This window comes from Pinus tabuliformis, chromosome 1_2, assembly GCF_031772625.1.
Source record: "Pinus tabuliformis cultivar Carrire ecotype Pingquan chromosome 1_2, CPIR1, whole genome shotgun sequence".
In the NCBI taxonomy this organism is placed as follows: Eukaryota; Viridiplantae; Streptophyta; class Pinopsida; order Pinales; family Pinaceae; genus Pinus; species Pinus tabuliformis.
Genome location: NC_142298.1, coordinates 277488934 through 277633112, shown reverse-complemented (window position 1 = coordinate 277633112; position 144179 = coordinate 277488934). Strand labels below are relative to the sequence as shown.

Sequence of the window (144179 nt, the reverse complement as noted above, 5' to 3'; positions counted from 1 at the left end):
CGTAATAGCCAACAACATTAATATGTTGGCCTACTTGCATTTTCATTCAATCACTCTCTCTTCATGCTCATCTTTATCGCATTTTCATCCATCAATAGCATGTGATTGATCGATAGTAATCAATATGTTTGTTTAAGTCAAGAAGAAAATAACAACTACTGCAACAATCACATACCATGGAGGAATTTGCCAAGTTAAGGAACAATGATATCTACAACGACAAAGATGCAAGAGAATCCTAGAATATTCCTTTCGGGCTTAAGGTTTATGGTGAGGTTTAGACATTTCTTTGTTATATGTACTTGTATTTATATGTTTTCAATCAAGAAAAAACTCGTAGCATTTTTAATGAATGACATTTAACAAGATCCAGAGATTCTCAAGCCTCTAGATGTTGTTAAGTGTTATTCATTAAAAATATTACGAGTTTTTCCTTAGTTAATGAAACAATTGACAGGTTGATTTCAAAATATTCTCCAAATATACAATTTAAGAGTTCAGAACTTTCAAAAGCAGTATTCCAAATATTATCTATAAACTAGATGAAAGGTTTGCACTTACCTCATTTTATTTGCTTGTGCGTAGTATTGAGGTTCTGCAATTGCTTTTTACGTCATCTTTCCCCTACTTACTCGTTGTGTGATTGAGAGATTGATTGTATGGTTTATATTTATTTATACATTTACTTTTGATGTTGAAGCAGACATTAAATTGCATTGTTTAGTTATAATAGTGCCTACATTTAAAAATGTTGACATACAATCTTACATTAGGCTTATGCATCTCCCCATATTGGATTGTAGAGCACCTCTCAATGCAACAAAAAATTAATATATAAGATAAACATATATACATTTAAAATGACATGGAACAAAATTTTGAACCATGCAAATTTATTTACTTTTTTATAATGAAGATTCTTAATTTGTAAATAGGTTTTGTTATAATACCATGGGCTAATGCCATGCCCTATCAATACCACATACCTAAAAAGTCATAACTCATTTGATATGATACTTGTTCATGTTACAATTTTTTTTTAAATTAATTAATTTAATTAAAAGGGCATAACTATTTTTGAGATAAATCTCAACTATACTTTTATGAATATTTTAAAATATTATGTGGAGGTTAAGTCTCTACCATCTACCTAATAATTATTGATGATTAAATTAAAATTATGGAAACTCTATTCCAATAGAGATATGCATCATCATAATTAAGAGGTGATATATTATGGGTGAAGCATATACATATATTAGGGAATGATATGTTATGGGTTTTTAATTGAAATTTAATGACATGTCTCTTTCGAGTGATAGTATGGCATTTTATTATTTAAATCAGGTTTTTAATTCTACAAATAGATTCAATTTCTTAATATTTAAATTATATTTAAGTTTTTAATTATACAAATAGATTCAATATCTTAATATTTAAATTATACAAATGTAATATTTTTTTTTGCAAATTTTAAGTAAATTTCAAATAAAATTGATTTAAAAACTAAATTAGAAAATCCGCTCATTAAACAACAACAAGATTAACAATACAAATCATATTTCTTCCAACCAATGACTTATCGCTCTCGACATATAGTCGAAGGTGAAATCTAAAAGTTAATCTATGAACCTTATTCACAGACAACATATTTACATTATATAAAAATATTTTAATTAGTTGTAGAGAATATAATGCAATTATATCTTTATTTTTTCTATGCAAAAATACCAAACCATGAAGATGTCTAAAAACACAGCATAACAATCATTGGTAACAAACTGGGGCATTGAAAGCATCCAATTATATGAATCAAATCTCACCTGCCCCGCTCTTCATCTGAAGTTTATGCGAGGATGGGATTCTTTGAGTCGATCAATCCTATGTTGTTTACCACGATGTGGAGGGGCCCAAGTGTGTGGTCATCCTTGTCGAATAGGTGGGTGAACTAGGATGGCTCAACGACATCGAATTTGCACACAATCACCCTAATACTGTTTTACAAGAACGGTTATAGGATTTCATTATCTGCTTGGCTAATGGCCACAAAATCGGTTACAAAGGGAGGAGCAATTTTCAGCGTGCCTTTCTACCAAGAGGGAATTGGCTTTTGCTCTTATCCACTTCCTCCTTTTACAATTATTAAAGTGCACTTTTGTTGCTAATTGTCCAAGCTAAAAGATACAAACGAACTGATTTAAAAGATAGCAGTAAATCATGGCTTTTTATGGGATAGGCGCCCACAGAGTTTCCTTATTTTTGAGAATAGTTCCAGCCTCTAAGTGGACTGCATTGTTTGCTTGGATGTCTGCTGCTTTATTATTTGTTCTCAATACATGAAAATAAGTCAAGTGTAGAGACTTTGATATGCTTTTGATTCTTGAAATAACCTTGCTAGCTGCAGATCTGCTGGGTTGGAGTTAGTCGCCACTGCTCTTATGATTACTTGGGAGTCTCCAAAGATATTTGCTTCCCGAATTCCCAGCTCTTTGAGGAAGATTACACCTTGAAAGAGGGCCAACGCCTCGGCTTGCATGCTAGATGTGTGGCCTAGACCCCAGGTGAAATTATGTGGAGAAGTGTTGTCAGGCATAATAATGTGTCCTCCAGCCCCGGCCTTCCCTGGGTTCCCTTTAGCTGCTCCATCAAAGAATAGGGAGGGAATTGATTGCTTGGACAACCAATCCTGAAAGTCTATCTCATTTTTCCTGATTTGCCAATCTTCGAGAGCTGGGGGTGAGCTTCTTGGCTTGTGGAAGCTAAGCTTAAGGGCAAAACCCAGTTCTCTGTCTTGCTGACTAAGATCTGAATCATCACCTATGCCTTCTAGCCACTCGTTTAATTGGCATTTCACTGAGTTGGCTACTATTCTATGATCCTGAGCTTTGTTCCGGAATATCCTCCTGTTCCTTTCTAACCAAACCTGCCAACTAATGAATTTTGGCAATGCACTCCAAGCTGATCTGATCGTTTTGTTTTTTGGTTGAATGCCTGGATATCTGGCCATCTAGCCCGCGAACAGATCTTGAACAGAAGTGGGAAAATTGAGATCGAAATTCCAAGGATCCAGCAGCTCCTGCCAGATAGAGATTGTGTAATTGCATTCAATCATAATATGGAGGGCGGTTTCAGAGTTTGCCTTGCAAAGAGTGCATCTGGACGGTCCATTGAATCCTCTTTTTTGGAGTCTGTCCTCAGTGAGGATTTTTGGTGGCAGAGAATCCAGCAAAAGTGGTCTATTTTGGGAATAGTGGGGAAATTCCATATGCCTGCCCAAGGGGCAGGATTGGGAGGCATGTGGGGGCGCTCTAGATACTTAGAGTATCCCTGCTTGACTGTGTAGCCTGCTCGTTTTTTCCCCCAGCCTCTCGCGTCCTTCCTGCATGCATGGATAGGGGCCAGTCCGTGTAAATGAGATCTGAGCGCTGTCCATTCAGTTTGCAAGACGCTGGGCACAGATAGTTGTTTCCAACCCGCCCAGGAATCCTCTGTCCACATCGAGATGTCCCACAGAGTGTGGACGTTTGTCGCAGCAAGCCAGGTCCTTAACGCTGTAAAATCTCCCATTCTTCCAGAGGAGGGCGATCCAGTATTCTGTCACTCCATAACTGAATACGCTTGCCGTTTCCAGGGATCCAATGCGAGTGGTTTTTTATCATCGGAGCGATTCTGTTAATGAAGCTGCTGAAGTGAGTTCTGAATGTGTTTTTTGGCTGATCCAAACACCTGAGCCTCGTTCCTCTGAAATATTTCCTCCATAATGCAATTTGTGCCCAGTTTGGATTAGGGGCAATAATTTTCCAAATTAATTTGGCTCCCATAGCTAGATTTTGAGCCTTGAGATCTTTAAGATTCAGTCCCCCTTCAAGAGTTGGTTTTGTGACTGTTTCCCAATTGATTAGGGAGAATCTCTTATCATTTTGCTTGCCACCTTTCCAGAAGAAATGCCTGATTAATTCCTCCATCTTATTGATAATTCCCACAGGTGCCAGGAGGACAGAGAATTTGAAGATCGGAAGACTGCTGAGAACTGCCTTGATGAGCATTGCTTTGCCGGTGAAGTTGAGCCAAGAGGATCCCCAGGCTTGCATCTTTGCTTTAAATTTGTCTAGAAGAGGAGACCAGTCTTTACTTAACGCCCTCTTATTGAAGATTGGCAACCCAAGATATTTGAATGAGGACCAAATAGTGGAGGCTGCAAATCCCAGACATCTAGCTATGGAATTTGCAATGGAAGCACGGATGTTCCAGCAAAATATTTGACATTTCCCCTTATTTAACACACTGCCTGAGATCTTACAGAAGTCGTCCAAAATTGCTTTGAAGTTAATAGCTGATTGCGGGGTGGCAGCTCCCAGCAAAAGAGTATCATCAGCAAAAAGGGCATGGTTGATGTGTTTCACCCCTCTTGCAATGCACAACCCAATAATAGCATGTTCTTGTTGCTTTTTATTCAAATAGAAACTGAGGACAGAAGCCTAAATGACAAAGAGGAGGGGTGAGAGAGGGCACCCCTGCCTCAACCCTCTAGAAGCTTTGAAAAAATTAGCGGCCCTTCCATTCACCAGAGGGGCAATCCAAGGTTCCGATATGCAAGCTTTTATCCACTTTATGAGGCCTTGCCCGAATCCCATTTTATACATTACATCAAACAAAAACCTATGTCTAACACGATCGAAGGCATTAGCTAGATCTAGTTTGATAACCATACCTTTTTCCTTTCGGTGTTGGCTGGAATGAATTGCCTCTTGCACCAGCACGAAGTTGTCCACCAGTTGCCTGCCTTTGATGAATCCCCCTTGATTGTCCGGTATTATTTTAGGGAGGAATCTTTTCAACCTGTTTGCTATCACTTTGGTGATCACTTTGTACCCAATGTTACATAGTGAAATTGGGCGAAATCTGTTGAAGGAGTTTGCCCCTTTTTCCTTAGGGATGAGGGCGAGAAATGCCGAATTTGTGCAGCCTCCAATCTTCTGACAGTCCTGGGATTTCTGAATCATTTTGAGGAATTCCTTCTCAATTATCTGCCAACAGGTTTGTAAAAATCTCGGTGTGAAACCGTCCGGTCCCGGGGCTTTATCCGGGTCCATGGCGAAGAGGGCCTCCTTGGTTTCCTTGTGTGTGATTTTACTTTCTAGAACCTGGTTCATTTTGGGGGTGATGAGCTTAGGGATAGCATCTAGTAGGCTGTCATTTTGTTCAGCTCCTATATCTTCCCTGTACAGCTTCTCAAAATGTTCTGTAGCTGCCTTTTTTATGCTTGCAAAGTCCTTTAGAACACTGTTTTCTTCTTTTATTTCAATGATGGAGTTCCGTCCTTTCCTAGCTTGAGCTTGTTTGTGGAAAAAGGAGGAATTCCTGTCTCCAGATTTGAGCCAAAGACTTCTAGATTTGAGCCTCCAGTACTCCTCTTGAACTAGGCATGCCTTATGGAAGTTTTTCTGAAGCTTGGCCTCCTTTTCTAGATCTTCTTTTGAAATTTCAGCTGTTTCAAGATGGAGCTGCTGGCTTTCAAGTTCTAATTGAGATTTTTTTCTTTCCGCAGTTGGGTTGGGCAGGGTCTTGGCCCAATTTTTTAGCATGGCTTTCACTCTTCTAAGTTTCTCCTCCCACACAAAGAAGGTAGAACCCTTGACTGGGTCTTTCCAGCAGTCTCTGACCTTATCCATAAAGCCTGCCTCTTTGATCCAGAGAGAGCTGAACCTGAATGGAATAGGCCCCAGATCTTTAGTGGTCAGCAATTCCAAGCTGATAGGCTTGTGATCTGATATACTGTTGTGAAGGATGTGCGATCTAGCTTCTAATCCAAGGAGCAGGAAGGAACTTTGCACCAAGAAATGGTCCAGTCTTGCAGCTATGTGTCCTGGGCCAGCCCTCTTGTTTGACCACGTGTACTTGCCGGTAGTTGGCTTAATATCTATCAGATCCCAATCCTGCATGAGATCCTCTACTGATTCTCTTGCCGGATCTCTGACAATACTGCCTCCTCTTTTTTCTGATGAAAGGAGGGTGAGATTGAAATCTCCGGCGATGATAATGTTCTCCAAAACTTCCAGATCTGCCAGGTTTTTTATGGAATCCCAGCATAATTTCTTTTCACCTGCATTATTAGGAGCATATACATTGACCAGACTAATAATTTCTTTAGATTCTAAATGCTGCAATTTTAACAAAATCCAATGAGTATTCAGGGACTCAAAGATAAGGGAGAACTTATTTGGATTCCAAAGCGACCCAAGTCCTCTTGATGCTCCCCAGGCAGAGGTTGCATGCGCTCCGTCTTTTTTCCAAAACTTTCTACTTGCTTGGAGGAAGGCTAAATCCTCCATTCTGGTCTCCTGGATGAGAAGGATGTCCGGGGCTTCCAGCCTTATTAGACTGTTCATTGCTTCTTCCTTGGCTTTGGAGCCCATTCCCCTGCAATTCCAGGAGACTATCTTCATTATTTACTTTTGTTGTGGTGAGCTCCTTTGGAGCTCTGGGTTTGGATCCTCTTCATCTTCAGGGTTTTTGCTAAGAGTTTCTCTAGCGTAGGCTAGTTTCCCTGGAGCTTGTCTTGGTATGTTTCTTGGTCCCTTTTTTCCTTTGTTGACATTTGGCCTCTTGTAGATCTTCTGGGGGTAGACTGTGAATCCCCTATTTCCCCTTCTTCCTCTGATTCCTCGGACTCTTGGGTTTCCTCCTCCTCCTCTGACATCTTTCCTTTGGATCTCTCTGGTTCGCTTTTAGATTTAGGCGAAGAGACTTCTTTCGGGGTTTCTGTCTCTTGGGTAATTATGGTTTCAGATCCAAGGATCTCAAATCTGTTCCCTTGACTCTCCATGGGTGGCTGCTGAGCAGGGCCCATTTGGGGGGCTCTGGTATTAGTATTTGTGGTCTTCCTGAAGGAAGTTTTGGATCTCTTTACCTGATTCCATCCTTCCTCCTTCCCTTTTTCTTCAACCCCTTTGGACGGGCAATCTCTAGCGAAATGTCCGTAGACTTGACACTTCCGGCATTTGAACGGCAGCTGTTCATAGTCCAGTTTCTGAACATGCGTCCAAGGACCCACCCTTATTTTGATGGCTTCTGGTAGTCTGACCTCCAGGTCCACCTCCACACAAATTTTGGCGCAGTTGTACTGGTCCCTGTTGTTGGTCCTGTCTATGAATTTACCAAGGGTGTTTTCGATGTGTTTCAGGGAGTCCCAGTTCCAGCAGTGGACAGGGAGATTGGGGATCCTTACCCATACCGGGAACGCTGAAGGAACATCCACTGTCGGGTCGAAGTCTGGCGTCCATTTGTTCAGGTACAACCCTTAGGGCCCCATGAAGTAGGGGCCATTTATGAAAATAAGATCCTTGTCCTATTTTTCTGAGAATTCAAATAGGAAGTATCCTCTTCCGAGGAAGTAAGATGTTACCTTGTTCTTGATCAGTGGAGCCCAGTTTCTGGAGACCCAGTTCTCTGTTGATTTCGGTGAGGGCCAGAGACCTGTAAACTGACCCACCAGAGTGCGATCCACCAGAGATAGAGCTACTTGAATCGGGCCTTCAGGAGGAAGAGCGATCTCTGGGATGTCTTCAAGCCTTTTCACGAACTTGGCGGCTTCCACAGCTTTCTTCTTGGGCAGAGAGGCCAACAAGGATCTGAAGGCCTCAGCAGCAGAGGATGGAGGAGGGGAGGAAGGTCCCAGGGGGGGATCCGGCTCCTCCATGGAGATCCAGCTCAAACCTTAGCCGATCATAGCCAGAAGCTAGAGCTTTCGACAGACAACCCCTGGCCGATCACAGTCAGTAGATAGGGCCCTCGGCGGACCCTCTTGCAGATACCAAAGGGAGCAGGAGCGGGCGAGGCCACGGGTTTCAGATCCGCAGGGTGCGGATCTCGCGATGCAGGGCCGAGCGAGCGCGCAGCAGCTCCAGGAAAACAGATGCTTCCAGATTTAAACACTATTCAATCACCCTAATACTGTTACCAAAAGAAGCCAAGTTATTAAATGTGGAGGCCACCTCCCCAACCGCATGTTCATTAGAGGAGTAATGGATTATTAGAAATACTTAGAGGGTGGTTGAGTCGGTATTTCATTCGGCCCAATTCAAATTTACTTAATTTATGCTTTCATTTCCAAAGTTAACTTGAACCATCATTTCATTAGCGGGACATTGTGTTATAAATCATAGCCTATTCAGTAAACCATTAGTAGTGTTAAGTATAAAACCATAAGAATGCAAAACACATCAACACCTAGGGACACCAAAATTTTAGGTGGAAACCCAAAGTGGGCGAAAACCACATGTGTTGTTATCTTTATCTTCTTTCTTATTATGAAGAAAATATTTTTACAACTTGTACTAGTGCAAACTGTTACCATCATGCAGGCTCCTACCTACAGGAGGCTACAACCTCCACAAATTCTCCATCTTTGAATGGAAGGAAGCTACTACTCCCTGATCAAGTTTACTGCTTCCTACTAGAAGGAAGCTACCACTCCCTCACTAAACAATCCAACCCTCAATACCTTTGTGGACCACGTTTCAAAATCTTTCACACTGGATCCACATGTCTAAATCAACCATCAAAACCTGCAGACCTCATTTCATATAATTTTCAAATTGGACCCACAACCAACAATTTGCTCAATCTAAATACCAATCTACCAATAACCACTCTGAATTCAATCACTAATCAACTAAGCCAAATAATATCCAATATTGTCTATATCAAATCTCAATAACATTTATCAAGCCAATATCCTTTTATCATATTCATCAAGTTGTCAAGCCAAATACGAAGTAGAACTCTAACATTTTCAAATACCAAGAAACATACCAACAACACTAACAAATACATTGTCAAGTACCAAGCCAAAAATTTTCTTATAAACGTTGTTATATTCCAAGGCAAATCCTTTTCTCAAGCCAATGCTCATCTATGCTTATCAAGCCATTCAATTCTCAACAATATCAAAACCTTTTTTGAATATGGGACTGGATGCAACCATCATAACAATATCCAATGACATCAATCCAAAACCTCTAATGAACATCCAATTAGTTCTTAGATCCATAACAACAATAGCCATATAAGACTTTTCCATACAATGCTCACCATAAGGAACCCCTTTTCCTCAATTAATTCCAAGCCATACACTATAATCATCACATATTCATCAATATATCCTAGCATAGGAAACTATGAAATCAACTTTAAGGGACAAGCATCAATATCATATAAGACAAGCATCAACATAGGTCTCTATCTTGCATCAAACACTTCCAAACCCTTGTCATAGTGTTAGACAAACACAATAAGCATAGGAATCACTAATTTTGTCACCAATCCAGTATACAAGTCGAGCATATGAGTCTTTTCCATACAAACCTATGCAAACAACTTCTGATTTGTGCATTCATTAATCCCTATAGTAAACCCTTCATTCAAATAATAGAGGACAAACCATTAACACACATATATCTCCACATATATACCAATCTTTGCGCACAATGATGCTACTGGTCATAAACCTCTGTCACTATAAGTCACACAACTCAGTAATAGGAACATGAATAACACTTCCAAAATAGGAATAATAATGTCATCATAGGTAAAAAGGGCAAAGCACAGGCTGAAATAAATTTGTGGCATAAACAAGGAAAAATCCATACACAAAGAAATAATGCATTAGAGAAGATAACTTGTCCATTTAGAGCTCCTGGCGATGGCGGAACCCTAGGTTCTATCTGCGGCGCTGAACCATCACCATGGCGGTTTTCAGACAGCCCCCGGGTCTTTCGCTATGACGGGCGGACTGCGGCTTGTTTTGTTTTTAGTTCTGGGCGGTTTATTTTTTTCAGCGGTCCCCCCTGGGCACCCACCTCTGAGCCCACTGTCGCTCTGACCACCCTGCACCTGGTGATACCGGCCCTCAGTTCGAACCCTGCTCACGGCTCTTTTCCGACAACTTATCATGGGTGACGAGGATTTGGTTGATTACGAGGCGGACCCTAGGCCGCATCAAGAGATTTGGGCACACACCAACAGGCCTCTTTTGACTCCGCGAAATGTTGCTTTGGGATTTACGACAGGTGTTCCGAATCTGCAACCACACTTGTCTGCTGCGGATAAAAACAAGGGTCCGGCTTCCTTAACAGCGGAATCCCCGCCCATTGCTTGTCCTCCGCTCTCTCCGGCCACTGCTCAGTTACTTGGATCATGCTTCCTGGGATCCCCTTTGCTCGATGTCTCCTTACAGGAACTTAATCGGCCTGCGCTCCACCCTCCCCCTCCGCCTCCTCCCCCCTCAAGCTCCCACTCCCCCTCTGTATCATTCATGCCACAATCCCATCATCAGCCCTTCATCCCCCCTGTTTCCGGTCTCCCGGGTTCTGTTACTCCCTCCCCTCGATCTCCTATTCCCTCTGGTTGCTTCACCACTCCGCTTCCGGCTCGTTCAGCTACATCAGCACAGCTCAGCACATCTGATCCGTGCCGGAACCTGCTGAAGGGTTTTCCTTTTGGGAGGCGCTCCGAGAAGGTGACCAAGGGACGCTGTCTCCGCTCCATTGATCCTGACTACAATATCAACTTGGGACCCGAAGACCCTATTCCGGACGTGATGGAGGCGGCTCGTAAAGTGCTAGTGGGCAGAGTCAGAGGTAGGAATTATTCTGCGGAGCGGCTCAAGCGTTGGGTAAATGAGATTTGGGGTTCCTTTTTCAAAGAACTCCCGGAGGTCATGGTGCTTACAAGGGGCTGGTTTGCCCTACACTTTCAGAGACCAGAATACACTCAGTGGGTACTTACCCAATATTGGCATATTGAGCTCGCGCCGGTGCTACTTAAAAGGTGGGATCCCCTGTTTGATCCTGAGCGAGAGCATCTAGGCGATGGTCCCATATGGGTTCGGCTCCCTGGATTACCCTGGCAATATTGGAATCAATTCATCTTCAAAAAGATTGGTGACACTCTAGGTACCTATCTGGAGCATGATAGGTCATATGAAAAGACGGGCATCAGGACTATGGCAAGAATTCTGGTTAATATGGATATCAGACCTGGGCTGGTGGAAAAGATCACTCTGCACCACAATCATGTCTCGCGCAAACAACCACTTGATTACGAAGGAGTACCTTATCGGTGCAGGAGATGCCACAAAGTTGGGCACCTCTTCAAGGACTGCCCACTGCTTGCGAAGGGGATTTCGGAGGACTCCAAGGGACCACGCCAACAGAACACGGTGAATCAAAATGAAGAAGAGCACCAGCCATCGGAAGATGTACAGCCTCAGCAGGAGATCCCCTCCTCGAAGAAGGGGGATAGCACATCTAAAACGGCTCGCAGCAGGGACCTGGTTGCACCTGGACCTCCGCGGACCCGCTCTCGGACTGCTGGGAAGAAATCAAATCCGGCTGCAACTGTACCTACTAGACCGGGTAATGACTCCGACCCCTCTTTTTCACAATCTTGCTCTAATGTAATGACATCTAATATTCACTCATTCATACAATCTTCCCGCTCTGAATCGGCTCCTATTCCCTCCATCACTTGCTCTATTGCCCCCCCTCCGCCTTTCATTTCTACTACCCCTCCCATGTCTAACCAGTTCCTGGGGGTCGTGGATCAATCTTCCTCTCCGGAGCTATCCGGTTCCCACCGCTATCATCTTCGATCTGGGGCTAGGCCTCGAATACTAGGACTGGGTTCTTCCCCGGGTCGTCTCCATAAACAGAAGAGGGGCAGACCATCACAGATCTCATCGGCTAAGTTAAATGCAGTGGCGGACGTTGCTATGGGGAGACAATATACTATTGAAAGGGCGCTTAGAGCTATCGAGCCCATACATTGTGGTGAATCATGATCTGGCTCTCCTTCAATTGTAGGGGACTTGCCAACCCCAAAAAACGACTGGCACTAAAAAGACTTCTTCATGTATCTAGATGTGATATTATCTTTCTACAAGAAACTCTATGCACTGCTGAGATGGCGGTGAACTGCCTGCAAGGTTTTCTTCCGGGGTGGACTCTGCATGGACTGGACGCAAGTGGGCGATCCGGAGGCTTACTCATTGGTATCAACCCAAGGAAGTGTAAGTCAATCTCCACCTGGGGGGGCAGAGGTTTCCTGGGTATGGATATCATGGCAGGGGATCTGGGCTTCCCGATAAGATTTATTAACATATATGGTCCTAACCAGCATCGTCTCCCCTTCTGGCAAGACTTTCTATCTGGTAACCATATTACTCAGCATACAGTGATTGGTGGGGATTTCAACTTCTCTCTGGGAGTTGGCGAATCTTGGGGTCACAATGCCCAGTCGGATACCATTGCGGATCAAATGAATTTACTGCTGGACTCTCATCACCTGGTGGACATCCCCATGAATAAGAAACTTCCTACTTGGCACAACCAACGCATAGGGGAGGCTGCACTGGGGAGGCGTTTAGATAGATTCATGATGCACCAGGATCTCATTCAGATTTGTCCACTATACAGACAATGGGTTGGCATTGGGGGTCTCTCTGACCATCATCCAATTTTTTTACAGATTAGTGATAATAATCCCAAGCCGCGATCCCCTTTCAAATTCTTCGCTGGCTTTCTCAAGGATCCGGATTATAACCTCATGGTCACGAACTTCTGGGTTGCCCAGCCCCCTCTGCGGTCTCATCGCAAGGCCCATGATTTCTGTATTAGGCTTAATAAACTCAAAGTGCTTACTGAAGAGTGGGCGACAGCCAAGAGGAAAAGAGATGAACAGATTTTGACGGACACTGAATCACAGATAGCCTCTCTCACTGATGAAAATGGATCGGGTTACCTCTCTGATGAATCTAAAGTCTTGCTCAACGGTCTGTATGGACAAAAAGCAAAAATTCTACTGGAAAAGGAGGAGCATTGGAGGCTCAAAAGTAGAGCCATTTGGCTCAAAGCGGGGGACTGCAACACTAAATACTTTCACAACTTAGCCAACGGCAGGAAGGCTTCGAACACCATTTGGCGACTCCCCAGTGTGCCAGATGGTTGGGCTACCACCCACCAGCAATTGGCTAGTCTTGGGGTATCCCATTTCAAGGGTCTCTTTACAGCTCCACCAGAAATAAATCTTCCAGATATTATTAGAACTGCTGAAAAACTCCCTCGTTTTGTTGGCCAGGAGGATCTGGAAGACCTTACAGCTCCTGTTACATCTCTGGAGCTCGAGAATACTCTCAAATGGTTCAAGAAAGAGAAGAGTCCGGGACCGGATGGATGGCCGGTGGAATTCTATCTGGCGTTTTATGAACTGTTGGGTGAGGAGATTTTAGCCGTTGTCGAGGAAAGCAGGCTCTCGGGGCACATCCACCCTCCTATGAATCGGACCTATATAGCCTTGATCCCCAAAGCTGATGAACCCTCATCTTACAATGACTTCCGGCCTATCTCCCTTTGCAATTGCCTATACAAAATCATAGCCAAGATAATTGCCAATCGTATTAAGCCGATTCTCTCCTCCCACATATCTGCTGAACAATTTGCTTTCCTCCGGAATCGTCATATTTATGAGGCTATTGGTACTGCTCAGGAAACCCTACATTCCATCAAGCTGAAGAATCTGAAAAGTGTATCTTTAAAGATTGATCTTACTAAGGCTTTCGACAAGGTAAATTGGCTTTACCTTAAGATGACGCTTATACACCTGGGCTTCCCCCTGCTTATCATAAACTGGATCATGGGATGTGTTACATCTGTCTCTTTTTCCATTCTCATCAATGGAGCTGCATCAGATCGGTTTTACATCGACAGGGGTATCAGGCAAGGATGCCCTCTCTCCCCACTACTCTTTCTCATTGTTATGGAAGGGTTGAGCAGGCTTATTGCGGATGCCAAAAGAAATGGGGAGTTAAGTGGCCTCAAAATTACCGAACAGCTCTCCATTACACATCTACTGTTCGTGGATGATATTCTTATATTCCTTAATGGCAGTGTTAGAGATAGTACGGCCCTGAACCGCATCCTTCAACTCTTCTGCAAAGCGACGGGGATGGAAATCAACAGGGACAAATCTACTAGATCTGTGATGAGATGCACTCAACAAGAATCTCTTTTGGCTGCTCAGTTCTTTCCCTTCCAGGAGAACAATCTCCTGGAGGGCATAAAATACTTGGGATTCAGATTAAGGCCGGATGGATACAATACTGGACATTGGGGGTGGCTCATCAATAAAATAGAACAGAGGATAACTTGTTGGCACCACCGTCTACTTTCAAAAGCGGGCAGATTACAACTGATCAAATCTGTCCTCGAGGCCACACCGGTATATTGGATGTCCCTTACCTGGGTTCCGAAAGGCATTCTACAGAAAATTCAACAGATTTGTTCCAGGTTCCTGTGGAATGGGAATAAAAAGGGAAAGATTTTTGCTTGGACTAAATGGTCCCTGGTATCCATGCCCAAGCAGTGGGGTGGATGGGGACTCAAATCCCTTCCCGCTTTTGCACTCGCCTTAACAGCAAAGCAGGGATGGTCTCTCCTCAAGATGGATAGCTTATGGGCTGAAGTCATACACAAAAAATACATCTGGCCCTCAAACATACTTGACTGGCTTCGTAGACCTACCTGGCAACTTCAAGGAGTGTCGGCCATCTGGAAAGCCACCCTAAAAGCTCTGCCCCTCATCAAGGAAAACCTGCTCTGGAAGATTGGCAATGGGTCCCAGGTGCGGATTGGGCTGGACCCATGGCCTGGGTCTGGAAATGCTCACCTCCTCCCGGCAGACATGATCCAACATCTTAATTATATGGGTATCAAATACCTTGATCAGGTCGGAGACCCCATCCGAACATCTATCTTCTCTCAAGCTTGGAGATCGGACCAACAGTGGCAATTAACAGATGAATGGATGGTATTATGGCAGCAATACTTACAGGCTCTCTCTGAATCTCATATTAAGCTACATGAGCATGAAGATGAACTTATATGGGCACCTGCAAAATCAGGTTTATATTCTCCCAAAGCTGGTTATTTGAAACTCATTGAGGACAAGAAGCCAGATTTGATAAAAAGATGGTGGACGAATATTTGGCAGATTCAGGCACCGCCCAGAGCCAGGCTCTTAATGTGGAACATACTGGCGAATAAACTACCAACGGGGGAAACACTGAAAAGACGTTCATTCGCTGGCCCTACCTGGTGTGTCCTTTGCAACAAGGCGGAGGAATCTACCTACCATTTATTCATCTCTTGCGAAATCACCAGGGAAATCTGGCAGCAGGTCAGACACATTCTAAACATCACAACTGACTGGCTCGCAGATGACATCTCTTCGGCCTGGGATTTATGGTGGTCAGCTGTCTCCTCGGAAAAAGATAGGAATCTGCCTCTGATTGTGGCCATGTATATCTGGTATAAGCGTAATGATATTATCTTTGCGGCAGGCAGGGATAACTGGCAGCACCTTCCTCCATCTATTGTTTCGGCCTTCTCTGAAATCCCCTTTGACAATAAAACCAATACCCCCAGGCAGATCACCTCCGAAATTATCAACAGAAATATGCCGTGGGCATACTTTGATGGAGCCGCATCTGCACAAGGGTGTGGTGGGGGTATCCTTTTCCACATTACAGAATCTCATTATTTTCACCTGAAACTGGGGCTTGGCCTGGGGACCAACAATCATGCCGAACTTATCACATTGAGACATCTTCTCTATTTCGCTCTTTCTAAAAACTGCAGACAAATACAAATTTTTGGTGATTCTAAGATTGTAATTGATTGGGCAAACAATATTTCCCATTGTCACACATACTCTTTGAGACATATCTTGGAAGAAATTGTTTTTTTCAAAACATTTTTTAACCAGATCACTGTTTCACATATCTACAGGGAAAGAAATACAACTGCTGACCGGCTCTCGAAAGAAGCGGCGGCTCGGCCTCTAGGCGATTGGATGATCGAGGAACACAGTCCAGAGGGGATGCACGTTTTCTACCACCGACCGTACATAGATGGACTGTTACAAGGGGGAATCCTCCCCAACTGATTTTTGGAGTTTTGTGTTAAAAATTTTCTAGCCCATGCTATGTAAATATTGGACTGACTCTTACAGATATATTATGTATATATTTTTTCGAACAGAGGTTATACCTCTATTTACTTTTGCTCACTACAGAACAACATGTTTATCTGAACTTTTTGTAAATGGATACAGCCCTATCGTATCCATAGTGACACATATGGGACAGATCTTATGGTACTACTGAATGGTGGAAATACCACTATATTAGCATATGCCTTTGGCATCTACAGCATGTAATCTCTATTATACCTCTTAATAGAAATTATGAACTCTATTTTCCCCGGAAAAAAATAATGTCATCATAGGGATAACATTAATGTAATAGGAACTCTGCCTTAATCATTTCTCAAGCCATTCATAATCAAATCACCATGGAAGCAATGTAAATCCAATCCATAATTTCAAAAAACAAGTTGCAATGCATATTTGATTCAAGTATGGACTAGGAAATGAGGCTTTACTCTGCATGCTTAACCTTTTCTAATGAATACCCATATCAATTAGTTAACCATACTCAAATTTTTCAATTCCATTAGTCTCCTCTTAAGATACTCATCTCAGATCATAAATTACCTAGTGCACACATTGGATCTAGAGATCTATAGACAATCAAATGATTTCTACAAAAGAACACTCTTGTTTCTAATCTCTAAATATAAGGTTCTCTTAGTATAACACATATATTTACATAATACACGTAAAAGATAAAATTAAACCTACAGAACACATAATGTGGATATGTGCCTAGGTTCTTTGAATGTTTTATCAAGCGCACATAGTTTTGTGTATTTCAATATAAAGGCAACAATCACAAAAATAAAACACAATTGTTCTTATTCAAGAAATTAATTGGATTTGTGAAGCGAATTTAGTTTTATGCACATACAAAAAAATGTCATGTGTATATCTCTGCAATAAACATTAGAATGTCGTATTGATTCCTACAATTGTTATTTCATATCTCTGTATATGATATGTGCAACAAGGATACAAAACACCATTGTAGTGTACTCATTAAGATACATACTCCCTTGCAAAATCACTTCAAAACGACCTCTGCATAATACATCGTTGAAAGTTGTCGGTACCAAGTCAAACACACAAACTGATCATTGCTTGTCAAAACCAGTCATTCTCCATCCTAAATACACTGTCTTTCTTCTCATCAAATGCGCATTAAACTTAAGCCAAGAAAGACCATATCAATCTCACCAAAATGCACTATCTTATTCTAGACTAGATTGATCTCACCAAAATGCACTATCTTCTTCTACACTAGATCGATCTCACCAAAACGCACTAGCAATGATAACTTAGATTCATATCAACATTTTGTATTGCCAATTACGATCATCAAGTGTGTTGGTCTCTTCAGCACTTATGCATACCCGTAGATTACCATCGTTGAGATCCATGCCTGATCATCCTTTAGAAACACAAAATAAAAAAGACAAAACAAATTGGATCGATCTCATATCAAATGTGGCACAGTACCCTATCCAGATTACAAATTTATAGTTTTGGAGCATTGACCCAAGCCAGAGAAACCACAGGCACAAACCAGTGGAACATTTGATGGTATTTGACCATTCAACGTTAACTATTAATTCATTTTATTTATTTGGTCAAATAAATTTTCTCCAACTGTTAATGACCATATTCGTAGCTTCAATATTTATGTTAACTATTTTTCACTTCAATTTTTAATGACCATATCATAAAATATTCTTTTATGAAATAGAATTTGTCCAATAGTAAATAAATTAAATCTCCATGATCATAACCACCATAAATAAAATATTCTTTAAGTGAGTGGATTGGAACACTTCACATTCACGTATACTTTCCATAATCAACATTAACTAAATGAATAGTGGTGATTAATTGTAACGTTGTAACTACCCTTCCCACTTTTACAAGCTCTCTAGGGTAAACATGAGTTGAGTGTCACTATGATATGACCCAACCTCCAAGTTCCAGTTATGGAAGTGGGGCCTACAAACCAAAAGTAAACTGACATCCCTCAGAGACTACAGATCACTCAGGAGCCTACCAACCACCCCAGGTGATCAATCCCTAAGTTAGAACTCATTTTCACTAGGTTTACTCCCCAACTGCACCCTTGACACACTCTGCATGCAGTTATGAGGCTCCAACCAAACCCATAAGCCTACTTGCATGCGGTTATGACCCAAATTCCTTAGTTCAGTGCATGCAGTCGTGAGATTTGTGCCACTTTTTCAGGCTAGCCTCCAAACCACTACCTAGAACTACTTGTAACTTTCCAGAATCATGACAATGATGATAACAATGTTAAACAATCCAAGCTTAAGCAAGATCTTGACTAATACAAGCCTAATACAAGATAGACATTTCGTTAAACACATGACAAACATATAAGCTACAAGTCATGAATGCATATATGATGAGAAACTTTTGAACTTCATCTGAGAATCACCAAGAAGGCTCTATGCCCTCTCTAGCTAGCTGCAATAACATTTTTTAGCCCATGCATTCATCAACTATCCATTAACTTATCAAATCATGAACATGAGCCATAGTTAGAGCACATCATAAAACCATGCATATAACCAATATATAACCAGAATAGAAACTATGACAAATCACCCATAAGATCACCATAATAACTAGTACAAGTGCTCATAGATCAGAAAAGGAAAATAACTCATATTAACATATGAAAATGCCAAAGAAGTCAGAGACTTCCACATACCACTCGACCATAGATTGGGCTAAACCAAATCTCTTTTTCAACTAATCACCCTCGCGCCATATTCCAAGCATGAATATGCGATCATAAGGTTTAAACCAAAAATAAGACTAACTAGGGCTTCCAAAGTCCAAACCACCTCAACCCTCAACCACGGGGATTTCACCTTTATGGTATAGAAATCACTAACATCAACCAGATTAGTCTCTACCCAAATTGTTTAGGGCTCTAGGAACTAGTAACTCAACCCATAGCCTCCAAGGAACTCGAGCTATTTCAGGGTACCAGAGAATTTGTCCCAACCCACACGCTCCAGGGACTAGTAACTCAACCCATAATCTCCAGGGAACCCAAGTTGTTTCAAGGCACCAGAGAATTTGTTCCAACCCACAACCATAGGAAACCTGAGAACCAATCGGAAAAACCAAATGGGGAACCCACTACACCATGGCTATCCAAGAAATGACAAGACAAGGCTGAAACCACTGTCAATCTAGGAAAATCTCCATGTTAATGACAACACATAGCCAAAGGGAACACATGTATATACCATTCATCCAAAAACCAACAAGGAGATCACACATACAACGTATTACCTACAAAGTAAGTATGTTGTAGCTGCTGATCCAATTGTCCCTTTGTGTTTCCTTGCTTTTTTTCTCCAAAGCCAAGTGAATTCTATAATGATACAAGAATGCTCTAAGTGTGCAAGAGTATGAGAGAATGATAGCGTGGAAGGAGAGAACCAAAACTAAACTGACTAAATTTGTGAACTGTTTCTCTGATGCCTTTTTATCATTGATGTCTCATTTTTCTTCATTTTCCTCCATTTTCCCTCTAATTTCCCTCTAATTTCCCTTGCATGCAAATTTGTGTCTCTCCACCTTCCTTTTCTCCTATTTTCCTTTAGTTTCATAATTAAAATGTTATTTATTGTCTCTTTGCCTTTGCCAATTTCCATATCCATTATTAAACCACAAGTGATGCCCACTTTAATATTTTCCCACCATTCAGCTTTGAATACATGTCCCATGACCTTGGTCTTATTTTATTTACATGGAAAATCAACCAAGGGTTGTTACAAACACCACATTCCATAGAGATTTGCACCAATACCGTTCCAATGAATTATGTAGTTTTCATATGAAATTATTAGTAGTAAGACAACTACCTAGGCTGACATCATATGGCCATAATGCCAACATGGAAAACCACTTTAGCGCCTTTTTTTCGCCAAATGGAGGGAAATATCCCTAGAAATCCCCTTGGACGTGCTTGTAACAATTAACGAGAAAGATGATGCCACATACATGCAAAGGCTCTGAGGTCTTGGCCTAGATAAAGTAAGACAACAAAACTTAATGGGCATGGGAGCTATGAATATTGTTGTATTGACCCTCACTCTTTCCCTTTGGCTGAGTGAGGATGATTTTCCTTATATATATATATATATATAGAGAGAGAGAGAGAGAGAGAGAGAGAGAGAGAGAGAGAGAGAGAGAGAGAGTTGTATTGACCCTCACTCTTTCCCTTTGGTTGAGTGAGGATGATTTTCCATATATATATATATATATATATATATATATATATATATATATATATATCTTTGTGAAAATGTTCATTATATTTTATTTGCAACTTAATTTTTTTTTGACATATATTAATTAAGGTTCATGGTGCAATTATATATATATATATATATATATATATTAACAAAACGACTAGATATTTGTATTAAAGAAAAATATGGTTACAAAGCCATAACTTTTACATATTATAGTCTCCTTGCAGCTTTGATATTGAGCACATAGGCTCAATCTAAACCCTCAAGTGAGTACTCCATGATACAAAAATTTCATTCATTTTTCCAACTATTTTTTTCTTTTTCTTTCTGGAAAACCCCCAATATCAAAATACATTTACATTCCATTTTTCACTACTTTTGATTTAATTTGGTTTGACTTCTCATTTTCCTTGGCGATTTTTTTTCCTTTCTTCCCAACTTGAATCCAACTCGTATTTTCTGCTATATTGGGCGATTCATTCTTTGGAAAGCAAACATTGCTATTTTTTAGTTCTTCCTTATCCACCTGGTCTGCCCAATAAGCTTACTTTCCAACACTATTCCTTGTATAATCAGGAGGATATTCGTTTTCCATGAGGGCTTGTTGCTTTTCCACGTTCGCTAAGTTCGTAGGATCCTCACTACCTTGCATTTTTTCTTGACTGATATTTGCTACTTGTGATACATTTTATTTGACAATAATTGCTTCTTGTTTATCTTCTAGTTCTTTCTTATCCTCAAACTCTTTTGCTTTGTATACCATGTAGTGATCACCCTACGCTGCTTCCCATCATCTGTCTTCGATTTCTATTTTTATTTTATCTTTTTTTATCTTTGCTATTTTGCAAATGCTTGGGGTAGTTTCTTTGTTACATGTCTTGTTCATAACACGCTCTAAACTAGAATGAAACATTTTCATAATCAATATTTTGAACCCAGAAATAGTTTGGAGCCATCAGATTAATCTCAGCAGGAAAAACCTTATTGAATTCCAACTTGACACATGTTCTAACATAAGTAGTCTTGTAAAAAATTTCAGTTTCTGGGTTACGACAATAACTTTTCTAAAGCATTCCCAATAGAGGATAGTGATGAGAGATTCCAAATATGCAGAGGAAGATTCTAAAGCCTTAACCAAACAAGAGCCTTAGAGATTAATGTCGTAACCAGATCAAAGGTGGGAGACCAGAGATGCATGAAGAGATCGACACTACCCCAAAACCACGACCCATATTCACAAATGGTCTTTTTGCCCTCAATATTGTCAAAAACAACAACAAAAAAACCTAGTGCCATAGGATAAATATTCAGATCATCTGTCAAGAAAGGTTTCCATGTCTCGGAGATCCATTTGGGCAAATCAGTTAGTCGTGCCTAAAACCCATTAAATCTATAGAACAAACCTTGCTCCGAAAAAAAAATTCACAATTGAAAGCTTCGTCTTCCAAAGGAACATAGAGGGAAGGAATTTCCTGAACTACCAGAATAATAAATTCAGCTTTTAGCATGGCACTACACAAAACCAAGGAAGAGCTTGCTAAATCAACAACCATCCCTGCATAAGATATTGTTTTCTTAGTTGGATCACTAAGATTCACCATTGTTTGAATTGAAGTATAGATCTACAAAGAGATCCACACAATCCTAGCTTAGATCAACTAGTTAGGGCAAAACCCTAGTCGTTGTGTGGGTTTTCAGGGCTCTGTCCATCTTTTAGTAATAAGTATATTGTTATGATGACGTTGAGTTCTTAACTAAGTTTTTCAATATTAAAAGAATATATTCTTTAAATTGATTTTTATAAATTAAAATTTAGAAATTTTGGGCAAAGAGGTGCTCTACAACCTAGTATAAGGAGAGATATAAAGTAATTGAAATTATTATTATGCCAAGAGACACTTATAAATCAGTATGGGGGCAATGTTATAGTGGTGTGGGGGCGATGCTATATTGGTGTCAATGTTTGTTTGTAAACATGTACATGTTGACTCAATTAAAAAATAATAAAAGGTTAAAAGTAATTGCACCAAGAGGCGCTCTGACCCAATTTGTCAAAATACATAAAAACTTAAAATTAAATAAAAATATTAATGTAATGTAATGTAAAAATTTTAACTTCTTCAAAATAAAATAAAAATAACCCTATGTTAAAATAAAAATTCCAAGTTATTATCTGTTTATATTAATTTTTGTTGATTGGTTAAGGTAAACTTGACTCGGTGAGCTCCAAGTTTATGAGAACCCATGGTATTCATGTGGAATGTAGCCTATTTAAAGAGGAGAATTAAACCAGCCTAGATCCATCTTAACTCGAGATCTACCAAGCACAAATCAAATCTCTTGAGATGGAAATATCTTAAGACACAAAGAAATTTTATCTCTCTTAGTGCTTGGTAGATCCGGAGTTAAGATGGATCTACGCTGATATACAACCAAGTATGGGGGAGATGTTGTAGTATCAGATGTTTTAGTACCCATAAATGAGTATAAACATTTAAATGTTCGCCCAATTAATAATAACAAGTTAAAAGTAATCAAAATAATTAAATTCAATTTGTTATATTGTAATTTTGTTTTTTTTATTAATCAAATTAAGAACAAATTTTTAGATAAAATAAATTCATAATATACATATCACATTAAAATATATAACGTATAAATAGTAGCTATACATTAAGATCTATTTTACCATATAAATTAAAATAGTGACCATATTTAAATTTAATTAATAAACACTTAATACTTACAATATATTAAGAATATAACAAGATTCTTAATTATGGATATTCACCCCTACTTTACCATGGATATTATTAACTTGTAAATAGACTTTGTTACAATACCGTTGGCCAATATTATGACTTATCAATACCACATGTCCTAAACTACAACTCATTTCCCAATCAAGATATTTTATAAATATTTTATCTTAATTTAATTTTATAACATTTTTTAATTAGATCTAAATGCAAAAGGTTATAATTATTTTTGAGATATATTTAATCCCATCTTGTAATACTAAAAATATTATATGGATATTCCATAAAGACTAAGTCAATGTTTTAACAAAGTAAAAATGAGAATAATTATATATATAGAAATGTAAAATTTATATAATATAAATAATATTATCAAGAATTAGCATAGATCCATCTTAACTAAGGATTTACCAAGCCATAGGAGGAATCAAATCTCTCAAGGTATCTTTACTCAACTTTTGCGCTCAAAAGAAAGTTTGCAAGTTCACAGATTTGATCCCTCTTGGAGCTTTGCTAGATCCAAAGTTAAGATGAATCTATGATGATTATTATTATTTTTACTTTTTTATTGTGAGGTAGATATGTAATTGATTCAATTTTTAATGTGGAATTGGTATGTGACATTAAAAATAAAAAATAAAAAAATCAACTTAGATTATAAATAAAATATTCATAAATAAATAATATATATATGTGTGTGTGTGTGTGTATTTTTTCTAATTCAGTGTATAAAAGAGATTTGATAATTCCGTTTGTGTGCTTGTATGTGTTTTCTAATTTCGTATATAAGAGAGATTTGATAATTCCTTCAATATTTAATTTGGAGTTTACATGTAACTTCAAAAAAAAATATCAATAACAAAAATGATTCAATGTAAACATAAAGAGAATATGTATATATTATATAAGGTAAATGGAAATAAAGTTTTCTTATAGTTAAGGCATTTTATTAGTGTTTTGTTGAAGATAAAGCAGACACGTGTGTATATGTATATGTGCATAGAGATATAGATAGATCTATGTTAACCCTAGATTTATAAGTGTTAAGAGGGATCAAATTTCTTGAGGTGTAAACACTTTAAGAGATTTGATCCCTGTCATCGCTTATATATATATATATATAATGCTATGTGACAACTTTCATTTCATTGATTTTGTTTTTAAAATATTAAATAAGTTATATTTTTTTATAGTAATATTCTAATTTCATAAGTTTTTATTTTAATATTTTATGAGGACAAAAAATTATTAATGTAATGAATATATATATGTATATATATTTTGGTATATATGAGTTAATATATATATATTTTTTAAATATATAAAATATATTAAAACAAGGCCGCATAGCTAGTGTTTCATGTCGTTTAGTTTAATTATTGAACTTTGAAAGGTATGAACCAAGTCCCACATTTGAACAAGGGCTATAGATGCTATAGATGGTATAAATGGTCAATTCACTTTGTAAAATATATCACGAAAGGTTGATGTGACTATCAACCATGTTCAAATGTACACATATGTTATGATGAAATTCTGCTCTATGACTCATGTCTGGACTCAACGATTGTGCTAGATTTTTCTTCAATGTTATAACGTGAGAAAGCTCATCCAAGTTTAAAATAAGAAAGTATAAATTAGCCATGCCAAAAATGGGTGCATGGAAGTTGCACTTTATTTGATAAACTTGTGCATGGAAGTTGCACTTTATTTGATAAACTTCCTAGAATGATGCTAACAAAATTCAACCTGTGGAAACTAATTCCAATTATATTTTAAGTCATCTCCATTATGTGATTATGCAACAATTAAAATAGAATAAGAAATCTTTATGTGATTCTCTAGCCATTAAAGTAGAATAAGAAATCTTTCACACTACAAACTTGTTTATAAAAGTCACCTTCCCACGTAAGATGACCTAAACTAATTCCACTAATTCCAATTGTATTTTAAGTCATCTCCATTATGTGATTATGTAGCCATTAAAGTAGAATAAGAAATCTTTCACACTACAAACTTGCTTACAAAAGTTAGGATGACCTAAACTAATTCCAGTTGTATTTTAAGCGGTCTCCATTATGTGATTATGTAGCCAGTAAAATAAAATAAGAAATCTTTCACACTACAAACTTGTTTACAAGTTTTTATAGATATGTTTTCTTCAAAATTATTATGAAAATTATTATTATCAAATTTATATATTATATTATGGTAATTATTGATTTAGTTTAATTAATATATATATATATATATATATATAGTATTGAGTACAATTGGAGCCCAGGTATAATGAAGAAGTTGAATGCAATGACATACACGATTAAGATGAAGAAAAGTACTCTGTCAATATCGATGACAAGTGGTAGCAAGATTGTTCCATGAATTGTGTTAATATATAAAATCACATAAAAAAAATTGTATAAAAATAATGTTTAAATATAATATATTTTAAAACCCTAATTATGTAAATGCAAATCACAAACTATAATAATATAAACACTAATATTTTATTATACAAACTATCGGAAAATAAAAATAAAAATTAAAAACACTACTAACTTTGAAAATTTACATATCCACATGAAAAATAACATGACTAATTTTGAAAATTTTCATATCCACACATTATATCATATATGTGCCTGAATAAAACTGTAATCATTAAATTATGGAAGACTAAGGAAATATTTCATAAGGTTAAATTTAGATTTGGATTGACAAGGCTAAATGTAGCATGATTAATTGAAAGTCAACGCATTATCAAATGTGTAATATCTTGCCCTGCAATTGATAATTTGAATTTTAAATGTTGAAATAGTTGAAATACTTTGGTATTTTAACTCTAGTGTCTTATATCAAATTCAAATAAAATTTTACTGAAAATTGCAAAAGATAGGTTATATTTGGTAATGTTTCATTATTATTATTATTTAATTAAAAAATAAAATAAAATATAATTTATTATTATTATTTAATTAAAAATATAATATAATTTATTATTATTATTATTATTTAATTAAAAAATATAATTTAATGAATTGTGATATAAAAAATTGAGAGCAAATTTTTTAATTCATTTTATGAATTACGAAATTTTTTGTTATTTATTTATATTTATTTGAATTTGTTTTAATAAAAATGAAATATAAAGAGTTTTTCTTTGTTATTTATTTATATTTATTTGGTTTTGTTTTAATAAAAATGATATTTATTATAACGATGTTTGCAATATAGAGTTGTTGTAAATATTTTATTACACAATCATGTTTATTTCTCAATATTCTAACTACATAAAATTTAACGGTTTCATTAAGTATTATTTTGTTTGATATTAATATAAAATTTTCTAAATTAATTGGTTATTATTATTTCTTACTTATGAAATACAGTAATGAAAGTGTTTTTAATGTTTTGAGATAGTTAATAAGAGTAGGTTTTCCATTATAGTTTTTTTTTTTAATAATGTAAAATATATATCATAACTTAAATGATATTTATTGATATTTACTAAATATTTAATTTATATATAATAATACTAATTTCTTAAATTAATACCTGCAAAATTAAGTGTCACTTCGAAATATCTCCAACTAGTTATATAAAAGGGAGTGGCATTAACAATTCTTCTATTTCCAATTGTTGAAGGACGTGAATTTCTTTGCCTTGGGGTTGTATTTATTACATGCTCGGTTATGGTTAACAAATCATTTAAATTACTATAATATATTGGAAAATATATATATATTCAAAGAAGAAAACCTAGGTATAATGAAGAAGTTGAATGCAATGTCATACACGATTAAGATGAAGAAAAGTACTTTGTCAATATCGATGACAAGTGGTAGCAAGATTGTTCCATGGATTGTGTTAATATATAAAATCACATAAAAATAATGTTTAAATATAATATATTTTAAAACCCTAATTATGTAAATGAAAATCACAAATATAATAATATAAACACTAATATTTTATTATATAAACTATTGGAAAATAAAAATTAAAATTAAAAACACTACTAACTTTGAAAATTTACATATCCACATGAAAAATAACATGACTAATTTTGAAAATTTTCATATCCACACATTATATCATATATGTACCTGAATAAAACTGTAATCATTAAATTATGGAGGACTAAGGAAATATTTCGGAAGGCTAAATTTGGATTTGGATTGACAAAGGCTAAATGTGACTTGATTAATTGGAAGTCAATGCATTATTTCTTGCCCTCTAGTTGATAATTTGAATTTTAAATGTTGAAATAGTTTAAATACTTTGGTATTTTAACTCTAGTGTCTTATATCAAATTCAAGTAAAATTTTACTAAAAAATGCAAAAGAATAGGTTATATTTGGTAATGTTTCATTATTATTATTATTATTATTTAATTAAAAAATATAATTTAATGAATTGTGATATAAAAAAAATGAGAGCAAATTTTTTAATTCATTTTATGAATTACGGAATTTTTTTTTGTTATTTATTTGAATTTGTTTTAATAAAAATGAAATATAAAGAGTTTTTCTTTGTTATTTATTTGGTTTTGTTTTAATAAAAGTAATATTTATTATAATGATGTTTGCAATATAGAGTTGTTGTAAATATTTTATTACACAATCATGTTTATTTCTCAATATTCTAACTACATAAAATTTAATGGTTTCATTAAATATTATTTTGTTTGATATTAATATAAAATTTTCTAAATTAATTAGTTATTATTATTTCTTACTTAAGAAATACAGTAATGAAAGTGTTTTTAATGTTTTGAGATAGTTAATAAGAGTGGATTTTCCATTATAGTTTTTTTAATAATGTAAAATATATCATAACTTAAATGAAATTTATTGATATTTACTAAATATTTAATTTATTTATAATAATACTAATTTTTTATATTAATACGAGTCACTATATCTTATTTTTTCACTTATTGATTATCTACCTTTTTATTCATTGTAAGTTAATTATTTGCCTTTTATTTACCATGTAAAATAAAAAATCTTGAATTGACAATTTTAAGTCCGTGACACATTTACCTGCAAAATTAAGTGTCATTTCGATTTGTAATGTCGTCAAGAAATATCTCCAACTAGTTATATAAAAGGAAGTGGCATTAACAATTCTTCTATTTCCAATTGTTGAAGGACGTGAATTTCTTTGCCTTGGTGGTTGTATTTATTACATGCTCGGTTATGGTTAACAAATCGTTTAAACTACTATAATATATTGGGAAATATATATATATATTCAAAGAAGAAAACCTAGGTATAATGAAGAAGTTGAATGCAATGACATACACGATTAAAATGAAGAAAAGTACTTTGTCAATATGGATGACAAGTGGTAGCAAGATTTTCCATGAATTGCTTTAATATATAGAATCACATAAAAAAATTGTATAAAAATAATGTTTAAATATAATATATTTTAAAACCTAATTATGTAAATGCAAATAAAAAATATAATAATATAAACACTAATATTTTATTATACAAACTATTGGAAAATAAAAATAAAAATTAAAAACACTACTAACTTTGAAAATTTACATATCCATATGAAAAATATGAAAAATAACATGACTAATTTTGAAAATTTTCATATCCACACTGTAATCATTAAATTATGGAGGACTAAGGAATATTTCATAAGGTTAAATTTAGATTTGGATTGACAAGGCTAAATGTAGCTTGATTAATTGAAAGTCAACACATTATATCTTATCCTGCAATTGATAATTTGAATTTTAAATGTTGAAATAGTTTAAATACTTTAGTATTTTAACTCTAGTGTCTTATATCAAATTCAAGTAAAATTTTACTGAAAACTGCAAAAGAATAGGTTATATTTGGTAATGTTTTATTATTATTATTATTTAATTAAAAAATATAATATAATTTTATTATTATTATTATTTAATTAAAAAATATAATTTAATGATTTGTGATATAAAAAAATTGAGAGCAATTTTTTAATTCATTTTATGAATTATGGCATTTTTTTTTGTTATTTATTTATATTTATTTGAATTTGTTTTAATAAAAATGAAATATAAAGAGTTTTTCTTTGTTATTTATTTATATTTATTTAGTTTTGTTTTAATAAGAATGATATTTATTATAATGATGTTTGCAATATAGAGTTGTTGTAAATATTTTATTACACAATCATGTTTATTTCTCAATATTCTAACTACATAAAATTTAACGGTTTCATTAAGTATTATTTTGTTTGATATTAATATAAAATTTTCTAAATTAATTGGTTATTATTATTTCTTACTTAAGAAATACAGTAATTAAAGTGTTTTTAATGTTTTGAGATAGTTAATAAGAGCTGATTTTCCATTATAGTTTTTTTTAATAATGTAAAATATATCTAACTTAAATGATATTTATTGATATTTACTAAATATTTAATTTATATATAATAATACTAATTTTTTATATTAATACGAGTCACTATATCTTATTTTTTCACCTATTGATTATTTACCTTTTTATTTATTGTAAGTTAATTATTTGTCTTTTATTTACCATGTAAAATGAAAAATCTTGAATTGACAATTTTACCTCAGTGACACATTTACAAGCAAAAATAAGTGTCACTTCGATTTGTAATGTCGTTAAGAAATATCTCCAACTAGTTATATAAAAGGGAGTGGCATTAACAATTCTTCTATTTCCAATTGTTGAAGGAAGTGAATTTCTTAGCGTTGGTGGTTGTTAAGAAATATCTCCAACTAGTTATATAAAAGGGAGTGGCATTAACAATTCTTCTATTTCCAATTGTTGAAGGAAGTGAATTTCTTAGCATTGGTGGTTGTATTTATTACATGCTAGGTTATGGTTAACAAATCATTTAAACTACTATAATATATTGGGAAATATATATATTCAAAGAAGAAAAACATATTAAATTATAGATAGTTATTACTTTTATTGAATTGAAAGTAAAAGTTAAAAAAAGTATATAGTACATATTTTTGATTTTTTTTTTTGAAAAAAAGTAGGTTATGGGTGCCATGAATTGACGACTTTAAGTAAGTTATGATTGCATAATAAAACCAAAACAAAGTTAACCAATTAAATTTTAAATAAATAAAATTTAAATATTTTTAAAAATAGAGAAATTTTGTTTTATAAAGTTAAATTTATACATTGGTATTTAAATTTTTAGTCAACACTTGATTAATTGGAAGTCCACACATTATTAAATGTGTAATATCTACTATAGGAATAATAAAGTTTTTGTAAAGAGTTTATTATAAGTTTATGAAAATGTAAAGTAAATGTACATACAAAATTTTATGTTCCGTGTGTGATTCACTCAAAATTTCTAGTAGTAATAGCCTTAATAAACTTTGTAGCATAACACTATTTATGGTAACCCAATTACCAATTACTTTTTGAAGTCTAACAATATGATTCACTTAAAGTTTATACTAATACTAGTCATAATAAACTCTCTGTCATAACATGATTTGCCTATTACCAATTACTCTTTGAAGTCTCGCAATGTGATTTACTTAAAGTTTATTGTAATAGTAGTTATAATAGAGTCTATATCATAAAACGATCTAGAAATTATAGTGGTAACACAATTACCAATTAGAGCTTGAAGTCTACTTATATGTGTTCTTATATGACTTAACATATTAGAACACATAATACTCTTTGTGCGCATATTGTGTAACATATTAGAACACATAGTACTCTTTGTGCACATATTGTGTATGATGCGCAAGAATAATGCACATATTTTTTTAATATAAATTCTTATAAATTAATATAAAATGTTAGTTTTTTATTTTTGAAAGACAAATTCCATTTACTCTAAATATCAAACAAAAGAAATACTGATGAGAATGAGATCTTGGGTAAGCCAAAATCCCTTCTCATGTGAAAATTCGATCCTGGGCCTGTGGTTTATAGGCCCACAAGTCCCAACGGAAGCGTTTTTTTCTTTAATCTTACAACGTGGAATTATATTAACTATCAATCCATCCCTTTAATCCAAATCAAGCATGCACTATGAATATTCAAACCTCGCCGCCACATGGTAATACGATATATATAGCAATAGACAAATCCTCTGCTTTTGCGCACCAAGCACATACCGCTTACACCATCTTTATCCACGACAATGATCTTACCATGCCTCACCTCGTGTTCGTAGCTTGCCTCAATAAGGTCCACCATGCACATCTCAGAGGCAAAGACCTCGTCTCCATTCTTGCGCCTTCCCATGACCAGGGGTTGAAACCTGTGCGGGTCGCGCACGAACGTCAGCTTATCCTCTGTTATGAAAACCAGAGAAAAGCATCCTCCAACAAGCCGCAAATTAAAAGAATCCGCCTTCGACTGTATTGGAGCTAGTCTTAAAGATTGAGCCCAGGTCCTCAAGCCAGCTTTTGAGCTCCTTATAATTAACAAAATTCCCATAGTATGCAATGCCAACAGACCCGAACCTGTAGCCGTCATGGAGGGCTGAACATTTCTCACCACAGAAATTAACGTATAGATTAAACTACAAAATCCATAGCTTAACACGCTCGAAACACATAAATTACTCAATTATAAAACGCACATAAATGTACACACATACACTGAACCCAAGTTTACATATTACGCAAAACGGTTACAAAATTAAGGCATTTCAGCCTTAAAAACGAGCTCACGCTCGGCTACATCTTGCGACTCACAAATTACCTTACAGAACAGATATCTCACACCCTATCACACTACACATATATATACAAGAAGTGTTAGAAGGATAGCATCGATCCTATCCTTGTTTTTCTACATGCATGACAGATAAGTATCCTTTATCCGCTTTAAATCTGCTTTATCTACTTTAAATCTAATTTTCTGCTTTAAGGCAGACTTTCCTCTGTTCTAATCCTCTAGTCCACGTTTGCCGCTGAGTGCTCCTGCATCAGACTCCCGAGGCACAAAAATTTATGACCTCCTGGTCATATGCTTCTCGTGGTCTTCGTAATAACTTCAACTTGTGAGCTGTAATCTACCTCTGCAACAGCAAGTCCTCCTTGCTGCATCTTACCTCACCAATCCTTTCCTCCGGATCTGGTCTTTTGGTAATCACAATAGGCTATTGCAATCTTCTCACCTTCCTCTACAATCTTCTCACCTTCCTCTGCTGCTACCTACACAAAATATAAAGACCATACATACTTTATCAAGAACTGTACCTCCTTCCGCAGAATCTTTTTCTAACTCTGATACCAACTGATGAGAATGAGATCTTGGGTAAGCCCAAAATCCCTTCTCATGTGAAAATTCGATCCTGGGCCTGTGGTTTATAGGCCCACAAGTCCCGACGGAAGCGTTTTTTCTTTAATCTTACAACGTGGAATTATATTAACTATCGATCCATCCCTTTAATCCAAATCAAGCATGCACTATGAATATTCAAACCTCGCCGCCACATGGTAATACGATATATATAGCAATAGACAAATCCTCTGCTTTTGCGCATCAAGCACATACCGCTTACACCATCTTTATCCACGACAATGATCTTACCATGCCTCACCTCGCGTTCGTAGCTTGCCTCAATAAGGTCCACCGTGCACGTCTTAGAGGCAAATACCTCGTCTCCATTCTTGTTCCTTCCCATGACCAGGGGTTGAAACCTGTGCGGGTCGCGCACGGACGTCAGCTTATCCTCTGTTATGAAAACCAGAGAAAAGCATCCTCCAACAAGCCGCAAATTAAAAGAATCCGCCTTCGACTGTATTGGAGCTAGTCTTAAAGATTGAGCCCAGGTCCTCAAGCCAGCTTTTGAGCTCCTTATAATTAACAAAATTCCCATAGTATGCAATGCCAACAGACCCGAACCTGTAGCCGTCATGGAGGGTTGAACATTTCTCACCACAGAAATTAACGTATAGATTAAACTACAAAATCCATAGCTTAACACGCTCGAAACACATAAATTACTCAATTATAAAACGCACATAAATGTACACACATACACTGAACCCAAGTTTACATATTACGCAAAACGGTTACAAAATTAAGGCATTTCAGCCTTAAAAACGATCTCACGCTCGGCTACATCTTGCGACTCACAAATTACCTTACAGAACAGATATCTCACACCCTATCACACTACACATATATATACAAGAAGTGTTAGAAGGATAGCATCGATCCTATCCTTGTTTTTCTACATGCATGACAGATAAGTATCCTTTATCCGCTTTAAAGCCGCTTTAAACCTGCTTTATCTGCTTTAAATCTAATTTTCTGCTTTAAGGCAGACTTTCCTCTGTTCTGATCCTCTGGTCCACGTTTGCCGCTGAGTGCTCCCGCATCAAATACACCCAACCACCGTGCAAAGGGAAGGAAAATATATGTTTGGATAATTTTTTTTAGTCATAGTGAATATGACGTAACATTTAGAACACATATTACTGTTTGTGCACATATTGTGTATGATGCGCAATAATAATGCACATATTTTCTTAATATAAACTCTTATAAATTAATATAAAATGTTAGTTTTTTCTTTAGGGAAAAAAATCTATTTACTCTATATATTAAATAAAAACACATATATTCTTAATATAAACTCTTATAAATTAATATAAAAGGTTAATTTTTTTTTTGAAAAAAAATTTCCATTTACTCTAAATATCAAACAAAAGAAATACATCGACCCTTCAAAAGGAAGGAAAATATATGTTTGGATAATTTTTTTATAGTTATAGTGAATCTTTAACTCTTTGGACTAATTTGGGTTAGACACTGGGTCAAACCTTGCCACTGTTCAGAGTATATCTAATCGGGTGCAAACCAGATTCATTGACAACGCCACATACACAAAAATTTATGATTTAGCAAGAATCCAGATTTATGATTTAACAGAGTCTAAATTCACTGGCAAGTGGATCGTACTCCTTTAACCAAAATCATAACAACCTACTCCTTTAACCAAAATCATAACTAACCAAAAATATTTCAATAAAATTTGAAACTAGGTAGAAGATAAAACATCCAATAAACCAACTACGCACTATCCCACCAGAGGACAAATATTTAGATAATATTACCACCGCATCAAAAACAATAAGAAGACAAATATTTAGATAATATTACCACTGCATTAACATAGAGTAAAAACATGGATAGGTATCATTTACCTGCGTTACCTCGGTCCAACCTATGCGCGCTCTTTCTGTCTCAAGATATTTTGACATAGAATAGAAGGATCAAGGATCAAGGTTGTGGAAATTGAGGATAATGGGTGGTAGGCATATTAGGTTCCTGGTAGGAGCGGCCCTGGTTCTGGTTTTCCCGTTTCTTTTGATCTCTGCGAGGGCAAATAGTAATGGTACTGGGGAGTCAGTGTATGATGTAATGGAATCGTTTAAGTTTCCGAAGGGAATTCTGCCCACAAATGCCAAGGACTATTTTCTCAATGATGCAGACGGGAGTTTTGAGGTGTTTCTGGAGGTGGATGGACATGGGGCATGCATCTTTGGGATCGAAGCAGGGTACCAGCTGAAGTATCAGAGAAGAATCTCAGGAAAGATCAAGCCGGGCTCTCTCAAGAACTTGAAAGGGGTGAGCGTCAAGATTGTGTTTGTATGGCTGGACATATCTGAAGTGGAACTCAGAGGGGGCAAGGGCGATGATGATGATGATGGGCAATTAGAATTTCACGTGGGACCATTCTCTGCTGCCTTCCCTCTCTCCAATTTTGATGTTTCCCCAACTTGTGGATGTGGGCTGGATTGCATTACCGGCACGATGTTTGCTGCCGAATAGCAGGATTGATCCCTTAGTGAAGCTTAATGGGTATGGGCATCTGAATTCAGTGGTGTATTGTTTAGTTTTCATTACAACTATGTATGTCGCACCTTATGCCTAAGCCTATATGGAGGGGTGGACCATTGGCACTATTTCCTATTTGATTTCACGGAGGAAAAACAAAGTTTTTAATTTCGATTTACTTCGCAGGTCGGCGGATGCTATATTTGTTCTAGCTATATTTTGAAATTGATGTTGAGATTGAATGACTTTAGAATTGAGGCTAAGGTCTCTCAGGTAACAGTGCCCTAGGCTTCTGCTGCTAGGTAGATTGGGTTTTGGGTTTGTGTGGACTCTACGCTCTAATTGATTGAAGCTCCACAAGTGGCGATTTTGATCTTTTCAACTCTCACAATATCGACTGTGCCACACCAGTAACATCGCTTCAATTAAGACATCCTTCCTCTGAAGGATTTGGATTTAAATTATTTCCTTGTGTTGTTTTCTGAAATGCAACCAATTAGTCCTGCAGTTGTCATGGTAAATCTCTTGGCCCATGGGTCGGGTTAGGAGATGGTGACAATTTAGTGACAATTTAAGAATTGCCAATAATCCATTTCCAAAAAAAAAAAATCAAACCTTACCATGTTATGACACCATAACAGTCTAATTAGTCTGCCAGAGTCACTCAGATCGCGGGTTATCAACACACACGATCTTGAGTTATTAATATACGCCCTGCAGCAATGGAATTAAAACGGTATAGGTTGAGATATATACCGTTTGATCTAATTTTTTTTTCAGATCGAACAGTATGTATGTATCCTAATCTATATGGCATTAATCACTTTAATGCAGAGTGCATATTATTACTCAAAACTTCTCTATCTTATTTCAACTGCATCGCCCGGTGTGGAGTCCTCCCATTATTCCTATTTCTTTAGATGTCCAGGTGCGCTTTTCTGGCTCTTAATCATGAGACCTATTTCTTTAGAAATTTCTATTCACGAGACCTATTTCTTTAGATGTCCAGGTGCGCTTTTCTGGCCCTTTAATTTCTAATCCTTAGACCATCATTGATTTAGATGTTTTCAACCACGGGTTAACCCATGTCACAAAATTAAGACTCCCCGAAAGCAAGTCAAAGCCATTTTGTGAATAGTTGGGTGGTTTGAGCATCTCTTTATTTGACTAGATTAAGAGTGTGCTTTTCCCTTGTTAACATCTATATACTCTTTTGGTTACTTTTTTCCCACTTTCTTGAAACACTGATTTACATTTGCTCATTTCCAGAAAGTTTTGATAATTTTGTTTCCTCTTAGTTTCGGACAATTTAGAATGACATGCTTGTTATATAATTTTATTAAAATAAGGGGCGGAATGGATACTTCAATCCAGGACAGCATCCAAATTCTGCAATTCCAAGAATCCAGTCTTCCATCATGATTTAGATGCTTTCAACCACAGGTTGACATATGTCACAAATTTAAGCCTTTCCGAAAGGAGGTCAAAATCATTTTGTAAATAGTTGGGTGGTTTCAGCTTCTCTTTATTTGACTACATCAGGAGTGTGCTTTTACCTTTTTAACATCTATATTCTTTTCTGGTTACTTATTCCCACTTTCTTGAAACACTAATTTACATTTGCTTATTTCCAGAAAGTTTGGATAATTTTGTTTTCTCTTAGTTTCGGACAATTGAGAATGACGTGCTTGTTATACAATTTTAGTAAATTAAAGAGTGGAATGAATACTTCAATCCAGGACAGCATCTAATTCTACAATTCCAAGACTCCAGCCTTCCACGATCTCTAGTTAAGAGTTGGAGAAATTCCTCAATCTTTCAATCCAGGACATCAACTAAATCTGCAATCCCAAGAATCCAGTGTCCCACGATCTCTAGTTAAGAGCTGGAAAAATTCTTCAATTCGGAGCAGAATCTAAGCCCTGCAGTTTCAGTAAGAGCAGTATTCTGTGGTTACAAGAAATTCAAGGGAAACTACGTACAACCAAAATAACAATTCCTAATAAAAAATATAGGGTTGTTGATGACAAGAAAGTGGCCTACAGCCATTTAGTTTAACGTTTGAAGCAGAAGAGTTTATTCCACTTCCTACTGACAGATTTATCCCTATGTTCTATCTAAGGCTGAGTACCGACCGGCCAATTATCTAAAGATGGTGCACCTCAACCTGAGAGCAGGTTATTAAAAGGAGGTACAACTGAACCTGCATGTAAATCTTTTGTGGGCTTAGCATCCCAAAGTTATGGCCCAATGAAATTTATATGCACAGCATTCTAATCTCCAGCCAGCATGATATCATTGACTAGAATTGGATGATTTCCTTATGACTAGTATGCACTCTGCATATACCTCTCTCCAAAAGCAATATGCTAGTGACAAAGTCAAATTCCAAAGTGACTAGGAAGGCATGTCTTCATTATGACTCCTATGTTTAATTTTGAAGGTATGGTTACAATGAATACTGGAGACCTAAGCCAAATTTACATGGACGTTTATTACTCTGTGCTACCTTTAAAGTTTGTGCATAAATAGTGTTCCCTACTCGAGAAAATGACAATATCCTAAGGCAAGTTTTAACCTTCGTTGTCTTAACCAATGGCTTGTTCTCATATCATAACATGGGTGCATATCTCAAAATTTCCTGCTTTACACAAGCAAAAACTAAATCAGAACTGCTGATTCATGGAGGAAATGGGCATTGCATTCTTCTAGTGCAACTGTTATGCTAGCGCACCTTTGTTTGATCAAAATTGGTAAAAATTCATTGAAAGTTCCTAGAAAATACTTTTGGGTCATGTAGTCCAATTGCAAGTCTCCTAGATAGGGGAAAAGATGATTCAGATACCTAGAGAACCCTTGGAAAGTAGTGGATTTACCTTGAATAAGATGTTGTCAATTATTTTTTAACTGCTTTCTGTTTTATATTTCACTGTGGATTCTGGAACTTTGGGAAAACCTTTTAATTGTTTGATATTATACAGTGAAATACAAGGCAATAGAGAGAGGCAAGAGGGAAAGAGTGTTAGATTATCAACTATGCATGCATTGTGACACCTTGGTATCACTCAAAAATACATACAGTTTAAAGTGGTAACAAGATTAATCACCAAGGATACGATTATACAGAGGATGAAAATAATTCTAGATATAAATGTATTCTAGAAGATAAGCTTTCATCTTCGTTTCCTAATATGAGATTCTTCACACGAGAATGCTGAAAATACTCTAGGACAGCACACCATTCACACATCATTAATCACTAAGGATACATTGTACAATTATCCAGAGGATGAAGATAATTGTAGATATAAATGTATTCTACATTATGGCTTTAAAAATAAAGCCCATCTTAGTTTCCTGACATGAGATTCTTCACAAGAATGACAAAAATACACATGCACAACACACTATTCATAGTAACTCTATTCGATGCCCGTGAAAAGATAAAACAAGCCAAACCCCAATCAGTCTCACATGCTAAGGATGAATTCCCATTCAGTTCTGTCATATTTGGCAAGGATGGTTGATTGCCCCCTATTTGTATGTAATTGCAGTAGATGCCTTTGTTTATTTGTTGCAAGCTTCTAGAATACAAGGGCAAATCAGAGGTATGTCTTTGCCTAGTGGTAACTAGCTTCCTAATGTCCACTTTGTGGATGATTTGGCCTTAATGCCTCAATTGCCTCAACAATCCATGGATGGTACCCTTCTATGTCTGGACACTTAAGTGGTCACTAGCGAGGAGAAAATAAAATCCTTTCTTGTGGAATAGGCCCTAGGGTGACTCATCTCCATTGGTGGAATCATAAGTGGAAGGTTATCATTCGATACATGGTAATCCCTTTTGATGTGCATATTTCTCTTGCAGATCAACAATGGTGGATCATGGCCAAGCTCGAGAAGAAACTTCAAGCCTGGATTCACCTTAATCTTTATTTTGTAGGGAAACAATTGTTGATAGGGTTTTGGTGACAAGGTATATCTATTATTCGTCATGTTTGTTCCCTTTTCAAGCAACATACAAATTTGGAGTGCATTCTCTATAGTTTTCTTTGGGACAAGCAAGGTTGTGTTGGGTTGGGGGGACAGGGGAGGTGGAGAAAAAGGGGTTTCATGGGAGTTTAGGGGTGTGAGATGTTTTCACTTCACCAAGTTGTTGAGAAAATCACTAGGGCAGCAATTAGGGTCGATTTCTCTTTACTTTGATAATTGCTTGTGATTATATGTTGGCTTCTTATTACTTTGTTATGTTCTTTTCATCAAACAATTATCAAAACCATAAATCATGAAGATCACAAAAAGACAATGAACACAAGAGATAGGCTCCAAGCCAGGGGAAAACCCAGAAAATTCTTCTCTTCTTATAGAATAAGATCAAAGTGGGAATTCCAAGTGTTGAGATATGTAGCTTGGGAGGTACTCTAAACCCTAGGCTAGAAGGTTTTGAAGGAATGGGCACCACAAAGCCACTTGTGGGCTAAAAACCCAAGCCTGTGGGCTTTGCACCCAAGCTTGTGGGTGTGAATACATGAGGAGATTTGGATACTTGGCACTTGGAGATTGTAGGGCACCCTTAGAGGAACAAGGGGCCACTTGAAGGACCAAGAGATGCCTTGTAGAAACGTAGATAATAATTTTTATGTGTTTTCAAGAGGGCTAGTGGCACAAAGATCAAGTCGTCTGGCTTAGAAGTGTGCCCTCAAGCAATTCGTTGGAGCCCAAGGAAGACATATAAAAAGAGGGTGACTTTGAGGTCATTAGCCATCATCCAAAGTGCGAAAAGACACATCAAGGTCTATCTTTGAAATAGCCGCAAAATGAAAAGGACTCCAACGAAGGTGACGAGGAGTGAGTTTGACATCTCTTCTAGACTATTTGGTGGGTTGAGTTCCCTAGGCAGGAGGCTTAGGCTATAGGGAGGATATCTTGGTAGATTAGATGCATATTTGAGGACCTTCCTGGGTAGCGTATATCTTCTATTGTAGGCTGCAGATCTTTTGTGGAGATTGTAGGGTTCAGATCTCTGTTTGGTGGAGGTCGAGAGGCCTAGAAGGTAGCCTAGCCTAGGCCGCATACACAACAAGGAAGAGTGAGCTATTTGGATAAGTTTTGGAGGGTAAACACAGGGATTTGCAGTAGTAGGTTAGGGTTGATATGTGCCCTAACCAGGTCTGTCATAAGCTCAGAAAAGTGCATAGTTGCCAATGACAAAGGGAACATAAATAAGGTATGTGTGTCTCCTTTTGTTGATGATGTTTTGCTAGTGGATAGGGTCCAGGTTTGACAAAGTTTGATTGGGCATATTAAGGTTATTGGAGGGCAACAAGTATGTGGTCAAAGTAGCCCTAAATCAGTTGCCAAGAAGGGCATTGACAACTGTAAGGAGGGTGAAGTTTGGAGAGCTCAGTGACTGATCTTTGAAGGACAAAAGGAGGAGGTCAAAGGGAGCAGTTTGACCAGCCCAAGTTCATCGTTGGAGAAGGACATCTTTTAGTGATAGGTGGCAACCCTCCAACCCTAAGTTTGTCTTCATCGGGCAACACAGGAAGGCATTAGTGGGAAGAAGTCCCTAAGAGTTGTGTCCTTGAATGACTAAGGAGTAACTAGTGGGCAAGAAGTCCCAAAGTGTTGACTTCTTGAAGGACTAAGGAGCAACAAGTGGGCAGATGTGAATACCTAAGGTGTTGAGTCATTGATGGACGAATGATCAACTAGAGGGCAGATTGGAGCCGTGCTCAATGACCTAAAGGAGCTGGATCATTGATAGAGGTAGAGTGGTGTTGCTGTAGATCGGACCCAAAGGATCAAACAAATGTGTTCAGGATACGACTAAGGCAACTGTGAAGAGCTCTACATTAGCTAGATGGTCAGTGTATCTTGTTCAGGGCAGTTTGGTTGTCATAGTTGTTGACAACAAGCCCTAGTTTGTATTCTTGTATTAGTGGATGTATGAGGGCCTTTATCCCTAGTACGAGAGCCCTAGGCAATTGTATTACGATTTGTTAATATTTTGGGTTATTGAAAATTGTAAAAAGTTGTCTATTTTGTGCACATGTTGGTTTACCAGTTGTTTATATTCCGCTATGCAAAGTAGTTTGTTGTGGTATTTGGATTGGTAGTGTTATGAAACCAGCTCAAGAAAAGATAGAAAAGATAAATCCACGCCTTAGAATTCAGCCTCTTCGAGGGGGCAACCTCCTTTACATTACATAAATGAACAATTCTTGGATGATACAAATGACAAAACCTCCTTTCTATATATAGGAGTCTAAGGAGTCACAATATAATCCAGCCGACCTAACAATAATAATATAAAGCCACAAAAATAACAATAGAGGGATTCTATGGGGCACAGAAATAACAATATGGGGGTAATAGGGGCACAACAATATAAATAGGGGGTATAACTACAATAGTAATGGGGTAATCACTAGTATTATAGGGACCCAACATGCCCCTCTCCTTCAAAAAAGTGTTGTCCTCAACGCTTGAGCAGTTCTGGATACTTCTGCATAAAATTCTCATCCTCCCATGTGGAATCTTCAGCGGATAAGTTCTTCCACTTGATAAGATACTCTGAAATTGATCGATTTCGTAGCTGTCGAGTTCTTGTTTCTGTGATTGCTTCCGGTTCCAATATAATTTTTCCTTCCTCGTCAAGTTCTGGCAATATTGTTTGAATTGGGAGCTTGTCACCTATAACCTTCTTTAAACATGAAACATGGAAAACTGGGTGCAATCGAGAAGCTGCAGGAAGCTCCAATTTGTATGCCATAGTACCAATCTTTTCCAACACCTTGTACGGACCATAATACTTTGGTGATAATTTATTATCCTTCTTAGCTTGCTTTAGGGACATTTGCTTATATGGTTGTAGCCGTAGGAATACCCAATCACCTACATCAAAACTTCTTTCACTGCGATGTTGATCTGCCTGTTGTTTCATTCTATTTTGTGCCAACACGAGGTTATCCTTTAAGAGTTGGAGGACTTGTTGTTGATGTTCGATGTGATGTTCCACTGCCTGAACCTTAGAATTTTCTCTTAAATATGATGTGATGGATGGTGGTTGATACCCATAAAGTGCCATAAATGGGGTCATTTTTGTTGCTGTATGGAAGGAAGTGTTATACCACCATTCAGCCAGAGGCAACCATTTGACCCATTGTGTCTGTTTATCAGATACAAAGCAACGAAGATATCCTTCCAAACATTTGTTTACTATCTCAGTTTGCCCATCAGATTGAGGATGATAAGATGAGCTATGAGCTAACTGAGTACCAAGACAAGAAAATAATTCTGTCCAAAAATTTCCAGTGAAAATGGGATCTCTGTCACTTACAATAATCTTTGGGTTTCCATGTAGCTTTTGAACTGTTTCCATAAATGCAGTAGAAACTGTACTGGCTTTAAATGGATGTGATAATGCACAAAAGTGTGCATACTTGGTAAGTCTGTCAACTACCACCATGATGACACTCTTTCCCTCAGACTTGGGTAAACCTGTGATAAAATCCATTGAAACCTCCTCCCAACGTTGGCTTGGAATGGATAAAGGTTGTAATAGACCTGGTGTCTTAATTGTTTCAACTTTATTTTGCTGGCAAACCAAACATTCCGCCACAAACTTTTGAATATCTGATTTAAGGCCATCCCAAAAAAATTCCTTCTTAACCCTGTGGTAAGTTTTTAAAAATCCTGAGTGCCCTCCTAAGGGAGAAGTGTGCAATTCCATAAGAATCTTTTGTTTTAGCTGGGAATTCTTACAGAGGTATAAGCGATCTTTGTACCATAACGAATCATTTTTCCAGCTAAATGTATCAGAAGTACTGGAATCTTGTTGTAGCTTTCGAATAAGTGCCCACACTTCTTCGTCATTCTTCCATTCCTCCCTTGCTTCGTTTATCCAATCTGGTTGGATAATAGAAATGGCACACAACAATGCTTCCACATCCTCATCCTTTCTTGAGAGTGCATCTGCCACCACATTTTGCTTCCTTTTTTGTAGATGATTTCAAAGTCATAACCCAACATCTTTGTGACCCACTTTTGTTGCTCTTCAGAGGATAATCTTTGTTCTAAAAAGTATTTAAGGCTATCATGATCCGTTTTTACCTTGAAGTGTCTTCCCATTAGGTAGGGTCGCCATTTCTTAAGTGCATGGAGTATTGCCAACATTTCCTTCTCATAAATAGCTTTGCTTAAAAACTTTCCCTTGATTGGACGACTTTCAAAAGCAATGGGTCTTTCATCTTGCATTAGAACAGCACCAATTCCATTTCCTGAAGCATCACATTCCACAATAAAGGTTTTTGTGAAGTCCGGTGTAGCTAAGACCGGTGCTTGGCACATTGCCTCTTTAAGATGTTCAAAGGCCTTTGTTGCTTCCGAAGTCCATGAAAATGAATCTTTCTTCAATAATGTTGTTAGAGGTGCTGCTATTCTCCCATAATTCTTAACAAACTTGCGATAATACCCTGTCAACCCAAGAAATCCTCGCAGATGCTTTATGGATGTGGGGATTTTCCATTCCTTAATGGCTTTAATTTTGCTAGGGTCTACCTTAACTCCTTCATGAGATACAATATGACCCAAATATTCCACCTCCTGGACTCCAAAGAAACATTTGGATCTTTTTGCATATAATTGTTTCTCCTCCAATAGTTGTAGCACCCTGTCAACATGTTCAACATGATCCTTCCAAGACTTGCTGTAGATTAGTATATCATCAAAAAATACTAACACAAATTTTCTAAGGAATGGTTTGAAAATTGAATTCATCAAACCTTGAAATGTTGAAGGTGCATTGGTAAGGCCAAAAGGCATGACCAAAAATTCATAATGACCCTCATGAGTTCTAAATGCTGTTTTCGGAATGTCTTCAATCTTCATTCTGATTTGATGATATCCCGAACGAAGATCCAACTTGGTGAAGTAAATTGATCCATGCAATTCATCCAGTAATTCATCAATAACAGGAATGGGAACTTATCTTTAATAGTGAGCTTGTTGAGCTCCCTATAATCTGGACACATGCGCCATGATCCATCCTTCTTGTGCACCAATACTACTGGAGCTGAGAAAGAACTTTGACTCGGTTGAATTATACCAGCCTCTAGCATTTCTGCAACCATACGTTCAATTTCACTTTTTTGGACATATGGATATCTGTACGGCCTGATGTTTGGAGGAACACTTCCTGGAATCAGATGAATAGCATGATCATGATCACGCATAGGTGGGAGACCTTTGGGAGTCTCAAATACCTTGGAATGATTGTCCAGGACTTTTTGGAGATCTGGAGAAATAGATGATTCCAATGTGGAAACATCTAGCGAACATAATTGTGCAATTACACCTCTTTGCTCCTTTTTTAGAAGCTTTGTCATGCCATTAGAGCTGATTATCTTTCCTGGTTTCCCTGCAATACCCCTTAATTCAACTTCCTTTCCTTCCACAGAAAATTTCATGAAAAGTTCTTGAAAATTAAAAGCTATTGTACCCAAGGATTGTAGCCATTGGACTCCTAGTACAACATCAGCACCTCCCATTGGAATGGAAAGCATTGGGCTAGTCAATACATATTCTCCCATGGATAGCTTGATATTATGGCACTTTCCAGAACAATTTATTGTTCCTCCATTTGCAATCATCACTTGACACTCTGGTGCTGGATATAGGAAGCAATTCAATTCTTTTGCTACCCTACAATGAATAAAATTGTGGGTGCTTCCTGAATCAATCAACACTATTACCTTTTTCTTCTTGATTTGTCCTTCTATCTTGATGGTTTGAGGAGTGGTAATTCCCGCCAATGCATTACAAGATATGGTCGGATTTATTTGTTCTTCATCTAGGCTTTGTTCCTGGAATATATCCTCTTCTTTTGACCTTTCTTGCTCCTTTTCTTCTTCCTCTTCACAATCTATGTAGAATAATTTCTTCTCAGCACACTTATGACCTTTTGTGTATTTGCTATCACAATTGTAACAAAGCCCTTTTGCTCTTTTTTCTTCCAATTGTTGTGGTGTCAACCTTGTAGGTTGTGGAAGACTATGGGCAACAACACTTCCGTCTTTATAGTTGTGAACGGTATGCTTCCTAGTTGCCATAATTTTGCTTTCCATTTTTCTTGCTAACCTGAATGCCTTCTCTAATGAATGTTGGATATTATCCTTTAAAGACCCTATGAACACATCAATCCTATGCTCCTCTGGAATATCTTTTACCCTTATGTTCAATTTTTGGAACTCCTCAATGTGCTCCATTATTGAACCCTTTTGTTTGAGACTTATCAATTGGCTAAAAAAAGTGTTGCTTTTTGTATCCTCATAATGTGCTATCAATTCTTCCGTAAAAATTGCCCAAGTGATAAATTGTTTACGAGAACAAAGCCATTGATACCATACAAACTGATTTGGTTCCAAATATAAAGTTGCCATACGTACCTTTTGTGTGTTTTGCACATTATTGAGATCGAAGAATTGCTCCATCTGTAATATCCATGTGGCGGGATCCTTGCCATCAAACTTCCTCATATCGATTTTTGGAACATGGTGAGTCTTCGATCCAACATTAGAGTCTATGGAATCATGATTAACATTTCTTTTGTTCTCATCATGAGTTTCCTTTACTACCTTTTCACCATTAGTGACCCTTTCTTGTAGCAACTTCTTCAATTCATCCATATTATCATCCATGCCATCAATTTTAGCGTCCATGCCATTCACCTTAGCTTCCATGCCATCCATCTTAGCTTCCATGCCCTTTATCTTAGATTCCACGCCATTTACCTTAGATTCCACGCCACTTATCTTAGCTTCTGTTAGCTTTTGTGAGCGTGACATTTGTTGCACTTGTTCTTGTAATTTTGATATATCATGTAGCATTTCTTCCTCTTCTTCATGAGTCATGCTAGAGCTTTCAGGTTCCTTACTAGGTGTTTGCATTTTCTTTCCTCGGGGCATCAGTTACCGATAATAATGTTTTACTATGCCCTTTGAATTCCGTTAAACCAAGCTTACACAAAAATAAAAAAAAAACTACACACCTTTTTTCACTTTATAGAAGCCTGATATTGAATCTGATGTATCTCTGTAATTTCTGATCATCCAATTCTGAAATTGCTACCTGTAGTAGCCTTCTGCGTCCTCTTTCCAATGCCACAAGTCTGAGCCAAATTGGATTCTCCAAGGAAGAGTTATGTGAAATCTCCCACAGTGACTTGCTTTTAGACTGGTTCAGTAGAGCGAACTTGTACGACGTGCCACGAGTCACTGTTTCGACCTTTGAATCTGAAACACACATACAAGAAACTACAGTCCGTCCTCTTTCTGTACCTTTTTACGAAATTTCAATCCGATCCTCAGAGAGAGAGTTATGACGATTTTCCCCAGGTCACCTGTTTTGAATGTAATTCAGGAGTCTGCAAAAAGGCCAACTTCCTCAGATCATATCTCCGAAAATATCGCGCAAAAAGCTCTGAAATTCGGACCCAAGGTTCAGCGCCAATTCTTCTCAAATGGGTTTTTTTTTGCGACTTCTGAAACGTCACAGAAAAAAAGTTATAGCGAAAATGCCACGATGACCTGTTTGGAGCAGCGAAACCCTAGAATCCAAAGCTCTGATACCAAATGTTATGAAACCAGCTCAAGAAAAGATAGAAAAGATAAATCCACGCCTTAGAATTCAGCCTCTTCGAGGGGGCAACCTCCTTTACATTACATAAATGAACAATTCTTGGATGATACAAATGACAAAACCTCCTTTCTATATATAGGAGTCTAAGGAGTCACAATATAATCCAGCCGACCTAACAATAATAATATAAAGCCACAAAAATAACAATAGAGGGATTCTATGCGGCATAGAAATAACAATATGGGGGTAATAGGGGCACAACAATATAAATAGGGGGTATAACTACAATAGTAATGGGGTAATCACTAGTATTATAGGGACCAAACAGGTAGTGTCAATGTTTCTAACACCCTAACCTAGATTCTCCAGTACCATGGAAAAACAACACTAAGACCCAAAAATCAAGATCAAGACCGGGAGGTCTTGATCCAAGTTAGCTCTCTTTTTAAGCTCTTCCAACTAGTCAAAGTCAACTCTAGTCAATGCCTTCCAAATTTGTTCAAACTTCATAAATTTTCCCCTTGCAAAATTTTTTTGGATCTGCAGTAGGTTTGCAATTTTGGCCCCAACAATTACCACTACAATTTTGCATGTGTTATTTAGGACAAAAAGTTCGATTCTTCTTCCTTCTTGATCTTCACTTTCTCTTTCTTGACTTCTTGCTTTTCTTCACTTGTATTTTGCTCTTCTTGGCACAAAAATCGAAACTTGCTTGAGATGCTCCAAATGAGGATGAGTTGCACTGTATTTATACACATCGAGGAGGTCGATTGGGTCACTTCCAGGGTTGACTTGGTCTTGTGGGGACAAAATTGACATTTTTGACTCAAATAAAAATATTTTTTTGTACTTTCTTTTCAAAGTCCAAATGGGACTTGACTCTACTACAATAATTTGACTTATGACAAATATTCTTTTGACTCAGTAAACCCTAGAAGCATGAAGAACATGCTTGACCTAGAAAGCAATTTGACTTGAGCATGAAGAACGTAAATATCTTTTCCTTTTCTTTTGCTTTTTACAAGAAATATATAATGACATAAGTACAATGACAACTATGAAGACCGAACCTAGTTACATTTTTCAACACTCCCTCTTAACTAGGGAGGTATTCATAATTACACAACAAGGTACAAGAATACTCTCAATTGAAATTCTCATAAGAAGAGTCAGATTGATAAGCCATCTTAAGCATCAACATCATGACCAACATTGTCAACATAGCAATATAGCAAGGCCTTGACTAACTAGCTCTATCTCTCCACTAGATTAGAGCACAATGCTGGGAGGCATACAAATGGACACCACCATAGCCTCTTAAGGCACATACCCCATTCGGATGTTCACTAGGTATGTCCTTTTAGGACTATTCTTATCTTGGATTTTCAATCCTCAAAGAATATCAGTCCTCTTCGACCACTTTTATCTTGGATACCCTGTTTAATCCTCAAAGAGTGTCAGTCCATGAGACTTACTATCTTGGATTCTTAATCCTTGAGGAGTATCGGTCCCAGATGCTTATCCAATCCTCCATTCTCCCTACCAGTGCCTTCACTAAGACTTATGGCTGTTAGTCCTGGTCTAGTGCATGACACATGGAGAATATGGTATCCTTCATCACTCCCTCTTAATCAAGGAGATGATCTTTGCTCCCTCTCTACTAGGGAGACTTAGTCATAAACTTCATTTCGTCTAGTTCATCAACTACATGTTCTGTCGTGGAGGTCATTTAGGTAGTAGTTACAGGGCTCCTTCTTTTATCATCATATCATTCCTGAACTTTGACCTTCTTGGATGTTGTGGAGCCAAACTTCTTTATTTTCATGACAGGGTTCTCAGTATCAACCTTACTTATCACTTTCCATCAACGATCATTTGTCGTATATTTTGACTTTAAAAGCATTTTGTCAAGCCAAACAAAGTAGATCTTAATTGTCTCTCTTTCTATCCAACTGGGAAAGTGAACTTTATCAAATCCATCATGACTAACTAGCTTATCTTGTATTTGCTACCTTTGCCTTTGTAGTGTACATATTTCTGACATATATTCTTCTAAGCCATTACTAGTGTTGTCCAATCCATGTGTTCTTTGAATTGAGTTAGATCAAACAATTGTATATTCAGTTGCTACCTCTCTAGTCCATACTTCTATAATTTGTTCTTCCAGGTAGCCCATTCATATCTCAAACAAAAATATCAATATCAGAGTCACCAAATCATGATGGGATTTCTTGTCATGATGTCAAATTCTGCTACTTGCTCCTTCTGATGTCAATATCCCCAAGGTTTGTCTTTATATATAATACTAGGGTTCTTCTTTATGTTCTTTGCCAGTCAATGCTTCAATATTGTATTCAACATAATCTTCACAACTCCCTTTGAAACTGTCATTCTTGTCTTACATTCTTCAAGAGACCACATCATGCTTATCTGTCATGCTTCTTGTATATCAAGTAACCATATGGAAGAGTTCTTATCCCATCCAATTCTTAAGCAAGACATACCAAGATCATGCTTCTGAGTATATTTTTGCATCCAACTCTTCCTACAAAACTTTTCTAAAGATATGAATCTATCATTTAATGAAGAGCTTCTTTTCTTAAAGATATGCATACCTCTTCCTTTCATATACCCATCTAGATGACTTCCTTTTGAATGAACTGCTTCTTTCCTTGAAGATAATGTTTATGATGAGACTCCTTTCTTAAGATGAGAGGTGCCTCAATTATACCTTCATGTTGTAACTCGACTATCTTCTAACTTCTTCGATGCTTGTTTTCTTCTAATGGAATGTACTTTTGCCATGTCACAATAGTTCTTCATATGATGAAGACCCTTCTTCTAACAATTATGGTCATGGATCCTGGTTATCCCTTCCTGCTAAATGATTGCTTCTATAACACGATGCCAAGTAGTAGCGGCATGAATTGAGAAGTGCTAGATGGTCCAAATCCTTCTATCCTTGCTTTGTTAGATGACTACTTCCAATAAGATGCAATTGACTATGTAGACTCTAATCCTCCCAATGCTATATGCTTCTTTCCATGATGCCATGGTTCTTCTATAAAAGTGACTGCACAAGCTACTTTAACTGCCATCTTCTAATAAAAGGAAAAATAGATCACTAATAAGCCTGGTCGAGTGGAGATATTCAATAGTAGAGATCCTTATAATCTTCATTCTTCAACTTCTTTTCTGGTTCTTCATTTTCTTCGGTAATGTGAGCTTCACTCCTCTCCTTCTTCTTGTTGTTCTTCTTTCTTTGAGATTCCTTAGGATAATCTCTTTTAAAGTGTACATATTCATTACATCCAAAACATTATACTTTGGACATAACTTGTCTACCATGTGGTTGATTGTTGTTGCTTCTATTATGCCTTTGACAAAGTTCAAACCTTCCAAACCATCCATTCTTCTTCTTTGATTTAGCAATAAAAGCTTGAGACCTTTTATTGAGTTTGGTGTCATCTTTGGCCTTCAATCTTGTTTCTTCTAGAACACACAAATAACACAACTCTTTGAAGCTTGGAGTGTCCTTTCTAGAATATATGCTTGACACAAAACTGCTCCATTCTAAAGGTAAAGCATTGAGTATACAAGTAGTCAATTCAGAATCTGAAACAACTTCTCCAAGTCCTTGTAGTTGATCCTTCAATTGTGAAACCTTCATAAGATATGAGACCAAGTCTTCATCTTTTGATAACCTTTTCTTGTATACTTGATTTCTTAAAGATATTTTCTGACCTGAGGTACTGACTGAATATAGTTTTACCAACTTGTCATAGATTGCTTTAGATGTACCCAAATCTACAATAAATGGAATAAGATGATCCTTGATGGATTCAATGAGAATCCTTTGAGCCCTAACTTCTCCTTTAGTGTACTTCTCCTTCTCTGGTTCTGTAACTTTTCCAAGAACAGTCCATGACTTCATTTTCTACGAGTATCAAGTCTATTCTTTTCTTCCATGCCTGCAAGTTTGATGACCCATCGAGCTTGTTGCCTTCTTTACAAAATGAATTCATTTGATTTGAAGATTCAAACATAGAGAATAATATAGTACTTGTCAAAAAGGATGTCCTTCTTGATGATGATGTCTTCAAGTATCTTTATGCTCCTAACACCTTACAAGAGACTTCAAAGATGTCCTTTACTAATGACTCCTAGGATGGATGTCACAATGGTATCTTCAAGTTGCTTCAAAGATGAATGATGATGCCTTTCAAGAGTGTAGATGATGTTCCCAGGATTCTTGATGCTTCTTTAGTGATAACTTCTTATAGGGATGTCTTCCAAATGGATGATGATCAAAAGAGCTTCCAAGAGAGAGATTGATAAGATGATGATTGTTTTTTCAATAGATGATGAGTAACCAAGAGCTTTTAATGATAGAGAGAGAGATGAATAACTAATATAGTGTTCTTCCTTCAAGATCTCATATTTTCTTCTTCCTTATGTTCTCCAAAGTAGTTCTGATGAAAGTCTTCCACTTATGCCAACAAGAGTGATCTTCAAGCTGCCTTTTATGTTGAGAAATCAATGCATGTAGATATTAGGGTTTGATTCCTCTTTTCTTGATAATTACTTGTGTTGTGTGTTGAATTATTTTACTTCTTAATTATGTTATCTTTCATCAAGCAATTACCAAATCAAAATGTATAAAGATCACAAGAACAAGGAACACAAAACCCCTATCTAGGGGAAAACCCATTCAAATTGTTTCAATAGTAGATTCAAATCAGATAACCCAAGATGCTTTTGACCTAGACAAAGACCTCCTCCAATCACCAAGTCAACCCTTCCTTCAAGTAGATGAACTCTACCAAAGTCTACAAGTGTCAGCTTCTCAAATGTAGCTTCTATCTGGAATTTCAGCCCCCCAGCTACAAAATTTCAGACCTGTAGCTACTTTAGAAATTTCGGTCCCTGCAACTTGCCCAAAAACCCTAGAAAACTTTGCACGTGTGAGAGATAGATGCCCAAGAACTTTGATTTGGTCTTCTTCAACTTCTGTCTTCCTTCTCTTGACTTCCATCTCCTTTTCTTGTCCTTGAATTGCAGATCGAACTTGTGAATGAGATGATGCCAAATAAGTCGAGCTCCACTTCTATTTATACTGCTTTTGCTGCGCTGAATAGCCCTAATCTAGGCCAACTTGGTGAGGAGGTGACAAATGACATTTTTGACTCAAAAATAAATTTCTTTACATGATACAAAAGCCCAAGAAGGGTCTAATAAATGTGACAGTGACTCTTATGACTCATGACAAAATGTAGAAGCCTTCAATGGAGGTTATGACCTAGAAAATAAATAAAAGAGCATGAAACCCATGCTACAAAATAATTTTTCTTTTACAATAAAATTTCTTTTTTCATGATGACTCAAATACAATTATGAAGACTGACACTAGTTACATTCTTCATCATTCTCTTCACCTTAGCTCTGATACGTGCTAAGAAAATCAATAGGGTAGCAATTAGGGTTGATTTCTCTTTACTTTCATAATTGCTTGTGATTATATGTTGGCTTCTTATTACTTTGTTATGTTCTTTTCATCAAACAACTATCAAAACCATAAATCATGAAGATTAAAAAAAGACAATGAACATAAGAGATAGGCACCAAGCTAGGGCAAAACCCCTCCAAGGGGAAACCCAGTAAATTCTTCTCTTCTTACAGAATCAGATCAAAGTGAGAATTCCAAGACCTAAACACCAAGACCAAGATCTCCCACAAGACCCAAGTTAGCTCTCCTTTCAAGCTCTTCCAACAAGTCAAAGTCAACTCTAGTCTACCGCCTTCCAAATCTGTTCAAATTTCAGAATTTCAATCCTTGCAATAGAATTTCGAATTTGCATTAGGTTTGGAATTTCGACCCTCGTAATTAACCTTGCAATTTCGCATGTGTGAGAGATTTAGGGCAAAAAGTTCAACTCTTCTTCCTGCTTGTTCTTTGCTTTCTCTTCCTTGACTTCTTGCTTTTCTTCACTTGTATTTCACTCTTCTTGGCACAAAAAGCAAAACTTGCTTGAGATGCTCCAAATGGGGACGAGTTGTACTATATTTATACACATCCAGGAGGTTGAATGGGTCACTTCCAGGGCCGACTTGTCTAGGTAGGGTTGACTTGGTTTTGTGGGGACAAAATTGACATTTTTTATTCAAATAAAAATCTTTTTTCTACTTTCTTTGCAAAGTCCAAATGGGACTTGACTCTAGTACAATAATTTGATTTATGACAAATATTCTTTTGACTCAATAAAGCCTAGATGCATGAAGAACATCCTGAACTAGAAAACAATTTGACTTGAGCATGAAACCCATGCTTGAAAAATAAATTTCTTTTTCTTTTCTTTTGCTTTTTACAAGAAATATAGAATGACAATTATGAAGATCGGACCTAATTACATTTTTCAACAAAAGAGATCAAGGGGGGTTGGGGTTCCTTGACATGAGAGCATAAGGGCCAATTATTGCAAGCAAATTTGTAGTGTGTGTATTAGAGGGGGGATAATCCTTGGCAAGTCTTATTTCAACATTAGATTCTAGAGGTTCAACAGATTTACGTTATGAAAGGTTCTTTCTAGTTGTGTGACGTAATTGGGATGCTCAAAACTTCATGATTTTTGATTTTGACCCATTAAGATGTTGCGTGTAGCTTGGTAGATTGTGTTTGGTTCTTTTTCTTCGTAGTTTGAGGGGTCCCAAGATGCTTGGGATTTGACATCATGACTAATTTGGATGTTCCCATCCCTTGATGTATAGGTTGAACTTTTGTCTAGGTTTGTTGGCAAATGATTAGAAAGGTCTATTTGTTTGGAAGGATGTAATGGATCACGAGCATGATCAATGGGGGTGTTCTTAATTGTGCTTGAAAGCTCATTGCTTTGAACCAATGTTGCACAAAGCGGGGATGTTTTTTGGAAGTGAAGTGTCGTGGAAGTGTCATATATATAATTGTACACAAATCAAGATAGGAATGACATCCATAGTACATTAATGATTAATTATTCGAGCATCAACCATCTAGAATCTAGATTCCTCTCCTCTTGTCTAGCCTTTGCCTCTACATCGATTCTCTAGGGATATTAGTCAAAATTACCCAATTTTGATCAAACTGTTTAATCCAAGTTTTATAATATGGTAGAAAAACTTAACATGCCTAATCAATGGTTTTGACTTGAGTGAAGGGTACATTTTTGCTAAGGCCATGACAAAAGAGTTCAACCATCAACACCACCAACACTAGGGTACATATAGGGCTTGGTGCTCTTGATTAAATGCCAATCACATACCCTCGTACATGATATAATCTAATGAAATGCCACAATCTCATTGATCCTGAAACCCTGAAAACTGTTAAGTCTGCTAAATTTTGAATGAGATATGAAATTCTGTTTTCTTCATATGAAGTCCAATGAGGTTGGAACCACTCTCGAACATCTTGAGTCATTTCATGGTAATGTTAAAAATTTAAGTAAAAGGATGAAAATGAAAGATAAAGGAGAATGTCACTTTTATTTTAAGAATTTAACATTACCATTAGGGAGCATCAAGGGAGCAACTTGGGAGTGTTTGGGAAGCATGGTTCCTCACATAGCAGTTAAAAAATTCAAAAAAAAAAGCCTTGCGAAACTGTGCGAGCAGTTAATGGTGGAATCACGTCTTGGAAATGTCATGGTTCTGAAAGTCTAGGAAATGTGAATTTCGGGCAGAATCAAAACCGCGGTTCTTCCTGAGGATCACTCATGGATCCTCCCAAGATACAAATCCACTTTCTAAATCGGGGGGGGGGGGGGTATGGAACGGTTCTTGCAACACTAGTTTGAACGAGTTTGTTTTGTTGGAATTAGTACTAATGAGAGGTGTTACTAGCCATTTATCCCATTTAGCTTGGTGAACACATTAATTACTTTTTGTCTTGGTGACATTTATGAGCTATATTAATGTCATGGGTGGAAAAGGTACTTAGAAGTGTTGTACCATGTACTTTTTCTAATATTAAAGTCACTTTTACTTTATAAAGTGGCTTTATATGTAAAGTACATAGTGTACTTTTCTAATATTAAAGTGAATTGAAAAATCACTTTATGAGAAAAACAGAAAAATGTACACAACTTGAAAAATGCACTAGAGACTTTTAAGTAATGGGGCCAATGTGTGAGGGGGGTCATTTGAGAGAGTTGATCTCAACCACACATCTTGAGATTTGGAGATTAATCTCAGCTATTGGATTCTAGGTTTAGGGATTCAATCTTTTCCAAGGAGGCAAAAGAGGGAAAATGGATTTCATTCTTCACTTCACACTTGAGAGAGCATGAGGAGAAGAAAGGAGAGGAAACTTCAATGAGAGGAGAGTTTGCTACGTAGAAATTGCAGTAGGGAAGGAAGCTCAAATTTCTAGGACAAGGAGGACAAACAACAACATGAATTTCGAGGAAGAGGGAAACTATAGTAGGCACGATTTTCGAGGCAGTAGAAGGCATGATTTTTGAGCGTTGTAGCATGCATTTCGAGGAGCTGTACAATGTGATTCTCAAGGAGCTTTTAGCTGTTGTTAGGCCTGAAATTTGAGGCACAAATTTAGGGACAACAATCTCTGTCAGTGCGCTTTTCGAGGCAGCAAACAGACACGGTTTTTCGAGGTAGTCTGTCTCACCTTCAACACAGATTTCGAGGCAAAATTTTGGGCATGATTTTCGAGGGGCTGGATTGTGAGAAAATGCGTAAATTTTTGGGCATGTAAATTTTGTGCACAAAAAATTATAGTGGGCACAAACTTCCAGAATTTGCATTTAATGCTTCAGCTGAAAAGGGGGATAAGTACTGTGTTTATTTTATGTACTTAGTCTAATTTCTCAAGCAATAAAATCTTCCTTTGAAGACTGGTTTTCCCTAAGAGGCTATGGGGTTTTTCCGAGGTCAACTTGACCAAAAATAGAGTACTCTTTGAATGTTTACAATAAGTGCATACTTAAATTTATATCAGCATGACAAAACATGTGGGTTGGACCTAAACAACACATGCAAACTTGTAAACTGGTTTAAGGGTGCAAATCATAATTTTTCTACATGTTTTAGAGGACCTTTGTTATATTATCCTTAAATATTTCCTTGTAAAATGTAGTGCATGGGTTAGTCTTGTTTTAGAGGGTTTGGAGATGGAGAAAAGGGAAGCTCTTCTATAGTTTGACCAAGGGTGATTATGATGTTGTGAGGCAAACCTTTTATATTGTTCTTGTTAGGAATAAAATCACAGAGCAATAAAATCAAAATGAATGTGGAAATAAAACATAGAATGAAACAATACAAAAGAGCTATCAATATATGTGGTTCACTCAATTTGGGCTACGTCCACAGAGAAATAGCTAGTCCTTCCTTTTATTCCATCCAACAAAATAAAGGGATACAACCTTGAGCACATCCACTACAACCTCCTCTTCTCTCTCTCAATAATACACAACCGCAATACAATTTCCTCATAAGAGGGTTGCATTCTAGGGCAGAAAACTGTAACATAACATCTATTGTTAGATCTACGATCTAATGATGAATGGTCCAAATTTACTACGAAGTTACAATATTTTACAAGGTAATTTTTCAAAAAATTTCTCTCTGGGGGTAACTTGCCAAGGTGGGGCTCCAAAGAATTGTTGTTGTCCCACCTAGACTCCTTGGCGACAATAGTAGGGGGGCAATCCTCCCTACAACTCCATCAGTAATTAGGGTCCAAAAATGGCTAAAAACAAGACCACTGAATCAGGAAGATAATCAGGCTTGTTAAAATTGGCAACTAGGGCCAAACTCCACATTGGTCATCTTATTTATGACAACTTATATTTTTCTTGGATTCCTCTCTCTGAGAGGTGTAGGATTGATCTAATGATCATCTGATTTCGACATGTACAAATGAAGTTATGAATATATGTTGATTATGGACAAATTGTCAAGGTCGGCCAACAAACTTATGTAGGCTCAGAAGCCCAACAATCACGTCTATTCATCCTCAACATTTGCTATAAATACATGATGCCTTAGCCTCATTTGGACACACTCATACTCACACATCTCTCTCTCTTCTCATTGATTGGGTACACATTTCTGGGCAACATTCTCTCTCCACATATGCGAAGGAAAGAAGGAGAATTTTCGTTTTGGGCGTTGACTGCGTTGACCGAATTTTTGGGACAATTTGATCATGTGTTGACTTTGACCAGCGTTGACTGCAGCGAGGGCTGATCGCAGGTGGGCTATTTGACCACATTCTGATTGGGCTGTTTTTGGGCTATTTTGAGGGTTGATTCATCTTGCTGTTTGGAGGCCGAAGTTGATTGAAGTTGACCAATTTGTTGAGGGTCAAATTTGCCCTATTGACCAGTGTTGACTTTTCTGGTTAGGGCTCTTTTGTTGTTGTCATAAATTATCAGATTTGTAAATTGTACTATCTCTCTCTGTTGAACTATTGAAGATTATAAGAAGAATTGATCAGGGGTTTCCCCACATTGGGGTTTGTTCCTGGCTGGTGCCACATCTTGTGTCATCTTGTCTTGGCTTGTTTTCTACTGTTTATGTTTATCTTCTATCTGCATTTTACTATCATGTTGATGTGATTGCTAAACTGGATATTGATATTGGGCTAATTAAGAAATTGAAGTAAAATTTCTCTAAAGCATAGAACATACCATTGTTGCCTAAAATTAACCTGGTATCAGAGCTGAGGTGAAGACAAATCCCAAGCAAGAGTGAAAGAGCAATCACCAAAGACAGTTGGACAAGAACAAAAGGCTCAATGGTTTCCTCATCCTACTTCCCGGTTGAAGACAAGCTCCATTATAAATCTGACTATCATGGATGGAAGATGTCTCTTGATTTGACCTTGGAAGAAAAATAAGTGATGGATTATCTGCAGAGTAAAATCCCTGAGCCTCCTTCAAATGCACCGGCTGCTGCGAAGACCAAGTACAATAGGGCTGAAGTCAAAGCGAAGAAGATTATCAGGGATTCCATTGACAAGCATCTGGTGGCCTATATCTCCAAATTGAAGACCTCCAAGGAGATCTATGACATGTTGGTTGGCATGTTCAAGGTTAGTAATGCTAATCAAATTCTATTTCTCAAGAATAAGTTGAAGGATATTAAGAAGGGCAAGGACGAGGACATTCAGTCCTATTTCTTGAGGATCACTGAGTCAAGAATGATCTACTCTCGATCGGAGAAGTCATTCTTGACAGGGAACTTACTCTCACCACCCTTGGAGGACTCCCACCTGAGTGGTATGTATTTAGAACCACTATACTCAACAATGATCGAATTCCAAGGTTTGAAGAATTGGTGTTGAGATGCATTCAAGAAGAAACAAGAATGGTGGAGCAAGAAATGCCTTCTATAGAAGCAACCCCACTACATTCTCCGCTCATGCCAAGAGGAAGAATAATGCAGGTTCAAAGAAGCAAAGTCAAGGAAGACGGGTATTCAAAAATGGAAGGAAGGGAAGATGCTTTGTTTGTAATAAGTTTGGCCACTATGCAAGGGAGTGTCCAAATAGAAGGGGCACATCACATGATGATGATCACATCATTCCAGGGGAAACTTCAACAACAGCAATCAAAGGAATGACAGGTCCAATGGCAAAGGAAAAAGGAATGCGGGACATCAAGGAAATGGTCGACCCTCCAAGAAATCAAGGAACTCCAGGTATGAAGAATCCAATGTTGTTAACAATAAGCAAAAGAAGTACTATCTTATATCGACCCTCTCCACTGCCTCTCCTCCGGACACTTTGGGAAATTGGCTAATTGATAGTGGTGCCTCAAGGCACTTCACCGAATACAAGGAAGCCCTCTCTAATCTGATAGAAAAGGAGACAAACTTGGAGATCATCCTTGGAGACGATGCCACCTATCCCGTGAAGGTAGTAGGGAATGTTACCCTTCAATTGAATCAAGGTAACACTATTCATTTGTAAGAAGTACTATATGTACCCGATCTCAAGAAGAACCTGGTGTCCATTTTGGCAATGGAAGACAAAGGATTCAAGGTGGCTTTTATCGATAGGAAGGTATGCGTTTGGAAAAGAAATTTTAAAGATGCTTTTACTCTTGGCTTTAGGGTTGACACTTTATATCAAGTTGGAGGAAGTCCATTGGGAGCCATGTTGTTAAATTGGCAACTAGGGCCAAACTCCATGTGGGTCAGCTTATTTATGACAGCTGATATTTTTATTGGATCCCTCTCGTCGAGAGGTGTAGGATTGATCCAAAGATCATCCGATTCCGATAAGTATTTATGGAGATATGAATTTATTTTGTTTATGTAATTATAGTCAAGCCGACCAGCTCTTATGTAGGCTCTAGAAGCCCAACCGACGTGTCTATTCGTCATCTTCGTTTTGGTATAAATAGATGAGGATTTTATGTCATTTTAGACACCTCTTCATGTGTAGTCTCCTCCTCTCCACGTCTGGGTTTTTGGTGAAGGAGAGAGACACCATGTGTGATACGTTGGTCTTCAAGAAATGCCCTAGCTGCTGTACATTGCCCTAGCCGCAGAGATCTGGCCGCAGTAAACCCTAGCCGCAGAGATCTGGCCGCAGTAAACCCTAGCCGCAGAAATCTGGCCGCTATAAAAGAGGTCACATATGCAGCCAAAGGAAACGTTCTATTCACATTGCCATTGTGGAAGAGCCGCAGTCATAAGGATATATATACGCAGGGCAGACAATACAACGCAGCAACATTTGTATATGCAATGATACAGTCACGTAGGCAATTGCGTATGTATATATATTTAGTCATCAACGAACAGCTTTCACACTCAGGAAATGCAATATATATTCACTGTTAAGACAACCTAAATCTGCAGTGATATAGAGACCTGAAACCGCAGTAAAATGAAGGGTTAGCTACAGCAAGAGGAAGCTGTTGCTGCAGCAAGGAGAGGCCTAATCAGCAAGGTCATTTGAGGACTGTTTCAAGGGTCCGAGTTGCTGATTGTAAGGCCGAGGCCCTGATCTTGGAGGCCAAGGTTAGGAGGACTTGCTGTAGCGTGGACAGTCCTTACGTTGGGCTTGAATCTGCTCTAAAGGAGCAGCATGTAGGGCAGCATCTTATTGGAGGACAGCCGCAGCAAGGGAAAGCAATTCTGGGCCAGTTTGATGAGCTGTTAGGGACTGTGATTGGTGCCCTAACCAGTCCCAGAATTGCAGCAGTGCAACAAGAAGTCTACAGCACTTTTAAGAGATGCTTTAAGCATTTGATTGATGATGTTTTGAAGGAACGTAGTTGCAGTCCAACTGTCCACTGCTGGGCTAGGCCGCAGGCCATAGCCAGCAGTTGGAGACCTTTTTAGGAGCTGTGTTCATAAGGTAAGCAGTCCTATAATGCAGCAAATCATTGGAGGATTGTATGAAGCCTAGCCGCAGTAAACAGGTGAACTGTGGAGTATGTTTAAGGTGTTGTGGCTCTCAGAGTTTGTGCCCTAACCAATGTCCAGGTCTGCCATGAAATGCACCAGTCCTTGTTGCATATGAAAGGTACCAGATTAGCAGCCTTGACATGATCAGTGAAGCAGCAAAGGAAGGAGAGTCTCATGGAAGGAAAGCTTCAGTAATCTGGATAATTGACAGAGCTGTTCATCTGCTGCATATCTTCAGTCCTTGGTATCAGATCTGCAACCTCATTGTGTCATCTTCACGGTGAAGATCTCTGATGTCTGATCTCCTATTTGGCAAGTCAAGTATTGACTTAAAATCATTGTACTCTATCTCTCTCTCTCTGCTGATCTATTGAAGAACATAAAAGAAGATTTGATCAAAGGGTTTCCCCACACATTGTGGGGTTTGTCCCTGGCTCGCGCCATATCTTGTGTCCTCTTGCCTTGGCTTGTCTTCTGCGTTTTATATTTATGTTCTATCTGCAGTTTAACATAATGCTGATGTGATTGCTAACTGTGAAAATTAAAATAAATTGCTCTAGCATAGAACATACCAAAAATTAACACATGTCTTGCAACACATCTCTACAATCTGAACTATGGCACCAGAGGTTCGCCCATCTTCATTATAAGGCCCTACCCGATGTGAGACAGATGGTGACAGGTATGCCCGAGTTCAAAGCAGAGCATGAAGGTGTATGTCCGGGATGTGTCGAAGGAAAACTTACAAGGGGACCATTCCCCTCAAGTAATAGCAAGGCCACAGACATATTGCAATTGATCCACTTTGACATATCTAGTATGATGCCTGTAAACTCTTTGGGAGGATACTTATATTATCTCACCTTTATGGATGATTATTCTCGCAAGACCTGGAATTACTTCCTGAAGAAGAAGGATGCAGTGTTCACCTGGTTTCGACATTTCAAAGCCTTGATCGAAAACCAATTCGAGAAGAAAATCAAGATATTGAGGACTGATAATGGGACCTTGTACAAATCCAATGAATTCCAAGATTATTGTAGAGAAGCTGGCATTAAGAGGGAGACTACAACAACATACACCCCCCAGCAGAATGGTGTGGCTGAAAGAAAGAATTGCTCTATTTTAGACGTTGTTCGTGACATGCTTCATGATCAAGGCTTTCCAAAGTTTCTACGGGTTGAAGCTACAAATATCGCCGTGTATGTTCAAAACCAATGCCCTCATCAAGCATTGGACTCCAAGACTCCCAAAGAAATGTTCACTGGTGAGAAACTTGATGTCTCTCATTTTAGAATTTTTGGAAGTCCCGTATATTTTCATGTACCGAAAGAGAAAAGAAGCAAATTGGGTGCATCCGGGAAGAAAAGAATCTTTGTGGGCTATAGTGAAAATTCCAAGGGATATAGAATTTATGTCGTTGGTCAAAAGGAAGTTGAGATAAGTCACGATGTCACCTTCGACGAAGATATGGCCCTCAGGAAGATCAACAACCTTCCTACCCTAAGGAAGGACAAAGAAGTTGACACTAGAAGTCAGGGTGAAAAACAGGACGAGACGATGCCTTATGTTGATGAACTTATGGATCCTATAGATCCTCCTCCTCATGAGCCTTCCTCCTCCAAGAGTAAACAGAAAACAATAGCTAGAACCCTTTTGCCAAGTATCCACCAATAACCATGGGACAAAGAATTCTGCTAAGATGCTGATAACACGTCGCGGTTATATACGTTGATTTACATTTCGATGAGCATAGTCCAACTTGAGGTTGGTGCTGCTTTGTTTATGATTCACAATTTTAGGGTCAAGCGGCCTGTAGGCGCCTTCGGGTCAATCCTTCGACAATGCTTAGGGAGACTCGAAGATGCTGAGAGACATATTGCACCAAGGGGGACTTTCCGTGAAAGCAAGCTAAACAGGTATCAAGGATACTTTACTGTCATGAACACTATCAGTCAAAATGAGCCTTCATCATTCGAAGAAGCCGTGAAGCAACAAGCATGGAAGGATGCTATGAATGAAGATTACAAGTCAATTATGAAGAATGATGTGTGGGATGTGGTCCCTAGATCCCAGGACAAATTGGTTGTCACCTCCAAGTGGCTCTTCAAAATCAAGCGTGGAGCTGATGGTAGTGCAGAAAAGTTCAAGGCTTGCTTTGTTGCTTGAGGCTTTTCTCAAAAGGAAGGTGTAGATTACGATGAGATATTTGCACTTGTTACCTGATACACCACCATCCGCTCGATCCTAGCCCTTGCTGCCTCGCAAGGATGGAACCTACATCAGATGGATGTCAAGACCGCTTTCTTGCATGGTTCGATCGAAGAGGAAGTCTATGTGGAACAACTCGAGGGGTTTGAGGTTCATGACCGAGAATCTCATGTATGTAGGTTGAAGAAATATCTCTATGGATTGAAGCAAGCACCCCGGGCTTGGTATGAGAGGATTGACAGCTATCTGATGAAGCTGGGATTCACTAGAAGTGAAGCCGATCCGAACCTTTACTTTAAGGTTGAAAATGATAAACCTCTCATTCTAGTATTTCATGTGGACGACCTCTCTCTGACAGGTGCAGACCCTCTCATTCACAACTATAAGAGGGAGTTAGCTTCTGAATTTGAGATGAAGGACCTAGGACTGATGCACTACTTCCTAGGGTTGGAGGTCTGTCAAAAGCTAGGTGAAATTTTCCTATCTCAAGGAAAATATGTTGTGAAGATATTGGAAAGATTTGGGATGGTGGACTGCAAGCCTGTGCCTACCCTGATGGAACTTAACTTTAAGAAGTTATGTGTTAGTGCTACTAGAGTCTGGACCTGAATTGGGAAATGCTTCCGAGTATCGTCAACTCATAGGAGCACTGATGTTCTTGGTGAACTCTCGTCCAGACATAGTTTTGTAGTTAACACATTGAGCCAATACATGGTTGAGCCTCATCATATACATTGGATTGTTGCCAAGAATATTCTGAGATATCTTCGGGGCACAATCACTCATGGACTGAGATACACTACCGGAAATGTGAGGCTGCATGGTTATTCTGATGCTGATTGGGCTGGCATTGTGGTGGATCGCAAGAGCACTTCTAGATGTTGTTTTTCCTTGGGTTCTGCTTCACTATCCTGGATGAGCAGGAAGCAGAAATCGGTTGCCTTGAGCACCACCAAGGCCGAATACATAGCTGCTAGTATGGCCTCCTGTGAAGCTGTCTGGTTGAGGAAGCTCTTCAGTGAGCTGTTTGGACATATGCTGGATACCACTGTGATCCTCTGTGACAACCAGAGTGGGATCCGATTATCCGAGAATCTCGTGTTTCATGATCGCTTCAAGCATATAGATATCAGGTACCACTTTATCCACGACATGGTACAACGAGGAGCAATAAGGCTCCATCACATTGGCATTGATGAACAGGTCGCCGATATTCTGACGAAGCCCCTGGGGAAGGTTAAGTTCTTTGCCTTTCAAGAACAACTTGGAGTTGTGGAGAGACCCTCTTATGAGGGTCCCATATGAGATGGACATTGAGCTCTGGGGGCTCTGGGGGAGCTTGGGGTACTTCTTGGAGCGATGAGCAACCATAGGGTGAGTGGTTCAACCTTCCCCTAGTGGTTTGCTGTGTACAAGGTGAGTGGTTCAACCTTCCCTTGTGATACCCCTTGGCGACATGTAGGTAGGATGAGTGGTTCATCATTCTCTTGCTGAGACATCCTATCCATGCAGTCTGGGACTCATGGGAAGTACCTCTCATTTGGCCAATGAGTAGGGAAATGAGGATAGGGACCATAGTACTACCAATGGACACATCATGTACTACCATACTACCTATGCTAGGATGACCGATATTGATCTGCGATCAATAGGAACTGACTTCGGGTTAGTGAGAGTGGTATGAGACACTCTCTTTTGTTTGGGACTGACTTCGGGTCATTAGAGAATGGTACGATACATGCTCGATCGCTTCTTCTTCGTCATAGTTCAACAGAGTAGAGCGGTGCAGAGTAGTGCATTAATGGCAGAGATAATACAGATTGGCAGATGGATTAGCAGATGGAGTTCTCCCTAGTTGAGAGGGAGTGTTAAAATTGGCAACTAGGGCCAAACTCCACATGGGTCATCTTATTTATGACAACTGATATTTTTCTTGGATTCCTCTCTCTGAGAGGTGTAGGATTGATTTAAAGATCATCCGATTCCGACATGTACAAATGAAGTTATGAATTTTTTTTTGATTATGGACAAATTGTCAAGGTCGGCCAACAAACTTATGTAGGCTTAGAAGTTCAACAGTCATGTCTATTCATCCTCAACGTTTGCTATAAATACATGATGCCTTAGCCTCATTTGGACACACTCATCCTCACACATCTCTCTCTCTCCTCATTGATTGGGTACGCATTTTTGGGCAACATTCTCTCTCCGCACGTGCGAAGTAAAGGATAAATCTTTGTTTTGGGCGTTGACTGAGTTGATCGAATTTTTGGGATAGTTTGACCATGCGTTGACCAACAACATTGAATCCTTTGACTGCGGTTTTGTGAGGGCTATCTTTGTTTGGGCATGTCGCATTTTTGGGCACAGAAATCGAGGCTAAACGTTGACTTTGACCGGTGTTGACTGCAGCTAGGGCTAACTGCAGGTGGGCTGTTTGACCAGATTTTGATTGGGCTGTTTTGAGCGCTGATTCATCTTGCTGTTTGGAGGTTGAAGTTGACTGAAGTTGACCAATTTGTTGAGGGTCAAATTTGCCTTGTTGACCAACATTGACTTTTCTGGTTAGGGTTCTTTTGCTGCTGTCATAAATGATCAGATTTATAAATTGTACTATCTCTCTCTGCTGAACTATTGAAGACTATAAGAAGAATTGATCAAGGGTTTCCCCACATTGGGGTTTGTCCCTGGTTGGTGCCACATCTTGTGTCCTCTTGTCTTCTACTGTTTATGTTCTATCTGCATTTGACTATCATGTTGATGTGATTGCTAAACTTGATATTGATATTGGACTAATTAAGAAATTGAAGTAAAATTGCTCTAAAGCATAGAACATACCATTGTTGCCTAAAGTAAACAAGGCTCCACAACCAAAAGTTCCTCGTTTGAACAAAAAGTGGGGGGGGGGTGCGGTCAAGGACTGTTAAAATTGGAAACTAGGGCCAAACTCCATGAGGATCACCTCATTCATGGTTGATAATATTTTATCTAGATTCCTCTCGTCGAGAGGTGTAGGATTGATCTAAAGATCATCTGATTCCGATAAGTATTTATGGAGATATGAATTTATTTTGATTACGGACAAGTTGTCAAAGTCAACCAACGACTTATGTAGGCTCAGAAGCCCAATAGACACATCTATTCATCATCAACGTTTGCATATAAATACAGGATGTCTCCTCATTTGGACACACACTTCTCATCCATCTCTCTCCCTTATGCGCAGAAAAGAGTCTCTCTCTCTCTCCTGCGCAGATAGGTCTCTCTCTCACACGTGGGAAGGAAGGACGCAGTTTTCTAAGGGTTTACAAACTGCAGATTGAAACTTTGACCAACATTGACCAGCGTTCTCTCTCTTGATTGCGCAGTAGGTGAAGCTAACTCTCCTTGGAAATCCGCAATTTTTGGCACATGAATTGAGGTGATCTGACCTCCGGTTTGGAAGATATTGATTGCCCTAGTTTAGGGCTGATGTCGATGATACTGATGCCGATGATGCTGATGCCGATGATGCTAATGCCGATGATACTGATGCCGCTGATGCTGATGCCGATGATATTGATCCTGCTGATGTCGATGATGCTGATGCCGCTGACGCTGATGCTGCTAATCTAGGGTTTGCTGCTGCTGATATAAATCAGATTTTTGTACTATTTCTCTCTGCTGAATTATTGAAGATAAAAGAAGATTTGATCAAAGGGTTCCCCATATTGGGATTTGTCCCTGGTTAGCCGCCACATCTTGTGTCCCTTGTCTTGGCTTGTTTTCTGTGGATCGTTTAATGTTCTATCTACACTTTATTTATATACATGTGATTGCTATTTTGTGGATAATAATAAGAAAGATAAGTAAACTGCTCTAAGCATAAAACATACCATAATTTAACATGGTATCAGAGCTGAGGTGAAGACAAAGCCCAAGCAAGAGCAAGAGCAATCATCGAAGAGAAGGTTGGCAAGGCTATCTAAAAAGAACTATGGGGTCCTCAACACTCTTCCCCGCCGAAGACAAGCTCCGTGAGAAGTCTGACTATCACGGATGGAAGATGTCTCTCAATTTGACTTTAGAAGATCAGGGAGTGTTGGACCATGTGAGAGGCAATATTGTTGAGCCTCCATCAAATGCATCCATTGCTGCCAGGAACAAATGGAAATCCGGAGAAGTCAAAGCAAAGAAGATCATCCGGGACTCTATCGACAAGTGCTTGGTGGCCTATGTTTCTGAGCTGAACACTTCCAAGGAAATCTACGATAGACTGGTGAGTTTATTTGAAGTTAATGATGCAAATCAAGTTCTGTTTCTTAGAAATAAGCTAAAGGAAAATTAAGAAGGGCAAAGATGAATGTATGCAAGCATATTTCTTAAGAATCACCGAGATCAAGAACGATCTCCTATCTATTGGGGAAGTAATTCTTGACAGGGAAATGGCACTCACAACTCTTGGAGGACCACCATCTGAATGGTATATATTCAGGACTACTCTTCTCAACAATGATGTAATTCTCGGATTTGAGGAATTAATGGCAAGATGCATTCAAGAAGAGGCAAGGATGGAAGAACAGGAAATGCCCACACTTAAAGATCAACCTGCTGCCTTTTCTTCTCATAGAAGAAACAATTCCGAGGCTAATTCCAAAGGAAAGGCTAGAATATGAAATATCCCTTGAAAGGTGTAAGCAATGTCTCTCTTAAATTGAATCAAGGTAATACAATCCACCTACAGGATGTATTATATGTACCTGATCTCAAAAAGAACGTGGTGTCCATTTCGGTAATGGAAGACAAAGGCTACAAGGTGGCTTTCAGCGATGGCAAGATACGTGTATGAAAAAATAATATGAAAGATGCCTTCACTCTTGGGTTTCAAGTTGATTCATTATATCAGGTCGAAGGAAGTCCGCTAGGTGTCATGTCTTGTGACACATCTCAAGCCTTGATCGAGAATCAAACCGAAAAGAAGATCAAGATCTTAAGGACTGAATATAAATCTAATGAGTTTCATGACTTTTATAAAGAGGTTGGCATTAAGAGGGAGACTACTACACCATACACTCCTGAACAAAATGGTGTGGCGGAAAGGAAGAACCGTATGATTATGGAAGCTATTCGTGCTATGCTTCATGATCAAAGACTCCCGAAGTTTCTATGGGCCGAAGCTGCAAACACCGTCGTATATGTACAAAACCGATGCCCCCATCAAGCATTGGGTTCCAAAACTCCTGAAGAAATGTTCACCGGTAAGAAACCTGATGTATCTCATTTTAGAATTTTTGGAAGCCCTGTATATTTTCATGTGCGGAAAGAGAAAAGGAATAAATTGGGTGCATCTGGAAAGGAAGGAATCTTCGTGGGCTATAGTGAAAATACTAAGGGCTATAGAATCTATGTAGCCGGTCAAAAGGAAGTCGTGATTAGTCATGATGTCACCTTTGATGAAGATATGGCTCTCAGCAAGGTGAACAATCTTCCTACAGTGAGGAGCTCTCAAGAAGCTGACACCAGGGAACCGAAAGAAAAAGATGATGAAACAATGCCCGATGTGGAAGAACCCATGGATCCTATTGATCCTCCTCCACCTGAGCCTTCCTCTTCTAGGAAGAGGCCTTCATGGCTTAGGGGAACACTTGATGATGCTGAAGGACATGCTGCACCCCGAGGAACCTTCCGTGAAAGTAAGAAACCAAACAGGTATCAGGGATACCTGACCATCATGAGCACGATCATTCAAAATGAGCCTTCATCATTCTCAGATGCCATCAAGCATCAAGTATGGAAGGATGCTATGACCAAAGAATATGAGTCTATTATGAAGAATGATGTCTGGGAAGTGGTTCCCAGACCTCTGGACAAGACAATTGTCACCTCTAAATGGCTTTACAAGATAAAGCATGCAGCTGATGGAAGTACGGAAAAGTATAAGGCTCGTTTTGTCGCTCGTGGCTTCTCCCAGAAGGAAGGTATAGACTATGACAAGATATTTGCACTTGTTGCCAGATATACCACCATCTGCTCGATCATAGCCCTTGCGGCTTCACAAGGATGGAAACTACATGGTTCAATCAAAGAAGAGGCCTACGTGGAGCAACCCGAAGGATTTGAGATTTATGATCGAAAATCTCATGTGTGCAGGTTGAAGAAGGCCCCTCTATGGGCTGAAGCAAGCACCCCGAGAATGGTATGAGAGGATCGATAACTACTTGATGAAGCTGGGATTCATTAGGAGTGAAGCTGATCCCAACCTTTACTTTAAGGTTGAAGATGAAAAACCTCTCATACTGGTGTTGTATGTTGACGACCTCTTTTTGATAGGTGCATACCCTCTCATTCACAAATGTAAGAGGGAGTTGGCTTCTGAATTTGAAATGAAGGACCTAGGACTGATGCACTATTTCCTAGGACTTGAAGTTTGGCAGAAGCTAGGGGAAATTCTCCTATCTCAAGGAAAATATGTGGTGAAGATATTGGAAAGATTCGGTATGGTGGACTGCAAGCCTGTAACTACCCCGATGGAGCTTGACTTCACAAAGTTAAGTGGTAGTGCTGCTGGACCTGTCTTACGAAATGCCACCGAGTATCGTCAACTCGTCGGAGCATTGATGTTCTTAGTGAACTCTCGTCCAGATATATGCTTTGCAGTCAACACGTTAAGTCAACATATGGTTGAACCTCACCACATATATTGGATTGGTGCCAAGAATCTGTTGAGATATCTTCGAGGCACAATTACTTATGGGTTAAGATACACTGCTGGAGATGTGAGACTACTTGGATATACTGATGCTGATTGGGCAGGCAGTGTGGTGGACCATAAGAGCACTTCCTGGTGCTGTTTCTCCTTGGGATCTGCTTCGATATCCTGGATGAGTAGGAAACAGAAGTCGGTGGCTTTGAGCACCACCAAGGTAGAATATATTGCTGCTAGCATGGCCTCCTATGAGGCAGTCTGTTTACAAAAGCTCTTCAGTGAGCTATTTGGATTTACATTGGATACCACCATGATTCTATGTGACAACCAGAGTAGGGTCCATTTATTAGAAAATCCTGTATTTCATGATCGCTCCAAGCATATTGATTTCAGGTACCACTATATTCGAGATATGGTGCAGCGAGGAGCAATAAGGCTCCAACATATCGGTACAGATGAACAGGTCACTGACATTCTGACAAAGCCCCTAGGAAAGGTCAAATTCCTGACTTTCTGGGAATGACTTGGTGTCGTTGAGAGACCCTTTGATGAGGGTCAAGTATGATGTACTGAGCTCTGGGAGCTCCAGGGGGCGCGGGGTACTTCTTGGAGCGACATATGACCACAGGGTGACTCATCATCCCTTGTTGACGCACTTTGTACAAGATAAAAGGTTCAACCTTCTCTTGTGACACCCTGTGGCGACTATGGAACAAGATGATTAGTTCTCCTGTGGACTAGGATGATTCGTTCTCCGTGGTGACTATGGAACAGGATGATTAGTTCTCTTGTGGGCCCGGATGATGTGTTCTCCATGGCGATTGTGGAACAGGATGATTCATTCTCCTGTAGGCCACGATGATTAGTTCTCCGTGGCATCCAATGGACAGGATGATTCGCTCTCTTGTGGACAGGATGATTCGCTCTCCTGTGGACAAGATGATTCGCTCGCTTGTGGGACATGATGATTTGCTCTCCTGTGGACAGGATGATTAGTTCTCCTGTGGAGGCACCCTACCCATGCAGTTTGGGACTCATGGGAAGTACCTCTCATCTGATCAATGAGTAGGGAAATGAGGATAGGGACCATAGTAGTACCGATGGACGCATCGTTGTATCTACCGTACTCCCTATGCTAAGATGACCTTCATTGATCTGGGATCAATGATACTGGTCTGGGACCAGTGAGAGTGCTACCCACTATGACACTGACTTCGGGTCAGTAGAGGAGTGGTCTGGGACTAGTGGTACACACTCTGAGACTGACTTTGGGTGAGTGGAGGATGGTATGATACATCCTCGATCACTTCTTCTTCATAGTTCGAGCAGAGTAGAATAGAGCAGAGCAAAGCAGAGCATAGCAAGGCAGAGCAGAGCATAGCAACGTAGAGCAGAGCAGGGGTCAAGCTATTTAGGGCAGTGCATTTGATGGATGAATAGTAGCAACGGTCAGACGAATTGCAGATGGAGTTCTCCCTAGTTGATAGGGAGTGCTAAAATTCTCAACTAGGGCCAAACTCCATGAGGATCACCTTATTCATGGCTGATAATATTTTATCTAGATTCCTCTCGTCGAGAGGTGTAGGATTGATCTAAAGATCATCCGATTCTGGTAAGTATTTATGGAGATATGAATTTATTTTGATTATGGACAAATTGTCAAAGTCGGCCAACAACTTATGTAGGCTCAGAAGCCCAATAGACACATCTATTCATCATCAATGTTTGCATATAAATACAGGATGTCTCCTCCTCATTTGGATACACACTTCTCATCCATCTTTCTCTCTCTCCTGCGCAGATAGGTCTCTCTCTCACACGTGGGAAGGAAGGACGCAATTTTCTAAGGGTTTACAAACTGCAGATTGGAACATTGACCAATGTTGACCAACATTCTCTCTCTCTTGACTACGGAGTGGGTGAAGCTAACTCTCCTTGGAAATCCGCAATTTTTGGCATAGGAATCGAGGTGATTTGACCTCCGGTTTGGAAGATATTGACTGCCCTAGTTTAACGCTGACGCCGATGATACTGATGCCGCCGATGCCGATGATGCTGATGTCGATGATGCTAATGCCGATGATATTGATGCCGCTGATGCCGATGATGTTGATGTCGATGATGCTGATGCTGATGCTACTGATGCCGCTAATGCCGATGATGCTGATCTAGGGTTTGTTGTTGCTGATATAAATAAGATTTTTGTACTATTTCTCTCTGTTGAATTATTAAAGATAAAAGAAGATTTGATCAAAGGGTTTCCCCATATTGGGGTTTGTCCTTGGCTAGCCGCCACATCTTGTGCCCCTTGTCTTGGCTTGTTTTCTGTTGATCGTTTAATGTTCTATTTGCACTTTACTTATGTACATGTGATTGCTAATCTGTGGATAATAATAAGAAAGATAAGTAAACTGCTCTAAGCATAGAACATACCATAATTTAACAAGGACCCTGTGGTGTGTTGCTTGCAGAGGTGCCAGTACATTTGGTAGTTACATTTCCCTATGACACAAAAAGTTCGGGGATGGATTTTGTACCGACAAGGGTTTTCTATCAAGTGTTTTGTATGGCAAGGATGAAACAACGGAGCATGTCTTTTGGAGATGCTAAGCTACCAAGGTGTTTCGGGAATGGTTTCAAGTTGAATATATTTTCTTCTTCATTGCCTTGCTTTCAGGGAAAAGTCCCTTGGATGATTAGGGACAACTGCAAATCCTTATGGTGCCTAGTACAATTACTTGCTATTGGATATCTTTGGAAACATTGATGTAAAGCTACTTTTCAAGATGATCCCTTCCCTTTTAGCTTAGGGGATTTGAGTTGTTTTAAGTAAGAGTTGGCTTTGTCGGTGATATTCAAACTCGATGTCATTCGTTGTGATGTTGAGTCCTTTTCTCTGGGTGCGCAAGAGCATATTCTTTTCATTTTTGCCTATGTAGGAGGAATTTTCTTGGTACCCCTATTGTTCATGTGATGTAACTTTCGGATCTCGCATGTACTTATTTGCTCCTTGGTGTAATATACATAGCATTTAAAAAAAAACATAAAGTAGGTTAAAAATACAATGGCTCAATGTGCTCAAATTAGATGATGCTTACGTTACATTATCTCTTTCGTGTTTAGAGGATATTCTCTCCAATTTCTATTGTAAATGACAAAACTGAAGCTGAAAACTAGATTGGGGGAACCACTTGGCTTGTAAATGCAGTGTGTCTTTATGACCTACAAAATAGGTAATAGTCCACTTTGTTCTAGTAGTCATGGAGTTGATGTCGAGCGCTGAATCTTCCTCAAGTGGAAGTAGGCCTCTGAGGTGTCTCGATAATGGATAACTTGTATATTATCATCTAGTAATGGTGACTAATATAACTTGATTGATATTCTACACATAATGTATGCCAAGGTGAGATGAAAGATACAAGCAAAATGAATTAGATCCAACAACTTGAAAGATGGTGTAAGGACCATAGCAAATGGACTTCCACTTGTGATGTTACTATTGCTTTAATTTCTCCTTGTCCAAATGTAATCATACATTATCACCAACTTGGGAGTGATGTGGAACACAATGTTTATCTACAATGTTTTATATTTGTTCCATGCTTGTAATGAAATATATTTGACTTCGGCTATTTGCTCTGCAAAAAAAGAAGCTATCCTACTCTTCTTGTGATGAAATATAAATGGAGCATAAAGAGTAATCCAAACCTCACATAGTGCAAAAGTTTGAAAGAAACACACCTCAAGTGACTAGTTGAAGCATGAGTTGCTTCATTATAACTATGTGTAGCACATGTAGATACTTTTCCCACTACTTATTAGATTGTTGATATATTCAAAATTCACGTGCCATTGTCTTGTTGACCACCTCATCTTGAATATTAGTTTGTGGATGTGATGAAGTAGAATTTTGAAAATTCCTACCAAGCAATACTCCACAAGACTACAAAAATTCTATGAAATAAAGGTTCCTAGGCAGTGAATTCCGGGAGCACGCTCCCTTAAAAAAATTTGCTCCTTGCCTTTCTAGGAATGAAAGCGGGAGCGTCGAGGAGCAATCGCTCTTGTACTACTCCCGTTCGCTCCGGGAGCAATTTTTTAAATCGCAGAGCAACACAGGAGTGATTGCTCCTGATCGTCCCCCTTGCAAAAATTCACTCCCCGCGGTAAAGAGCGTGCACATGATTTTTTTGTGGTGGAGGGAGGGGAGGGGAGGGGCCAAAAGAATAAAAGGCCTCCTCCCGTTCCTAGAATTCATCATTTGCATATTGAGAGAGCAAGAGAGGGCTTTTGGAGCTTGGAAGATTGAGAGGGTTGCTTGAAGAGCTTGTAAGGGAGATTGGAGCTTGGGATTGAAGGCACCATTGGAGAGCCAAAGAGGTAGGGTCTAATCCCATTCTTTTTATTTTTCCATGTAGCATTTGTGTTTTTTATATGTTCATTGTTGAATGAATGATGTTCCCTTCTGTCTTTCCCATTCCCATTCCTCCATTTTATTTCAAGCAAGAAACTATAACTCCACCAATCATGATGGGTATATGGCTTGACATTCTCTTGTTGGTTCCTTTTTTTGTTATGATGGTGTTGGGGAGCAGAAGAAGGAGGAATGATGAAGATGATGAAGTGGGTAGTGGTGGATTAGGAAACCCTGGAGAGGAGGAGTACCAAGAGGAAGAGGAGGAGGATAATGAGAGTGGAGATGATGATGGCAAGAAAACCAAAGTTGACCAAACCCCCTTGTGGAAATATGTTACTAGGCTTTCAGGAGGGAAAGGGGGTGGAACCACTAAATTTACATGCCCCCATTGCAAAATCACTTTCACAGGTTCATACACCCATGCTAAAAAACATCTCTGTGAGAAAATAGCATGGGATGGAAATAAGCAAATAGGAATTAGAACTTGTGGAAGTGTGTCAATAGTGCAAAGAGCCAAATACATAAGGGAAGAGGAGGAAGCCCAATGCAAATCTAGAAGATCAAAGGGTGGCTTTGAACATGACACACCACTATCCCACAATCACGTAGACTAAAAACTCCATCAACGTCCACCCATGATAGTGGATACGACACAGGCACAAACATCCTTTTAAGGTGTAGAACCATATGAGATTTCCTTGATCAAGGGTGTAGGGATGATGTGGATGCAAAAATTACTGATTTCTCTATGCATGTGGGATACCATTCAATGTTCTTCGCTCACCTTATTGGCATGAAATGGTTGGTGCCATCAATGATGCCCCTAAAGGATACAAGAGCCCTGGGTATGACAAAGCTAGAACCGTGGGACTTGATCATGAAAAAGCCAAAATAACACATGCTTTGGGTAAATTGACAAATTCTTGGAATGACTATGGGGTATCCATTGTATCTGATGGCTGGACAAATGTAAAAGGCAAGCCATTGATAAGTGTTCTTGGTGTGTCTGCTACTAGTGCAGTCTTCCTTTCAGCACATGATTACTCAGAAAAGTTCAAGACCGCCATCAACATTGCACAACCATTACTTCAAACAATTGAAAGTATTGGGCCATACAATGTCATCCAAGTCATCACTGATAATGCTTCTAATTGTAAGGCAGCGAGAGCAATCATTGAGGATAAATACCCCAACATATTTTGGTATGGGTGTTTAGTTCACACAATGAACCTTTTGATGCATGATACATTGATATTATTAAGAACAAGGAACGCCAATAAAAATGGATTGGTGATTTGTACAAGAGAGGCAAGAGAATGATAAAATTTATTACCAATCATAGCAATACCCATGGGCTTTTCCGTAGTCACTCAAGGTTGGAGCTATTGAAGCTTGGGAAGACTAGATTTGCTAGCTATTACCTCACCTTCAGGTGCCTTTTGAAGGTAAGAGAGTCATTGGCTAGCATGATATCAAGTCCACATTGGCAGGTATTAAAGGATAGGGCTCCATCCGCAACTGACAATTAAGGTTTTGAAGAGGTGGAGGAGACTGCTCTTGATGGTCTGTTTTTGGGACATGTGAATGATGTTTTGCAATACACCAAGCCCATTTATAACATGATTCATTTGGAAGATATAGATGCACCAGTGATTGGGGAGGTGTATGAGCAGATGGATAACATGTTGGGGCAAATAAAAGATATTGTTCAGCCAAAAGATTCCAACTTGTATGATCATATTTACAATTTTGTGTGTGCATGGTGGGATAAACTTAATGTTCCACTACATGCCTTAGCATATATCCTTATGCCAAAATTTTACTCTCCATCTTGGCTGGGCAAACTTGCACTTGGGGGTGGGGTTAGGACCAAACCCCATATAAATGCAGAGTTACAAAATGGGTATATGACAACATTAGACAAGTTGGTCTCTGACAGGGAGGAGTGTGCTAGATTGTGTGGAGAATTAGGCAAATACTTCACTCAAATTGGAGTGTTTGGTTCTTTGCATGCAATGGAAGATAGGGACAGAATGAATGTTGTCACATGGTGGGACATGTATGGTGGTAGGGGACCTTTGGAAAAATTGGCAATAAAAGTGCTTTTATATGTTGTTAATACTTCTACTGCAGAGAGGTGTTGGAGCACCTATAGCTTCATCCATAATGTGAGAAGAAACAATCTCAATGAAAGCCGGGCATAAAGCTTGGCTTTTGTGCACTACAACTTGAGGTTGTTGACACATTATTGCGAGTGGGCTTGTGTTGATACATCATATATGACTTGGGACAACAACCTAGAGGAAGATAATTTGGAGGATGGAGCTATACATTTATAAGAATTGGAAGCATAACTTTTGAAAAATGATGATGAAGCAACAACAACAGCCATGCCACCCTCATCATCCAGTAGCAGTGACCAAGTTCGACAAGCTTTGCTGCTGCCACCTCCATCTATAGCACTGCACAATGCACATGGAGGACACGTGCCTTTGGTTTTGGACATGGCTGTCCAACTATGTGGGAGGAGACTCCCAATAGACCACGAGCTTCTTAGAAATTATACATCTCTTGTGGCAAGAGCTAGAGGAAGCAATAGATAATAGATTTACTTGTCTTTTCTAGTTCTAGTAGTTTTTATAACTGTTGACTCTTTCATATTTATTATGATATTTTTTGTAAACAATATATTGCAATTTAAGTTTGAAGTTGGCAATTATAACTCATTGGCAATGAATTATGAATATGATGCTTCGTGAAAGTTGAAACGTTTCATTTCATGTTTGATATCCTTTGGTATAGTTTGGTGATGGTAATAGTTACAAGTACAACTTCAGTGATCACTGATGACAAATGTTATATATTTAATTTTGAAAGCTTGAAACTTTAAGATTGATGAATCATGAATGATGAGACTCGATATGTTTCCAAAGGATTATGAGTTGGTTGATGCCTTCATAATTGAGCATGGGTTGCTTTTCCCTTATGTTGTTGAATGTAGGTTGTCATATGGTTCGGTCAAGTGAAATCATTTTTTGAGTTTTTGGTTCGAGTTAATTTTATCCTATGTCACAATGTTCGTCAAACTTCAATCTTGAGGTTAGAAATTTGGTGAACCTAAAAAGTTTTTTGAGGTTCGATAAACCTCATCATACCTCATAGCCATTAACCTAGCCCATAGCTCAAAACTCTAATCTCATGTCACAACTCAGTCTTGTAATCTATCATTGCAGTTTCCAAGTCTATGGTAGCATTTTTTATGCTTATTAATGTTGATTTCTTATTATTTTATGCTACATTTCATTTCAAAGTTAATATATGTATTTGTATAGAAAATGTATATAGATGAACCTAATGGCGAACCTCGTCGAAAAATTCGAACTTAAACCAAACATAATCTAACTCGAACTCGAACCATGCGACTGAGATTTTATCTTTCTTGTTTTCTTTTTGTTGGCATCAAAATGACAATTTAATGATTTTTGCATTTGATTACTCCAAGGTTTATTGATTGTGACTTATTGATTAGAAGTAATTGGAAATTGTTCTAATGTGTTTCAATGTTGTGCCATGCTTGAGATTCTTAAGCAATATCATCATAAGATTGGCAGTGGAGAACCAGGTTTATCACTTGGCAAATAATGAGCCATTCAATATAATCAAGAGTCGAAATGCAAAATCACGTGAATTAGGAAATAAGTGGAGTTGCGAATAATGTTGTAAGTGTGATGGTAATCATTGACAAACATGTGCTACTAGTTGAAGTGATAGGGTATGCAAGGAGATCACTAGTACTGCATTCAAACATTTGATGTTGATGTTATGGTGTGTTTAACAACGTATCATCACACATAGGTGTCTTGCAAGTTTGTATTTGAAGAGAATGATTTTTATCACCAGAGGTTAAATGATAAGCATGGTGGGATTGATATATGAAAGTGTGATTGGGTAGTAATATTTATCATAAATACTGAGATGTCATCTTGAACTTTGTTGGTTGTTATTAATATCCTTTCTTATCACTAAAATTCTCGACAAGTTTTGAAGCATGATGGGTCACATTGATGGAGTTTTCTTCTCTCTAGGTGCATATGATGTCTAGGGAAACCTTTACCATGATATAGTGGTTCTTTTGCAATTAATTGGAACGTGTCAATTAGGTGGATTGAAAGACATACCATAGACGATGATTGCATGTGGAGTTGTGGATTTTAGCAAAACAACGTTTTGTATGAGCATTGGACTGTAGTCTCTGAGGTTTGTTTGTGCATGATTTGTGGTTTGGTCAAATTGAATATGGGAATGTTGGAAGAGGTGAGATTGATGTTTTTGGGGTCTAAGATTTCAACGCAATTGATGACATTTGATTTTGAGCTCCATAAGAGAAAAAACACAATTAAAAACTTTTCCGATCAACTTTCAAGTAGGCTAATTTCACTCTGCATTTTTTGAAAGGGGTCAAGCAAAGTGTGTACTATGGTGTTTGATTAGTCATTAGAAATCTTAGCGTGTCCTCTACCATTTGCTTCTAATAGATTGAGTATCCGAGGTCAAGTGAATTACATGTTTATGAGCTGAAAAACCAAAAGGGTTCACACATATCAATTTACATTAGTTTGGACACTACTAAGTGATCTCTTGGTCTGGACTCTGATTTATGGCATTGTTCACGAGTCTTGATGTCTCTTGCTTAGATCTATGGATTCACTTATCCAAATTATTTATCATGGGCAGTGGTGAGACCAAGAGAAGCTATGTGCGCATGTGAAGGTTACTCACCAAGAAAGCTAGTGATTTGGAGGAAGAAAGGATACTTAACAGCATTCCTAACAAAATTATCCGCTCAAGAGAGATTTAATCTGCAGTCGGTTCATTGAGCAAAAGGTTTTAGAAGCTGAACAATTGTTTCATGAGTTCATTGTTGACTTTTTAGCCATGTTAAGCCAAATCGTTGACCTTGGAGGCCTGCTGTCTCTTCAGGCTAGTGATTTTCACAAGGAAGACAAAATTGCTGCATTAGGAAGTCAACAAATTGGAACCTAGCAGTTTTTCCATTTGACTTCTGAACCCAACATTTTGCTATTCAGGCTTATATGAAGGGAATTAGAAGTTGTTATTTCAACAAGATGTTCAACAGGTCAAGTAATTGACCTTAGAGGTGAGTAGGCTCTTTAGGCTAGCAATTTGCCTAAGGAGGGTTCAATTGCTGACCTTGAAGGACAGCAGGCTCCCTAGGTCAAGGAATTCTCTTCTTAGCCTCCAAGATGAGCATTTTCCCTCAAGTAAAGCAAATTGCTCACCTCCAAGTGCAACATTGCATCTCATTGATGCTCCAACCTAATGATTATATGTTTCTATTGCTGACAACTGCTTTTTCTATTTGTCATGTGTATTGCTTTTGCACGTTGAGAGTTGGTCTCATAAAGGGTCTGCCCAAACAAGCTCTCCTTAACACCCTTGCTGTAGCTGATGTATCGTTCAACGTTTTTTATCTTGCAGATTTGAAGCAGTTTGAGATCATTGCAGTCAGCAGGCATCAAGATTTCCTCTCTCAGATTGATGCATAGCACCCCGGGTTCCAAACAGTGCATTGTCCCATCAAAAAAATCATTCTCTAGCTGTCTGGGATGTGATTGGCATTTGGAAGGGGCCTTTGCTGCACTTTATTGCTGCATGGCAACTAGCATCCATTGGTGGGCTTGTTTGATTCCCCTGAGAAAGAGTTCTGATCCCAAAAGCAGGGGGCATAGTGCCTCTTGCTGTTGGGGGCACTTTGCTTGCAGATCATTTTCCATTGCAACAATCTTTGTAACCTCAAAAAACTGTAGTGGAATCAAACCCTTTGAGTGCAGCAACGACTGAGACTTGGTGGTTATGGGTAGAGAGTTTCTCTTCATCCAACTTTGTTGTGCGAAGAAATAAACTCTCGAGGTATTGTCATTGTGTTTCTCCTCCTTTAAAATCCAGCTGAAATTTCTGTGTTCATGAGTTTGAATGCAAAACAGAAATTTCGACTCTATCTTAGAGGTTTCCCGGGTCTTAGCCCTGGGAATTTTCAGCCTTGGGGATGTTATGAAATAGAACAAAACAGCAGTGTCAATGGACAAAATTTCATTACTTACTAATGCCAATCATCAAGGCAATCAGAGATAAAAGGTACCAAAGTGTTTTGATTAGTTTTAGCCTGCTAGGGCAATCTTATCATGAATAAGCCAGATCTTAAAAGACATTTACAACTGTAAATGCAAGAGTAAAACAACCCTTATCTTCTTCAATTAGAATGTTGAATTGTTTAACCTAATCACCCTTGTATCAAATCAGCAAGACAATTATAGTTGGAAATTACAAACCATAGAGAATTAGATGCTGAAAATCAAATCTGCAATAGAGACAACTTTGGATAGATGGAAACATCATTAATATGCACAATCCTCTAGCTCTATAATAACCTAGCTAGGGAAAACAATAAAAAACTAGCTCACACCAAGGAGCTCCAACAAGCATGGTCTCCAGGGGAATACATATCCCCTTCTTTTTCATTTCAACAAGTACAACCTAGGGTTTCATTTCAAAACCCTAATCTCCATCCTCAAGTGATGCAACCCTAACCCTAGTATTCAAAATGCCCTAAGAATCCCCAAGAAGCCCTAGCACTACAAGACAAGAGAGATAAATTACAAATGATGAAGCACAAAGAGAGGAAGACTTGTTCGATCCTCCTAGTCATATCTTATAACACATGATGAAGAAGAATGTGTGAATGAATAAAGTTCATAATCTCTAACACTTCTTGACAAGAGTACACCCTGGTATCTCAAAAGAATAAGCTCCCAACAAAGGTGTCCTTTGTTTCTTTTATAACTTCTCTTAGGGTTTCCCAATGAACCCTAGCATCTCATTCCGAGAAGAAGAGTACAAAGAGAAGAGTACAACGATGATGATGAAAGGACTCTCCTTTCTCTATGTAAGGAAGGCCAACAATACATATGTAGGAAAATGCCCTTATAAGTCACCGACAAAAAACTATAGGCTTACACATGTGGATTGCTACACTTTTAAAGGTACACATGTCAAGCTCCTAGGTGATTCATCCACAAATAAGGCTCCAAATTTAAGGGTGCTCCACAAGGTGTGTCTAATGCTCCACCTACAATCTTCCAATGAACCTCTTAAGCCATGTACTCCACTGTGTCCACCCTGTCACAACCCTAGATGTCCCCAAGTCAACTCTAGGCCTCCAAGCAAGCACCCGAACTACCCCATGTTGTCTAGGGCCCAATGCCCTCCTCTAGGATGCCAAACGTTCGTTGTCTAATGCAAGACATTTTCCAAGCAAGCAACCTCCTCCATGTGTCTAGCATAGAAAATTTTACCAATCCATCTTAATATATCAAATGCCCTAAAGAAGAATGTCATGCAAGCACCCAATTGAGGTCAAGCAACCACTGAGTAAAACATCTCCAATGTGAAAATCCATCATGGACCATCAAGGGGGTGACATACACCATATATTCCAAATCTCATGAAGCAACCCCCAGACATGGTGTAAACGCTTTCAGAGTAACCCTGAAAGTTAAACATCCCAAATTTACTTTGCACCCTTGTTACCTTGGTGTGACGAACAAGGTCTAGCTCCACATAAAGCATGATCAACCCTAATGATATTTTAATAATTATATTATTCTTTTCCCAAGGAAAAATCCAGACCTTTATTTCAGGTAGAGATTTGGGCACATTCCTTGCATAGCATATTCAAAATGATGAGGACAAAACCTCTACAAGAATATCTATCCTATCACTGTTCATTGATTGAGCCAATGACTTCAGATATTAAGTACATTCAAAATTGTCCTGCCCAATTCAATGGGACTGTCAAAAAGAGCTAATACAAACAAAACTTGGTTAAAAAATGACTATTGACTGACCATGATAAACCAAAAACATCCAAAGGACAACACAAGTTTGAAAAATGACACAGATTTCCTGATCTGATTTGTTCAGTCCTTGTCCTTGAAAACCAATTCATATGATCCCACCTCTAACGCAGGACCTTGTTTTGGCGGAGAATCAACATCTCCATTTAGTTCCCTACAAATAAATAAGAATTATATTATTTTTATAATGATATGATCTTTAAAGCCCACAGGGGGTAGTTCAACTGGCGATCGTTGTGTTATGAAGTATGATGTAAATTATGAGATTCAAGTTCAAACCTCGTGGGTCAAACCAACTAAAAAAATGATATGATCTCTTTAGTCTTTATAATTATAATCTTTATAATTATACCATCTCTATATTATTATTAATCATATCATAATCCTATTATTATCCTATTATAATCCTACTACTATTATTATTTAATTTTTAATCTATATAACTACATTCTCAAATAATAATAAATTACTAAGATGGTAATACTATATATAACCCTTATATTTTATTAAATTTTTTCCTTTATAAAACCATTATAGTTTGTTATTATATAAACTAGAATCTTTATATCTTTAAGTATTTAAGCCATTATCTTTTAACTTGTTTAATAATTTTTTTATTTTGGCCAACCCTCTTTTTCCTTTTTGGCTCCTCTCAACAATTTTCATTCATATTCCTATTAATTTGTCATCTACTCATAATTTATCTTCACCAATTAATCCGTGATGATAGACCATGGTTGTTGGTCCATAACTTTGAAGAAATAATAAAATGGATGCGGTATTTCCAAAAATATCTCTACCCAATACCAAGGTTCATCTTAAATAACTCATGCTTTGAAATGAGGGCACACAACTCCCTGAATGGGAGATGGTGAAAAGAAAGGAGCTCTCGCTACTAAGTAATAGTTCATTACTCCTAAGCATGTGCCCTTGGATCCCATAGATTAGCCAGAAAAAGATGCCCTTTTGGCTCAACTTGTGTAGTTTAAAGTGCGACATCTCTGCAATGCACACCCCCTACTCTCTCTAACTCCATATTGACCAACAAGCTAAGTTTCACCCGATTTGGCTATGCTCTCAATGCCATTGAACCAACCCCACTACCATTGCCCTATTGAACTAGATGCTCCAAAAAATGAGCGAGCTCGAAACTTGAAAGAGGTGGGAGTGGAAATAACGTCACAAATCAAAAGACCCTTAATTTGTGTTAAGATGTTGTTTTGAACACATCTGACGCTGAAAATGAACATGCTAAGGTATTGAACCCTCTAGACATCACACCAACCACTTAGCCACCAAAACACTTCCTTGAGAAGTGGCATCAATGATCAATCAATCCAACATGCCCTTCATCCTTGGGTATACTGCAAACATCCTAAGGAACTAGAGGTAGGTCACACTCATTGCAATGTTTCTACCACAAATATGCTCTCAAGAGTTGCTCAAATTGTCAAAACTAAGTCTTGTTGGGGTACCAATGACAAACATAATACGTGTGCAGGGTGTGAAGGATTGGACCAACCATAGTTAATTTGCCAATAAGCGGATGTCCTTATAATGCCAAATATGTAACTAACTTTGCAGTCTTGCAGACACTACTCCCACATAGCAATCGATGACAATCTAATCCCAAGGGGGATACATAGATATTTGACTATAACTCTTGGATGAATATGGGACCAGGTTGCGGGAATCCACTTAGGAGGGGAATCTAATCCAAGATTCCAGTAATTAATGTTATGAGCATTGACCATAGCCCTTGAAGCATCACAAATGGTATCCAAGCAAGAAAGAGCCCCCCTCAACAAATTCCTGATCAACATTGATAGAGAGGAGAAAATCATATATGAAATGGTACATGCTTGCTCTAGCAAATAACCCAAGGCATCTTCAATCAACAGATGCAAATAAGGTGCCAAAAGACACCCTCGTTAAATGGACCGATATGTTAGAAAATCAGAAAGGCATAAATATTTTTTTATGTTGATAATTACTTGGGATATTCTTGTAGTTTTATTATCTTCTCTTATGTTCTTCTTTTATCTTAGCTTCATCAAACAATCATCAAAACAAAGCATGAAGTTCGACGACACTAGATGTAGGCACTCTGCCAGGGCTAAAACCCCTCTATAGGGGAAAACCCAATCAAACTCTTCCACTAGTAAATCAAATTGAGATAGACCAAGACCTTATACCTAAAATACATTCCTCCTCCACCAAGTCAGCCTTCCAATATGATTTAACAAACTTCAATAGTCTCTTCTTGTCCAACAGCTACAACCCAACAACAACCTAAAATTTCGACCCCCAACAACTTCAAAATTTCGGCCCAGCTATAATCCAGAACTTCAACCCCAACAACTTCAGAATTTTGGCCCAGCTATAATCCAAAAACTTCGCACATGTGAGAGATAGATTGCCCAAGAACTTGATTTTGGTCTTCCAGCTTCTTCAATCCTTCTCCAACAACTTCACTATCTTTTTCTGCCTCCAACAACTACAGATCGAACTTGTTGAGTGAGTGTGTTCCAAATGAGTTGAATTGCTGCCTTTATATAGTGTTTGTGTGAGGTTGAATTCCCTTGATGAGATTAACTTGTCCTTCTTGAGACCGACTTGGTAGAGGAGACCTAAAATACCTATTTTACATTAAAATGAATTTCTTTCTTGATAAATTATGCCCAAGAACGATTTTTTACATTATGACATGGACAAGGATACTTGACATAAATCCTAGAAGCCTACAAGGGAGGCTTTGACCTATGAACCATTGACCCAAGCATGAAACCCATGCTTTATTAAGTCAATTTCTTTTATAATAAAATTTCTTTTTCTTTCTTTTGACAAATACATTACATCATGATTCAAATACAATTATGAAGACCGACACTAGTTGCATTTTTCAACATTTCCTCTTAACTAGGGAGGTATTCATAATTACATCTATACAAAGGTAGATGGAAGATCTCAAATTTGAAGAGTCACAACACACACAGTGCTACAGATTAGATACCTGATCAAGGTACTCTAATCGGGTGGGACTAAGGTGGACTCAAGCTTTAGCCACTATAGGTACCATCAGGGTTTTAAGCTCTACCACCAACCCAAGGATCTAGGTGCGTATTCAAGGTCGGAGCTCCATGACCAACGTCATTCTCCCTACTTCAGGATCTAGACATCAACACATAGGCTGACTAGATGTCCTCTAGGCTCCCAAGCATCTTGCCATAAGATGCTTCATCTCTCCTAATCAACTAAATCAAATATATCCACCAATCCAAGCATGCTTCAAACGTTCAATCTTTTATGGAGAGATCTTGCACAATCACAACCCCAATCAGTAATAAACTTTCAAATGTATATATACAAGTAAACACAAACCTTCGGGGTCCTCAATCATTCTAATGTTTGCTTATATCATCTTCAATCTTATCGAAAGTTTTCCTTTTCCATTTCTTCAACAACACCAAATACAATCTCAGTACTTCTCAAGTCTTTTGTTTATAACTTCATGAATCACAAACATTCATCTGTAGTACTTTCATTCATTCAGTTTCATTCTTACTTCAAGGTATTCATTATGATTGTCATAATATGCCCTCCCTCTCAACTAGAGAGATATACCCTTTCTTCTATCTAGGCTCCCTCTCAACTTGGGGAGATCAACAATGTCATAACTTCGGAGAAACTTCATTCTTTCAAGACTTCATTTCTTTCTTATGGCATCAAGGTCATCTTCATCATCATTATTCTTATAACTTCCTTCATCATGCTCATCATTATCATCTTCAACTTATGAATATCTTGAAGATTATGTACCTGCAAATCTTCAACAAAAAGTACAACCAAATACAAATATACAGAAGCATGAAGACAACTATAATATGTTTATCATGTCATTACAATGGAAGCATCAAAACATTCAAACTTTAGACATCAAATACCTAAACCTAGTTAGGTTCATAATCAGCGAGAGACACATTTTTTTATATACTAGTCTTCAACTTCTTGCTAGGGTTTTGTCATAAACCCTAGACTTCATCTTCGAGACATAAAGCCTTAGATATTAGCAATTCAATAACAATCCAATCATAGTACAATATATCTAAGGTTTCAACAATAAGCTTTTAGAATTACATGTCAAACTCTACTAGGGTTTGTTGCAAACCCTAGATTTTATCATCAAAACTAAATCATATCGAAAACAATATCCTAGAATATCAATTTCTACTAGGGTTTTGTTACAAACCCTAGATTTCACAAACTAAATCATTAAGTTAGCATACTTGTGTATACATATCTAGGATGCACTAGCATTTCACATCAATATCTACTAGGTAAACCCAAGACACAAACATCAAAGTTAGATATACAACAATTTTATTTAGACTAGGGTTTCAATCATACAGATGAATATACACCAAGGGTTTCATTCCTAGGATCTTACTATAAAGGTTTTGTTCACGAACCCTAAATCACCAAACCCTAAAAATCTAGGGTTTCATTATATTACCTAGACATTAATTGCAAATCCTAAAGGACTAGGGTTTTATCATAACAATACCAAAACCCTAAATTTCAAAAGAATAGGATTTCATCATATGTTCTAGACAAACCCTAAGAAGACTTGGGGTTTCATTATTAACATTGACATACCCTTAGCATTAAGAGGCTAGGGTTTTACAGTGAACCCTAAAGGTTAGGGTTTCACAAGAATGATCAAAATGATAGTATAATGAGGGTAGATTCAATCCAATGATTAATCACCCTAACAAGAATCTTTAAGATTCAAAATCTTAGACATAACGATGTTAGTAATGTAAAGCAAATTTCAAAAGAGAATGAACATACCTTTTCTATGAAGAGAACCTTGTAACAAAACTTGTAGTTTAAGACATACCTTGAATTGTTCTTTAACAAACCTTGTAGGACATCAATTCTTGAAGGGCTTCCTTTGCAACATAACTTCTTCCATGCTTCAAGTTTATCCTTTGAAGTCTTCTCCATAACCTTTGTGTATTCTGCAATCTTTCCTACCAAGGAAAACATAAAAGGTTATTAGCATATAATACAAACAAATCTTGATATGAGAGGGAAACCAAACATAAAAGAGGAGACAAAGAACAAGATACTTATCTTTTGGTAAAATGGTGAAGGCTCCCTCTTAATCCAATCTTTTTGAGGGATACCTACAACTTATCAAAATAATTCAAAAATGTTCTAACAAGATATGTTAGACCTACAAACTTTAGAAATCAAAACATAAAGGAAAATAATGCAAAACTTAAGATAGAAGGATATGTAAGGGATAGTATTCCCTAAGAGTCTTTGGCAAATAGATCTTTGATTTTAGATTCTTCAATCTTGTTTCTCTTAGGTGGAGCTTCATCAACAACATTCACATGTTCTCTTTCTCTCTTCTTATTCCTTGGATCTTCAGGACAATGACTTTTGTAGTGACCCATCTTATGACAGTTGTAGCATTCAACCTTGGATAGGTCAACTTTCTTCTTTGGTCCTTTGAACTTCTTGAAGGTTCCCTTCTTGCGATGAGCAGAATAGGCATTAGAGGTGTTGTCTTCTTCATCCTCCTTGTTGTTTACTAACAATATTCAGGCTTCTTCTTCACTGCATGCATTCCACATTTGTTCAAATGTTGGAATATCCTTCCAGATGCTAATTCCTAATGCAAAAGCACTCCAATATTTTGGTAGTCCTAGAAGAGCAATGATTACTAGTTCTTTTTCTGGTACAACATCATCTATTGCTTGGAGTTCATCTCTTATTCTAGATATCCTTACAAAATATGTTGTCGCAATATTGTCTCTTGTCATTCTTATTGTCCTTAGTTCATTCTTGAGGCTAGCTATCTGACCAATGTTCTTGATGGTGAATAACTTGGAGAGGGCTTCATACATTGCTTTTGCAGATTCTATATTAGATATGTAAGGGATGAGATTGTCCTTCACTCCATCTACAATTAAGTTCATGGCCAAGATATCGGTTTCCTTGTATTTTTCTTTTCCTGCTTCATCTGCTGGTTCCTTGACTTTTCCTTGAACAAAATCCAACACTTTGTCTTGCAAGAATAAGATCCATTCTCTTCTTCCATGCCCTGTAGTTGGTGGCTCCTTCTAGCTTTTTTCTGACTTCATTGAGTTTGTCATATTGTTATCTTCTACTCCTTGTGACCTTCCTTGAAACCCTTTTCTTATATCTCTCTTTTCAATAAATCTTTTGTTTGCCTTTTTCCTTCTCCTTTACCTTAGCTCTGATATCATGTTAGAAAAGTGGAAAGGCAACAATATTTTCTTATGTTGATAATTACTTGTAATATTCTTGTAGTTTGATTAACTTCTTTTATGTTCTTCTTTTATCTTAGATGTAGGTACTCAGCCAGGTCTAAAAGCCCCCTGTAGGGGAAACCCAATCAAACTCTTCCACTAGTAACTCAAATTGAGGTAGACTAAGACCTTAGACCTAAAAGACCTTCCTCCTCCCCCAAGTCAACCTTCCAATATGATTTAGCAAAATTCAATAGTCTCTTCTTGTCCAAAAGCACTCCAATATTTTGGTAGTCCTAGAAGAGCAACGATTACTAGTTCTTTTTCTGGTACAACATCATCTATTGGTTGGAGTTCATCTCTTATTTTAGATATCCTTACAAAATATGATGTCACAATATCATCTCTTGTCATCCTTATTGTCCTTAGTTCATTCTTGAGGCTAGCTATCTGACCAATGTTTTTGATGGTGAATAACTTGGAGAGGGCTTCATACATTGCTTTTGTAGATTCTATATTAGATATGTAAGGGATGAAATTGTCTTTCACTCCATCTACAATTAAGTTCATGGCCAAGATATTGGTTTCCTTGTATTTTTCTTTTCTTGCTTCATCTGCTGGTTCCTTGACTTTTCCTTGAACAAAATCCAACACTTTGTCTTGCAAGAATAAGATCCATTCTCTTCTTCCATGCCCTGTAGTTGGTGGCTCCTTCTAGCTTTTTTTCCGACTTCATTGAGTTTGTCATATTGTTGTCTTCTACTCCTTGTTACCTTCCTTGAAACCCTTTTCTAATATTTCTCTTTTCAATAAATCTTTTGTTTGCCTTTTTCCTTCTCCTTTACCTTAGCTCTGATACCATGTTAGAAAATTGGAAAGGTAACAATATTTTCTTATGATGATAATTACTTGTGATATTCTTGTAGTTTTATTAACTTCTCTTATGTTCTTCTTTTATCTTAGCTTCATCAAGTAATCAGCAAAACAAAGCATGAAGATCAACGACACCAGATGTAGGTACTCAGCCAGGTCTAAAACCCCCTTGTAAGGGAAAACCCAATCAAACTCTTCCACTAGTAAATCAAATTGAGATAGACCAAGACCTTAGACCTAAAAGACCTTCCTCCTCCACCAAGTCATCCTTCCAATATGATTTAGCAAAATTCAATAGTCTTTTCTTGTCCAGTAGCTACAACCTAGCAACAACCTAGAATTTCGAGCCCCAACAACTTCAGAATTTTGGCCGAGCTATAATCCAGAACTTCGACCCCAACAAATTCAAAATTTTGGCCCAACGATATTCCAGAAACTTCTCACATGTGAGAGATTCATTGCCCAAGAACTCGATTTTGGTCTTGCAACTTCTTCAATCATTCTCTAGCAACTTTGCTATCTTTTTTTGCCTCCAACAACTACAGATCGAACTTGTTGAGTGAGTGTGCTCCAAATGAGTCGAATTTCTACCTTTATATGGCGTTTGTGTGAGGTCGAATTCCCTTGATGAGGCCGACGTGTCTTTCTTGAGGCCGACTTGGTGGAGGAGACCTAAAATACCTATTTTACATCAAAATAAATTTCGTTCTTGATAGATGAAGTCCATGAAGGGTCTTTTACATTATGACATGGACAAGGATACTTGACATAAACCCTAGAAGCCTACAATGGAGGCTTTGACCTAAGAACCATTGACCCAAGCATGAAACCCATGCTTTAATAGGTCAATTTCTTTTTCTTTCTTTTGACAAATACATTACATCACGACTCAAATACAATTATGAAGACCGACACTAGTTACATTCTTCAACACGATAAAGAGCAATATGTGGGAACAAGGAGTTGTTAACTAAAACAAAGGTTGAAGCATTGGTGAAGAGAGCATTCAAGCCACACATAGGGAACCAAAGTGCAAGTAAGACAACATCTCTGAGACGAAGGACTAGTTAACCTTATCATAAGCCTTATCAAAGTCAATCTTCAAAATAAGGTATTGTTCACTAGTTTTCTAGGTCCACTCCTTATCCCCCCCAAACTGAAACTATAGTGTCAACATGAACCTCCCCTGAACAAAGTTTGTTTGTTCCTATTGAACCACATATCAAGCCATTGGCTGAATCCTTAAAGCTAAGACCTTACCCATTATTTTATAAGCAATTGTGAGCAAGGTAACTGGTTGCCAACCACCAATGGTATTGCTCATTGCATTATTGGGGATAAACTTTGTTATCCTCCATTGTAATGTCCCCAATGAATTAATTGCTAATGGGAGGACGAAATAGCCTATCTAACCTCATAGGCTATAGTCTTGATAAAGAGGGAAAACCCAATTTTTCCAATGTTGGAGCAACATTGGGTAAATGTTGGAGAAACATTGGGTAAATGTTGTGTTGGCTGGGGCAAAAAGCCCAAAATTGGGGGTTGCATTTGCCATTCACAACCCCTCACATTTTGGAGCCCATGAAGGAATCTATAAATAAAGGAGAGTTGGAATCAATTTGGATGAGGGAATTTGGATTGGAATATCTCTGATTTTCTTGAGCCTGAGGTTCTGAGGGTTTTAAGACCCCTTCTCCTTGTCTAGTTTCGATGGAGGTGCTCCCACCCTAGCTAGTCTTCTCTCTACTAATTTCAATGGTGAAAGATTCCACCCTAGTTAGTCATCATCCTTCATTTATTCTCTGTCATCTCTATTTTGGAAGGTCGTGGAATTTGGCATAGAAGAAGATTGTCTGGTCCAAGTATTCGGTAGCATCTCCAGTGAAATTATTTGGGGTTGTACGGATTGAAGTACTTTGAATCAGTAGCTACAAGACCGAACTGTTAGGGCTTCAGATCTTCACAAAAGGGCAGCTAAGCTCACAACATATAACTCTAACTTGTTGTGTATTCGAGACGTGGGTTATACTTTATACAACGAGCTGTTTCAGGGCATTTTGAGGATATATGCCATCTTTTTGAGCCGCACGGTCGAAATTTTCTACGTTTTAAGGACAAAGTTGCAAGTTTGAACCGCGGGTACACTAGAAGGCTAGTCGAGCCTACTGTGCTTAGTCTCTCAAGCCAACAAAGCAAGATAAGATAGTCTAGATTTGGTGCAGGAGAATAGTATAGAATAGATAACAACATAACTTAGCTAGATTGTTAATAGTGGATCTGGTTAGTTATAAATTGCAACAACAAAGTATTGGTGGAATATTGACTATATACATTCGTCATCTTGTGTAATGTTCCAAACAGTGTTGCACGAAGCGCCCCCCCCCCGGTTCCAAGCCCCGAAGCGCGTCCCGTACGGAAGCGCCTAGGAAGCTTGGCCAGAAGCGCGCTTCCGAAATTTTTAGACGCTTCCTGGAAATTTGGAAGCGCCGAAGCGCGTTTCGTACGGCGCTTCCCAGACGCTTCCCAGGCGCTTCCCAGACGCTTCCGTACGCTTCCAGAAAAGCATTTAGAAAATCGTTTTTTTTTTCAATTTTTTTTTAAATTTTAGGTGAGTTTGCTTGTTGGGTGTGGGTCCACCTTGGGTTAGGGTGACAAATGAAAGCAAAAAAAAATATAAATATAGCAGATGCTCCCTCATGGTAATGTTAAATTCTTAAAGTAAAAGTGACATTCTCCTTTATTTTTCATTTTCATCCTTTTACTTAAATTTTTAACATTACCATGAAATGACTCAGAATGTTTGAGAGTGGTTCCAGCCTCATTGGACTTCATATCGAGAAAATAGAATTTCATATCCTATTCAAACTTCAGCAGACTTAACAGTTTTCAGGTATTCATGATCAATGGGATTGTGGCATTTCATTAGATTATATCAAGTATGAAGGTATGCGATTAGCATTTAATCAAGAGCACCAAGCCCTATATGTACCCTGGTGTTGGTGGTGTTAATTGTTGAACTCCTTTGTCACGCGGCACGCCCTTAGCAAAAAATTACCTTTCAATCAAGTCAAAATCATCGATCAAACATGTTAAGCTTTTTCTACCATATTTTAAGTCTTGAATTAGGTAGTTTGATCAAAATTGGGCAATGTTGACTAATATCCCTAAACAATCGAGGTAGAGGCAAAGGCTAGACAAGAGGAGAAGAATCTAGATTCTAGATCATTAATGTACAATGGATGTTATATCTATCTTGATTTATGCAAAAATATGCATGTTTTCATGTCTTCTACAATTAATTTGGTATTTGGGATGTTTGTTTTGAGTATAAATGCAAAAAAATATAAAATATATATATATATATATAGCAGACGCTTCCGCGGACGCTTCGCTTCCTAGATTTTTGGAAAATGACGCTTCGGCGTCCCCGCTTCCAAAAAACGCTTCCGCTTCGTGCAACATTGGTTCCAAACTTAAACAAACAGTGATACGCAAAAAAAATACGATTCATACACAGAAAAATTAAACTATCAACAAATACTCAATACACATCAGAAATGAGAACCAACTGAGCCATTTTATTAATGGAATGGAACAAGTACAATAGTGTGGAAAATGCACCTGGGCTTGCCTCAAGGGCAAGCTTGACAAAACCTAGGTGTCAAACAATAATCTCAATGCTGAAAAAATAACTGCTCCTCTAATGCTTTGCGCTGTCTCCTAGTAACTACACTGCTGGCTGGAAAGGAACTGCAAGAAACCCCGTCTCCGGTGCTCAGAAAATGATGAAACTTCAGCCCCAAGCTCCTTGGCCAAAACCCACAAAAACCCAGAAAGGGTTTGGCCTGAATCCAACCTCCCAAATTTGACCTCCTCTATGGCCTACGCCCTCCAAACTGCTCCAAGAATACGGCCTGCAAGGAATGGCCACGAAATCCTCCTCCAAGCTCAAAAAGGGAAGCAAACACCACTCCAAATATCTTCTCCAACATCCACAACAAAGCTTAGCCTCAAGCACTGATACTCTACCCACCAAGTGAGCTCCAAATGTTGCCTCTGCGCTGGCCAAGGTAGTGCGAAAGTCACACTGCCAAGCAATAAGCTCAACCAGTGCCCAAACTCTCCCAAATGATGACAATCCTCCTTAGCCTCCTCTCTGGAAAATCTCACCCCCAAACTCCATTGCAAAACACCACCAACAAACTCAACCTCCTCTCGATTGCATCTTCTAGTAATACACACCACCTAGAAGTGAATGCCACTGCTGGAAATCACAATGTGATCCTCCTCCTGAAGAAATGAAGAAAACGTTCCTATGGTGGCACTTGAAATCGCCCGAAGAAAGGGTGAGCTCTTCGCCTGAAGAACTCGTGCTAAACAACCAGTGACTCGGCTAAGCATCTCGAGCAACCAAAGAGAAATTGATATACCAAGAGGATGAATGAGATGAGGAGAGCTGTCTTCCTTCTATAGATTTCATGGAGCACTTTTCCCTCCAATTCATCCTCCCTCGTGGGCCCTCACTTAACTACCACCATGCAAATCGAATTAGGGAGTGCGTATTTCCCTAGTGAGGGTGGCTCCCATGTGTAACTTAACTACAACACAAATAACTTTTCCTAAGTCTAATCTCCTAATAAAATCGAATGGGGTCCACTAGCTCCAAAATTGGCCCCATAATACAAAATTTAATCTTGTTCCAAAATAATTTAGGAAGAGACATGACATCTTGGATTTGAGGAATATCTTATTGCTGTTGATTAGATTACTCATGGTGTTCTAGTCTCGAGACTCTATGGAGAGGCTAAAACACAAGAATTCTCCAAAACCCAGAAATTGTTTCTGGAAATTCCACCTAGAGATGGCTCAATTAAATTAATTGATTGATAATTAAAAAATGCCTAAGTCTAACTTAGGGAAATCGATTAATTAATAGCAATTAATTGAGAAATGTGAGAATTCTCTAGAAACTCACACGGATCGACTTGGAGATGATCTCAGCCATTAATTAAGTTTTAATCTTGGTCGTTGGAGTCCCAACTGGAGATTATAAGAAGAGGTCGATGGGTAGATGGAGAAACACACTTGGAGAGCGAGTTTCCTTGGGTAGTTCGATTTTCTAGAGAGTAGCATTCTGTTGGAAGAGTTCAATCCAAAGGGGACGCAGAGACAGAGAGGGGCAGAGACAGTGAGTTCGAAGGAAGTCTTCCAGTTCCGGAGAGTTAGCTACAGGAGGGCCGAGTTTCCTCAGTGGGGTTGCGCAAAAGCTTTAGAGACAAAGTTCGATTTGGCCAGTCGGAGGGTTGATTCAATTGCTGGAGTCCGAGAGAATTTTTGGAAGGGGCTAGCGAGTCATTCTCAGAGGCTGAGTTGGGCAAAGGGCTTGATCAGTTGTAGTTTCCAAGCAAAGCGTACAAGAGCCTGCACATATGTGACACAGAGGATGACACAGGGGTTTCGTGGAGCCCTGTAAATACTAGTTTTGGAGCTGGATCAGTACCGGGTGAGAAAAAATTTATCTCACTAATTTTTGTGGTCAGTTTCTCTTGTAGAGGATTGCTAGTTTTGGGCATCTAGTTGTACTCATAATTTCTCACTATTGCATAATAATAAAACCCTCAACTGTTGCACCGATTTTCCTACATTGGGTTTTTCTAGGGATTTTGTCCAAAAATAATGGTATCATATTTTATTGTGTGTATGCTAGAATTTCTCAGTTTCCAACATTTTTATTTCCATAACGTTTATTTTAATTTGTGAAGAAGTTGTAGTGATTAATTCGATATCAATCAGAAATATAATAAACTCAATAATTAGTTAGGAGAATTAATTCCAGTTGCTACATTTCAAGGATTTTTCACATGGTATCAAAGCATATTTGACAGACAGGAAGCTTATAAGCAGAAGAGAGAAAATTTCGCTATTCAAAGAGAATAGCATGCTGAAATTTTTTGGCGCTGCGCAGTACCTACCCAGGTAGTGCAAATTGTTGGACAGGGGTTCAATTTTCAATTGCAGCGTGGCAAAAAACTCGATTTGTCCAGAAAAGTGATTCCAACAGGTAGAGGGAGCAACACCTCATTATTTTCGTTGTCCGAATTTCTTGTCTAAGCATAGAGGGTTTGTAGCAGGTTGCTAGAGCAGATTTAGTGGCCTGTCGAAGAGAAATAACACACAAAAGTATACTCAGGATGTATTCAGTAAATTCCTCATATATCTCCAGTATAGCCATGGACATATTTGATATTCAGGGGGCTTCAGAGTTGTCTTCCAGATTGGAGGACGAATTTGTTTGCTTATCTAGCTCAGCGTCACAGGGTGTCTGGTATATAGATAGTGGAGCATCAACTCACTTGACAGGGGTTAGAGAATATTTCTATAACTACAATGAAGAGCAGATGGACTTCCAGATTATGATGGGAAATAGGACGAAATGAACTCTAGCGAGGAGAGGTACCATCAATTTTTAGAGGGAGTCAGGAGCAAGTACCAGTGCTACAAATGTACTGCATGTGTCGGGATTGGGTATGAACCTGATTCCTGTATCCCAACGATAGGATAAGGGATATGATGTTCACTTCATAGGGAAGACGCCAGAGCTGGAAGAGGGTGAAACAGATTGGAGTTCGAAGCAACAAATTGTACATGTTGTAGCTTGATTCTCTTATGGAACTAGTAGGCAATGACAATAGCAGTGGGAAAGATCTAAATGAGCTATGGCATAGGAGATGGGACATTAACATCATGGAGCACTCAAGATGCTCAGGGAGATAGTGATAGTTGTTCCAAAACTTGGCACAAAACACGATGATGTGTGCAGAGGCTACGTTCTTGGGAAATATGCTAAGGAATAGAGCAGATGGCATGTTGGGACTTATACACTTAGACATTTGTTGCCATATGTCCACTAGAGCTCTTAGTGGGGCCAAGTGCTTTGTCACCTTTATTGATGATCATTCAAGAAAAACTTGGATCTACTTTTTGAAGACCAAGGATGAGGTCTTCAGTCGTTTCAAGGAGTTTAAGGCTCTAGTAGAGAATATGAAAGGGAAGAAGATCAAAGTGATTCGCTCATATAATTGTGGAGAGTATATCGATAAAGACTTCACAAATTTCTGTGTGAAGGAAGGCATTGGAAGAGAGTGGACAACTCCATACAATCCTTAGTAGAATGGAGTAGTGGAGCGGAAAAACATAACTATAGTTGGGGCTGCACAAGGGATGCTATATGACCAGGATTTGCCCAAGTTCTTATGGGTAGAGGCATGTAACACAACAATGTATATTTAGAACATGACTCCTCATAGAGCATTGAGGAAGAAAATGCCAGAAGAGGTCTTCACAGGGAAGAAGCCCGAAGTTAGCCACTTTAGGATCTTTGGCAGCATAGCTTACTGCCATGTGCCAGATGAGAAGCGCACCAAATTGGATCAAATTGCAGAGAAGGGGTTTCTTGTTGGGTATAACGAAACCTCAAAGGCATACAAGATCTATGTTCCTAGCCACAGGAAGATTGTAGTGAGACCGGACATAAATTTCATGGAGGTCAGAGCCTTCAAGAAGTCTCGTGAGATGCTAACAGTTAATCAGAGTGCCAACAGAAGCACCATTGGTCCAACAATAGGGGCAACTAGTAGGACCGCTAGTAGGACAGTCACAGGGATCCAGTATAGTGACTAGTACTAGCGCTTACTTAGGTGCAGAGGATCCAGTGAGTTCACAACAGATGGAGCAACAGAGGCAGGATGAGGAGGAGCTGGTTGAAACTCCCACCAATAGTGGCCGAACTAGCAGAGAGGTTCATCAGACATTGAGAGATGCAGAGGAGTTCATTGGAGCTCCTAGGACGAACAAGAGAGAGCGCAGACAACCTGATAGGTACCAAGCATTGGTGGCATAGGTTGTAGAACCTTCTAGCTTTCAGGAGGTTGCACAACATCAGGTGTGGGTAGATGCCATGGTAGAGGAGTACAACTCTATCATGACGAATGATGTTTGGGAGGTGGTGGCGAGGCTTGAGGGTAGGTCAGTTGTAGATTCTCGTTGGATCTACAAGATCAAGTACGCTGAAGATGGCAGTAGAACTCTATTAGGACGAACGATGTTTCAGAGGTGGTGCCGAGGCCTGAGGATAGGTCAGTTGTAAGTTCTCGTTGGATCTACAAGATCAAGTGTGCTAAATATGGCAACACAGAGAAGTACAAGGCTATATTCGTGGAAAAGGGGTATGTGCATAAAGAAGGGATAAATTATGAGGAGACCTTCGCCCCAATTGCCAGATACACTTCTATCTTGTTAATTCTATCCCTAGTAGCTCAAATGGGATGGTAGATTCACTAGATGGACGTCAAGACAACATTCTTGAACGGGGTGATAATAGAGGAAGTGTACATAGAACAATTAGAGGGCTTCGAGACTCATGAGAGGTGCACACATGTGTGCAGATTGAAGAAATCTCTATGCGGGCTCAAGCATGCTCCCAGGGCGTGTTATGGTCAGATCGACGACAAGTTGGAGTAGATGGGATTCGTCAAGAGTGACGTAGATTCCAATCTCTACTATTTTATGGTAGAGAATGAGCCACTCATCCTAGTGTTGTATTTGGATGACCTCTTCTTGACAGGGTCATTTGGGCTTATAGAGGATTGCAAGAGGAACCTGGCAACAAAGTTTGACATGAAGGATTTGGGGTTGATGCACTATTTCCTAGGTTTGGAAGTGTGGCAAAAAGATGGGGAGATCTTCCTTGGACAAGTGAGATTTGCTACAAAGATTCAGGATGCAGGATTGTAGACCCATGTCTACGCCCATGATCATTAAATAAAAGAAGATAGGCGCATCAGAGGACATGGATGTGGACCCCACCTTGTATAGACAACTCATCGAATCTCTCATGTGTCTGGTCAACACCAAGCCAGATATCTGCTTCGCAATCAATACTCTCAGTCAATTTATGGTGGAACCGAAGAGAGTGCATTGGACAATAGCGAGGCACATTTTGACATTTGTGTGCGACACAATAGAGTATGGGTTAAACTATACTCGAGGGGATGATGTCAGACTATGTGGGTTCAAAGATGCAGAATGGGCAGGAAATTCAATGGATAGGAAAAGTACCTCTGGGTACTGCTTCATTGTTGGATTAGGGATGGTTTCTTGGTGTAGTAGGAAGCAGAAGTGAATAGCACTGAGCTCTACAGAAGTAGAGTATATGGCAACTAGCATAGCCACATGCGAAACCATATGGCTTCAAATGCTGCTGGTGAACTTATTCAGGCAAATGATGGAGGCGACCAATGTCTATTGTGACAATAAGAGTTGCCAATAAGAGGAGCTTTGAGGTTAAAAATGGGTGTCCTAAGGAAAATGTACAATCAAAATTCACTTGATGAGAACCAACTACATTTTAGGGGATAACATCATTTCTCATGGTTGACCGTTGAGGTGGCATTGCTAGAGTTAAAGGTACTTACTTGTGACATTCTCAATGGTAGATAAAAATTCACGGTTAACCATGGTAGTGTTCTAAGTACTTTTAAAGTCAAGTGAAGTACTCATGATAAAGGTCATTTCACACTTTTTGAATAAAATATTATTATTGTTATTTCATATCTTTTGAAAGAAACAATGCATATCCATATACAATCTTTACGTCTTTACACACTTTTCAATAAATATATTATCTATATATTTTCATATATTTATTTTAAAATTATATATTCATCTCATTTTATTTAATATTACAATTTCAAATTAACTATAAATTAATATTTATACATATATATTATACCCATGAAATCAAAATAAATAAAAATGTAACCTTGTAATTTCATGATAAATCAAATCTATGAATAATATTATTATAATATTAATAGCAATACAAGCATATTTTTTTTTGTTCTGTTTTTTTTTGTTGACAGGGGAATCGGCAACTGGGACAGCCTCGCAACTTGCGTAACACAGGGTCGATTGTGGCCGCCGCCACTACAACCCCTGGGAGACTACGTCCGCCCCTCTCCACAGCTCTGGGTTAGTCCGGGAATTTGAACTCGTGACCTTCAGTACGAACCCTGCCTTGCAAACGAACTTCACCGCAATGTGATTACCAACTCGCCTACCCCGTGGGGCTAGCAATACAAGCATATTAAAACTATAGAAAAATGTATATTAGTTTTGTATGATTTAATAATCTATATATAATAGAATATATATTTTTTATATTATATATTAATTCTTCTTATGTTATAAATCAAATCAATTCAATATGTAATATAAAACTAATACATAAAATAATATATTACATTTATTATATTATACTATTTGATTTTTATACAGTATATTAATTACATGTTATTATATAATTTAATGGTATAATTTAAATAGTCTAAATTTTAATTATTAATATATTATACAATTAATAATTTATGAATTTATATTTATAATTTATTTTAAGTTATTTAAGTACAAAAGACAGATGCATTAGTTGTTCAATGATAATGACTTTTCCTTGAAAAACTCATTTTTATATATAGTCACATCAACACAATTTATTTATTTATTTGATTTTGGTAGAACTTTTCAATTGAATTTAACCATGGTTACATGGATTGTGGTGCAAAAAGTGAATTGCAAATTCATAAATATTATTTTATTGGTTTAGCTATTATTTTATTATTTCCTTAGGAGACCCATGTTAGAGCTCAAAATTCCCCTAATGATCAAGCTCTTTGAAAATCTAGTGCTTCATGACAGGTCGAAACACATAGATATTCAATGTCATTTCATCAGAGATTGTGTTTAGCGTGGAGCAGTCTAGCTACAATATCTTCCCACAGATGAGTGGGTTGCAAATATACTCACAAAGGCTCGAGGAAGAGCCAGGTTTATCTACTTCAGAGAGCAGTTGGGTATAGTGAATAACCCGTTTTAGTAGCAGGGACAAAGTATTTTGGATACTTCTTAGTTGCAGTAGCAACAACAACATCAATGAGAGGGAGTTGCATTGCAGATGTAGAGTTGGTAGCAGTTCAGGTTGTACCGGGCAATGTCCGCAACAACATAGATGCAACAACATGGTTAAGCTACAGTCAGTGGTAGCTGAATCGGAGTTAGCACAGTGGTTGGTGGACAGTGGCAGGGAACTATAGTTGTCAGACATCAACAACGTGTATGGAAGATATTACAAAGATAGGGTGTTGTGGCAGATTGTGCAACACTAGAGAGAGAGAACACCTTCCTCGCTAAGAGGGAGTGCTAGTTTTTGTAGCATCAGATGGTGTTCTAGTCTTGAGACTTTGTGGAGAGATTAAAACGTATGAGTTCTCCAAAACCCATAAATTGTTTCTGAAAACTCCACCTAGAGATGGCTCAGTTAAATTAATTGATCAATAATTAAAAAATGCCTAAGTCTAACTTAGGGAAATCGATTAATTAATAACAATTAATTGAGAAAGGTGAGAATTCTCTAGAAACTCACATGGATCGACTTGTAGATGATCTCAACCATTGATTAAGTTTTAATCTTGGCCATTGGAGTCCCAATTGGAGATTATAAGAAGAGGTCGATGGGTAGAGGGGGACACATAATTGGAGAGCGAGTTTCCTTGGGTAGTTCGATTTTCCAGAGAGCAACATTCTGCTGGAAGAGTTCGAGCTAGAGAGAGGATGTACAAACAGAGATGGGCAGAGATAGTGAGTCCGGAGGAAGTCTTCCAATTCCAGAGAGCCAGCTACAGGAGGGTCGAGTTTCCTCAGTGGGGCTGCACAGGGTCTGTGTAGAAGCTTCAGAGGAAGAGTTTGATTTGGCCAGTTAGAGGGTCGATTCGGTTGTTGGAGGCCAGGAGAATTTCCGGAAGGGGCCAGCGAGTCATTCTCAGAGGCCGAGTTGGGCAGATGACTTGATTAGTTGCAGTTTCTAGGCAGAGAGTACAAGAGCCTACGCAGGTGTGACACAGAGGTTGACATAGGGGTTTTGTGGAGCCCAACAAGTGCCAATTTTGGATTTTGATCAGTGTTGGGTGAGACAATATTTGTCTCACTAATTTTTGTGGCCAGTTTCTCTTATAGAGGATTGCCAGTTTTGAGCATCAAGTTGTACTCAGAATTTCTCACTGCTTCATAATAATTAAACCCTCGAATGTTTCACCGGTTTTCCAGCGTTGGGTTTTTTCGGGGACTTTTGTCCAAAATAAATGGTGTCATATTTTATTGTCTGTGTGCTAACATTTCTCAGTTTCCAGCTTTTTTATTTTCACAATGTTTATTTTAATTTGTGAATAAATTGTAGTGTGATTAATTCGATATGAATCAGAAAATTAATAAACTGAATAATCAGTTAGAAGAATTAATTTCGGTCGTTGCATCTCAAGGATTTTTCATAGTCTACTACTTGGGCATACTTGCTTGTTTGGTGATTTTGGCACTTGGAGAGACTTGTGATGGCGTTTACTATCATTTTTGATGGAGTGCTATCCCATTGTTGACTTCACGGCACATATTTGGAGGTCAACCAATACACATTGTAGGTTTTGATAAGCCTTTTTCCTTGGGCATTATAAAATTGCATTGGGAGTTGTGACATTGTGTTGGGTGTTGTAGCATTGCATTGGGTGTTGTGACATTGTCTTGAAAGTCGATATTGCATTTGGAGTTGGGGTAGGTTGCTGGGATGTGGATGACCACCTTTGAGGAGCACTCTACTTTTCCTTTGCCTTGGCACACGTATGAAATCCCATCAATTATTTCATTCGTTATTGCTAGAAAGGGGTTGTACCCTTTTTCAAGGTATTTGTCAACATCTTGCACATGGATTGAAGAGTTAATTGCTAGTTTGGTCTGTCACATTAAGGGATCTATTTATTTGCCTAAGATTTAATGGTTCTTACACCTTGGAGACCGCAATTATAACTATTGCATGCTATTTTTAGAGGGGCATCCCATCTGCTTTGGTCCAGATGTGCCAAGTTGAGTTGGATCTTGCACATACTTTGATAGTGGAGTGACTTGTATTGGAGGAGATTGAGGTGGCGATTGTCATACTCTATTGTTTCTCCCACATGTTATGTTGTGTCTCATTGCATATTTTGAGGGCGACTAGAGTGGTTATTTTTTGACAAAGTGCCCAAATTTCCACCAAATCAGTGCCATTAGATGTAGAGTTGCTATGAGATTTCCACAATGTGTCCATAATAGAAATTTTGACAAAATTTGATGCAATTTTTGGTGTTTTCAAAACTTGTAGCTAGAAAATTCTCATGTCATTTTGACTGCGCGATTGAGGAGCGCCCCACTTTTATTGCTTGAGTGCTTTGGTTATTTTATGAGATCGTTATTGATGTATCTCATGGTGGGGAGCACCTTAGTTTCTAAGGCTACATGACACACATTTTTGTGCACTATTGGTAGACGTTCACTTTGGAGGACTTTGTGGAGGTATTTGCATAGCCATCTCCTTTATTTTATTATTGTTGACTTGTCTTATGGAGTTTGTTACATGAGGGCATTATTGTATTGTTTTCCTAGTATATTTTATTGATTCTTCTTGGAGAAGAAAGTGGATCTAACAAATCATTGCTAATTTTTGGTGAGATTAGTGGGTATAGGAAAACAATTACTATTTTTTTGTTGAAGAGTTGAGTCGAAACCTATATAAGGGTTTATTTTCTGTAATTTTTGTTTGGTTGGATTTGGGAAGAATCACTTGGAGCTTAGTTAAAGATATACTGGGAGGATCAACTCAATTATCATGGTTGGGGAGCCTTATATCTTTATTGCTATTTCTTTTGTTGTTGAAGTAAATTGACATATGTTTGTGGAGTAAGAATTTGATAGGATCTCTCATTTTCCATTCTGTTGTCTTTGGAAATTGTTTATGGATGCATTATTCACAAGATTTGATTTAATGCATATCCATTTCATTTATGAAGATCACAATCTTGACGAGTGTTGGTTACAGTGTTACTTGGGAGTGGGAGCGAAAACTGGTGTGGAAGCGACATTTTCAAAAGCCCCTGGTTTGGGAGCAAATCCTGGAGCGATATATATATATATATATATATATATATATATATACATATATGATACAACAAAAACATGTAGAATGATGAATTAGATATAAAAAACATAAAAAAAACATAGATTGATCATTGAACCATATAACATCAATCATCTAGAAGTTATAATCTTCATCAACCACATCCACAAGTTAGTAACATACAACATATTGAGTCTCGTGAATCATGATTCATCAATCTTAAAGTTTCAACTTCAAGCTTTCAAAATTGAAAATTCAATATTTAACATTTATCACCATTGATCACCAAAGTTGTACTTGTAAGTAAGTTTAACCATTACAAGAAATAATATCTAACATGAAATGAAATGTTATAAAATGAAATATGAAATGAAATGAAACAACTTTCACGAAGCATCATATTCATAATTCAGAATCATTACCAATGAGTTATAATTGCCAACTTCAAACTTCAAACTTAAATTGTCATATATTGTTTACAAAAAATATCATAATAAATATGAACGAGTCAAGACTCAATAGTTATGAAAACTAATAGAAACTAGAAAAGACAAGTAAACTGTAAATCTATTATCTACTACTTCATGTGGCCCTTGCTACGAGAAGTGACTGATGTATGAGCAGGTCATGGTGGTTTTCTAGGAGTCTCCTCCCGCATAGACCGACGACCAGAACCAGAAGGCACATGCTCTCCACGTGAGGGTGTAGATGGAGATGGCGACAACAAAGGAACAAGACTCGGAACTCGAGCACTGCTACTGGATGGTGGAGGTGGCATGGTTATTGCTTCATCTTCCTCTCTCATAAGTTCTGCTTCCAGTTCTTCGAGATGTATAGTGCCATCCTCCAAATTATCATCCTCTGGGTGGTTGTCCCAAATTTTATATGTTGGATCCTCATAAGCCCGATCACAGTAATGGCTCAACAATCTCAAGTTGTAGTGCACATAAACCAAGCTTTTTGCCCAGTTTTCATTGAGTCTGTTTCTTTTCACATTATGTATGAAGCTGTAGGTGCTCCAAGACCTCTCTACAGAAGAAGTATTTACAACCTGTGAGAACTTTTTTTGCCAATTTTGGCAAAAGTCCCTGGCCGCTATATGATTCCCACCATGTGAGAGCATCAAATCTGTGTCTATCTTCCATTGCATGAAAGGTACCAAACAAACCAGTGCAACTAAAGTATCTGCCTAATTCAAGACGCACACTAGCACATTCCTCCCTGTCAGGTATCAACTTTTCCAATGCTTGCAAATATCCTGTAGATACCTCTTCATCTATATGGGGTTTGACCCTAACCCCACCCTCTGGTGCAGGGTGGCCCAACCAAGATGCGGAGTAGTATTTTGGCGTAAGGATATACACCAAGCAATGTACTGGAACATTAAGTTTATTCCACCGTATACACACACAATCGTGAATCAGTTTATACAAGTTGGGATCATTGTTATGAACAATATCTTTTATTTGCCCCAACATGGTATCCATCTGCTCATACACCTCGCCAATCACTGGTTTATCTGTATCTGCAAACCAAATCATGTGATAAACGGGCTTGGCGAAATCCAATACTTCCCTCACACGTGCCCAGAACATACCATCAAGAGCGGCCTCCTCCACTTGTTCAAAACCTTGCCTGTCAGCTGCATTTGTAGCCCTTTCCTTTAATACTTGCCAGTGTGGACTTGATACCATGTTAGCCAATGAATCTCTTACCTTCAAAAGGCGCCTAAAGGTGAGGTAATAGCTACCAAATCTAGTCCTCGCAATCTTCAACAACTCCAATCTTGAGTGACTGCGGAAAAGGCCATGGGTATTGCTATGATTTGTAATAAATTTTATCATTTCTTTGCCTCTCTTGTACAAATCACCAATCCATTTGTATTGTTCGTTTTTGTTCTTAACAATATCATGCATCAAAAGGTTCATTGTGTGAACCAAACACCCAGACCAAAATATGTTGGGGTATTTATCCTCAATAATTGCTCCCACTGCCTTACAATTAGGAGCATTATCAGTGATGACTTGGATGACATTGTATGGCCCAATACGCTCAATTGTTTCAAGTAATGGTTTTGCAATGTTGATGTCGGTCTTGAACTTGTCTGAGTAATCATATGTTGAAAGAAAGATGGCACCACTAACGGACACAACAAGAACATTTATCAATGGCTTGCCTTTTACATTTGTCCATCCATCAGATACAATGGACACCCCATGGTCAGTCCAAGAACTTGTCATTCTATTCAAAGAATGTAATATTTTTGCTTTTTCATGATCAAGTCCCACGGTTCTTGCTTTGTCATACCTAGGGCTCTTGTATCCTTTAGGGGCATCATTTATGGCAAAAACCATTTCGTGCCAATAAGGTGACCGAAGAACATTGAATGGTATCCCACATGCATAGAGAAACCTGTAAACTTTTGAATCCACATCATTCCTACACCCTTCATCAAGGAAATCTGATATGCTTCTACGTCTTAAACCTGGTAACCTTGTGCCTCCATATCCACTGCCTTGGGGGGATGCTGAAGGAGTTCTTTGTGCATATGATTGTGAGCTTGGTTCAAAGAAACCCTTTGATTTTTTAGATTTGTATTGGGCTTCCTCCTCTTCCCTTATGTATTTGGCTCTATTCGCTGCTGATACACTTGAACAAGTTTTGATTCCTATTTTTTTTATCTCCATCCCATGGCCTTTTCTCGCAGAGGTGCTTTCTGGCACACGGGTGTATGAACCTGTGTAATTATTGTTGCAATGGGGGCAATGAAATTTAGTGGTTCTACCCCCTTTCCCTGCTTCAAGCCTATTAACATATTTCCACAATGGAGTTTGGTCTTGTTTAGTTTCTTGAGCTGACTCATGTTCACTTTCCTCCTGCTCCTCCTCACCGGGGTTTTCATCAAATCCACTATGACCCCCTTTTTCATCCCCTTCTTCATTTTCAACCTTCCTTTTTCTACTCTCCAACACCATAATAACCAAAAAAGGAACCAAGAAGAAGAAAATACCAAGAAATATAACCATGATGTTTGAATCTGCAAAAAAAGGGAATGGGGATGGGAATGGGAGAATTTTATTTATTTATTTATTTAGTAATGATTCATGAACATTAATTTTTTTTTGCTAGAATAGAGCCTACCTCTTTGGCCTCCAATCTCCCCTCCTTGCTCTCAGTCTCATTTGCTCTCTCCTTGCACCTTACTCCTTGCTCTCACTCTCACTTGCTCTCTCTTGCTCCTCACTCTCTCTTGCTTCTCACCCTCTCTTACTCTCCTCTTGCTCTCACTCTCACTCTCTTCTAAAATAATGAAATTGATTGGAGGTAGGGTTTATTTGTATTCCCTTCCCTCCTCCCTTTCCTCCCTTCCCTCCCTTTTTTCCCACAAAACCAGCGACACTTTATATTTTTCCAACGGCTTTTTTTTCCTTTCTCGATTTTTTTGTTTTGTCGCTCACCGACCGGGAGCGTTTTTTTTTATAGCCTGGGAGCGGTCGGGAGCGATCGTTCCCGGGCTATAAAAAATGCTCCCGGAGTGATGGGAGCGATCACTCCCTACTTCGCTTCGGCAATAGGCAGGGAGCAGAATTTTTTTTCCGGGAGCGCGCTCCCGAGTTGTTCCCACCCGGAGCGCGGATTGGGAGCGGGATCGGGGGGGGGGGTGCTCCTCCGCAACACTGGTTGGATATTATTGCTCTAGTAATGTCCTTATCTATATTTTTGTGAGTTGGGACAATAAGGAAAGGGTCAATGTAGGTTGAATGTTTCAACTTTCAATCATATTATCCTCTTTCCACAATTAGGATTACCTCCCATTTGAGCCTTGATTGACCTCATTTCCAACAGAAAGACTATATTCTTTGGCCATTCCATCCACTTATTTTATTTAGTTCATAAAAATCTATTTATCTAGAACCATCTCATCATCTCGCCTTGAACCTTATTGCATAAGTTCTAGTATTCCTATCCCACAGAATCCCCACTCGAGTTGGAGGAGAGTTGACATAAAGTTCATAAGAGAGTTGGTGAGGTGATAGTGGCTTCCTGCTTAGTTACCCCAAATCCTTCTTTCAGATTTAGGGCTTTTTCTCAAGAAGTGGGGATTTTTATGATAACAAGCTTAATCAACCCCTAATTTAGAAACTTAGATAAGTGATCATATGCAAAGAACTTCGAGGCCAAACTATAAAAATAATTGCCAATGGAATTACACAGTCTTGTAAAACTCAAAACTCATAAGGCAAATCATCAAACGCAAGGGACTTGCCATTTAGCATATAGGTCAAAGCAGTGAAAAGCACGTCCCTCTAAAAGTATCTATTCAATCTAACTTGGCCACCGTTAGAGACTTTGCATGGGACAACTTTGTTGTAGGCATCACAAGTAGCAAGCAAACCATCCATTAGATCATGACGAGCAAAAATAGGCTGGAAATGAGAACTAAACATACATGAACATTTGATGGATCCTTAGTTAGAGAAACTTTAACTAGCGAAATCCAAGCACTCTATTGGCAACCACCTTCCATTTATGGAAGGAAAAATAAAACTTGGATCCCACTTCATGCAATATCTTTCTTAAAGAAATTACCATTGGGATGAAATTCTGGGTTAGGGTTTCAATAAGCACATGACATAATTGTATTTTATAACAATAATGGAATATTTCTTCAATCTATAAAACAATGATGATCTTTTATTGAGTGCACAATTAGTATAAACAAAAACTCAAACAATAATTGATTTTACCAGCAAACACTATAAAGTAGGGCTAATTCAACAAACAATTAGCAAACTTACAAAATCCATAGTTTCCTAATAACACAAATGTAGTTTCTAGGCTTACAAATTGTAGCTATCCCATTGTTGCCACATAATCACACTAGCAGGCCTTGTTGCTACCCTCACTGTTATTTGGCCCTATTGCCTCAATCCCTAGTCGATCAAAACCCCAATTTCTCCCTTATATCCTTGCTTTTGGCCAGCGATAGCTTCAAATCCCTTAGTGGGGTCCTCTAGGCCACCTGTTGCCTTGAATATGACCTTGTGCAAGCTCGTTGCAGGTTAAACTCAACTCCAAGCAACCCGCTACCCTTCGCTACCACAAACAACCAACCCACTGCTCTTTTTCCAGTGCTTGTTGTCTCAGAAACTAGGTTCAAGCCTTCACTTGCCTCAGAAAGATGGTTCGTTGCCTCAGAAACTAAGTTCCAACCCTCGCTTGCCTCAGAAAGATGGTTAACTTCCTTAGAAGGATTGGTTCCAACATTTTTCTTGAAAAAGTAGTCTCCAACCTTTCCTACCACAGACAAGTATGCTCCAATCCTTTGCTGCCTCTGAAGGTTATAACTCAGTCAAAATTTGGTCTTGTAGCAAGAAATAGTGGAGAGATTGGCTAGGGTGGAATCTTTCACAACCAAAACCAATCAAAAAAAGGGGTATTAAAACCCTCCAAGAGCCTTGACCCAAAACAAGAAGAATAACAATCCATGATGCCCATAATGACTCTCATCCCTTCCTTTTATAGTTTCTCTTTGGGATTTTTCTCTCCTAAATTCACATTTGAGTGATTTGCAAGTTTCCCTCCATTTGCCCCAATTTATTTTTATTATCTAATGTTACCCAAGTAACATTAAATCATAATTCCCCATTTTGAAATGACTATAGCCTATGGGGTTAAATAAGCTACTACATCCTTCCTTGGGCAATTAATTTGAAGAGGACATTACCGTCCCCCATTCTCGACATTGCTTGTCCTCAATCAATTGTAGATTCCGCTGCTGCAAGATCTATTCCCCTTCTCACGTGGCATCCTCCTTAGGCAAATCCTTCCACCTGATAAGTTATTCTGAGATCATCCTGCCCATCAATCTCCTCCCTTGGACAACCATGATGGCTTCTAGAACCAATACTATTTGTCCCTCCTCATCTAATAGGGGTAGCTTAGGTGAAGTAGTAACCTATTAACCTATTACCTTTTTGAGGCATGATGCATGGAACACGTTGTGGATTTTGCTCCCCGTCGACAACTCCAACTCATAAGTTACTTCACCAATTCGTCTGATTATTTAGTAAGCCCCATAAAATCTTGGTTTTAGTTTCTCTACACCAATTTTCTTGAGTGAAGACTATCTATATGGCTGCAATCTTAGTAAAACTAGATCTTGTACCTCAAAGTTGCGCTATACTTTGTGCTTGATCACATACATCTTCTGCTAGTTCTGGGCAGTTTGCAAATTCTCCTTAAGGATGTCCTGGATTTTCTGTATCCAATCTTTGGCTTTTGGAGCCTCGCTATCCCCAAATGCCAAATCAACAAATGATGGGGCATCGTACCCATACAGTGTGGTGTTGTAACAGTGCTCCCCGAGATGTAATGATTTGATCCATGCCTTGTTTTGTCCTAACACATAGTTACACAGATAACCCTCAATCCATTTATTCACAATCTTTGCTTGGCCATCTGTTTGGGGGTGATAACTGGTACTAGCGATAAATTTTGTGCCCACCAATTTGAACAACTCCTGCCAAAATGCATTTATAAACCTGCTATCCCGATCACTAACTATTTTTTTAGGTAGCCCATGGAGTCTAAACACCTCCTTGAAGAAAAATTCCGCCACTTGTGCTGCCTTACAATCTGCTCAAATCACAAAGAAATGTGCGAACTTGGTTAACCTGTCAACTATCACATAGATGCAATCTTTGCCCTCTGCCTTGGGTAAACTTGTGATAAAGTCCATCGATACGCTCTCCCACTTCTAATTTGGAATTGGCAAGGGTTGTATCAATCTTGTAGGAGGAGTATTCTCCGGCTTGTTCTGCTGACAAGTCATGCACTCCCTTACGTGCCTCAACACATAATCCTTGAGGCCTTTCCAAGAGAACCTTTCTTTGATTTGCCTGTAATTTTTGAAGAATCCTTGGTGCCCTGCTAGTGGTGTGTCATGGGTGGTCTTCAAGATCTCCTTGAGTGTGGATTTAGGGACCAAATATAACATACCTTTATAGAAAATGACCCCATCTACTATTCTATACTTGTCATCCTGGATGAGACCATCCATTAATTCACAAGCAAACTTGTTTTTGGAATATTCTACCAAGAGGTGGGCTTTCCGATCTCCTGTGATCTCCATGAGTGAACACGTGGCCAGTTTCCTGGAAGCGCATTAGCCATAATGTTCTTCTTGCCCTTCACATACTCAGTATCAAAACCATAGGCCTGAATCTTACTTACCCATACCCATTTATGTTGTCTTTTAGTTAGGTCCTTTTGCTCCAGGAAGTGCCATAAGTTGTTGTGATTGTTATGACTACAAACTTGCCCCCTACCAAGTATTGTCTGAACTTCATCAAGCATGCACAATGGCGAGCATCTCTTTGTCGTAGGTGGAATAGAGCTTCTCACTCGAAGCATCACACTCCAATACGAAGGCTTGGCTGAAGTCAGGGAGTGCCAACACTGAGCATGATTTCATCACCTCTTTGAGCTTGTTAACTGCCCTCTCAGACTCCTCTGTCTACCTGAACACCCCTTTCTTCGCCAAGTTTGCGAATGGTGTGCCTAACTGAGAGAATCCCTTAAGGAATTTCCTGTAATAGTTACATATCCCAAAGAATCCCCGCAACTCAGTAAGGTTCCTGGGTGTGGGCCAATCTAGTATGGCATATGTCTTCTCCTGATGTACATACGCCCCCTTGTGCCTTGATCACGTGGCCCAAATAAATAATCTCAGTCATTTCAAAATTACACTTTGATGCCTTGGCATAAAGTGACTGCTCCTTCATAATGCCCAAAATCTCATCCAGATGTCCCAAACGCTCCTTCCATGTTTTGCTGTATATGAGGAGGTCATCAAAGAATACCAATAAGAACTTCCTCAATTGTTTGTTGAAGATGTGATTCATACATGACTAAAAGGTGGCCAATGCATTGGTCAACCAAACAACATAACCAAGAATTCAAAATGCCCATACTGGCACTTGAAGGCTGTCTTATGCACATCTTGCTCTCGGACTTTGATCTGATGATAACCTGATCGAAGATCAATCTTCGAGAAATACACTGCTCCATGCAACTCATCCAACAACTCATCGATCCTAGGGATGGGGTACCTATTTTTGATGGTCTTCTTGTTCAAGGCTTGGTAGTCAATGCACATCCTCCAAGTACCATCCTTTTTCTTCACCAAAACCATTTATGATGCGAATGGACTAGAGTTAGGTCTGATGTGGCCCATGGCTAGTAGTTCCTTGATGGCCTTTTCTATCTCATCCTTGAATTCCTTGGATGCTTGTAAAGTGTGATGATCACTGGTTTGGCCCCTTCCTCTAACTCTTTGGTGTGTTCAAAACCCCTGTTAGGAGGTCTTTCTGGGGGAATCTCTCCAAAAACTTGGTTATGCTTATTTAGTGATAACTAAATATTTGCCTAATATTGTTGGCTGCTATCTGATGACTTTTGACTCGTAGGTAGATATTTTGCTGTGCAAGCTACATCTCCATGCCTCATGGGCTCTTAATTTATACAAATGGATTAAAACCCAAGTAGGTTCTAGATCCCTTAACAAACTCCAACAAAATCTCTCTTGATCGCTAAAATCTCTCATCCAAATCCTAAAAATCCTCTAATTCCACTTTTAACTCAACTAATCCTTTATTCTTGGATCCCCTAATCCCTAAGATCTCTATGAGATCTTTACAAGTCTATCATCACTCATATTCTCTCATAATTGAGAATATTTACAATTAAAACCTCACACACATATTTTCCACTCAATTTATTAAAAATGTACAAATAAATTGAAACATCACACCCCCTAGTCAACCAAATATACAATGATTTCTGAAGCAAGATGCTCCTGCATCAGTTTGGATGGAAAGTTAGCTTTAGGTACTGCATCTTCCATGTTTTGTGTTTTAGTGATGGCATCTTGTAAGGTGGTGGGTTTGAAGCCCTTGACCCAACCACACAATGGTCTGGTTAAAACTTCTGTGAAGAGCATGATCAACCTCTATTCAGATATGTTTGTCACCATAATGGCTATTGGCTGAAATTCTGAAATGTAGGCATATGGTGTTTTGGTTTGCTTGAGTTGTGCTAGCTCCCTGAAGTGTATCTTCAAATCCTTCTTATCAAACCGATCTGTCAATCTTTGTGTGAAGTCCACGTAAGAAGTAATGCTGGAATTTCCTAGGGTGACCAATCTGTGGTACCACCATTCATGAGCTTCGCCTTCGAAATGCCAGGTGGCGAATCTGATGGCCTTTGCTACCAACATTGGGTTACGTTGGAAGTGTCTAACTTTTGTACCCAAGACCTTGCCAAGTATTTGGATGACCCATCAAAAGAGGGGATGGAAAGGTTCCTAACCTTGCATAGTAGATAGTAGTTCTGTTGTGTGCCCCTATTATGATCCCTGGGCCTATTTCTGTACTAAATGTTACCGAACTCCGTAAAAGTCATAGTTGCTTGAACATCCTCTCCTAGTGACGCATGCTCCCAGAAATATTTCGAAAAATCCCTGTTTTGTTCTTTAGGTCCTTGATTTATTGCTCCTTGACCATCTAGAAACTGGGGTAGTAGAGGTCTAGGGGTCGCTCCTACTAGTTTCCCGTGTTAATTTGTGCAGAGATGTTAAAAGGACCAAAATTATGGTTGTTGCTTCCTTCTGCCAGATTCCAGCTGCCTCCAATAGATCCATTAGCACCATTGTTACCCACATTACTTAGGTTTACCAAAATCTGGGTAAGAGATTGACCCATTTGTTGTTGCCCTTGTACCATCAGTTGAGCCATTTGCTGCTTCCCTTGTGCCATCCATTGTTGCCCTCTTGCTACCTCCCCGAAGATGTCCAAGGGATTAATCTCTGGTGGTTGCTCTTCTTTGTTTGTCATGACTGTTGTTGGTACCCATCTTTTTTGTAATTGTAACATTTTCCCTATCCTCCAGGAGCATCCAAAAATCATATGCTCACAGGTTGACAAAATGCACAATTATGATACTACTGTAATATCCCCCTTAAAGAAATTACCCTTGGGATGAAGTTATGGGTTAGGGTTTCAATAAGCACACGATAGAATTGTATTTTATAACAATATTGTAGTACTTCTTCATTCTATAAAACAATGATGACCTTTTATTGAATGCACAAGTAGTATAAAGTTTAAACCAAAACTCAAACAACGATTGATTTCACCAACAAACACTATAAAGTAGGGCCAATTGAACAAGCAATTAGCAAACTTACAAAATCCACAGTTTCCCAATTACACAAATGTAGCTATCCCCTTGCTACCACATAATCACACCATCATGCCTTGCTACTACACAACACTGTTATTTGGCCTTGCTGCCTCAATCCCTAGTCAACCGGCACCTTAATTTCTCCCTTAGATCCTCGCTTTCAGCCAGCCGCAATGTCAAATCCCTGAGTGCCACTTGCTACCTTGAATCTGACCTTGTGCCAACTCACTGTAGGTTAAATTTTAAACCCAACTCCAGGCAGCCCACTACTCGTCACTATCATAGATAACCAATCCACTGCTCTTTTCCCAGCCCACGCTACCTTAGAAACTAGGTTCCAACCTTCGCTCGCCTAAAAAAGATGGTTTGTTGCCTCAAAAGGATTGGTTGCAGCCCTTGCTATCTTAGAAACTATGTTCCAACCCTTGGTTGCCTCAAAAATATGGTTTGCTAGCTCATAATGACTGGTTCCAACCTTTTGCTGCCTCAGAAAAGTAGTCTCTAGCCTTCGTTGCTATAGATAGGTAAGCTCCAATCCTTCACCGCCTTAGAAAGTTATAACTCAGCCAAAAAATCGGTCCTGTAGCAAGAAACAATAGAGAGATTTGTTAGGGTGGAATCTTTCACCATTGAAACTAATAAAAAAAATGGTCTTAAAACCCTCCAAGAGCCTCAACCCAAAATCAAGAACAATAATACTCCATGATGCCCATAATGACTCTTCTCCCTTCCTTTTATAGTTCCCCTTTGGTGCTTTTCCCTCCTAAATTCAACTTTGAGTGACTTGCAAGTTTCCCTCCATTTGCCCCAATTTAATTTTTGTTATCTAATGTTACCTAAGTAACATTAAATAATAATTTCCCCTTTTGAAATGACTATAGCCTACGGGGTTAAATAGGCTATTACGTCCTTCTTTGAGCAATTGATTGGAAGAGGACATTACACTTCACCCTCCTATATCCACTGGAGATGAGGTTGAATCTTGGTAACCCGAGCTATATAACCCTTTCCTTCCCTGTCCTCGCCACTGTCTCCAATTTCATAGGCTTCTCTTGAAGAGTGACACTATGAATATCCCAATCGAGAAAAGCGTTAACCTCCTGTAAGTTTTATTGAGCCACCTGCAACTCTTTCCTCCACATGCAAGTCATTATCTTGCTCCAACCTCTCATGAACTTCATAATGTGGCAGACAATAGCCTCCCACGGAAGGATCCACCCTTGTGCACCTAACAAATGCAGAGAAAAGTTCGAAACATGAGGAACAAGGGCTCAAAAAATACTCTAACTCTAAATGAGACATATTTAGTTTGAAAACTAATGACAGTGGCCCATCAAGTGAAGTGGGTTTGGATCAGAAGATGATTTGACTCTGTCCAATCCATCAGTGCATCGATTGGGCAAAGTTTGCAAAAAAGGTTATCTCCACCATAAAACATTCTAGTTGAGCTAATGCTCTACCCTAACTCTTCTTGTAGTTGGTCCAAGTGAATCAAACCCTATAGTTAAGACCCTTTTGTCTCTAGTTGGGATACAAAATCTATAAAGTTTCATTGCATTGATACAAAGCCTATTCTTTTCAAGATATTGGTCATCAAGCTTATGCCTCCACTCCAATCCCTATCCTACTCCATTTTATTAAAATCCCCTCCCACAATCTACTCCACAATTGCAAGAGAGTAGGCCATCCAATCCTAAAGGCGGCCTGCTCAAAATTGAGATTAGGGGGCATACACTGCACAAAAATCAAGAACTTGATCTTGGATTAAGAGAATGATCTAGAGACATTGATCCTCAAGATTTGAACTAGAAACAATCACAAAACTTGGCAAGGAAGAAGGGGTGATTAGGACTTGTCCACTCCCCTGAAAATGGTTTGAAGCCTAAAAGGCCAATTTCAATAGTAGTTCATTTGATTCTAAAGCTTGAACCAGATTGAGTTCACCTCTTATTAGAGCACCGAATATGACTGGAATTACTACAACACACCTTTGAAAAACTGTTTGTGACTTGGAGTTGTCATCCATCACACTTTCCAAGACAAAGTTTCTTTCCAATGGGAGATGAAGTCCTAAACTACTATATAAGTTGGCCATCTCAAAACCCTTAGGAAACTATGAGATCACATCCTTATAGGATTCTGTTGCCATGAACTCGAAGCACTAGTAAGCTTGTTCACACAAGCAAGGGAGGAAAACCCCTTTTCCTTATCAGACTTAGTTTGCAAACCTTGCTCAATCTCTATACTACTAGACTTGTTGCATTGTTGTCCCCATACCCTCAAGGACAAAATTCCAAGGCATGTTAGGTTGCCCTATCATCAAGGAAGCACTAGGAATTGATGGCTAAACCACCAAACTACTAGAAGGTTAGCAAACACCAACACCAACAATAGATGGATCACCTACACTTGGACTTGAACTACTAGAGCCTCAACCAACAAGGCCTCCAACGAGACCACCTGTCATTGTGCCACCTACTCTTAAACTTGTGCCACCACCTAAGGAACCACCTCCTCTAGAGTGTGAAGTCCTTGAAGAGCCACCACCATCAGCATTTGCCTTCAAGGCCATAGAGGAACCCTTTTCCCTTGCACCTTGAGAAGTAGGTGTGACACCCCTAGAAGTGCTTGTGGACTCTTGGGGCTTGTGTCTATGAAGAGGACAGTTCTGAATGAAATGATCCACAACCTAGAAAGAAAAGTAAGCATTTAAAATGTTAAGATACTGAACTTTCTACTGTTTGACCCCATAAATAGTTCATACTGAAATGTATGAGGGAAGCTTCAACTTCAAGTCTACCTTCACACACACTCATGAATTAGCTTTGAATGAATTATGTTGGCCATCGAGGATGAGAACTTTACTAAACCTTCATGCTAAGATATCAAAAAAAGAGTGCATATTAGATGGAGGGGTTGGGAATTCTAACCAAAGTGGATAACTAGCCTGCCCATTGTCTTTTGGATTAAAATTTTCCCTCCATCACTGAACATAAGCAAGGGACTCGACAATGTTCAAAGTACCATATTGTAAAACTTGGCAAGCTATAGCATCCAAGTTAAAAGGCATGCCTATTCCAAACCCAATCCCTTTACGAGTTCAAGGAAATAGCCTTGGCCTCCTAGTTTGATAGACACCAATGATTGAAAGTCTCTTCATTCAACGTGTAGTGTAAATACTAAAAAAAACCAAATGGCCCCTCGGCACATTCCCTTCAAAATATTCTTTATTGTTAGCAAGGAACAAGTTGAAGTCATCAGGCTCCAGAAGGGGACGCAACTTCATTTTTAACCAAAAGCAGTGAGGGGATCTTGGTATTAGAGTTCAGGCTTCTGTGATCCATATCAAGTTAAGAAAGATTCTTCGGCGAAAATCACATGGAATATCATTTGCTGACGCGTTTCGAACCAACTAGTGTGGTTCATCGTCAGGACAAGTTTCTTAGGCCTTGAGCACAAGCTCCACATGTGACTATTTTAGTTTCTCATTAGAAGCTACCTTCTTTTCTCCCATCATTGAGTCCTCCCTTGCAGCCACCAAATTGCACTATCATTAGAGAAATTTTGATGTCTAAAATAGGTATCCTAATGAAAATAATAAAAGAGTAATGAATCTCCAAAAGGAAAGAATGAAAGCTACTTTTTAATCATATTTTTGACTTATCTCCTTATAGGTTTACTCAGAGTACCTACACTTGAAAATTGAGTAAACCTATAAAGAGATAAGTCGAAAATACGATTAAAAAAGTAGTTTTTTTTTTTGCCTCCAAAACTATTTACCCTTATGGATGACATCATCAGCTAGAATCCTATTGGTCCCTTTAAAGTTGATATTGATAGCACATTTTTGTTTTGAGGCCCATTTTTAACCTTGAAATTTCTCTAATGAAGCCCTAAACCCTTCACATGCTGATGCACTCCTTCCAAACAAAGATGCTCATCCATAGGTATTGTTGGGCTTACCAGTCTAAGGATTTTCACTCATATTGATCACAAGCTGGCCACCCAGGTCGCTCAAATTGTGTTCTATATCAAGAACAGATGAATCCTTTTAACACTAGAGAATTTGGCATTCAAGGAATGCACCACAACTCGAACTCCATTTTCATTTTTACTCTATTTAGAGGATTATAATCAGGTAAAAAATGCCCCCTTGAGTGGCATCGATATCAGTACACATGATCAAATCCAGGAATTCTTGTACGTCCACAACCTATAATATCCTCACTCCCACTGACATTCGAAACACCTTGCATACCACAAAAATGATCCACCACAAAATCGGGTTGACTTACAGTTGAATCCATACTAATACGGATCACATCCATATGGTATTGTTGTAGGTTTCCTCTAGTACACAGTCCCTTCTCTCCTCCATTATTGCCCTTAGTCAAAAGTTTCCGTATAAAAGATGAAGCAAAATTGCTAAAATACCCTAGCTATAGCTGCTTTGGCCATAAACCCCTCCAGCGCTGCTATATGGCTCTCTGTCACACCAGTATGGCCCTCTGTACTGCCATATGTTCTCCCATTGTTACTTCTTGCCATTGTGTCTAGCAATTGATATCAGCTTTCTCAAGTTTGAGTTTCGATGTCTTTACACAAGGTTGGTTTTAAACTTGAAGTTTTCTTAGATTTTTGTATTGTTTGTGTGGCGCAATTTATTATTATGGCAAGAAGCCCAAGTACCCATCAACATTACAAAATGTAAAGCGCACTCTGAACCAAAGACTAACCAATTTCTATTTAAAAGAGTAGATCGATGCCAAAAGGGCTTTTGAGACTTGGTTGTGGGCTACTATACATTCCACTCATTTGTTCAACAAACCAAGTGGTACAACATGATCAAAAGGTTAGATATGCCCTTACTGCGAGTAGTGAAAATCAAGGAGGTCTCATCAAACAAAGGGATGTGTATCCTTTCGGTGCACTATTGACTGCAATGTGTGCCATATCTGACGGGAAATGTTGCCAGAATCCCTGTTAGCTCCGTAACTAATGTCTTCACCTTCATTGACATTTGTTTCAAGTGCAGAACTTTGTAGGTGCATACACAATAAGATCGACAGAACAATTAGAGATAACAATAAATGTTTTATATTATATTATGTATGCGAATTTCATTTTGGGGAATGTCACTGAGTTTTTAGTAAGAAACTTGTTGGAAATATCAGGGAATTATTGGAAAATATCCCCAATCATTGGACATGAAAAACTCGGGAATATCAGCAAACTTGTTTTGGGAAATATGTTGCTGAACGTCTGGAAGGAAACTTATTGGACATATCAAAGAAAATATTGGCAATCATAAAGTTGGACCTAAAGGACTCGGAAATATTGGCATCCTGAAAAATCTCAGGGAAAATTGGGCCCAGCTAAAAAAGTTCAGAAAAATCAGGAAAATGCGAAGATATTACAACACTGCAAAAAATACATAAATTTGGAGATATTTACAATTACACTGCAACAAAGAGGTATGCCGGAGCATGGGATAGGCTACCCAACATAAAAGTACCATTTTTTCAAGTTTAATCATCTCTCAATACATCTTTATAGAGCACCCTCATACCGTTACAGTTGTTTAACCAGCTAACCTCTAAACTTAGTATTCGACACTGCAATGGTCATATGTCACTTATGTCTAAAGTGACCATATTACATAAACATTATTTTCGTGTTATACTAAACCCCCCTTGAGCATGAAAATAGCATTTGCAGATTATTAGCCCCCTTGATACAACACTCAAATCTTTTAAAAGGAGATACAATTGAAGGCAACAAAATTTGATAATGTGAAGAAGACTGCATGTAGGTCCACTCAATCCACTGAGGTATCAACGAAACTGGCCACAATAACGACTGGTTCTCTGGGATGGTAACCCAGTTACGTATAGCACACAAACAAGTGCTTTTCCAAAACTACTCCGTCAGGATGAACCTTTGACGAGCGGTTAAAACACTCCCTGGGGCATCATCTCTCTCTTTTTAATTTTCTAGGGTTATGTGCACACTGTCTGGTTTCATTTACCCATACCAAAAAATTCTACTTGCTTGATACTGAAATTGCCAGTTCCAGCATAGAGAATTGCCACTATTAAACTGGTACCAAGTCCAATACCATATTATCCTAAGTTTTGTAAACCTTACAACTCCAAGGACCTTTCCTTCAAATAGACGATATGGATTCTGGAAAAGCCATGTGCACCTGAGCATTTCCAATACAATACTTCCACATACTATTTCTTGTTTCAGTTTTTTTATTTTTATTTTTTTAGAGAGTTTTACACAGGCCCAATTAGCTGCCAATTACCTAACACTCTGGACTTTCATTTTCCCATATGTATTTGTGTTTTTGTAAATTAAAGAAAACATACCTGCAACTACAAACTTGATGCCTTAGGACCTTCACGACTGTGCTGGGCAATTACATCAATAATGTTCATCCAATATTGGTTGACACACGCACTGTTTGCAAATCAAAAGGCATGTCGAAAACAAGGATATCTTCCTGTGCTGCAATTTTTTTATTTTTCTGTCTACTGTTTTTGGGCATCTGAAAATATAACACAAACTCACACTGATACTTCTGTGGGTGTTTTTGTTCACGTTTCTCTTTGCTGCTGCGAGGAGTGTAAGGCATCTCCATCTGGTGTCCACCAGAGCTTCTCTGCAAGGTGCTGTTTGCAATGGTTACTATTGATTTCGTCCAAGTCTGTCTTTTACCAGACATTTGTATGGTCTGTTTCTTCGCACAAAACTCTTTTATGGTCTACTCCCGTGGGAATTGCTACTCGTGCAGACCTTGCCGAGTTTGCAATTGGCGGATATATTCCCTTCGGGTTCCCTCATTGGTTGCGTGATGTATTGAAAAATTCCACCATGTGGGAAAAGTAGGTTGGTAAAAAAAAATCTCTATATTTCAACCCGACATGGTTTCATGATGAGAAGATATATTTGGGTGCCAAAATCATGGGAAAGACTAGACTATTAATAGCACACTTAAGGACTGGGTCTCATCATCTCATATGTGAAACATGTAGATGGACAACTCCAAAAGAAGAGTGGGAAGAAAGAATCAACATCTTTTGTAGGAAAGGAGAGGTTGAAACATAATGACACTACATCATGGATTGTCCGACTTATGAGGATATTCGTAATCAGTTTAATAGCATTATGAAGGTGGATTGTTTGAACAAGTTGTTCGAGGAAGCGAGACTTATCAAAATTGTGAGCTTCTTGGTCAAGATTCATGACAAGAGAGTAGACTTAGAGAAAAGTTTGAAGTTGTGATGTGTTGGAGTCCTAGGTCCCTTAGACTGCTTGATCTCGTGGATGTCATTAAAATCCCTTCATTCATTCATTGGAAAAACTTTTCCTTGTTTGATGTTTGCGTGCGTGAAACTTTTCCTCGTTTGATGGAGCTTTATGGTGAATTGGAAGGGGAAGGGGGGGAGGGAGGGGACTGGGTAGGGGTATGGCCATTTAGCTTGTGCACACACATTCCTCATTACTTTCCTTTGTGACAACTTATATGTTGACCATTTAGGTGGGTGTTGAGGTATCCAGAGCTAGATTTTTGCCTATTATATTACTTTCCCTTAGAGCACATTTCCATGAGTTTGGTAGCATTATGTTTTTATTAGTGGAGTGCCTTTAGTAGATGTGGTTTATTATTTTCTTGGTTGCCATGCTCATCATGGTTCATGGTTATTTTAATTGAGCACTCTCTTTGTACACACATAACTATGGTGTTATAGCTTTTGAAGCCTATAGTAGTTCATTGTTCATAGCACATGGTTATTTGGTGGTGGAGTGCCCTATTTGATGTGAATGATTTAGCATTGATATGATATCTTTTGAGGTGTTCACTACTTGAGATGGAGCACTACCCTTATTTGACATTTTTTCCGCATATTTGGAGGTAAGGGACTTAATTGACACAATGTTTTAGTTTTCTTTGTAATGGCTTCCATGATTTGGATAGTGGTTTGTGGCATGCGTATGTTGTTTCATGTAGTTGCACGTAATTTTGAGGTCTCCTTATCCTCATATTTGAGATCATCCCACCTCCTTGCACATCTGACTAGGGAGTACTCTTCATGGCACCGTTTTGAGAGTTTGTTTGGTATGCATACATGCATATTTATTCCTTAGCATGTGGATTGAGGTCGCTCCACTATTTGGGTTTGTTATAACAATATTGTGGACCATGTTGCACACATTCCTAGGGTATCTTCTTAAGGGATGAGGTGGTTTTATTAAAAAAGTGCTTGGAGATTTTTACTAGTTTGAGCATACGACAATTATTTCATGTTAATGGAGTGCTATATTATTATATTGTTATGGCACACTTGTTTAGGCAAAGAGTTACATTGACACATTCTCATCAAACCCTAGCCATTTTCTAGATGTTTAGCATCTTTTATCATTATCCTAATGGAGTGCTCCTCCTTTATGTGTCATTAAAGGTTCATGTATGTGGTCCAAAGGAGGTTTTTATAGGGTCAATGTGCATAAAGCCAGGGAGTTGGTTTGCATTGGATGAGGACAATTGATGTCTCTATTATTTTATCTATTTTATGTTAAAAATTCCAAGCCCTAGGTGACTAATGTCCTTATGATCTCAATTAATGACATAAGTCGCTGAATTTAATAATGTTGAAATTAAATTCAAATAATAGCATCAATGAAACAATAATTGGAAATTAAATAGTAGAATATAATATCAATTTCACACATATAAGTAATTAATTCTTGAAAAAAACAAGTTTTCTATCATTTAAAAAACCTACAAGGAAACCTCCACAAGTTGCGTGCTAAAAGACAATGCTGCACAATCACTAAAATCACGCTAAACTAAGCGAAAAAATCTGCTTGAAAACTATGGCTTGTTGTACGAACATGCAAAATCTATGACTGCACAAACCTATCTGTATGACTATACGAAATTGTATGGAAAGTAGTGCATAATTGTGTGTTGATCAGAAATGCCTCTTTCCTAGTTCCATGCACTCTCTCTCTCTCTCTCTCTCTCTCAATGTCAGTCAGCCTACTCAGCTGAGACAATGTTGCACAATCACTAAAATAACCCTAAACTAAGTGAAAAGATTTGCTTGAGAAGTATGGCTTCTTGTACGAACATGCAAAATCTATGACTGCACAAACCTATTTGTATGACTATACAAAATTGTATGGAAAGTAGTGCATATTTGTGTGTTGATCAGAAATGCCTCTTTCTTGGTTCCCCACTCTCTCTCTCTCAATGTTAGTCAGCCTATTCAGTTGCGTGTGAAAAACCTTTATCGTGGCCTATCTTTATACTTTTAGTCAAGGCAAAAACCTTAATCTATTTTTGAGTTTACTCCTAGTTTAAGTCATGCATGCATGATATACACCTTTTTAGACTTAACAACTAAATATAAGACTTTCACTTTTTTTTACTAAATGAATTACAAAGTAAATTACTTTTCAAAAATATAACTACCTTTTAAAAACATTTCGAATTATTTGCACATTTACACTAAACTTGTGTGAAGTTCACATTTGAGCTATATTTCTCAACAATCCCTCTTAACAAGGAATGCATTTTGTACCAGTGCAAGTTTGTCTCTAAATGCCTCAAATTGCCCTCTTGACAAAGGTTTGGTCAGAATATCAGTTACTTGCCAATTTGTGGGAATACATTAGTGTCATTGCTTGTTAGATAACTTTGTTTTTGTATAAAGTGATATATGATCTCTATACACTTGGACTTGTCATGAAACCCTAGATTCTCAAAGAGTTTGATACAACTTTGATTATCACAGTAAATGACTATAGGCTCTAGCTCTTGATCAAACAATCATGTTAGTAACTTGTGAATTTAAATGGCCTTGCAACTAACAATACTTACTACCATGTATTCTACCTTTGCTAAGCTAAGTGCCACAAAATTCTGCTCATGTTGAACCAAATTATCATTGTTGATTCCAAGCTAAAGCAATACCTTGAGGTGTTCTTGTCTACTGCACTGCTTACCCAATTTGAGTTTGAATAACCTTGCAACTTCACTTCACCATCTCCAAGACATCTTAGTCCATACTCCATCATGACCTTGAAATACTTGAGCACATGTTTTGCTGCTACCTAATGCTCATGCCTTGGCTCCGCCATGAATTGAATCAAGGTGTTCATTGCTAAACATATATTTGGCCCAATGTTGACTAAATACATTAGGAAGCTATTAGTTGCCTATACATCATAGGATCCACCGACTCTAAAATTGAAGATATCAACTCCTTAAGATCAATGATCATGTGTGTGGCCATAGGTTTCTAGCCCTTCATCCAAAACTGCTTAGGATTTGAACTGCATACTTACTTGCTCAAAGAAAAATCTCCCTTTGTCTTTACCATGCCTCCAACATGAAGTAATGCACCATGTCAAGGTTCTTTATCATGAGCTTAACTGCCATGTCTGCTTTGTAGAGTTTGTACTCTGCAATGAGATTTGCACTTGTTGGAAACAAATCATCTACATATAGTTGCCAAAATGAATAGATCTTTCTAAACTAATAGATAATATAAGTTAGAATTTTCTTAGCTTTTCGTGAAGCCCATACTTTGTAGATATCCATTGAACTTGGAATACCATGCTCTTGGTGCTTATCCATACAAGTCTTTCTTAAGGTTGTGCACATGATACTCCTTCCCATTTACGTCAAAGCCTTGAGGTTTCCCTATAAACACATTCCTTAGTGATCCCATTAAGGAAAGATGTCTTCACATCCAGCTAATGTATACCCCATCCCATAAATGAAACCACGAAAATAAGTGCTCTAATCGAAGTGTACCTGGATACTAAAGCAAATGTCTTCTTGTAGTCCACTCCTTATGTCTGGGGGAACCCTCTTGCAAAAAACATCACTTTGAACTTCTCAACATTGTCATCTGAAACATGCTTGATCTTGTAGAGCCACTTAGAACTCACCACTGACTTCCTCTTCGACCTTGGCATTATGTCACAAACAACATTCTTCAAGATGGAGGTGTAATCCATCATGGTATCTTGCCATACCTCTTGGTTTGTTGCCATTGGGAAGTTGGAAGGCTCAAAATTTATAATGTTTCTCATTGGTGTTATATAGTCTAGAAAATTCTTTAGAGGTTTATTCTCTCTAAATGAGCTCGTAGGAACCTCAACGTGTCCTTGAGCATCCATCGATGTTTGACTCAAGGTTTTTAAATAAAAGTGAAAGTAGCTATTGCCACCCCCTCTTCACTTGAAGGTTGCTAAACTGTTGTAGAAATCAAGGGTTGTCTTGGCTCAACCTTTGAAATGTCTTGCTCCTCATCCTCTATAATTGGGATAGGCTCATGGAACTTCTCGAATCCAGAGTCTTCCTCAAGCTTTACATCTTGACTCATCAGTGTCTTCGTTTGCTCCAGAATATATCCTGTAAGCCTTTGAAGTCTTACTATAACCCACAATTAAACCCTTCTTGCCAGGCAACTCTTACTTGGTCCTCTTCTCTATCAGCACATAGATACAAATCAAATAACTAAATATGTGAAAATGACTCACCTCTGATTTCACACTAGTGAATGCCTCCTTTGGAGTCTTGTCCTCCAAGATCTTACAAGGATACTTGTTCTAGATGTAGATTGATATGTTGCATGCCTCTACATAAAGAACATCGATAAGTCTTGGTGATGTATCATGGCCTTAATAGCCCCTATGATGGATCGATTTTTTTTCTTCATAATCCCATTTTGTTATGGATTGTACAAAACAATCAAATCCCTCTTGATATTTGCCTCCTCTAGGAAACTTTTGAACACCTCGTAGTTATAGTCTCACCCATTGTTCGTTCTCAAAACTTTGATCTTCTTCTGTGTTTGGTTTTCAATTAGAGCTTTCAATTCTCGAGACTTGCTACAGACCTCATCCTTGGTCTTTAAGAAGTAGATCGAAGTCTTGCGAGAAAAATAATTAATATAGGAAACATAATACATGCTTCCTATTATTGATGCTATTGACATTGGTCCATAAATGTCCAAATGTACTAGGTCTACAATCCTGTTAGATCTATGCTCATTGCTTGAGAAACTAGCCTTTACATTTTTGTTAAGTATGTACCATTTGAATACAACATGCTGCTTAATATTGAACTCTAGAAGACCTTTGACTATCTCCCTTAGAATAGATAGTGCCTTGTGATGTAGGTGCCCCGTTCTCTTGTGCCACAACTTGCACACTTTGTCATTGTTATGCACCAATGTTTGAACTGATTTACCTCACAACTTATACAAATTACCTTCACTAACCTCTATTACTTGACTTTTATCTAGGCTAGAATCCTTTGGATTGATGAGGATTCATAGGTTCTTGAACTCAATTACAAAGCCCTTATCATCGATGATTGAAACTAAAAATAAAATTCTTCCAAAGTCCTAGAGCAAACAAGACATCGTTAAAATATAAAGAATGAGTTGGTTCAAGCTAGAATGGAATAAAACCAACTCCTCCATGTATTGGGTGCTTGGCATTATCACCAAGCTTAACTTGTACTCTCAAGTCCTGCTTCTTCAAATTAGAAAACAATTGTCAGTTTGATGTCATATGTTGAGATGCCTCAATTTCTATATACCACACATCCCTCAAAATCATGCTAATAGAAAGGAAAAATATCATCAAGAAGTCCTCAAACTTGGTAGCAAACTTGTTCATTTGAGTTTCTGTAGAGATTGCTACCTACTCTTGTTGTTTCCTTTACCCTTCTTCTCTGGGCACCATGATGCATATTGAATGTGCTTCTGACAAACAAAGCACTTGATTTTATTGAAGTCCTTTTTTCATTGTGAGGTTGATTTTTCTCTCTTTCCCTTCCCCTTGTTGTGTCTTTTTCCTTTGCACTTATTTCACTAACCAAATAGAGTTAGGCTCTCATCACAATCCTTCTTGCTAGCCTTTGACTCCACTTGAGTCTCCTAGTTACAATCATTACAAAGCCTCTTAAAGTCAGGAATGTTCTCTTCAGCACAAATGACTTTGACAAGTGGTTCCCATGAAGTTGGGAATCCATTTAGTGCCATGTTGAATAGTTTTGCATCTGCATAGTTTTTCTCAAGTGTTGCACACTGATCACAAATCTTTCTGGCTTTCATAAAGTAATTGGTGATCGTGTTTGGTCATCTTTATGGATTCAAGTTTTTCATAATATCGTCTTCCTGTTTATGTTCTCACTATGTTAGAGACAAATTAGGTCATTGAGCATCTCCTTCATCATATTCATATGGGATATGAAGGACTATATGGTTCTTTGTAACATCCAAGATCTATCAATTGGCCTTTACTTCCTTCTTATTGTGAGTTGTCAAGTGTTGTGGATTTGTGGGCGAAGTCCAACATCCTTGATCATATCCCAAATGTCATTCTCTTCTAGTAAGAGTGTAGCCCCCTCACCCTTTATGATAAGAAATATGCGGCACCATCTAATCTGTCCTTAAACTTGAGGTTCACTGATGCCATGTCCAAGATCATCTACACAAACTCTCAACTCAAAAAGTTGGTTTGAAATCCTTTGATTGCTAGTTCTTATTTTTTGCAATTGATTTACTGCCACAAATCCCTGAGTCTCAATTAGAGAAATAACTCTAATACCATGTAAAAACATTCCAAGCCCTAGGTGATTGTTGTCCTTATGATATCAATTAATCAAGTAAATTGTTGAATCTAATTAATGTTAAAATTAAATTCGAACCATAGAATCAATCACAAGAATGAAAATTAAATAGGATAAGCATAAAATCAATTTCATGCATGCATAGGTAATTACTCTTTCAAAATCAAATTTTTTGTTCATTTGAAAAATTTAGAAGGAAACCTCCATAATCTACCTACTAAAAAATAACAATGCATGATTACCAAAATCACTATGAACTTAGTGTAATGATGTGCTTGAGAAGTATGGCTTGCTATACATACTATGCGACATGCCTGTACAATATTATATGTACAAATATATAGGCTTTTATACAATACATAATTGTTCCATATGACTATATGGAACCTTGCATGGAACTATGCATTTCCTGGATATGGAACCTTGCATGGAACTATGCATTTCTTGGAAACGCCTCTTTCTTTGTTTCCAACCCTCTATTTCTCTTACTACTCAGCCTACTCAATTTATCAAATGTGTAAAAACCTCTATCTTGATCTATTTTTATACTTCTAATGAAGACCAAAACCCTAATTTATTTTTGAGTTTACTCATAGCCTAAGTTATGCATACATGAGATACGCCTTTTTAGACTTAACAACTAAATATAAGACTTTCACTTTTTTATTTTTTATTTGTTGCGTTGACCCATGGGATATTTAAACTTGTAATCTCATGGTTTACATAACATTGCATAACATGGCGATTGCCAATTGAATTGCCCCTTGTGGATTTTTCATTTTTTTTTAATTAAATTGAATTACAAGATAAATTATTTTTCAAAAACAAAATTAAACTTTTCAAAATATTTTGAAGTACTTCTTGTGCGTTTGCATTGAACTTATGTAGAAGTTCATCCACGCAGTGATTCTCAACATTTTATTATGTGATTTTATTGCTTTAGGATTTTGACTTGTTTAGAAGTAGTTGGAGGTTATTACTATTCATGCTTCCCCATGAGGATCTAGGGTCTAACTCAAGGATAATATTATTTTATTTGAGAAGGTTTGGAGCTCTAAATCTATATAAGATGAACTCATTATTAGTTCCTAATTTTGGCATTTTTCACCATGCACATTCCACCATTCTATCATCCCGTACCACCATATCATGATCATATTTGTCATATTTTGACTTCTTTTTGCACAAAATAATTGTCTTTTAATTTTTAGAATTTTTAGTAAAAATTGGGTATTAAAAATTATTTTTGGTAGAAACAAAATTTCTCGTAATGGCTCTATTGAAGTCATATGTGCAGGACACCTGGGCACAAACTGAAGATAGATTCAAGAAGTACATGAACTAAAGATGAGCATACTCTTATTGGCACACTCCAAATGAGTCGCAACAGGCCCGTCAAAATTGGCCAAACTTGACCAGTCACTCAGGAAATCCCTTGATTTAGGGGCAATTTTGTGATTTTGTTGAAACTTCCCATATTTTGTGCAACAAAGGGATGAATTTGACCCTAGTAGGTGGAATAAGACTCTCATTGGTTGTTACAGCCATTATAGCTGATTTAGTTATACTTTTAGCCTATTTAAGCACAACAACTAAACAACTATGGACATATATTATTATCATTGTGATTACTCTCTTTTTGGAATACATTTGAAGACTTGCTCTATATTTCTTATGCTTCATTGCTGTGGGATTTGAATGATGAATTGCTGCAACTGATTGTTTTAGAGGTGTACCAAGCAAAGGTGGAGGGCCCCCATTCTAAGCTAAGTACATTATTTTGTGAATTAATGTGCATAATTATGAATAAGTTAGCATTTCAGTTTTCTGTATGATTTATTGTGAATATTATCTATATAAATCATTAGCATGTTATGATCATTTAGATTTTGGAATTGATCTCCTTTCATTGACTAGTTTGGATAAAGAAGGACAACCTAGGCCTCCAAGTTGGAGCCTCATCTTTGTGGACTAAGAATTGGACTGAAATCTCTTTCTATGCATTCATCCTCTCTTGATTTTTTTTTAAATTAGTTGCTTTTTTAAATCAAGTGTTATGCTTTATGGTGTGTTTGGTTTTGGTTGAAAAAGAAATCAAAGGAAGGACAACCATGATCTCTAGAATTAAAACATTTTTTGTGTTGATTCTGATTCAGTCAAAATCATTGTTTCGTTATTATGCTTGTAGATCAATTCTCTATGCTTTCTTTATAATTAGATTTTATATTTGTAATATGCATCTCTATTCTTTTCATTTAAACAACTACTTCCTACAGTAGTTTAACCTAAGTTCCATAAACTTTGGTTTGTTAAGTCTATCAACTGAGATTGATAAGTAAAATATATGCTCTAATTTATCTTAGTAGATTGGACCAACACTAATCCTATTGTAAGTTGATGTTTTTAAGAGACAATACTTGTGTGGATTTGGGTTGTATTAAAGATATTCTTTATGGCTATGTGATTAGATAAGTTTTATTTTATGTGTGGCTTTCCATTTTCCATTTTGTGTTGCTTTGCATTGTAGTAATCAACATTTAAAAAAACTTGGTAGTCTTGTCACTTGAAAAAAATCTTGGGTGAGGTGAATTCTGTTGAATATTTTTGGTCTTTTATTTATTTATTAGTTTATTAATTGTTGGATTTCCATTTCTATGGAAGATGTATCACTGATTTCCAGCTAGGAGTAAATCACTTGTTATCTATATTGCATTTTCATAAAATAACATCCTTGGAAGGGCCTTCACTCTTATTTCCAACGATATTAAACATGAAAACACTTGTAATTTTTTGCATGTATAATAACAATTATTACTTTCATTCATTATCCATAATCAAATCTCATTGTTGCTTTATGATTCCATATGCCCTTTGGAATATTTGGCATTACTTTTCCCTCATCGAGCATCTCTAAAATCAATTTTATAAACTCATTAAAAATTGTTTACTAAATCAATTCTTCTTGCAAGTTTTGATTTGCCAAAGCTTTAGTAATCGAAGTGCTATGGATACCCCCTTGTATTGGACACAAGTCAACCTTAAGTGAGAATAAGGATTGATGAGGTGACAATGACAATTGGATTTAGAGGTCAAATGTAAGGATTTATTGGTGATATTTTGGTGTCATTGTCGAGGTCAAAGTCTATAACACTTTGATGAGCATAAATATTAGGGTTTATCGTAGAAGTTCATTTGGTGAATCCACATAGATAAGTTCTACGAAGGAGGCACTTTATAAGGAGATATTCATAAAGCATTGTTCACCAAATCAATGAACCACATATATTCTATAAGAGGGGAGTGAGAAAATTAAACCATGGACCACAAAACACTAATAACCAAGATCTTGAAATTGTTGAGGATATAAGGCATTTAGTTGTAAGTGGTATAGGGTGCTTTCTATAAGCAACATGGCAACATCTTGGTTGAATGAGAATTATAAGCCTCTATATTTATCAAATATTGCTGGATCCCCTCGTGAGATTCCAAAACTAACAATTGATAAGTTCCCTGTCTTCCGAGGAAATAATATTTTGTCTACTTGAGATTATTAAAGTGCATTCATGACTATGATTAGATGAACAAAGGTTGAATATTTATATGTGATTTTGAAGTTGTTCATTTTGTCATTAGAATATAAATTAGTTTACAAGTCCCCTAGAAAATAATATTAGCACCTTAGTTTAATTAGAAAATGTTTTCTTAGAAAGTTGGAAATAGAAAAAGGAAAATAGGTATTTGTTCTCTACTTTGAGTGGTACTAAAAAGAATGAAATGAAGTTACTAAGGATTTTAACAGGAGGTTTAATTTGATAGTGAAAAAGCTTTACACTGATAGAAAATCCCTTCTAATGACTATCTTGATTCACAACTTGGATAATTTTGATGGAAGTTTCAATTTTATTAGAGGAAAAGGGGACCAAATAACCTAAGGGAAGTTGAAGGGACGACAATTAAAGTTGAAAAGTACTAGGCAACTTTAGGAAAGTGAGACTTACATGTGTGAGTTAGAGCAAGTTCCTCTAGGGCAGAGCCAAGAGTTGTGAATATAGTTGACTCTGCCCTAGATCTATAGAAAATTCATGCACTTGGACAACAATGCAAAATTAAATTTCACCTTCTTCTTGAAGGTTTCTTGGATCTTAGCTCTAGAAATTTTAGATTTTAGGTTTGCTATAAATTAGAATACAAAACGACGATGGAAAGATCACAATAATTTACTTCAAACAACTCCATATTTCTTGACAATTCAAGTGAAAAGGATTTTAATGAAAGAGATAAGTTTCAACCTTTTTAGGGCAACCTATCTACTTGAAATTGCACTTTTGTAGCAATAATTACAACAGTGACAACATTAAAATCAAACTGTTACATTCTTCCTTAGATATCAAATCACTTACTAATTTTCCTTTTCACATATGTTCAATCAATCGACATAAATTGTTGTAAATAACAAAAAATAAAGAACATATATATGTACATTTAAATGCGAAAATGAAATAAGATATGGACAACTTGAAACCTCATATATAAGCTCAAACTTCATATGTAAGCTCAAGATGAAGTCCATACCATAGCCTTCTCTCAAGGCTAGTACAAAACCTCTAGCTATTAAAAAATCCCTGGCTAGGTTAAAGCATTAACAAAAAATAAAGAACATATATATGTACATTTAAATGCGAAAATGAAATAAGATATGAACAACTTGAAACCTCATATATAAGCTCAAACTTCATATGTAAGCTCAAGATGAAGTCCATACCATAGCCTTCTCTCAAGGCTAGTACAAAATCTCTAGCTATTAAAAAATCCTTGGCTAGGTTAAAGCATTAAATTCTAGCTCAACCAAGAATATTTGAGTGTAAGAATCTCTTCGACATGACCTCCAAGTAATGATGTCCTCCTCTTCTATCTTTTATAAATCCACCCTATGGGTTTTTCTCAAAACTCTACCCTTCAATCTCCAACAAATAAACCCTAACCCTAGAATTCCAAGATGCTCCAAAAAACACTAAGAAGACCAAGAAAGCCTAACATCCTAAGAGAGAGAATAATAATACAAGTTGAGACTTGAGAGAGAGCGAGAGAGAGAGAGGGAGAGCACTCTTCTCTTAGTCACATCTCATCACAAGAGTCAATGCATATGTTGTGGAAATTCTCTCATTCCTATATTTATGTGAGAGATAAGGGAGGGAAACAATACTATGTGCGTTTAAGCTCTTATAAGCAACTTCTGTGAGCCCTTGTAGGCCATACAAGTGATATGTTCACTCTAGAGTACAAGTGTCATGCTCCAATGGAAATATCATGCATAATAAAGACTCCAAGGTGATGCAGATACATAAGGAAAGTCCACACCATTCCATCATGATCCTCTGTGGACTCCATTTATTCTCCAAGGAATTGTACTCCATTAGGTTAGCTACCCCTTCCAAGAACACTATTGAAGCCTTGATTAGTCCTAAGCCATCTCTAATCCTCTGAATAGGAAACTAAGTTACCACATGTCAACTAAGGTTTTAAACCCTCATCCATGAAGCATAATGCTTCAAGTTCCCTATAGGGAACTCTCTAAACAAATGGCTCCTCCATGAGGCCTCAATGAAGGATGTCCACCACACTACCAAGATATATCCAACACTTAAGGGAAGGGCATTGATTTTGAAATTAACAGAGTTCTAGCATCCATACAACAATTGTGTGAACTGTGCATATTTGTCATAGACCATCTCTCATTCTACATCTCAGAGAATATAGGGGTTCAACAACCACCATATATCCCAATTCTTGTGAAGCACCACCAAACATAGTGTAAATGTTTTTGGAGTAACTTAAAAATATAACACTATTGTTAGGAGATAAGTGTAACATCCCTATTTTGACCACCTATTTAATTTGTAATTAATTATGTCTATGGTGCTTTTATTTTGGCATGAATACTTTATCACCATGCCACAATGATATGGACATATGAAAACATTATATGTATTTCATTATTAATTACTAGATATGGCAATAATTGATTGAGCATGAGCACCTACAACGACCATGATACCAAAAGCGGGGAGAGTGAGGTGGACCAAAAAGGGGGTTTTAACATGTCGGAGATTCCATGCCAAATTTCAGTTTGTGTGGATGTTTAAATTTGAATTTCCATTTTCTTTGCCCCAAATAGTGATTGAATAGGTGTAAGGTAGTTGGTGGGTGAGGCCAATTCCCAAATTAATGGAGGCATGGGAAAGTACCTAGTAGATGGAACGCTGCCATTTATTCCATGTAAAAGGTCGGTAAAAACACCTCCTTGTCAACTAAATGCAAAATGGGTGAGAGCACCCATATGGGAAATGATGGATGACCCTAGCTACATGGAAACACAGGAAAATCTTGAAGGGGAAATAGAAGTTTCATACGATTCAGAGAAAATCCCGATTTTTCCTCCCCCTTGCTCTTCGTGGGTAAAATGTTATGCTTTACGACCTATGAATAATCAATCCACGATTCCTCCTTGTGGAGGCCTTGTTTTGGACCCTGCTGTTCCCCTCCTTGTCGACCAAAAATCAAATCTACTCAAGGCACTTGAAAGAGAAAAATTGGAAATAAAGATAGGGAGACTATCTTCAATCGCAAAGGCCCCTTAGAGCTTCAGATGCCCTATCAAAAGGTCTCCCGTGATCATCCTTGATTTCAGTTCCAAGGGAATTTAGGTTTCCCACAAACTAAGTGTCCTCAAAATATTAGTTACTTTTTGTAACCCTGATTTAGTTACGATTTTAAGAAACTATGTGCTCTGACTCAAAAGCGCGAAGAATTCTCGAGGGTTTTTTAGATAACTTGTCCTTTAATCACCTAGACTTGGAGGGTTTCTCTGGGGGTTTGATAACTGGGTGGAGTCCTAATTTTAAAGCCATCTCCTTCTCTTCCAACCCCTCTGCTATTTTGGTTAAGCTTCGTTCTAAATATTGTGTCTTTCCTATTTCTTTTTTAAACATCTATGGTCCATGTGCTGATCGCGAGCGCTATTGGATAAACCTAGCTTTTGTAGGGGCTTTTACAGATCAACTAGTCATGGTCAAGGGTGATCTCAATTGCACTCTAGGCCTCAGGGAGGTATGGGGTCTCGACCCCAGTTGGATTTCATGCATAATATATTTGTTGTTTGGTTGGTTCATAATTGCCTTCTGGATCTAGAGCTAGCTATGATTATTCCCACTTAGATCAATGGATGCTATGGAAAAAATGAGGTATACAAAAGGTTTGACAAATTCCTAGTATATGAATCTATGATGACCTCTAGTTTCTCTTTCAAGGATTCAACTGGCTTTGCGGGAATTTCAGATCACAACCCCATTTTGCTCCACATTACCCACCAAGACGGATCTAGATCAATCCCCTTTTGCTTCGACGCGTCTTGGATTAATGAGGAAGATTAGCGGGCATTGGTGATTAGACGTTGGAGACCGCTCTGTCAGTCCATTTCATCTTCCTATATTGAACAATTATATAAACTTGATTACCATCAAGCATGTATCAAGGGCATGGGCCAAGGAACACTACAAGAAGCCTAAGGCAAGACTGATCGAAGTGGAAAAAATAGATAGAATGATTCATATCACAGCTGAACGCAAACTCAATCTCCCCCAATTAGTTGGGCTTTCTAAATTCACTTGAGGATGAAAGACACTCCCTTCTTTTGGAATAGGAAGAGTGGCGGAGAATGAAAAACAAAGCTATTTGGATATCCTTAGGAGACAACAACTCAAAGTTCTTCCATCACTATGCGAACTCAAGAAAGCAAGTTAGCACAATTTGGGGCATTCAAGGTGCAAATGGTTGCATGCTCCACTCTTTATTGGATAAAGCAACAAAAGGGGTTTTCCATTTTGGAGAGTTGTTTACAACCCCTTCTAATTGCTTTGTGCAAGATATTTTACACTTAGTCTCAAAATTCCCTAGAATGGTCACATATAAGATGAATTTCCACTTATTGGAGGAAGTGTTGGATCAGGAGATCCTAACAACCATAAACCCTATGCAAAAATCCAAGAGTCTAGGGCCTGATTGGTTTCCCATGGAGTTCTATTTGATCATATTCAGGAAGACCTCCTCAAGATGATTAGAGAATCCCAATCTTTAGGCAAAGTCTTGGGAATATAACCTCGACATTCTTATGCCTCATATCTAAAACTCGAGAAGGTACTTATTTTGTTGATTTTTGTCCCATTGTTTGTTGCAACTTATTCCAAAAAATAATTTCTAAGATCATTGCGAGGCATTTAAAGCCAAGTCTCAAATTTTAGATTTTTGAAGAACAATTTGGGTTTCTAAATCACTACTCCATGATGTTGTAGCTTTAGCCCAGGAGGTCTTCCATACTGTGAAGACTATACAACTAAAATGAGATATCCTTGAGCTATATTTGTCAAAGGCATATGACAAGTAAATTGGACCTTTCTCCATCTAGCTCTTATTCAAATGGGTTTGGCTCTTTAGGTTGTTAACTGGATTAATGGATGTATCCAGTCTACATCTTTTGCATTTCTGATCAATGGAGTTCCCTTAGCCTTCTTCTAAGCATCGAGGGGACTAGAAAAGGGATGCCCATTATCACCACTCCTATTCCTAATCATTGTAGATGCATTTAGAGGGATAATCATTGAGTTCAAGTCTGAAGGGTTCATCCATGGTATCAAAATCTCTGAGGTGGTGGAGTTTACTCATCTTCTATATTTTGATGATGTTCTCATTTGCATTAGGGGCGAACAAGAGCGACTTCTTTTGCCTAAAAAATGCATTGGACCTACTTTGCAGAGGTAAAAGAATGGTGATAAATGTAGATAAATCATGCATTATCTTTAGGGGTATATCTGAAGCATTCATTCAAATGGTAAGAGACAACTTCCGTTTCCCTCTCAAGTATTTGGATGAGGGGTTCAAATATTTGGGGTTCTTCTTAAAGCCAAATGAATATTTCATGATAGATTGGATGTGGATGGTTTGAAAATTTGAGGCTAGAATATTTGTTTGGTCCAATCGATTCCTCTCTAGAGGTGGTCGACTAGTTTTGGTAAACTCTGTTTTAGAAAGCATCCTTGTTTATTGGAATTCAATTGTAGTAGTTCCAAAGGGCCTATTTAATCTAATAAGAAAAGCTAGTTATTACTTTCTTTGGTCTGTCACTTGCTTTCTCAAACGTATTCCCTTGGTAAAATGGTCTTGTCTAAAAGCCCCAAAGGAGCTTGGGGTTTGGAGGTTAAAGGACACCTTTCTATTTGGCCTAGCTCTAGTAGGAAAGTGTTTATAAAAACTAACTAAATAAAACTCTCTTTGGTATAACGTAGTTCAAACCAAATATTTTATCAAGAAATCTCTAATAGATTGGTTTAGGATTCCAAACAAATCTTCCCAAGCCTCAATTGTGTGGAAAGCTTTTGTATGAGATTATCCTCTGGTTGAAAAATGGATTGCGTGGCGAATGGGTGATGTTAACAAAGTTCATTTGGGCTTTGGACCCTTGGTATGGTGTTGGTGATGAATATAAGTTCTCTAGTCCTCTATTGGTTGAACTTAGTCAGTTAAATATGTAATTTTTACCATATGCAAAAGCTCAAGATCCACAACTTAAAGGGTGCCTCTGGTGGAAGTTGACAAGAGCTTTAGGGATGACTAGAAAAGTGACTGCAAAATGGGATATATATATATATATATATATATATATATATAGAGAGAGAGAGAGAGAGAGAGAGAGAGAGAGAGAGAGAGAGGACCAAACTTGATATGTTGTACAAAAAATGCTTATATTGGTGCATCCATAGCCAAACTTGGATATAGGGCTTAGTTCAAAGATATGTGCTATGTGTAGAAGGTTTGTCTGACACTTGCTTTCTCAAAGGTATTCCCTTGGTAAAATGGTCTTGTCTAAAATCCCCAAAGGAGCTTGGGGGTTGGGGGTTAAAGGACACCTTTCTATTTGGCCTAGCTCTAGTAGGCAAGTGTTTATAGCAACTAACTCAAAAAAATTCTCTTTAGTATAATGTAGTTCAAGCCGAATATTTTCTCAAGAAATCTTTGATTGATTGGTTTAGTATTCCAAACAAATCTTCCCAAGGCTCAATTGTGTGGAAAGCTATTGTACGAGATTATACTTTGGTAAAATGGACTGCGTGGCGAGTGGGGGATGGACACAATGTTCGTTTGGGCTTTGGACCCTTGCTATGGTGTTGGCGATGAATACAATTTCTCTGATACTCTATTGGCCAAACTTAGTCAGTTAAATATGCAATTTATAGCAGATGCAAAAGCTCAAGATCCACAACTTAAAGGGCACTTTGGGTGGAAGTCGACAAGAGATTTAGGGATGATTGGCGAAGTGATTGCAAAATGGGATATATATATATATATATATATATAGAGAGAGAGAGAGAGAGAGAGAGAGAGAGAGAGAGAGAGAGAGAGAGAGTCAAGGCCAAACTTGATATGTTGGACAAAGAATGTCCATATTGCTACATTCATAGCCAAACATAGATACAAGGCTTGGTTCAAAGATAGGTGCTCTGTGTATAAGGTTTGGTTGTGGAAATTCCTGTGGGGAATTTGTACTACTCTGAAAGCCAAGTTGACAACATGGTTGCAATTCTTAGTTCTAAATTACTTACATGGGATAAGCTCTCTGAGGAGTTGGTATGGGCTGAATCAATGTTCTCTTTGAAATTCACATGAAGAGACTCACAAACACCTTTTCTTACAATGTATATATGTATCCCATGTATGCAAAATTTTATGGTAAACTTTTAATCCAAATTTTAGGTGGTTTGGAAGAGATTTAAGTGACGCTTTCAGGTTCTTGTGGCTGGACAAGCAAGTTGCCCCTTTCAAAGCCCTACCATGTTGATTGGTAGTAGGCATTTGGTGGGCACAAAATCTATGTGTGTTCCAGGATAAGGTTATTTTGCTGAAGGTGTGTGCAATGAAGGTGGTAACATTGGTACAAGAATACATATCAGATTCAAATCTTAACAAACCCAGCATATCGATCTTGCATGAAATTGATTATGTATCTCCTTGGGGCTACTTTAACGGGGTCAAGTAAGGCTACCCTCCCCGATGTGGTATAGGGGTGGTTTTATATCTTTGATGATCACATTTAATTTATTGTCAACACTCGTTGGGCGGAGGTTCAAATTAAAAATTAGAATTTGCGGTGCTTTGTTTTTTACTGGAGTTGGCTAGGCAGAAGGGCCTCACATCTTTATAGGTTTTGGGCGACTCAAAACTTGTGATACACTGGGCCAACAAGAGATTTGAAGTAAATTTTTGGACTGGAAACATTGTTATCAAATATAAGGGATGCTGCAGGCTCTTTTGAAGAAATACCTTTCTATCACATTCTATGCGAACTTAACATGGAAGCTGATGATTTGTCAAAAGAAGCCCTTGCCTTACCCATTGATACAACATGGTACTATGATTTTGCTGATGGAGTGGAGACCAAGTGTCCTTCTAGTCTACATATTGGCATTGTGATATGACAAGCTTGACTTACAATGTGCAACCATATGTTGGTTTTATGCTTTGAGGGTGTAATGTGGGGCCTTTTTGTTAAAAAACTTTGTAAGGTTTATGATTTTTATTTTTCTATCAACACTGAAATGCTGCAACACTCCTGACCATATGAAAACATATGTATATATTATATTTTAAATATATGCAATTTTTTTCTTTGAAAAAATAATATTTTATTATCCAACCCATCAAATCTTCTAGAAATTTGCAACACTCATGACCATATGACAACATATGTCTATATTCCCTTTTAAATATATACAATTTTTTTCTTTGGAAAAATAATATTTTATTATCCAACCTATCAAATCTTCTAGAAATTTGCGCCTCATACGAGCTACCATCAACAAAGTCAAACTTAGCTCACTTCATACCTTTTCTTTCCACCATTTTATTATGTATTTAACCATAATACTTTTTCTGGTTTAAAAATATCATATTTTATGCCATGTGAAAAGGTAAGAGGAGATATTATTTGATTTGAACCATGATCTCCTCCAAAAAGCTTCAAATCTCATATTTTATGCCATGTGAAAAGGTAAGAGGAGATATTATTTGATTTGAACCATGATCTCCTCCAAAAAGCTTCAACAACTTACCATTAGACCATAAGCTATTACATTGCAATATATTGGAACAAATTTATTTTAAATAAATACACAATAGTGTTTTTGTATGAGGACTAAAGGCCATAAATCTTTTTTATTTATGGGAAGAGCGCGCGAAGAGTGTTCGAACAATATTAGTGTTCCTAGAAAAATCCTAAAGACATTTTTATTGCATGTTGGAGATCCTTTTGATGTAAGAAGATATTTTGATATATTTTTTGGCATATTTTTAAGGAATAAGATGCTCATTCGAAGTGAACTCGGAGACGTAACCCAGGAGGGGTGAACTCCATTAAAAACTTCTTGTTGTTTGTCTTTCTTATTGTAATTTATTGTTCAATTCCATATTTTAAATGCCCATTAAACTTGATTAAGTCTATTTAATTAATAAAGTTGGACATAAAGGAAATTTGAGCATTTTAATTAAGATCAAGTTTTGGTATTAGAGCAAGTTTGATTAAGGATTTGTAGAGTGTTGAATGCTAACAAGGTCTAAGATCACGCATGGAGAAGGATCACGTCAAGAGTTTAATCACGAGATTGGTATAAGATGAAGATTTCCACAAAAAGTAATGGAATATGAAGTGGAAGAAAGCCTCACTGGATCTGAAAGAGCATTCATGCAAGCATTTCTCGATATGAAATCCATGGTGGAAGAGCTATACAAAGAACAAAGAAAAATGAGAAGGACTAGGCCAAGTAAAAGATGAAGGAGATGGTGGTAACGCTCCTCAAATTACTCCTCATCCTTCTCCAAATCTATCTCTATCTTAAAAAGGGAAACGAGGAAGGTTGATTCTAAATTATCTTTGTTAAAATTAGATGTGAAATTAAATTTGCCGATGAATAATGGTGAACTTAATGCAAAGATTCAACTAGATAATTGGATCAAGTATATTGAAGTCCATTGCAGGGTTGAAAGAATTATGAATGAAGGAGCCAAGGTTCAAATAGCGACTCTCTAACTTGGACGCCCAACACCGATACATTGTGAGAGTAAGGTTCAAGAAGATCTTCATATGAAAGGTAAAATTCCATCTTCTTGGTATGTGATTATAGTTGCATTAAAGAAGCAATTATTTACATTCGAATATATTAGCAACAAACATTAACAAATTGACAGAATCTAAGACAAGGTAGAGGACAAAACATGCAAGATTATACTCAAGAGTTCTGAAAGAAGGCAATAACATTAGATATTCATCTTTATACATAAGGAACTCTTTCAAAGTATATTACTGGGTTGCATAGTTATTTGAGACATACTATTCTTATGTTTAACCCAATTAATCTTGATGAAGTTTTTGTCCAAGCTACTCACATTGAGTCAAGGTCAAGGGGAATGTCCATGAGAACTTCCCAAATAAACCAATTCAACCAGTGGCAAGAAAGAACAAAGGAAAGGCTAAGGTAAAAAAAAACAACTACAATGAAGAAAGAAGGCGAGAAGCCTACATATCAACATTTCAAAAAGGAAGGACATAATGATGCTAGGTGTTGGGAACTTCATATAGAACTAAAGCCAAGGTGGTTAAAAAATAAGAACGACAATAAGAAAACGACTGCTATAGTCCATTAGGATCATGGATCAGATTTAGGTGATGAAACTAAGATCATGACCATGGGGATAAAAGACATGCTTTTTGTTGCTATTTCTATCTCTAGTACTCATTCTTTAAAGTATGAAACTATGCATATGAAAAGAAACAATGTGGGTTTAGTATTAGAGTCAACTCAAAACATACAAAGATTAATACACTCTTTGATAGTAGTTCACAAGCTAATATTCTTTCTGAAGAAATTGTTAAAACATTGAGACTTGAAACTAAGTCTCTTTCAAAACCATATCCTTTAGGATGGGTATGTGAAAATGCTAAGTTATAGGTGTCTAAACAATGCAAATTGAGATTTTCTATTACAACAAATTTCATTGATGAGGTAGACTTAGATGTCATGCCACTTGATATTCGTGGGATTGTTTTGAGAAGTCTATTAAATATCCACTATTCTATGCTATTACAATCACTATAGCCCAATTCTTAACTTCAATTCGTAATCAAATCAATATTCCAATAAAAATAACAATTGTAGATAGAACAAAAAATGCAATGTATAGTAGAAGACAATCAAGAGAAATAACAAGAGACACCAGGTTTGGTTAAAGACCAGAAAAAAACCCAGAGTTGGGAAAACCCTTTCAAATTTTTCTTCTTACTAGATTGACATAAAATGTTCCGCGGAGAGAGTACAATGTTCGAATTTATCAATCAAGAGTCAAAGTCACTCTGTTGACTATCCAACAAACCAACCAAACAATATCCAAGAGATGAGCTCAATAGACAAATATGATCAAAGTCAAAGTCTCCAAAACTGATTCAAGTCTACGGTCAACAATCAACAATATCTTAGGTCACAGTCATAGGGACCTAGTGACCATCAGTGAAGCTGTAGCCCTCTAGCTCTAGGGAGCACACTATCAACCATGTGACTGTAATCGAATTTTCCTTGATCCATCCCTGTGACTCTAGATTAATTTCTTCTCCTTGCATGTGCGAGCTTGGATCCTGCAATTTCGGACCTGTATGAATCAATTTCAAACATGTACGAACCAATCCAAAGAAGAGAGAGAAGAAGATGCTTGATGATGATGTCCAAATGAGGTTGACTTGTCTTGTATTTATATGCTTCCAAGGGGTGCCCAATTTCTCTTTAAAGTCGACCTGTACTTTTGTGCACATGTGGGTTTTCACCTTAAAAATACATTTTTCCTTAACCAAATTAAATTCTTCCAAGGGCTAGGAGGGGTCTTTCTTGATGAGGAAGGCTGTCCAAAGGAGGGAATTTGTCCATGAGCTTCCAAATTAACACTCTCTCTCATCTAGGGAGAAATTACCAACTGCAACATATGTTCCATCTCAAATATCATGTCATTGTTTAGTCAAATGTTGTCACTGCGTATCTTTGCTCATTTATGCTCATCTCTACTGAACACTCTCAAATCTAAAAGAAGAAGAATTTGACATCATAGGGGAGCTAAAGCTACCACCCTCTATCAATAGGCGAGATCTACTTACCATAAGGGCAAGGATCACATCCACAATCCAAGCTGCTCTTTGAAGACCAAGAACTTCCCTTTCGACAAAGCCCTAGTGAGTACATCCACTATTTTCTCACTAGTCGAAATATGATGGAGGATCATTTCTCCTCTCTGCTTCATGCCTCATATAGAATGATAATTGATATTAATATTGCTTGGAATTATCATGAATTATGAGATTCTTTTCCAATTAGATCCCACTCTTGTTGTTGCAATATATCACGATCATATTAAGGACCCGCTAAAATAACTCTCTAAAGAGATTTCTCAACCAAACTGCCTCGCAACTACCCATACTAGCAACCATATAGTCTACCTCAGCTGTGCTCAAAGCTATGGACTTTTGTTTCCTGCTCATCCAATATATCATGTGGAACCCAAACTAAAGCAACATCCATATGTGCTCTTCCTGCCAATAAAATTTCCAGCCTAGTTAGCATTAGTGTAACCATGAAGTCGTACATCTCTGGCAATATATCTCAGACTGAGGTTAAACATCCCATGAAAATATCTCAACATGTGCTTGGCAACAATCCAATGTGCATGGAGGGGCTCAATTATAAATTGACTCAAGCTGCTCACTGCAAAGAGTTTGTTTGAATGAGTGTTCACTAGGAACATCTATGCCCCAATAAATTGTCGACACTTAGAAGGATTTGCCAAATTAGGTCAAACAACATCTTCGCATATCTTCTTGAAGTTCATCTCCATCAGCGTGGCCAGGGACTTGCATTCTACCATTCCAAATCTTTCCAACAACTTCACGACATATTTTCCTTGAGAATGGGAAATCTCTCTGAGTCTTTGCCAAACCTCTAGTCCCAAAAAGTAATGCATCATACCAAATTCCTTCATTTCGAACTCAGAGGCCAACTCCCTCTTACATTTGAGCATCCGGGGCTCACTTCCTGTCAAGAATAAACCATCAACATATAAAACCAAAATCAAAGGCATACCTTGGACCACTTTGAAGTAGAGGTTCAGATCGACACTACTTCATCCAAGCTTCACTAGATAAGTATTAATGCGTGCATACCATGCCTTGGGGGCTTGTTTCAAGCCATATGGAGCTTTCTTCAACCAGGAAACGTGAGTCTTCCTGTCCTTCACTTCAAATCATTAAGGATGCTCAACATATACTTCTTTCTGTAGTATGCCATGAAGAAATAATGTCTTTACATTCATTTGGTTAAGAGTCCATCCTTGACTAACAACAAGGGCGACAATCGATCTAATGGTGGTGTAGCAGGCAATGAGATCAAATATATCATCATAGTCTTCTCCCTCTTTCTAGGAGAAACCTCGAGAAATGAACCTTGCTTTGTACTTCTTAATGCTTCCATCAACTCCATGGTTGATCTTGTATAGCCATTTAGAAGTTACGACATACTTTCCTTTAGGTCTCGGAACAACATCCCATACATCATTCTTCATAATCGTTTCATATTCTTCGGCCATTCCATTTTTCTCAGGGTTGTAAGGTACAATAATTTCCTTCTTGATTTTAACCTGCTTACAAAAGTCAACGAACTCATTTGACGTATATTCTCCACCATTGTTAGACTTGAAGACCTTAATATTCTTCCCTTTTTGGTTCTCTATCGACGCCTTGAAGTCCTTGAACATATCGAAAACCTCATCCTTATGCTTCAAATAGTATATCCATGTCTTCTTAGAGAAGTCATTAATAAAGATTATGTAGTAGACATGTTCACCAATAGAGTGCACTAACATGGGTCCACATAGGTCATAATGAGTAAGTTGAAGAATACCATTAATCTTTTTCTTACTAGATGGGAATGGTCTCCTTGTCTTCTTTCCACTGGCACATCTTGGACATAATCCATCATGAATAACTTGAACATTAGGCATCACATAGACTAATTTATTCAATTTCGGTAGGGATTCATAATGTAGATGTGCCAACCTACGATGCCATAACTCACTTTGATGATTTGTGTCATGGACCATTGCCAACAAAGGTCTTCCATTGACTCTATAGAGTCCTTCAATTCTAGATCCCAAGGTAAAATAATCCCTCATCTGAGATTCCATTGGCAATGTGAGGAATTTTCCTTTGATGAAAGCTACTCTCATGCCTTTGTCTTCCAAGGCAGATATGGATACCAAGTTCTTATTTAGTCTCGAAACATACATAACATCATGAAGAAGAACACATTCATCCGAGTACAAATGAAATTTGACAGAACCAAAAATTTTCACAGGATGAGTAGTATTGTGTCTAAGGATGATTTTCAAATTTGACTCCCTCTCAACTAGGTTTGTGAGAACTTCCTGATATTCAAAGAAATGTCTAGAAGCCACACTATCTACAAAACAACTATCATACAAATTCGGAGGGGAAGAACTAGAAATTGTAGAAATAAGAATATATTCAGATTGCCTAGTAGCTACATTATTTTCATACTTGGAGTTCCTTGACCTCTTTTAAGGACGATGGCCACCTTCTTGATCATCTAGAGTATCTCTTCATATTCTACCATTTCCTCTTCTCCGATCATTGAACCTATTGTTGTTGAAGCCTCAATTGTTATTGTAGTTGGATCTTGAATCATTTCTCTTTTTCGGACAATCTCGGGCATAGTGACCATGCTT

At 38.0% G+C, this 144179-nt stretch overlaps 2 protein-coding genes across 3 annotated transcripts; one reads left to right on the top strand and one right to left on the bottom strand.

The window, feature by feature from the left end:
- Nucleotides 1–2347: 2347 nt before the first annotated feature.
- Nucleotides 2348–3007, bottom strand: LOC149205419 (uncharacterized). Its single transcript, XM_089397400.1, has one exon. The coding sequence runs from the start codon at nucleotides 3005–3007 to the stop codon at nucleotides 2348–2350; it is 660 nt and encodes a 219-aa protein (XP_089253526.1).
- Nucleotides 3008–34253: 31246 nt separating this feature from the next.
- Nucleotides 34254–128121, top strand: LOC149205418 (uncharacterized). 2 transcript variants are annotated; one of them, XM_089395060.1, is made up of 2 exons: nucleotides 34254–34926; nucleotides 127597–128121. In XM_089395060.1, exon 1 carries the CDS (start codon nucleotides 34369–34371, stop codon nucleotides 34894–34896), a length of 528 nt encoding a protein of 175 aa, XP_089251186.1. In that variant the 5' UTR covers nucleotides 34254–34368; the 3' UTR covers nucleotides 34897–34926; nucleotides 127597–128121. The 2 variants fall into 2 exon arrangements, with proteins under 2 accessions (XP_089251186.1, XP_089251187.1); XM_089395061.1 differs by having other exon boundaries at nucleotides 127585–128121.
- The last annotated feature ends 16058 nt before the right edge of the window (nucleotides 128122–144179 follow it).

What these genes read in the sequence shown, in the direction of transcription:
- LOC149205419 (XM_089397400.1), bottom strand. Translation starts at nt 3,007, where the DNA reads ATGGCCAGATATCCAGGCATTCAACCAAAAAACAAAACGATCAGATCA.
- LOC149205418 (XM_089395060.1), top strand. Translation starts at nt 34,369, where the DNA reads ATGGGTGGTAGGCATATTAGGTTCCTGGTAGGAGCGGCCCTGGTTCTG.